Source organism: Lithobates pipiens, unplaced genomic scaffold (genome assembly GCF_037356315.1).
Source record: "Lithobates pipiens isolate NorthernLeopardFrog02 unplaced genomic scaffold, aLitPip1_a1.2 Scaffold_19, whole genome shotgun sequence".
Lineage (NCBI taxonomy): Eukaryota > Metazoa > Chordata > Amphibia > Anura > Ranidae > Lithobates > Lithobates pipiens.
The window spans coordinates 197,422,277-197,566,455 of record NW_027507764.1 but is presented as its reverse complement, the minus strand read 5'-3'; the positions used below and the strand labels follow the sequence as shown (position 1 = coordinate 197,566,455).

At 45.1% G+C, this 144,179-nt stretch overlaps 1 protein-coding gene across 1 annotated transcript; it reads right to left on the bottom strand.

The window, feature by feature from the left end:
- Window positions 1–44,241: 44,241 nt before the first annotated feature.
- LOC143998037 (epidermal growth factor receptor-like) lies at window positions 44,242–121,646 on the bottom strand. The gene is made up of 13 exons (XM_077493816.1): window positions 121,587–121,646; window positions 121,030–121,216; window positions 111,021–111,149; window positions 109,357–109,419; window positions 107,307–107,425; window positions 104,237–104,378; window positions 95,315–95,431; window positions 91,527–91,659; window positions 77,489–77,562; window positions 73,144–73,234; window positions 66,621–66,817; window positions 53,852–53,990; window positions 44,242–44,772 (listed from the first exon to the last, which is right to left on the bottom strand). The coding sequence occupies exons 1-12, from the start codon at window positions 121,644–121,646 to the stop codon at window positions 53,860–53,862; spliced, it is 1,443 nt and encodes a 480-aa protein (XP_077349942.1). The 3' UTR covers window positions 44,242–44,772; window positions 53,852–53,859.
- Window positions 121,647–144,179: the final 22,533 nt, after the last annotated feature.

Here is a 144,179-nt window from a genome sequence, read left to right as displayed (position 1 = left end):
AAAACACACGTTCATGTAAATATGCTAACTTCAAGTGCAATTTTTAAAGCACTGCAAGTGCACTTGGAAGTGCAGTCGCTGTAAATTTGAGGCTTAACATTTGAAATGAGGGGAAGCTCTGCTGATTTTGAACATGCAATCATGTGTAGGCTAAAATGCTGGTTTGGGTATCTATCTATCTATCTATCTATCTATCTATCTATCTATCTATCTATCTATCTATCTATCTATCTATCTATCTATCTATCTATCTATCTATCTATCTATCTATCTATCTATCTCTACTTGCATAGTCCTGTTGGCCCAAAAAAATGCAAGTCCATCTTGTTTCAAAACCCCCACCAAAAAAAAAAAAAAAATGACAATAGTAGTTCCAAAAATATATAGTAATAGATAAAAAAAAAATTTTTCTGAAATATATATATATATATATATATATATATATATATATATATATATATATATATATATATATATATATATATATATATTTTTTTTTTTTTTATTTATTTTTTTTTTTTTTTTGTTTCTTTTTTAAATTTGGAATATATTTTTTCTATAATTGGAAGATTAATCATAGGATGAGGATGAATAAAAACATGTAGTATAACTCTGTGTGAATATAAGCAGCAAAGCTACTTCACTTTTCTTGCATTACGAAGAAGAAAAGAACGGGCTATATTAAAAAACCACAAAATTAGCAGCATGACGAATATGCTAGCTTCAATACGAACACTAGTTTTACAAGACCGAGCGCTTCCGCCCTGTAAATTCTTTCTGAGTATGCGCGGAACTTAGTTTGACGAACAAGCCTACACACGAGGGGACTGTTCGCTGAAACAAGGTTTCAGCGGACAGTTTTTCGGAAATTCCGAAAAACCTTGTTCAGCAGACTGTTCGCTGAAACTGTCCGCTGAAAGCCCACACACGGGCGGACTGTCCGCTGAAACACTGTTCAGCGGACAAAGTTGAGAGAACAGTCCCCGCGTGTGTACGCGCCCTAAGAAGTCCCATTTGCAGTTTGCAAGAAGCCATGCGGGGGATACAGCAAACATGTGAAAGAAGGTGCTCTGGTCAGATGAGACCGAAATGTAACTTTTTGACCTAAAAGCAAAACACTATGTGTGACAGAAAACAAATACTGCACATTTCCCTGAACACACATCTCCACCAGGAAACATGGTGATGGCAGCATCATGTTGTGGAGATGTTTTTCTTCAGCATGGACAGGGAAGCTGGTCAGAGTTGATGGGAAGATGAATGGAGCCAAATACAGGGCAATATTAGAAGAAAACCTGTTGGAGTCTGCAAAAGACTTGAGACTGCGGCAGAGATTCACCTTCCAGTAGGTCAATGAACCTAAACATACAGCCAGAGCTACAATAGAATGGTTGAGATCAAAGCATATTCATTTGTTAGAATGGCCCAGTCAAAGTGTAGACCTAAATACAATTGAGAATCTTTGGCAAGACTTGGATATTGCTGTTCTCCATCTAATCTGACAGAGCTTGAGCTAACAATGACAAAATACAAAAATGTCACTCACTAGATGTGCAAAGCTGTAGAGACATACCCAAAAAGACTTGCAGCTGGAATTGCATCGAAAGGTGGTTCTACAAAGTATTGACACGGGGGGCAATACAAATGCACGCCACGCTTTTCACATATTTATTTGTAAAAAAAATTATTTTCCTTCCACTTTACAATTATGTGCCACTTTGTGTTGGTCTATCACATACATTCCCAATAAAATACATTTATGTTTTTTGGTTGTAACATGATAAAAATGTTGAAAATTTCAAGGGGTATAAATACTTTTTCAAGGTTACTAATGCCTTTAACCACCTTGCGCCTGCCCTATAGCCGATTTACGGCCTTAGAGCAGGCGCTTTCCTGCAATTGGCCGTCCCTGGACGTCCTATTGTTTACTTCCGCAATACGCGCCGCCGCGGGTGCGCATCGCGGAAGTTCTGTGTTCGTCGTGTCCCCCGGGGACAGGCAAACACAGATCGCTGTAAACGGCCAATCACAGCGGCCGTTTACAGCGTGATCGGCGTGTCCAATGGGAGATGATCTCATATGTAAACATCTGTCATCAGTGCCACGTATCAGTGCCATTTGTCATCAGTGCCACCTGTCAGTGTCACGTGCCATCTGTTGTCAGTGTCACGTGTCATCAATGCCACTTATCAGTGCCATCTGTCATCAGTGTCACGCGTCATCGGTGCCACGTATTAGTGCCATCTGTCATTGGTGGCACGTATTAGTGCCACGTATTAGTGCCACGTGTCATCAGTGCCACGTATTAGTGCCACGTATCATCAGTGCCACGTATTAGTGCCACGTGTCATCAGTGCCACGTATTAGTGTCATCTGTCATCAGTGCCACATATTAGTGCCATCTGTCATCAGTACCACGTGTCATCAGTGCCACGTATAAGTGTCATCATTGCCACGTATCAGTGCCATCTGTCATCAGTGTCACGTGTCATTGTCCTGGTATTTCAAAAGTGTAATAAGTAGTCAACAAGTTAGATGTGTAATTTATGCTCCTAGAACACGTGATGGCGCTCCCTGCATGTTGGGCCTCTCTATGTGGCCAGGCTGTGAAAAAGTCCCACACATGTGGTATCGTAATACTCAGGAGGAGTAGCAGAATTTTTTTGGGGGTGTCATTTGTGGTATACACATGCCATGTGAGAGAAATAACCTATTACAATGACAATTTTGTGGAGAAAAATAAAAAAAATGAAAAATCTTAATTTTGCAAAGAATTGTGGGGAAAAAATGACAACATCAAAAAGCTCACCATGCCTCTTACTAAATACCTTGGAATGTCTACTTTCCAAAAAGGGGTCATTTGGGGGGTATTTGTACTTTCCTGGCTTGTTCGGGTCACAAGAAGCGAGATAGGCCACCAGTACATCAGATGTGATCAATTTTGTGCGATTCGCACCACAGCTTGTAGACTCTATAACTTTCACAAAGACCAAATAATATCCACTAATTTGGGTTATTTTTACCAAAGATATATAGCAGTATAAATTGTGGCTAAAATTTATGAAGAAAAATTAATAATTTGCATAATTCTGTCACAGAAACAAAGAAATATGCGTTTTTTTTTCAAAATTTTCGGTCTTTTTTCATTTATAGCGCAAAAAATAAAAACCCCAGAGGTGATCAAATACCACCAAAAGAAAGCTCTATTTGTGGGAAAAAAAGGACACAAAATTAATTTGGGTACAGTGTTGCATGACTGAGTAATTGTCACTCAAAGTGTGAGAGCACCAAAAGCTGAAAATTGGTCTGGTCAGGAAGGGTGTTTAAGTGCCCAGTAAGCAAGTGGTTAATACCCCCCAAGACAACCACTTTAATACATATGTATACCTTAGGCCAATTGCTGATAATACCTGTTTGCACATTGGATGTACTGTATGTACTGTTTTTAATCTATTATTATTTAATAATAATTGTTAAGCATTCTCTTCTTATGGTTAATGTTAAATGATGGTTGTCATAGTTTCTCTGCTCCCAATTACTTTGATTAGTTTACAAGGTAATTTCCCAGGAAGGGAATCCCCTCTGTTCACTAAGGCCCTGTCCTGGGAGGAGGCACTGCAACCTTGAAACTCACTCTTTCACTCAGAAAAAGTTATGGTTGTCTTATTTATCTACAGGTTAAATAGGAATAGGTGAATTACCCATGAGTCAAGGGCTGCCACGTCCCTTAACTAAATTACAAAAAAGATTGTCTCCCGTGAGACTTTAACACATCCAAAACTACAACAGTGTATAAAAGAAAAAATTATTTTATTTATTGTATTTTATTTATGCAGATATTATACAAATAAAAATCACTCAATTAAATCGTGTTAACATGTAAACACTGTTTTTTGGAATGTACAATCATGAAAAGTGTACCCCTAAATTATAGGTATACATATAAGGCATTCTCAGGACCTTTTTGCCACAGTTTTCCAACGTGTTTTGTTTAATATATAATCTTCATCAGGGTATAGTAGAGGTACCTGTAAAAAGAGAAAAAGAAAACATACTAACAAGAATGCATATAATGTTGATAAATACTTAACTGCATATGCATGTATATAACACTGATCACCAAAGTGAAGGGTAAAAATCTATCAAAATTCGCCATAAGGGACCCACAGGCCCAAAAAAGCCTGACATCAGAGCCCACAGGGGGCCAGGATGACTCCCCACAGTCAGCTAAGGCAAGCAAACATCCACAACAAGGTTTATACAAAAAGGAAAACATAAATACCAAACTCATGTGAGTGAAGTAATGATCTCCAAAAAGCAAAAAAAGAATAATAAGGTTGTAAATCTGACCCTGAAATTGAGAATCATGGACGACATAATACAGGTAGGAATCCACCACCGTACTTCACAATTATAGATATAAAGCAACCTTAAATATATAAATAAAGTAATGTAGTAGGAAGCCCAACATAATTAGCATTTATGGTATGAAAAATTAAAATCATCAAAAAGGAGCATCATTATTAGAAATAGACAGGCAAAAATACTCCAAAGGAAGTCCAAAGGAAACACAAAAAAGGAAAAAATTGTATACTCTCAGATTCTCCACTCTCTCGACATCCTTGTGATGGGTGCCAGTCCAAAAGATGGTCATGTCATTGCAATACATAAGCTCAATGCCGTCATATGTAAGGGTTTACTTTAATGTTAGTGATAAGCTTAGTAGCAGACTAAAAATATAAAAAAAGGAAAAAACAAAGCTAAGCAAAGAAGGAGATGAAGGGATGTATAAAGAATATTTTGGGCTAACAAGGGGTGAAACTTTTTTCCATTTAATTTTAGTAGATTTACATGAGTCGCCCTCTGAAAAGTGATCCATGGTGGTTGTCATTCATTTTGAATGATGACATTATTCTGAAAAGCTCCCCAACACAAATCATCATTAGAGGTGCACTACATAACAGTGCAATACGAGGCAACTCATTAGTGCGTGTTTCAGTGAGGTTCGCTGTCAAGAAGGGTACAGATCTGATCTCTGGGTGGCTGAGGTATGTTACAGCCCATTCATTTTAAATTGGCTACCTTTCCAGTGCACATTAATGTGTGAAAAACATGCATACTTTAACGGATCTTGACAGCTAGGTGGGAACCTAGCCAAAAAGAAAACTATAATGACTAAAGTCAATTTTATTTTCATTTTAAGGTCACATACAGTATTCTATTCTCCCTTAAAAAATATATTCTATAAAACCTTTATTTTTACACATTTTAACATTTTCATGTAGAGCAGCTACATGGCACTGATGGTACAGAGCATTAAGGTCTTTCTGAGTTACTATTGAGTGGCAGAAGTGGTTTGCTTTAATACTACAACTACTGACTCCACACTGCTAAACAAACCTATTACAACACTCTCATCAAAACCCTCTCATCCAAACCTTGTCAACTCTTTTCTACTCTTAATTCCTTACTTCACCCTGCCCCCACCCACCAACCTGCTTACCTCTCAACAGATTGTCAACCATTTCAAAAGCAAAATCAAAACAATTCACAGAGGAGATATCCAGCATTCAACTTCCTCCCCTACCCAACACATCAGGTCCAACACCACGCTCAATACTCTCCTCCTTCTGCCTAGTTACCACCGAAGAAAGTTGATAAACTCCTCTCCATGGTAAACCTCACCACCTGTCCCTTGGATCCTGTCCCCTCACAATTACTGTGACCACCTTCCTCTCAAACATGCACTGGTTCCTCCCATACTTAAAAAACCCTCACTAGACCCCCACCTGTTTGCATAACTTAAGACCCATCAACCTGCTCCCTTTTGCTTCCAAGTTCATCGAACGCCTTGTCCATGACCGAATGAGACGTTACCTCACAGACAACAACCTTCTCGACACCCTACAGTCCAGCTTCCGTCCACAACATTCCATTGAAACTGCCCTACTAAAACTCACCAATGACCTACTAACTGCTAAAACCTATGGCCATTACCCCATACTCATACTCTTAGACCTCTCTGCTGCCTTCGACACAGTTGACCACCGGCTCCTCCTCAGCAAACTACACTCCCTTAGCCTCTGTGATTCTGCTTTATTCTGGTTCACCTCCTACCTATCTCAGCGCACATTCAGTGTCAAAACTCCATCTCCTCCACTCCTATTCCTCTCTCCGTTGGGGTACCCCAAGGCTTCGTCCTTGGGAACCTTCCTATTCTCGCTCTATATTTCTTCCCTGGGCCAGTTGATAACCTCCCATGGCTTCCACTACCACCTCTACGCTGATGACACCCAGATCTCACCCCCTCGATCTCCTCACGGATCTCCAACTTACTGAATGACATATCAGTATGGATGTCACACCACTTTCTCAAACTCAATCTTTCTAAAACTGAGCTTGTAATATTTCCTCCTTCCTGTTCCCCCCATTACTTTACCATTAAGATCAACAGCACAATCATTGGTCCCTCCACACATGCTAGGGTGCTGGGTGTAATCCTTGACTCTGACCTCTCCTTGAGCCCCCACATCCAATCACTGGCTAAGTCCTGCCGCCTTAACCTCCACCACATCTCCAGAATTCAACCCTTCCTGACTAATGACACCACAAAGCAATTTATTCACTCCTTTATGATTTCCCGCCTTGACAACTGCAACTCTCTCCTTAATGACCTACCCTAACGCAGGCTACCCCCCTTCAGTCGATTATAAATGCTGCTGCTAGACTAATACACCTCATTAATCGATCCGTGACTACTGCCCCTCTCTGCCAATCCCTTCACCGGTTTCCCCTACCCCACCGTATAAAATTCAAAATGCTAACCACAACCTACAAGGCCATGTACAACATCGCCCCCAGCTACATCACCAACCTCATCTGCAGATATCGCCCAAACAGTCCCCTCCACTCCTCCCAGGACCTCCTTCTCTCTAGCTCCCTTGTTACCTCCTCTCATGTTCACCTTCAGGACTTCTCCATAGCCTCTCCCAACCTCTGGAACTCCCTGCCCTGGTATATTCGATCAGCCCCTAACCTGTTCACTTATAGGAGATCCCTGAAAACTCACTTATTCAGGGAAGCCTATCCCACACCCACCTAAAACTGTCTGTCCCCGAGCCACTCCCATCAAATCATTCCCTGCATCTATTACCTTTTGTACCACCTCCCCCTCCCTTTAGAATGTAAGCTCTAGGAGCAGGGCCCTCCTGTCTCTTCTGTTTTGAACTGTACTGTAATTGTGCTGCCCCCCCCCCCTCTACATTGTAAAGCACTGCGTAAACTGTTGGCGCTATATAAAGTGTGTGTAATAATAATATAATAATACTGTTGTTCTGTATTTGAACATTTTTACAGTCTTTATGGACAGAAGACAGCAAAAAGGAGAGGAAAAGGTGATCAATTTAGATGTGTGTAAGTTTGAGCTACTGAACTATGTAAACCTCAACCTTTTTTTCAATAAAAGTGGCTACAATTTTCCTGGTAAATATGTGAAATGGAGTCCAGAGAGCCACCTGCCTGGAAATAAATATTTAAAATATCACGATATAATATTACACATAATAAAAGAAAAACATAATTTAAAACTGTAAATTCAGCCTGAAACTAATTTTAAGAGTACTGAAATCACAACATATTTCAACCTATACCTTACAATATAATTTGCTCAACCACAATCTCAATTAGTAATAAACTGTAGTGAAACAAAGAAAGTAAAAAAATTGAACAAAAATTTGGAATAAATCCTAGAAAATGCCAGTAAGCACCGTATTGTATTGGGTGTGAAAGGGACGGGTCAGAGATATTAGTCATATTTTCATGTTCTGTGAATTACCCCCAAAGTATTTATTTTTTATTAAAATTAAACAGCCTGTTAATCATTATGTTTCCCATACCTTCAACTGCAAAAAACAAAAAGTACTGTAAAGAAAAAAAAAAAGAAAAATCAAACTGCTTTCCTTCTCCCAGCTGAATAAATGTGTTTGAGTCTACCCACGTTCTGTCATTAAACAAATAATTTATAGCTGGTCAGCACTCCTGGTAATTCACCTTATGAAGCAGTGTAACAAACCCCTTTTTTGTGTTCTTGCTCTGTAGCTTACTGAATTACTTGCAGCTGGTTTAAATCAAATACTCCCCCTCTTTCCTCTTTGTCTTTCCTTTACTCCAAAAGCTGGAATGGGTGTGCACTTTCTAGAAATCATTTTTTATTTTTTTTACTCTTACTAGAATATTTCTTTTGCTATTTAACGTTCAGTTGAAGAGACCGGTGAATAGTAAGGGCTTGTGGACTGTATATGGATTTTCTTTGGTGAAGGAGGCCACACGCTGGTCTGTTTCTGAATATGCATGCTATGTTTTCTTTCCAGGAGGCCTACGGGGTCCATTCTTAGTCAATGCCAGATGGGCAATCTGACACATGTTCCTTCCCTTTCATTTCTCCATGCTGAGCTATATTACGCATCCTACACATACCACAGCTACATTTTAAAGTGCGCTGTGTGCAGCATGTAAAAGGCACACAAACTGCTGCGTGCTGGATTTTAAAAGCGCACTGTCAAACAGAATAGGTTAAATTTATTAAAGCCCAACTCCGAGCTCAGGTCCCCGACCCCAGTGCCCACTAGATCTCCCTGGAGATCCTTTTCCTCCACCGTATGTTTTTTTTATATCCTTACCTTTTTCCAAAGTCTTCAAGCTAGTCACTTGACATGCAAGGTCCTTTTTTTCTTCTTTTTCTTCATAAAAATGTCACAACCACTCTCTGCATTATTATACTATAAATGATGGGCACCGTAAAGCCTCTTCAGGGAACAGGCCATTTTTAACCATGCAGCGCTGCGCTATTTTAACTGGCAATTACGCTGTCATGCAACTCTGTACCCAAGCGAAATTTATATCTTTTTATTTTTTTTACACAAATAGAGCTTTCTTTTGGTGATATTTGATCACCTGTGCATTTTTTCCCTTTTTTATTATATAAAAGAAAAGAAATCTACTTTCTGCTATAAAAACAACAAAAAAAAAAAAAATATCTTAATACATTTTGGCCAAAATGTATTCTGCTACATGTCTTTCTGCTATTGTATTCTGCTACATGTCTTCTGCTATTCTGCTACATGTCTTTCCGCTATTGTATTCTGCTACATGTCTTTGGTTAAAAAAAAATCCCAATATGTATGTGTGGACACTATAGTGTATACAAACTATGGGATACTGGAATTTTTATTTATTTATTGTAGCAGCGATCAGCGACTTATAACAGGACTGCGATACTGTGGAGGTCAATCTGACACTAACTGAGGCTGCCAACTGCCACTGATATCACCAATGCCATTATTAAAGTGATCACTGAACTAATGGCACTGGGCAGGAAGGGGTTAACATTTAGGGCAATCAAGGGGTTAAATATGTGCCTAACATGTGTTTGTGCGTGTACTGTGTACTGTGTACTGTGTACTGCTTTTACTGCGAATGCTTAGCAGGGAATGAAAAAGCAACTAGATCCCCTGTTACTGAACACAGCTCTGAGCTGTTTACACTGACAGAGCTGAGTTCTGTGAGACTCAGAGCTGATTGTTGGGCGCTAGTGGTCAATCACTGACTGGCATCCAGTGATTGGCATGAGCTGTGACATATAACAGCAGAGCTGAGCAGGTGCATATGTGTGCCCCCTAGCCAGAAATACAGAATCATGTACAGTATATATACGTGATTCTATTCAGAGTGGCCATCCTGTAGCAGTAAAGCTACAATGGGCTGGTCACTAAGTGGATATCCCTGCTCTTATGCTGTGTATCATTTAACCTGGAAGACTGAGGGCATCTTGTGATCAGTGGCGGCTGGTGAAGCTTTAGGATGGGGGGCGCCAGACCCTGCCCTTCCTTTTTGACCCCTCCCACATGGTAGAAATGGGTGTGGTTTCAGCAAAACAGTGGGCGTGGCTCTAAGGTGGTGTGGTTAGCGTCTGAGATGAACGAGGGATGGAGGGAGAGGGAGGGAGAGAGGGAGGGATAGTGTATTCTAAAAAGTTTAACAATCAGCAGATAAAGATACTCCAAACACCTGGTGTTAGCACTTCAATCATTCCGGCACCATGGTTGTCATGGTGTCAGGATGCTTGAAGCACATTCTTTCTATTATTACATTATAATATAAAATTAAACCAGTTGAAGTCTTTGGAGACAAAACGCGTAGGGTTATTACGCTTGCCTAGCCACATTTTATTACACATTTTTATTTGTTCAAGTGAACTTTTTTATAAGTCTGTATCTACTTGAAATATTGGATAATTTTTTATTACAATAAACCCCAAGTCTATTTGGATTTACACTATTTGGAGGTGCTTTTCTCTTCTTTTTACATTTTGAAACCACTATTATCTGGAGTATCCTGGCTTATGTGGTGTGCCTTTGAATCGCCCATCGATCAAAATAGGGGAGAAGATTGGTCACTTTATCTCTGGAACCCGAACCCTGTTTATCTTATCCATGTTGTGAGTCCCTTTTGGGATTCTCAGCTGATCAGCAAGGGTGAAGATTGTATACCTCGTCCCTGGAATCCATCCAGATTCACTGTGTTTCGGCAAATGCCTGATTGATCCACCACTGCTGGCGAGTGGGTCCATCATTTAGGGTAGGAGTACCCCACCCCCCTTACCCCCAGAAGGTGGAGGCACTACCCCAGGTGTTTTTATGATCATGTGTATATGGCACAGAAGATAAGAGGAAATTTTGGGTGGTTCTATATACTATGCATGCACGCCACAGCAGCTTATAATCATGGACTCATTTAATTGTGTTTACTAATTTGTGCTATATTCATGCTATTGATTTATTATTCGCAGTGATATATTTGATACACCTGAAATATTGGCACTCATTATATCTGTATTTTATACTATTTACTTTAGATAACTATATTTGTATTTCACACTATATAACTAGCTAACAGTATTTCCATTCAGTTTACATATATGTATGTAATATTTCCCTGCTTTTTCCAGAGTTATATGGCATATATACTTATCACTTACCCCTTTTTGAAGCATTCACTTCACTTGTTAGTGATCTCACATATTTATTTTACACGTTTCTGCGCGATTTTTTAATCGCTTCGATTTTTATCGAATTATGCATTTATGCAATTTGGTGTGACTTTACCCTATCGCATCAAGAGTTTACACCATTTGATTTTTTTCTCTCCAGCGATATACTTTTGATCACTATCCACATTCTATATTATACACTATAGTATATACTCACGAATTTCATAATTGGTTTGATCACTTGAACATATACACCTTGTTTTTTTACTCTCAGAATTATATAGATTGCTTTTAATTTGATTTTTGGTTATTGAAGTTTTCACTTTGTTTGTGTGATTTACAAATCCATGCGATTTGTGCGATTTTTAATTGCTAACAAAATCCATGTGATTTTGTGCGATTTTTCAGTCACATCACTTACACACTGGTTTGATCGCTGTTTTTATCATATACACTTCTTCTTATGTGATATGTGATTATAATCACAGTGTATGCCTTTACATCTTAGACACATTCCTGTGTCTTATATACACCACACATTTACTCCACATACTATTCTACAATAAGTCTTATTGTTGTGTTGGCTGCTCATCCCCGAGGTGGTGCAGTATTTTTATCACTTTTCCATTTACATTGTAATATCAAATGAAATCATTCAACTCACCATAATGCAGAATCAGTGGGAGCCCTGAGCGTGTCACTTGCCACGTCGCCTGCCACCAGATGCCATCAGGTGCCACAGTGAAGTCTGTTCTTACATCAGGTGCCCTCAGTGGAGTCCATCCTTACATCAGGTACCCCCAGCAGAGTCCCTCCTTACAACAGGTGCCCCCAGCTGAGTCCCTCCTTACATCAGGTACCCCAAGCGGCGTCCCTCCTTACGTCAGGTGCTCCCAGCGGAGTCCCTCCTTACATTAATTGCCCCAGTGGAGTCCCTCCTTACATCAGGTGCCCCCAGCGGAGTCCCTCCTTACATCAGGTGCCCCCAGCAGAGTCCCTCCTTACATCAGGTGCTCCCCAGTGGAGTCCCTCCTTACATCAGGTGCCCCTAGTTGAGTCCCTTCTTACATCTGTGTCCCTGTCAGTGGAATCCCTCCTTACATCTGTGTCCCCATCAGCGGAGTCTCTCCTTACATCTGTGTGCCCATCAGCAGAGTCCCTCCTTACATCTGTGTCCCTGTCAGCGGAGCCCCTCCTTACATCTGTGTCATCGTCAGGGGCATCCCTCCTTACATCTGTGTCCCCGTCAGCGGAGTCTCTCCTTACATCTGTGTGCCCATCAGCAGAGTCCCTCCTTACATCTGTGTCCCTGTAAGCGGAGCCTCTCCTTACATCTGTGTCATCGTCAGGGGCATCCCTCCTTACATCTGTGTCCCCGTGAGCGGAGTCCCTCCATACATCTGTGTCCCCAACGGAGCCCCTCCTTACATCTGTGTCCCCAACGGAGCCCCTCCTTACATCTGTGTCCCCAGCGGAGCCCCTCCATACATCTGTGTCCCCAGCTGAGCCCCTCCTTACATCTGTGTCCCCAGCGGAGCCCCTCCTTACATCTGTGTCCCCAGTGGAGCCCCTCCTTACATCAGTGTCCCCGGTGGAGTCCCACCTCACATCTGTGTTTCCAGCACCACAGCCCTCCTTCAAGCCGCGTCTGTCTCTCCCCAGCTATTTCCTGGCTTTCTCTGTGTGTTCAGTGGAGAGGGGGGGCCTCCCCTCTCCACTGAACACAAAGGGATTAGTCTTCACGGCGACCATCTTTTTGTAGGAAATGACTTTGTTCTCACACTGAGAACAAAGCAACCGGCCAGGCGGATGCTGCTCGGCGCGATGGATTGCACTGCAAAACAGATCCAAACCCCACCAATTAAGCGCCACATCTGTAATCTTGTGATTGCCTTGACGTGGTGCTTCCCATAGTGCACTGTGTCTGGTGCCAGAACACACTGCACTTAAGGACTTTTTTTTTTTAAAGCGCCATGTTTAAAAAAAATATGTTTTTGTGACTGTCTGGGTGCCGCCTATGGGCTGGCCACCACTGTTTGTGATGAAAAAGTAGTAACACAGGTGACAGCTCCTGGTTGAAAGTGAGCATCACAACCTGAGCTTCAAATTTATTTTTAACATCTATTGAGGGTGTATTTTAACGTAAAAAAAAAACAAAAAACAAAAAAAAGAAAACAAGGATTACAGTTTTAAAATATATCTAAAAACAATTTTATTTCATAATGGATAGAGCAATGAATAATTAACGTGAGAAAAAATCCCTCTTACACAGTTGTCACCAGAACAAGCATCCCCATTCAAAAATGTTTCCTCTCTAACTAACTGGTCTGGTATGAACTCAAAAGTTTAGATTTTCCCTTACATTCCTTTATTTTTCATTCCAGGGAAAGTGGTCACCAGGAGAAAGCCAACATCCCTAGGTGAGATCAATAAAACCCACAGGGGGTCTAATCCTTCCCTACTCTTAATTTAAAAAGTTTTGGATTTATATACAGCTATTATTTGAAAACATTGATGATGTTAACATTTTTTTTTTTTTTGTGCAGTGAAAGCCAATGGAAGCAGAAACCATCACATAACTGAAACAAATAACTATTATGGGAAAGAATACATGTTTTATGGCTTAATGAATTTAGTCTTAATATCCAAGTTCTTCTAGATGCTGTTATCATGAAGTACACTGCTGAGATAAACTGCTCAGGTGACTTGTCACATGCACATGAGCACACAGACCAGTGTCCGCTTAAAAAAAAGTTTTATAGAATGAATTTCCCTCATTTTGCAGAAATGTGTGGGATTTTTTTTAACATGGGTTCCTATGGAACACATTCACATTAATGCATTTTTGTGCCTCTGTGTTTTTGGAAAGTTCGGGGACTTTTTTTCCCTGCAAAATGCAGCATTTTGCATGTAATAGACTTCAATGGACCAAAATGCAAGTACTCTGTTATTGCCACGATTTTGCCATTTGAGAGTTGTTTTTTTTACATTCACTATATATAGCTGGTTGCTAAGGAGCGGGTCGGGAAGCCGGGCTGCTGCACCCTTAACAACCGATGAATCATCAGGTGTCAGCGGGCTTCCCCGCTGACAGCTGATTGTAAAGCCCGCTGACAGCTGATGACTCATTGGTTGTTAAGGACATGTCGGCCGGCTTCCCGACCCGCTCTTTAGCAACCAACTACTGTATATACAGTGAATGTAAAAAAAAAAAAAAGAAACACACAAAAAGCACTGCAGAAATGCTAAAAAGCAGCATGCATAGATATGAATCGAGCCTAAGGCCGCGTACACACGGACGGATTGTCTGTCCAACTTAGTCCGCTGAACCGTGTTTCAGCGAACAATCCGCTCGTGTGTGGGCTTCAGCGGACTTTTTCAGCGGACAATCTGACGAACAAAGTGTTACGGAATTTCCGTAAGACAGTCCGTTCAAACTTGGTTTTGTCCGTCCAAACTTGGTTTCAGCGGACAGTCCGCTCGTGTGTAGGCAAGTTGGACGGACTAAGTATGGCGCATGCTCAGAAAGGATTTACACGGCCGAAGGTTGCATTGCAGTGTATAGGACGTCGTCTTTCTAGTCCCGTCGTACGTGCTGTACACGTCATCGCGCACGCTTTCAGCGAACTGTCTGCTCATCGTGTGTGGTCAAGTCCGTTCATGCAAATTTTGAACGGACTGTCTGTCGGATTGTCTGACGAACTTATTTGGGCAGACAATCTGCCCGTGTGTACGCGGCCTAAGACACACTTCATTAACACTTTTTATACTTAAATTTAACTTTCATACATTTCAAACTCTCAGCTCTAATCTAATATTCCATAACGCCTAAGGTAATTGCCAGTGCTGGACTGGAAATAAAATCCAGCCCTGGCAAAAATTTCATACCAGCCCTACAGCATTATTGTACCAGCACAACAGCATTATTAAACCAGCGCAGCAGTATAACGTCATTATTTTCCTTGTTCATGAAAGGGAAAAGCATACATTTTAAAGCACATTTGAAGAGTGTATTTATATACAGTCTTATAACAGTTAAAAGTGGTAAGTGGTCAATCATCAAGGGGGACCCCAGGAACTCAGAACGTGGGGGGGGACCAACTTCCGCAGAAAGAATACACTAAGGTAAAGGGGGTGGGTTACTAATATAAGGGGGAAACACTTTATATCAGTAACCCCTTACATTATTGTATTCACTCCCCCCTTACATCAGTGACCCCCCCCCCTTCAGACTGGCCTGGTGGCCCTGTCACTGACCTTTTCTCAGGTGCACCGTGCAGGGCTCAGTTAGTCAGCTCCAGCTCGGTGGTTTTATCCTATAGTCTCCTCTCCACAGTCCACACATGTCTGACTCTTCCCATGACCCCCATTCCAGCGGTGCTCCCACTTTTGACTCCTCTCCAGACTGCCTCAGAGACTGCATACATAATACGGGAGATGGTCAGAGACTGCAGACTTGATGCAAGAGCTCAATGCAGCCTCACCAGTGCTCATCAAATGCAGCCACACTGTGCCCATCAATGCAGCCTCACTGTGCCCACCAAATGCAGCTTTACTCTGCCCATGATTGCAGTCTCACTGTGCCCACAAATGCGGCCTCACTGTGCCCACCATTGCAGCCTCACTGTGCTCACCATTGCAGCCTCACTGTGCCCATCAACGCAGCCTCACTGTGCCCATCAATGCAGCCTCACTGTGCTCATCAAATGCAGCTTTTCTGTGCTGTTAATGCAGTCTTACTGTGCCCATGAATGCAGCCTCACTGTGCCCATGGTTGCAACCTCACTGTGCCCATCATTGCAGCCCTTCCTGTGCCCCATGTCCCATTCTGAAGTCCCTGTCTGTGGGAAGGTGTGTTGTTGATGCTCGGTATGGTACCTTGCATGCCAGCAGGATATCTATGATGGCCAGCAACAGGCAGGGTCTGTTCTCATTTTGGATGGGGACAGTGCTCCTTCCAGAGGATCTGTTTGCTGTGAGATGGAGTGGTCCCTGGCCACCTGCACCTTCAGCTGTCCTCATTTTCTGGCCCCAGTCAGCCTGTCCTCTGGTCCTGGGGTGGGAGCTTGAGAGAAGGGGGAGCATAGAGTACTGACAGGGTTGGTGAACACATGGGTGGGGCAAAAGAGCAAGGGGGAGTGGAGATTACAGGGGTGGGGAGCGGAGAGTGCTGGGGGGGAACTTGAGAGCATCAGGGGGGCCAAAAAGACAGGGGTGGAGAACACAGCAGGCTGAGAGCACTGGGGGGGGGGGCTAAGGATGTGGGGTGGCGAAGAACACTGGGGGGGGCAGAAAAATAGGGGTGGAGAGCACAGGGGCTGGATAGTACTGGGGGGGTACAAAGATCAGGGGGGAGTGGAGAGCAATGGACAGGGTGGGTACAAAGAACAGGGGTGTAAAGCACAGGGGACTGGAGAGTACTGGGGGGTGGTGAACACTGGCAGGTTTGGAGAGCACAAAGCTGGGGGCAAAATGCAGGGGGAGTGGAGAGTGCTGGAGGGGAGCTTGAGAGCACTGGAGGAGGAGCCAAAAAGAACAGGGGTGGAGAGCACGGGGGTAGAGAGCGCTGGGGGGGCTGGAGAGCGATGGGTGGAGCTTGAGAGCACCGGGGCCAGAAAGAACAGGGGTGGGGAGAATGGGGGCTGGAGAGTGATGGGGAGAGCTGGAGAGCACTGGGGGGGAGTAAGAACCGTGGTGGAGAGCACTGGGGAGGGGGGAGGAAGAACAGGGGTGGAGAGCACTAGGGTGGGTGCTGGAGAGTGATGGAGAGAGCTGGAGGGCACTGAGTTGGGGAGAAAGAACAGGGGTGGGGAGCACTGGGGGGGAGAAAGAACAAGGGTGGAGAGCACTGGGGGGGAGAAAGAGCAGCGGTGAAGGGCACTGGGGGGGAGAAAGAACAGAGGTGGAGAGCACTGGGATGGTGGCTAGAGAAGGATGGGGAGAGCTGGAGAGCAGGGGGGGGCAAAAAGAACAGGGGTGGAGAGAACTGTGGGGGGGGGCTGGAGAGTGTGGTGGGAGAGGAGAGCACTGGGGGGCAGGGAGCACAAGGAGAACTGGGGGGAGGGGCAGGGAGCACAAGGTGAACGGGGGGCAGGGAGCACAAGCTGAACTGGGGGGGCAGTAAAAGAAGTTGGATAGGAGGATCGGCAAGGGGGGCGCATATAGAGGAAATTAGCTTTCTATATTCCTCGATGCAGCCGCTGAATGCTTGATTCTCCTTCTCTCCCTCCTGCAAGAATTCAGCGGCTGCATGGAGGAATATAGAAAGGTAATTTCCTCTATATGCGCCCCCCTGCTGATCCTCCTATCCAGGCACACAGGGCGGACTGTACAGGCGGATCACAGAGCTGGCTGGGTCTGTGTTCGGAGGCGGCGGTGTAACACGGTCCTGCCCCCCTAGACCGGATTGTGTGATAGTAGATAGAATCAGTGTTCCACCTATCACACGAGCCGGTCTAGGGGGACGGGACCTTATTACAACGCCGCCGCTGAACACAGACCCAGCCAGCTCTGTGATCCACAGGAGAGAGGGGAGCAATGCAGCCGCAACTAAAAGCGGCCCCAGGGCAGGCGGCCTACTGGGAAATCTCCCGGTATCTCGGTAGGCCAGTCCAGCCCTGCAGAAGGCTAATAAGACACTTAGGCGAAACATATATTAAAATATCTCATGTTTGATACCTAACAGATTGTAATTTAACTCTGGTAAATAATATGTTGCTTGTTGTATTTGAAAAACAAGGGAATTTAGATTTGTTTAGGATAGCTGGTGTTAAGGGTATATCCTCTGGAGTAGGGATGAGCCGAACACCCCCCGGTTTGGTTCGCACCAGAACTTTTGAACGGACCCCAAATTCGAACGAACTTTAGAACCCCATTGAAGTCTATGGGACTCAAACGTTCGAAATTAAAAGTGCTAATTTTAACGGCTAATATGCAAGATACTGTCCTAAAAAGGGTTTGGGGACCTGCCCCAGGGGACATGGGTCAATGCCTAAAATGTTTTTAAAAATGGCTGTTTTGGCGGGAGCACTGATTTTAATGACGATTAAAGTGAAAAAAAAAAGTGAAATATTCCTTTAAATATGGTGCCTGGGGGGTGTCTGTAGTATGCCTGTGAAGTGCCACGTGTTTCCCGTGTTTAGAACAGTCCCTGCACAAAATGACATTAAACGGAAATAACACCATTTAAAACTGCTTGCGGTTTTAATGTTATATCTGGTTCCTGCAATATGGTTGAAAATCATTGAGAAAAATGGCATGGGTAGCCCTCCCTGCCCATTACCAGCCTATTTGGGTCTTGTACGCATATTAAGGGGAACCCTGTACCCATATTAAAAAAAGGAAATGCGTGTGGCCCCCAGGCCCTATATACTCAGAACAGCAGTATACAGGCGGTGCAAACAAGACAGGGACTGTGTAGGTTTGTTGTGTTAAGTTGAATCTGTTTGTAATTTTCAACTGGTACATTTTTAAAGTGTAGCTCCAGTCAAAAAAACTATTTTTAAGCTTTTTGGAAAACATAGGGAAGGGTTATCACCCCTGTATAATTTGTTTTGTCGTCCATCTTTTTTCATCTCACTTGCTGTTGTCTCCTTCCGTTTGCAAGTAGGAGATGTTTGTAAATTGGATGTTTGAAAGTAGGGGCCTGCCCTATATGCTCTGCAGAAATGGCGGAACAAGGTGTTGGTTTTGCCACAACATTGTAAGCCCTCAAAGTGACTCTTGGTGGGCGCTGGAGCGCCCTGCTGTGAACGATTATAGCAAGAATTGTAATTACATGCCATTGTTGAACAGTGGTAGAAAAATTGACCTTTGGTGGTTGTGGTGCTGGTGCCACAACACTATAAGTCCTCACCGTTACTCTGGGTGGGCACAGGAAGGGGCCCTCCTGTGAAATATTATATCAAGAATTGTAATTACATGTCCCTGTTAAACAGGGGCAGAAAAATTTGGCCTTAGGCACTGCTGCTGGTGCCACCACACTGCAACCTCTTCCATATACTCTAGTTTTATTGCAGGAATTAGCCCTGCTGCAAAGCATTGCATCAAAAATTGTACTTAAATGCCCCTGTTAAACAGGGGCAGAAAAATTGGGCCTTAGGCACTGGTGCTGGTGCCACCACACTGCAACCTCTGCCATATACTCTAGTTTTATTGCAGGAATTAGCCCTGCTGCAAAGCATTGCATCAAAAATTGTAATTAAACGCCCCTGTTAAACAGGGGCAGAAAAATTGGGCCTTAGGCACTGGTGCTGGTGCCACCACACTGCAACCTCTCCCATATACTCTTGTTTGATTGCAGGAATTAGCCCTGCTGCAAAGCATTGCATCAAAAATTGTACTTAAACGCCCCTGTTAAACAGGGGCAGAAAAATTGGGCTGATGGCATCAACCAGAACCAGAAATGTTCTTCCAACATATCAGCGGAGGAGGAAGAGGATAGACAATCAACATAACAGGACAGTCACTCAGCATCAGCATAGGCAGTCTTGAAGGGATGTGATATTTCAAAAAAAATTATTCTGTTACATCAGCTTCAGGTGCTTGGTAGCTGTGGGTGATCCAAGACTGATTCATCTTGATTAAGGTCAGTCGATCAACTGATTCGGTGGACAGGCGCACCCTGTGATCGGTAACAAAGCCACCAGCAGCACTGAAGGTGCGTTCCGAAAGAACGCTGGATGCAGGACAGGCCAGTAGCTCAATTGCATACTGTGCAAGCTCTGGCCAGTGATCCATCCTCAAGACCCAGTAAGCCAGAGGATTTTCGGTGGGAAAGGTGTCCAAGTCTGACCTTGCCCCTAGGTATTCCTGCACCATGTAAATCAGACGCTGGCGATGGGTGCTGGAACCGATCATACCTTGGGGCTGCGGACTAAAAAATTGTCTGAAAGCATCAGTCAGACGGCCACCTTCTCCACCGCTCCTTCTGACCGATGCCTCAGCAACACGGTGTCCAGGACCAGGAGTTTGTAACCTCCCAGTCTCTGGGAACGCGTTGCACAGACCTTTCTGCAAGGCCTCCCGGAGATGTCTCATCCTCTGCTCCCTCTGCAATGGCAAGATAAGGTCGGCAACCTTACCCTTGTACCGTGAATCAAGGAGAGTGGCCAGTAGTGATGGCCGAACGGTTCGCCCGGCGGTCGTTTCGCGGCGAATTTCCGACATTCGCGGTCCGCACGTTCGAACGCCTTTTTCCGTCGTTCGCCGCGGCGGACTTACGTGTTTAATGTATACAAGAACTTTAACCTTTGGTGACACGTTTATCATGTGATACAGGACAGCCAATTGAGACATGACAGCACATGGACACTTGTACATTCCCCCTAACCTATAAATACACCCGATCCGGTGGCCATTTTACATTCTTTCTTCTGTTAAGATAGGGACAGGTTCCTGTGTGGAGTAGGGAGAGATAAACCACTAGCTATTTGGTACACAAAAGTTCTTTTCAGGACTGGTATAGGTGTTAGGTGTTGATAGGTTTGCTGTGCTGCTGATTCTTGCAGCAGCCTGAGTGTCTTTTGTTAGTTTAGAGAAAGGGAAAGGACGGTGTATGCTACAGGGACAGCCAGATTAGTCTTTCATCATCATCATCATCATCATCATCATTAGCTGTTACTATCAAGGTCCACAAAAGAGCTGTTCCAGTAACCACTAATCGTTCTCTTTTTTTGCCAATTTGTATAGGGACAGGAAGGAAGCAGTGTTGTCAGGCAGTGAGGGTAATTTTAAAGACTTGCTGTTATTATTAGTTCCACAAAGGTTCTTTTCAGGACTGGTATCAGTGGTACAGTAATAGGCTTGTACATGTATAATATTCTTTCTTCCAAATATAGAAAGGATATTATACTTGACTGCTGCCCTTCTGCTGCAGTCTGCTAAACATTCACAACTCACTTGTTCCACAAAAGTTCTTATAAGGACTGGTAACTTGGTATAGGGTGCTACGGTACATAGGCTTGAGTGCGGTACAGTCTGCTGTTCTGTAAGGACCGCTATCGGTCCACAATAGATAGGGTTGACGTGCACCACTGCTGACCGCTGCCCTATACTGCAGCAGTCCTTCAGCGGTATAGGGACTGACGTACAGTCTGCTAATCACTAACACACAACCTGCTTGTTCCACAAAAGTTCTTATAAGGACTGGTAACTTGGTATAGGGTGCTACGGTACATAGGCTTGAGTGCGGTACAGTCTGCTGTTCTGTAAGGACCGCTATCGGTCCACAATAGATAGGGTTGACGTGCACCACTGCTGACCGCTGCCCTATACTGCAGCAGTCCTTCAGCGGTATAGGGACTGACGTACAGTCTGCTAAACACTAATACACAACCTGCTTGGTCCACAAAAGTTCTTATAAGGACTGGTAACTTGGTATAGGGTGCTACGGTACATAGGCTTGAGTGCGGTACAGTCTGCTGTTCTGTAAGGACCGCTATCGGTCCACAATAGATAGGGTTGACGTGCACCACTGCTGACCGCTGCCCTATACTGCAGCAGTCCTTCAGCGGTATAGGGACTGACGTACAGTCTGCTAAACACTAATACACAACCTGCTTGGTCCACAAAAGTTCTTATAAGGACTGGTAACTTGGTATAGGGTGCTACGGTACATAGGCTTGAGTGCGGTACAGTCTGCTGTTCTGTAAGGACCGCTATCGGTCCACAATAGATAGGGTTGACGTGCACCACTGCTGACCGCTCACCTATACTGCAGCAGTCCTTCAGCGGTATAGGGACTGACGTACAGTCTGCTAATCACTAACACACAACCTGCTTGTTCCACAAAAGTTCTTATAAGGACTGGTAACTTGGTATAGGGTGCTACGGTACATAGGCTTGAGTGCGGTACAGTCTGCTGTTCTGTAAGGACCGCTATCGGTCCACAATAGATAGGGTTGACGTGCACCACTGCTGACCGCTGCCCTATACTGCAGCAGTCCTTCAGCGGTATAGGGACTGACGTACAGTCTGCTAAACACTAACACACAACCTGCTTGGTCCACAAAAGTTCTTATAAGGACTGGTAACTTGGTATAGGGTGCTACGGTACATAGGCTTGAGTGCGGTACAGTCTGCTGTTCTGTAAGGACCGCTATCGGTCCACAATAGATAGGGTTGACGTGCACCACTGCTGACCGCTGCCCTATACTGCAGCAGTCCTTCAGCGGTATAGGGACTGACGTACAGTCTGCTAAACACTAATACACAACCTGCTTGGTCCACAAAAGTTCTTATAAGGACTGGTAACTTGGTATAGGGTGCTACGGTACATAGGCTTGAGTGCGGTACAGTCTGCTGTTCTGTAAGGACCGCTATCGGTCCACAATAGATAGGGTTGACGTGCACCACTGCTGACCGCTCACCTATACTGCAGCAGTCCTTCAGCGGTATAGGGACTGACGTACAGTCTGCTAATCACTAACACACAACCTGCTTGTTCCACAAAAGTTCTTATAAGGACTGGTAACTTGGTATAGGGTGCTACGGTACATAGGCTTGAGTGCGGTACAGTCTGCTGTTCTGTAAGGACCGCTATCGGTCCACAATAGATAGGGTTGACGTGCACCACTGCTGACCGCTGCCCTATACTGCAGCAGTCCTTCAGCGGTATAGGGACTGACGTACAGTCTGCTAAACACTAATACACAACCTGCTTGGTCCACAAAAGTTCTTATAAGGACTGGTAACTTGGTATAGGGTGCTACGGTACATAGGCTTGAGTGCGGTACAGTCTGCTGTTCTGTAAGGACCGCTATCGGTCCACAATAGATAGGGTTGACGTGCACCACTGCTGACCGCTGCCCTATACTGCAGCAGTCCTTCAGCGGTATAGGGACTGACGTACAGTCTGCTAAACACTAATACACAACCTGCTTGGTCCACAAAAGTTCTTATAAGGACTGGTAACTTGGTATAGGGTGCTACGGTACATAGGCTTGAGTGCGGTACAGTCTGCTGTTCTGTAAGGACCGCTATAGGTCCACAATAGATAGGGTTGACGTGCACCACTGCTGACCGCTCACCTATACTGCAGCAGTCCTTCAGCGGTATAGGGACTAAGAGTTTTGTCACAGGGTCATTTAAAAAATGACATGCAGAGGAAGAGGCAGGCCCTTCCGCAGGGGTGGTAGGGGTAGGGCAGGAGCAACAGGCTTGAGCCAAAGTGGGAAGTTGCAGAAGGTGCGTTCAATTACTTTAAAGGATGCACCAGACTTGGTTGAGTGGCTCGCTCAGCCTTACTCTTCTGCACCCTCCTCATCCTCTCGATCTGCACCCTCTTCTTCACTCTCTGCTATGTGCACCCCCAAAGACACTACCACCAACAACACGACCACCACCACCACCACCACATACCTTCCGCTTGAGTCACTGGAATTATTTTCCGATCCATATCAAGAGGACATTTCTGATGCGCAGCCACTCTTGGTATTGGATCAGGAAGAGGAGGTAGCAACAAGCGCTACTCAGCAGTCTGACGCCAGTACCCAGATCAGCCCAAGGAGGAGGTTGGTCCCCGGTGTTGCTGCCTACTCTACTTATAGCGGTGGGGAAGGTGACGTTGATGATGACGTGTCTAGTGATGTCACGTGGGTGCCCACAAGAGAGGAAGAGGAGGGGAGTTCAGAGGGAGATATGGACCAGCAGATAGGGAGGAGAAGCAGCAATGACTTACATTGCACAGCAGGGACAAAGCAGACTGCAAATGTATCAGGAGCGAGTCATCGACCATGTACGGTCACATCTGGCGCTCCCAGGACACCGGCACATGGCTCCGCAGTGTGGGCTTTTTTTAACGTGTCCGCTGCTGACAATAGCGTTGCCATCTGCAATCTTTGCAGTCAACGCGTTAGTCGCGGTAAGCCCAATACTCACCTAGGGACGACCGCCTTAAGAAGGCACATGAGCAGCCATCACCGAGCCCAGTGGGAGCAACGGAACACACAAAGCCACACTGCAGGCTCTCACCGTCCAGCCTCGTCTTCTACTTCTCCTTCTCCTCTCTCCTCACAATTGTCCTCCACTCCACCTTCCATCACGCCAAGCTCACATTTTTCTGCAAAAAGGCAGGCTTCCGTGGGCCTAATGTTTGAGCGTAAAAAAATGATGACGCCGGATAACCCTCTTGCCCAACGGTTGGCGGCTGGCTTGTCAGAACTCATAGCCCGCCAACTACTGCCATATAAACTGGTGGACTCGGAGGCCTTTCGCAAATTTGTGGCCATTGGAACACCACAATGGAAGGTCCCAGGAAGGAAGTATTTCTCAGAGAAGGGCATCCCAGAGCTATATGGCCATGTTCAGCGGCAAGTGAATGTATCTCTGGCACACAGTGTCGGTGCCAAGATACATCTGACCACAGACACGTGGTCTAGCAAACACGGGCAGGGAAGGTATATCAGTTTTACTGCCCACTGGGTGAACCTTCTGACGGCCGTCAAGCATGTAACCCGTGGCACCCGTGTAGATTTGGTTTTACCGCCACGGATTGCATGCAGGCCTGACTCTTCTTCTCCTCCTCCTACTCCATCCTCCTCCCTCTCCTCCTCAGCTGCCTCCTCCTTTTCCGCTGCTAGCGTCTCTTCCACTGCACCGCCCAAGCTCCCCAGAACCTATTCCACATGCCAGGTGAGACGTTGCCATGCCGTGCTGCGTCTGTTGTGCCTGGAAGCAAAGAGCCACACTGGCCCGGCACTCCTTTCAGCTTTGCGTTCACAGGCAGATGAGTGGCTAACACCGCTCAATTTGACAGTTGGTAAAGTGGTGTGTGACAACGGTGCCAATCTGCTTAGCGCATTGAAACAGGGCAAAATCACGCACGTGCCGTGCATGGCACACGTCTTAAACTTGGTCGTGCAGCGATTCCTTGTCAAATACCCTGGGGTCCAGGACATCTTGCGGCAGGCAAGGAAAATCTCGGCCCATTTCAGAAGATCTTACACGGCCATGGCTCGCCTTGCTGACATTCAGCGGCGACACCATCTGCCGGTCAGACGTCTTATTTGCGATTGCCCGACGCGATGGAACTCAACCTTCTATATGCTTGATAGGCTGCTCCAGCAGAAACGTGCAGTTAACGTCTACCTGTATGAACTCTGCGAAAGAAACGGTTCTGGGGAGCTGGGTTTTTTTTCACCGCGCCAGTGGCTGCTCATGCGCGACACATGCAGACTTCTGCGGCCATTTGAGGAGATCACCAAACTGGTCAGTCGCAGCCATGGCGCCATCAGTGACATGGTACCTTATGCCTTCTTTCTGGAGCGTGCATTGCGTCGTGTCATTGATCAGGCTGTGGAGGAGCAGGAGCGGGAAGATGAGGAAGTCGCAATGCTGGATGAATTCCCAGGGGGGGCTACTCTATCTGAGACAAGTCAACAACAGGAGTCTGATGAGGAGTCAGAGGAGGATGGTGCCGGGGCGGATGAGCAGGAGCAAGAAGAGCATGCTTTAAACCTTTCTGGGATCCCTGTTGTGCGAGGATGGGGAGAGGAGAATGAAGAGGACGACATTATCCTGGATGATGAGCAGGAGCCAGGCCACCACACCGCTTCCACTTTAGTGCAAATGGGGGCCTTCATGCTCCAGTGTTTTAATAGGGACCCCCGTATAAAAAGCATGAGGGTCAAGGACCAGTACTGGGTGGCAACGTACTTAGACCCCCGGTACAAACACAAAATGGCGGAAATGTTACCGCCGTCGCAGAGGGCTGTCAGAATGCAGCACTTCCAGGCCTTGCTTCGAGAAATGCTGCATTCTGCTTTTGCGTGCGCTGGCAGAGGAGCAATTCCCACTCCCAGAGAAGGATTTGCGGGTACCAATCCAACAGCGCCTGCAAGAAGAGGCCGGTTTGAAGATGTGTTGGTGACTTCGGATATGAGGTCATTCTTTCAGCCGACCCATCGACAGGTGTCATCCGGATCCAGCATCAGGGAACGCCTAGACCGTCAGGTGTCCGACTACATTGGGTTAACGGCCGATGTGGACGCTCTGAGGAGTGATGAACCCCTAGACTACTGGGTGGGCAGGCTTGACCTCTGGCCAGAGCTTGCCCAATTTGCAATCGAACTGTTGGCTTGCCCCTCATCCAGTGTCCTGTCCGAAAGGACGTTCAGCGCAGCAGGGGGGATTGTGACCGATAAGCGTACTCGCCTAGCTCACCACAGTGTTAACTACCTCACATTTCTAAAAATGAATGAGGCATGGATCTCGGAGGAATTCAACACATGTGATCAGTAGACCATGTATATGTCTATAAACAATTTTTGGAATCAAGCACACAGACCTTCTTAATTCATTTGGCTCACTTCCCTGACCCAAAAAAGCACACCGTACTATATGCCCCTACCCTCCTCTTTGAAGAGGTTGAGCGGTGTCATATTTCTACTGGGGCTGCTTATTATGAGGGGTTCCCACCATCCCTGTGCTGTGCTGACTTCCTCCTGGGTGTTCTTATTATGAGGGGCTCCCACCATCCCTGTGCTGTGCTGACTTCCTCCTGGGGGTTCTTATTATGAGGGGATCACACCATCCCTGTGCTGTGCTGACTTCCTCCTGGGGCTGCTTACGGTGCTGCTGTCAGCGCTGTATGTCACGGAGCTGCTGTCAGCGCTGTATGTCACGGAGCTGCTGTCAGCGCTGTATGTCACGGAGCTGCTGTCAGCGCTGTATGTCACGGAGCTGCTGTCAGCGCTGTATGTCACGGAGCTGCTGTCAGCGCTGTATGTCACGGAGCTGCTGTCAGCGCTGTATGTCACGGAGCTGCTGTCAGCGCTGTATGTCACGGAGCTGCTGTCAGCGCTGTATGTCACGGAGCTGCTGTCAGCGCTGTATGTCACGGAGCTGCTGTCAGCGCTGTATGTCACGGTGCTGCTGTCAGCGCTGTATGTCACGGAGCTGCTGTCAGCGCTGTATGTCACGGAGCTGCTGTCAGTGCTGTATGTCACGGAGCTGCTGTCAGCGCTGTATGTCACGGAGCTGCTGTCAGCGCTGTATGTCACGGAGCTGCTGTCAGCGCTGTATGTCACGGTGCTGCTGTCAGCGCTGTATGTCACGGAGCTGCTGTCAGCGCTGTATGTCACGGAGCTGCTGTCAGCGCTGTATGTCACGGAGCTGCTGTCAGCGCTGTATGTCACGGAGCTGCTGTCAGCGCTGTATGTCACGGAGCTGCTGTCAGCGCTGTATGTCACGGTGCTGATGTCAGTGCTCTGTATTACGGTGCTGCTGTCAGTGCTCTGTATCTCCTGCACCCTCTTGTTTGCCTACCCTGGTCCCTGACCTTCCCTCTCCTCCATTGCCTTCATTAGCTCCATAGTCCTGAATTGTCAGAACAATTTCCCAAATAAAAAAAAAATGCTTGTAGTTATCGATCCCAAATTCACCTCATACATGTATTATGCTATTGTCCAGGTGGTGGGACTACGTGCTACCCCCTAATAATTACCCCGTGGCCGCAAATTCGACCTAAAGGTTTGCGAAATTCGCCTCCCATTGAAGTCAATGGAGCCCGCGGCGAACGGTCGTTTTCGCGAACGTTTGTGTCCGTTCGCGTTTCGCGTTCGCGAAACGTCCCGTCGGAAGTTCGTCCATCACTAGTGGCCAGCCAGTAATGGTCCCTCTCCTTGATCCGAAGAATACGAGGATCCTTCCGCAGGCTTTGCAGGATCAGGGAGGCCATGCAGCGTAGGTTAGCTGAGGCATTCGGTCCGGAGTCCTCTGGGTCACTAAGGACAACATGATCCGCAGCTACCTCCTCCCAGCCACGTACAAGTCCACGTGTTTCTTGGGACTGTAAATCATCCCTACAAGACTGCTGCTGCTGCTGCTGATGCTGAGTGCCAGCCTCCCCCTCCATGCTGACACAATCATCCTCCTCCTCCTCTTCCTCCTCCTCATCCTCTTCCTGTGTGATGGGTGGCACAGCAGGAACATTGTCTGGATAAAGGGGGCCTTGAGAGGCAAGGAAGTCCTCCTCTTCCTGCCTCTGTTCTGCCTCAAGTGCCCTGTCCATTATTCCACACAGCGTATGCTCCAAGAGGTGGACAAGAGGTACAGTGTCACTGATGCATGCACTGTCACTGCTCACCATCCTTGTGGCCTCCTCAAACGGTGACAGGACAGTGCATGCATCCCTGATCATGCCCCACTGGCGTGGTGAGAAAAAACCGAGCTCCCCTGACCCTGTCCTGGTGCCGTAGTCGCACAGGTACTCATTGATGGCCCTCTGCTGCGTGTGCAGCCGCTGCAGCATGGCCAACGTTGGGTTCCATCTGGTGGGCATGTCACATATAAGGCGGTTCTTGGGCAGGTTCAACTCCTTTTGGAGCTCAGCCAGCCGAGCACAGGCAAATAAATGATCGGCGGAAATGCACACAGACTTTCCTGGCCTGCTTCAGGACATCCTGTAAGCCGGGGTACCTGCCCAAGAACCGCTGCACCACCAGGTTAAGGACGTGAGCTACACAGGGCACATGGGTCAGTTGTCCCTGTCGGAGGGCGGAGAGGAGGTTGGTGCCATTGTCACAAACCACCATTCCTGGCTTAAGCTGGCGTGGCGTCAACCACCTCTCGGCCTGCCCCTGCAGAGCTGACAAAACATCCGCCCCAGTGTGGCTCCTGTCCCCCAAACAAACCAGCGCAAGCATGGCATGGCATCGTTTTGCCTGCGTACTTGCGTAGCCCCTGGAACGCCTACGAAGCACCGCTGGTTCTGAGGACAGAGCACTGGAAGAGGCCATGGAGGAAGAAGAAGAGGAGGGGGTGGAGGAGAGAGGTGTGTCACAACCAATAGTAGCATTTTGGAGGCGTGGTGGCGGAAACAACCTCCAACACTACTGCACCTTGTCCTGCATCCTTCCCAGCTGCCAGAAGAGTGACCCAATGGGCCGTGAAAGACAGGTAACGTCCCTGTCCATGCCTGCTGGACCATGAGTCAGCGGTAATATGCACCTTACCGCTGACCGCCCTGTCCAGCGAGGCAAGGACATTGCCTTCCACATGCCGGTAGAGAGCCGGAATCGCCTTCCGTGAGAAAAAGTGGCGTTTGGGGACCTGCCACTGAGGAACCGCACATTGTACAAACTCACGGAAGGGGGCCGAGTCTACCAACTGAAAAGGCAGCAGTTGAAGTGCTAGCAATTTAGCCAAGCTAGCATTCAACCGCTGGGCATGTGGATGGCTGGGAGTGAACTTCTTTCGCCGGTCCAGCAGCTGGGGCAGGGACATTTGCCTGCTATAATCGGACGTGGGTGTACCGCTAGCAGAGTTCCCGGAAGCACTTGGCTGTGACACACCTAATTCTACACCTTCATTCCTCTCAGAGCAGGTTTCAGAGAGGACTGAAGGTCTAGTGGGGTTGGAGATGCCAGCTGATGAGGAGCAAGGAGAGGTCCGCTTTGTTCTTTGGTGTGGGTCTTTGAGGTACGCTTGCCAACGAGCTGCATGGCAGGTCAACATATGTCTGGTCAAGCATGTGGTGCCCAAGCGGCTGATGTTTTGGCCACGTGAGATACGCTTGAGACATATGTTGCAAATAGCAGCGGTGCGATCTGATCCACTCGTCTCAAAAAAGGCCCACACCAAAGAACTTTTAGAATAACGCGCAGAGGCAGCGCCCTGCACAGGCGGAGCTCTGCGGTGTGATTCAGTCGGTGTGCTGCCCCTAAGCTGGCCCCCGGAGGGCATCCTGCCTCGTTGGACATGTGCCTCCTCCTCCTCCTCCTCCTCTCTCCTTCCAGGCACCCACGTGGAGTCAGTGCCCTCATCATCCCCTCCCTCTTCATCGCTGTAGCAAACCTGGCAGTATGCTGCAACTTGTGGAACATGACTGCCAGATTGCTGTCCTTCTTGAGCATTCCCTCTCTCTGCGCTCACGCTACTGCCTTCCTCTAGCTGAGTGTCATCATCAGAGCCCACAAAACACTGGGCATCCTCCTGGAGCATGTACCCAACACTGTGCTCAAAGAGGTCAGGAGACTCCTCAGGAGGACGTGGTGGGTCTAGGGAAGGAGTCACTGATGATGACATTGAGAGGAGGGAAGACGATGCGTTGGCAGCTGCTTTGCTAGTACCCTGAGACTGGGTGAGAGAGGATGAGGAGGATGAAGAGGGCTTGGTCATCCACTCTACCAAGTCGTTGGCATGTTGCAGCTCAACATGTCCAGCTGCCGAAAAGAAGGACAAGCGTGTCCCATGGCCACGTGCTGATGACAATGCACCGCGTCCACGACCAGCACTGTTGTCTCTAGACACAGAGCCTGCTTGCCCTCTTTTATTGGCTCGCGCCTGTCTGCCTCTCCTTGCTGGCCTTCCAGACATGGTAATGGCCTGAAGGGAGTTTGGTAAAAAAGCAGTTGGGTAGTGTATATTGTGCTAGAGGCACACAACACCCACTAACTCCTGCAGATGCCTTTATTATAGAACACCAGAGATAAAGGGGTATATACAGATGTATACTGTGCTGTGCTGGAGGCACACACAACTTCCAATAACTCCTGCAGATGGCAAGTGGTCTCAAATAGAGAAGAGCTATGTAGGTGGATATAGCGGTATGTACTGGGTACAGAGCACGCAGACAGCACGCACTAGCTCCTAACACTACTGACTGCAAGCTCTATTATAAAAGATAGATCACTAGCTATATAGGTGAGGTGAATATAGCGGTGTATACTGCGGTCAGGGCACGCAGACAACAACCACTACACAACAGCAAGATCGAAAATCGTCCGAAAACGATCGGTGTGTACTGTGTTGAAGGTACACAGAACATCCACTAACTCCTGCAGATGCCTTTATTATAGAACACCAGAGATAAAGGGGTATACACAGATGTATACTGTGCTGTGCTGGAGGCACACACAACTTCCAATAACTCCTGCAGATGGCAAGTGGGCTCAAATAGAGAACAGCTATGTAGGTGGATATAGCGGTATGTACTGGGTACAGAGCACGCAGACAGCATACACTAGCTCCTAACACTACTGACTGCAAGCTCTATTATAAAAGATAGATCATTAGCTATATAGGTGAGGTGAATATAGCGGTGTATACTGCGGTCAGGGCACGCAGACAACAACCACTACACAACAGCAAGATCGAAAATCGTCCGAAAACGATCGGTGTGTACTGTGTTGAAGGTACACAGAACACCCACTGCTTCAGACGCCAACACACTACACAAGGCCGCCGCGCTGGCGGCCTTATATAGTGTGGGGCGTGCACTACACAGCCTGAGCTATGATTGGCCACAGGCATCCTGCCTGTGGCCAATCATGGCTCTCCTCGCTGCTGGCGCTGCGATTGGCCAAGCATGCGGGGTCACAGTACATGCTTGGCCAATCATGAGCCAGCAATGCACTGCGCCATCGCAGTGCATTGTGGGCCGTGAGCGCCACACGAATTTGGCGCGAACGGACCAAAATGTTCGGACTTCGCCGAACGGACGAACAGCCGATGTTCGAGTCGAACGTATGTTCGAATCAAACGTATGTTCGACTCGAACACGAAGCTCATCCCTACTCTGGAGCATAATAATGTGATGCAGCAATAGGTGCCGAGGTTTCCTGTTGTGGTGAGAGAGCTGTGACCACTAATGCCACGTACACACAATAAAAATTCTCGTCGGAAAAAGCTATGATGGTTTTCCCGACGGAATTGCGGCAGAATTCGGCTCAAGCTGTCTTGCCTACACACGGTCACATCAAATTCCGATCATTTATAACGTGGTGACGTACAACACGTACGACGTGACTAGAAAAAGGAAGTTTAATAGCCAGTAGCCAATAGCTTCTGTCTCGTAGTTGAATCTGAGCATGCATGATTTTTGGCGTGTCGGAATTGCATACACACGATCAGAATTACCGATAGAAAGTTTTTCCATCTGGAAAATTGAGAACATGCTATCAATTTTTGGCTGGCGGAAATTCGGACAGCTAAATTCCGTTGGAGCATACACACTGTCGCATTTTCCGATGAAAAGCTCTCATCGGTCTTTTTCTGGCCGGAATACTGATCGTGTGTACGTGGCATTACAGCCCCCCCCCCCCCCCACCAAACTCATGTTATTGAGAGGCGCTTTTGAGAAGAAAAGACACCTAAATGCCTAAAAATGTGCAGAAAAGTGCGAAAGAGCATGTAATCCCACGAAAATGCTCAAAGGAACTCCGCCGGACCGAGAAATCCGTTCATGTGTATGCTAGTCCGACGGATAATAATCAACGCTAGGGCAGCTATTGGCTACTGGCTATGAACTTCCTCAATCTAGTTTGGACGTATGTCTTCACGTTCAAATTCATTGGACTTTGGTGTGATTGTGTGTGTCCAAGTCTGTTGATTCAGAAAGTCCACCAGGACTCTGCCGAAAGTCCGTCGGGAAGACTGTCGGACCTAGTCCGTCGAAAAGTCTGGTTGTGTGTACGCGGCATTATGCTTAAAAAAACTCAAAGAAGCTCAATAAAAATGCGCAAAAGAGCCCAAAAAGGTACAAACTTCTTCAAGCAGGAATAAAAGCAGCTTTTTTTGAGCTGCAGCGTGCATGAGCCCTTACATATGATGAGTATTTTTTTATTGCACTTTTGTGAGTATTTGGTTTACTGCACCATTGGAGGCTGTTTCTTCTTTCTTCCCTCTGTAATGTGATGAGTCAGATCGAGGAGGTACCTAGCTTCTTCCAAGAATAGATGTTACAATACAAGCATGTTTGCCAGTCATGACAATGGGGGGCATATCATTTTGGTGAGTGCCTCCTAATGAGAGAGGGAGCACACTTGCACGAGTGATGATCTGTTAAAATCTCTGGTTTATTTATTCTATTTTATTGCCCTATTACCGTATTAAACGTACCTATAGCATTTAGTCCAAATAAGACTAAATTATCTGCTTCCTCCCCCATTCTCTCCTAAGCTACTTTATTTTGCTACTATTTTTTTTTGCCAATGATATGGAAACTTATTTTTTGCAGCAGCACTTAAAAAACACATTACAAAATGCCATTTTTAAAGGTTTACTAATACTGAACAGGTTACTGGTGCTCAGCACATCCCAACACATTAGGGAAGTCACCTTTGAAAACAAAATTTACTCAAAATGTTCTTAATATAAATCATACCTCCCATCATTTTGAGATGGGAATGAGGGACACCTACTAACAAACGTATGTAGGCATAGGACACGCCCCCTGCTACACCACTTAAAGAAGAATTAACCAAAAAAAAAGGTTAATTAAATCCACAAGGACTTTTTTTTTTTTTATTTAATAAAAGGAGACCAGTCCACAGGGACAGCAACAACAGTAGAATAAATAACATTACAATGGCAGTTATACAGACGGTTGTTCATCTATACAGACTCAGGCAGATCGCTCAACTCCATAGCGTTACCATGAGATGGGCATAGAGCGGACGGTCCCCTGAGTATGGGTTCCGTCCATGTCCAAGACAACCCCCTCCAGGGAGGGGTGAGTTATGGCATGTCTGAGTGTAAGAAGCGGTGGCGTTTCTGACCCTGTGGGCGTAGCCCCGTCTCCATTTTCTCTAGGGTTAGAATCTCTACGGGTTTGTGGACCACCACAAGGACTTTTTTTTACCACTACTATTCCTTTTTATTAGCTTTTAAAATGTACAAATGGAGCCATTTAGAAGTTGGATGAAAGGTTTAGCACTGGGAAACACTTTTTGAAAGATAAAAAGTGCATTTTATATACAATTATATAGATTAGACCAAAATGAGCAACAAATGAGGGGGGAAGAGGGACATTGCTCCAAATCAGGGACAGTCCCTCAAAATCAGGGACAGTTGGGAGCTATGTATAAATACATGCAATATAGACAAATCACTCAGCAACAAAAGCCTATCTTTTTTTTTCACCTGGTTTAGAGAAAAAAAGAGAAACCTACAGATAGATGAGATCACCAAAGTTATATAGTTTGACTGTTCTGTAATCTTTTTTGAAACATTATTGCCATCTAGTGCTGAAAAGAAGTACTGCAATTTCTTTAGTGGCCATTATAAGGTTGGGTCTACGTTGCCAACTAAACTCTATATTACTGGAAGAATTAACACAACTTTGGCAGTCATCTAATTTACATTACATTGGAATCAATATGTTGCTAATGAAATTATAGGAAACAAAGAGTTATATCTCTTAGGAGTCAATAAACTGAATTGCTAGTGTAGGCACAGCCTAAAGGTTCATAAAAACTTAAGTTTAAGATTGTTTTAAGTCTTTTATAACTTATAAGGTGTTAAATTATTTAGTTATATTATTTAATTTTTTTTTCTTATATCACTTGTGCAGCTCTAAACAAAAACAGAACTGTTAACCCCTTCTTCTCTTGCACTTGCACACTATCAGCCTGGCTTGAAATTTCAGGCATTAATCATTTTTGCAATGTTTTACAAATATGCAGTATACAGTTAACATAAATAAAACCTTAAAACATATAAATACAGCTCTCGCAAACATACTGAATGGAAAAAATATATATATATATATATATGTGAAAAAAATTATATATAAGATGAACCAACACAAAGTCCAAAACAAATCACTGAAGATACTCGAATCCAAAGTGAATGAATGAAAACTTCAGGTGCACAACAACCCCTTAAGAGTCCCCACTCACCAGATCCACATGACCCCCATCTTTTCAGTCTGGAGGGTCAGTTAAGGCTCGGTATGGATGTCTTTAGGATGGTGTGTGGAAAGCCAGGTCAGCAGATCCAGGGTTCCTCAATGAAGAGTTTGAGCCAAATAGACACGTACCCAGAAGTAAAAAAAAGTGGGGAACTAATAGTGAAGTACCATCAAAAAATAGATTTATTTGAACAAAAGATGGGTACTTACAAAACAAAGGGATTAAACAAGCATTAAGCATGGAACAGATCCTATGGAACCATCGTTAATAGCGTGCGTTCCAAACGTGCGTTCTAAACGACCGGAACTGACGTCAGTATTCCAGGAAACAGCGTCAACGTTTCGCCCTTCCACAGGGCATCACCAAGGACCTACTTTCCGGTAGCCAGCTTAAATAAAGGGCTGAGGAGTAAACATCCCTCCATATACCCAATCAACATGAGCACAACGGCCATATTGTTGGTTGGATAAAAATGTCACTCCTAAGGATAAAAAAGTGTCCATAGGAGAGACAAAACACCATGTTTCTGGTTTGATCACATCAAATAATTTCCAAGGGAACCATAAACGTAAATTCCAGTTTACTATTGGAACTAATAATAAATACATAAAAAATTAAATAAAATAGAATAAAAATAATTAAAAATAAAGATAAAATAAATAATAAATATATATTTTTTATTATTATTATAAATATTATTTTTATTTGTATTTATTTTTATTCTATGCCCTGTGGAAGGGCGAAACGTTGATGCTGTTTCTGGTAATACTGACATCAGTTCCGGTCGTTTGGAATGCACGTTTGGAACGCACGCTACTAATGATGGTTTCATACGATCTGTTCCATGCTTAATGCTTATTTAATCCCTTCGTTTTGTAAGTACCCATCTTTTGTTCAAATAAATCTATTTTTTTATGGTACTTCACTATTAGTTCCCTTTTTTTTTACTTCTGGGTACGTGGCTATTTGGCTCAAACTCTTCATTGAGGAATCCTGGATCTGTTGACCTGGCTTTCCACACACCATCCTAAAGACATCCATACCAAGCCTTAACTGACCCTCCAGACTGAAAAGCTGAGGGTCATGTGGATCTGGTGAGTGGGGACTCTTAAGGGGATGTAGTGCACCTGAAGTTTTTATTCATTCACTTTGGATTGGAGCATCTTCAGTGATTTGTTTTGAACTTTGTGTCGGTTCATCTCATATATAATTTTTTTCACATATATATATTTTTTAATTTCCATTCAGTATGTTTGCGAGTGTTGTATTTATATGTTTTATGGTTTTCAAGTGATTAGTACTTTGTGTATAGCAGCTGCAATTGGTCTCACATGATTGATTTTATTTTTATCATCAGCGCAAATTTATATTTAGTTTACGGTATATATATTTTCCACATAAATAAAACCTGACAAGTAAACCAACCAGTAAGCCAGATTATATTCAAAACTGCTGATTCATACACAATCAACTATCCGAAAATAGTTTATATTTTGTCCTTTTTAACCTATACTAGTATGTTTAAATGAGAATTAATTGAAATGGTATCCTGCTCCACTTGATCTTAAATATCTAAATAAACAAATAGTCCTTCAAGCAGCCAGCACAAAAAATGGATGAACACCAATATGAAAAAAATGGAAAAAAGGTGCAGCGCTTAAAGATATAATTCTCAAGGTGATGAATCCTCAAGGCAGTCAGGATGTATCACATATTATGGTGAAAAACACACTTGGTCAGGAAAGAGGGAGAGCCACCACCATCACCCAATGCACACTGCCTCTTACCCTCCTCTGTGGATCCTTGCAACAGGAGTCAAATCAGCCAGATATGTAAATGGCAGAGGCACCTCTCTAATTAGGCAAATTAGGCGATTGCCTAAGGCCCTGCAGTTCCCAGGGTCCTCGCAACCAACTAATTTACCTGTGATCAATCACAGTTGTTGTCAAGGTCTCATCCCAGTCCGGTGGCAGCAAGTGCGGGGAGCGGGACAGTAGAGGACTCTAGGTGGCGCAGCGGCTGGATGACAGACCTGGCTCCAAGGCATGCGGGTGGCATGTCCATGTTGGATACGTACTTGAGCTTCTCCTTTAGCCTGTGCTGCTCACCAGACCTCTCCGCACCTGCCTCCTATTTGGTTCTGCAGTCGGGGCCGGAGGGGGACATCGCTGAAACTATCCAGCTGAGCTGCCCCATGAATGTGAATAGAGAGGAACTCTTATACTCCCTGGCAGACCGGAGAGAAGGTGAGTGCCCGTGCCGTGCAGCCTCCCTGTGTGCCTGAATAAGAGGAGTGGTGGGAAGACTGAACATTGTGGAATTGATTTTTCCATATTATTCCATTCAGCCACTGAATGTCTGCAGGGAGGAGAGGAGGAGAAGTTCAGCGGCTGCAGGAGGAATATGGAAAAATAAATTCCACTATGTGCAGTCTCCCCACCGCTCCTCCTATCTAACTTTTTCTGCATCCCCATGTTCTCCGGCCCCTGCTTGTGCTCCCTGGCTCCGCCCCTCCGTGCGCTCCCTGGCTTCACCCCTCCTGCTCTCCAGCCCCTCCGTGTGCTCACTGGCTCCATCCCTCCTGCTCTCCAGCCCCTCCTTGTGCTCCCTGGCTCCACCCCTCCTTGTACTCCCTTGCTCCGCCTTTCCTGCTCTTCAGCCCCTCCTTTTGCTGCCTGGCTCTGCCCCTCCTGCTCTCTAGCCCATCCTTGTCCTCCCTGGCTCTGCCCCCATTTCGCCAGCACCCCCTGCTCTCTAATTCTTTCTGCCTCCCCTCTCAAGCTCCACCCCAGCACTCTCCACTCCCCGCCCCAGCACTCTCTGACCCCCAGCACTCTCCAGCCCCCACCACCAGTACTCTCCAACCATCACCACCAGCACTCTCCACCTCCCACTCCCAGCACTCTCTGGCCCCCAGCACTCTCCAACCCCCACCCCCAGCACTCTTCACCCCACATCCCCCAGCACTCTCCACCCTCAGCACTCTCCACCCCCCACCCCCAACACTCTCTGGCCTCCAGCACTCTCCAGCCCCCACTCCTAGCACTCTCCATATATATATATATATATATATATATATGTAGCGCTGGTAGCGCTGGTGTTTTCAATACAGACACTATAAATAAAAATGTAGTTTGTCTGAAGCTGTCGTTTAGCTCAGACTGTCATTATTGTAAATTCTGGTTCTGTTTTAGCTTGGTTGGTTGTGTGGTTTTCCCCTTGGCCTAGGGATGGCGCCCTATTATTTCGGCCAAGGTTGGAAATTGCAACAAGCTGGGTGTATTGAGTGTCTCTTTGCCCGAAAACAGTCAGTGGGTGTGGTTTGCCTGCTGTGCATTCTGGGAGGGGGTACTTAAGGAACAGACCCTGTGACAAGAGGGGAGTTCTGACCTAATGGCCCCCCTGGCCTAAGGTGTGTTGCTGCATCTAAATTGTCTCCGGGGCCGGCTGGCCCAAGGCGTCATTGATGAAGGTAGGCCCAAAAGTCTTGGGGCCTACCGATCCAAGGATGGTGCTGTGCTGTCTTGCCTGCGGGAAGAAGCCGAGCGACTGGAGGATCCAGGGGAGGACTTTTCAGGAGAGGACCGCGCAACAAGGCCGGTGCCTCTAGAAGAGCCTGGAGACTCAGTTGGAGGACGTATCCCGGGTCACCTACCACACAGTACCGTAGGTTCGGAAAAAAGGAACTGGTACTATGTGTTCAAGCCTTGACATTCCAAGAAGTCGCTAATTACCTAATCCTGTGGCAGAGGATTGTGTAACAGTTATACCAACTCTTAAAGTCTGTGGCAGAGACTATGACCAAGCATCGTATCGGCTGCTAGGTCAGTGAGAGAGGCCTATCTGGTGGTTCTTAAATCCAGTTGTGGAGCTGTTGTCCTCTGGATCAAAGAAAGTATTCCGGATCTGTAATTCAAAGGTAGCTGAATTCTCCTAAACCCTTCATCCCTCTATTGCATGTGTCTTTCTTAAATAAAGCATTAGAAAAAGAGAATATGTGTCGCAGCTAAAATCTGTGGAAAGAAGTCTTTAATGGGACCCCTATGACGGATATGGTGGAACAGTAAAGGAACGGTAAGCCCAATAAAATACCACCCGCTCCATCCGGGGTAAGTGCTACATGTGGGGACTCGAGTCCGGGATTTACCGTTACCTCTCGCAGCTCAAAGAAACTGTTCACTGGGAACTTATGCAATAAAATAACAGACATGTCATACGTACCTCCACTGTGCAGTTCATTTTGCACGCAGTGGCCCCGATCCTGGTCTTCTGGGGTCCCTTGGTGGCTGTCTCAGCTCCTCCCCGCATTAGATAAACCCCTGGGAGAAGCGCCCCCCTCAGGGGGGCTTACCTTGCGGGCGCGCTCCCGAGTCCAGTATTCATGTCCATAGACGCCGAATGCAGGACCTGGCACCGCCCCCCCCCCCCCCCCCCCATTGGCCGCGTCATTGGATTTGATTGACAACAGCGGGAGCCAATGGCTGCGCTGCTATCAATCTATCTAATCAACAGCTGAGAACATCCTAGCAAAGAGAAGGCTCGTCCCTGTGGGATAAGTTTGAGGGTTCGGGTAAGTAAAACGAGGGGGGGGGGCTTGGGGCCCGTCCCTGACAGGTGTTTTTCACCTTAATGCATAGGATGCATTAAGATGAAAAAAACACTTACCTTTACAACCCCTTTAAAGATATCCACAATAGTAAATCTCCCAGTTCATAGCACCCAGCTTCCCTGGCACAACACGTTTCCAGAGCTGTCAATATATATCAGAACATCATCAATGTAAGTCAAAAGCAAAATACTCCCATTTTTTATGCTGAGTCTTTGGTCATATTACCAGAGGTTGCATTACTATTGCAAACAGTAGTGGCACCTCTGGTGCACCCCTGGCAGGTGCCTTTCTGTAGAAAGCTGATCCCTGATATACAGTATCTTTGTAAGTACAAACCCATTGTAGATGGTTCCCTATAGGGCAGTTTGGTCCTATTCATAAAAGAAGGCCCTACACCCATGACCTGCTTCATTTCTCAGAGAAAATTAACAGAATGCCTTCATAATGCCCATAGCCACTTCTAAGCTATTGTGTGACATGGTGGATATTAATATTTAGTCTTCTACCAATAGTAACTACAGAACTACAGCTAGTGGTTAATTGTGAAACAAATACTATATATATATATATATATATATATATATATATATATATATATATATATATATATATGTGTTTGTGTGTAGTGCTGGCTCCTGATGAGCCCGTGCTATATGGTTTGTGTAAATTAATATTCCTAAAACCACAGTTGGGTTTTAGGGCTAATTTAGCCAAATTATGGTTTCAGTGCCAGTCTAGCTGGATTGCACTGAGCTCCCCTTGGCTGCAGGTGTCACTGTCACTGCCAGCAAGTGGTAGAATATAGTCTAGTTGGGTGTATTGAGTACCATCATTGTCTCGGAACCAGCCTAGTGGGAGTTTTTTCCTGCTGTGCATTCTGGGAGGTGGTATTTAAGGTACTGCGATCACATGCTTCGGTGTTCCGGTCCAGAAGAGATTTTCTATCTGTTTGGTCTCGGTCCTCCTGACCAGCCCTCATGGCCCTCCTAGCATGGGGTGCGGATCCATGCAATTCCGAGCCTTTGGGCTGGATAGCCCGAGGTGAAGCAACTGCAGGGACAGGCCTGAATGGATATGAGGCCATAATGATTCAAAGGTGGTCCGGGGCCGTCTCATCTAGGGAGAGGTCCAGCAACTGGAGAAGCATCCAGGGGAGGACACTTCAGGAGAAAGCCATGCATAAGGCTGGTTTCTCAGAAGGAGCCTGGAGGCTCAGTTGAAGGACACTTTGCGGATCTTTATTCATACGGTATCGCCGGACCGGCTGAGATATACTGGTACCGCATGATAGTGCTCTAAATCTGTCTACGTCCCTCAGTTACATCCAAGTCTGTGGCAGAGACTTTTATTTCTCAAATGTTCTACATTCAAATCTGTGGCAGAGACTTTTATTTCTCAAGTGTTCTACATCCAAGTCTGTGGCAGAGACTTTGCTTTACTTAACACCTTGCCGGCTGTTAGGCCTAGTGAGAGGAGGTCTATCCGGAGGTTGTGAGAATCCAGCCGTGAAACGTTTATTCTCTGGATTTTGCAGTTCCAAAAGTACCTGAACTTCCTTCCTAACCCTCTACCCTTTATTAAGAAACTGTGTTATCTTCTAAAATAAATGACCCAAAAGAGGATCCAATGTCAGTTTCTGCATTTTTTTGGGCCATCTACCACGGGAACCCCTAGACGGAGGCGAGGTCAAGAAGGTAATGGTAAGCCCAACAAAACCAGCAGCTCCTTCGGGGGTCAGTGCTATATATATATATATATATATATATATATATATATATATATACATATACACACACACATATACACGCACTGTATATATATTATATATACAGGGCAACCATCACCAAACCCTGTCCCAACCACACCAAAATCCTGCCCCCATCCACACCTACAGCAGAGCCAAAAAATTGTAATGAGTTAAGGCTTAGAACTGCGTATCATATAAGGCGAATAACCCCAAATTCCCCCCAGCTCTCCTCTCTGTAAAAATCCCCCCAGCTCCCCTCTCATCACAAATCTCCTCCAGCTCTCCTCTCATCACAAATCCCCCCCCAGCTCGCATCTCATCAAAAATCCCCCCCAGCTCCCCTCTCATCATAAATCCTTCCAGCTCCCCTCTCTGTAAAAATCCCCCCAGCTCTCCTCTCATCACAAATCCCCCCAGCTCCCCTCTCATCAAAAATCCCCCCCAGCTCCCCTCTCATCACAAATCCCCCCAGCTCGCCTCTCATCACAAATCCCCCCCAGCTCCCCTATCATCATAAATCCCCCCAGCTCCCCTCTCATCACAAATCCCCCCAGCTTTCCTCTCATCACAAATTCCCCCAGCTCTCCTCTCATCACAAATCCCCCCAGCTCTCCTCTCATCATAAATCCCCCCCAGCTCCCCTCTCATCACAAATACCCCCCCCAGCTCCCCTCTCATCACAAATACCCCCAGCTCCCCTATTATCACAAATACCCCCAGCTCCCCTCTCATCACAAATACCTCCAGCTCCCCTCTCATCACAAATACCCCCAGCTCCCCTCTCTGTACAAATCCCCTCAGCTCTACTCTCATCACAAATCCCCCAGCTCAACTCTTATGGCAAATCCCCCACCTCCCCTCTCTGTACAAATCCCCTCAGCTCTCCTATCATCACAAATCCCCCAGCTCACCTCTCATCAAAATCTCCCCAGCTCCCTTCTCATCACAAATACTCCCAGCTCCCTCTCATCACAAATACTCCCAGCTCCCCTCTCATCACAAATCCCCCCAGCTCCCCTATTGGTACAAATCCCCCCAGCTCCCCTCTCATCACAAATCCCCCCAGCTCTCCTCTCATCACAAATCCTCCCAGCTCCCCTCTCATCACAAATCACCCTAGCTCCTCTCTCATCACAAATCCCCCCCAGATCTCCTCTCACAAATCCCCCCAGCTCTCCTCTCTGTACAGATCCCCCCCAGATCTCCTCTCTGTACAAATCCCCCCAGATCTCCTCTCTGTACAAATCCCCCCAGATCTCCTCTCCTCACAAATCCCCCATCTCCACTCTCATTACAAATCCCCCCAGATCTCCTATCTGTACAAACCCCCACCCCCCCCCCCCAGATCTCTTTTCTGTATAAATCCCCCCAGAACTCCTCTCCGCTGCCCTAACCAATCACACACACACACACACACACACACACACACACACACACACACATACTTTCCAAGGTTACCTGCACAAATTCCCCCAGATCTCCTCTGTGTACAATGCTCTCCCCTCTGCTAAACACACACACACACACACTTTATATCTCTGCACATATTCACCCTCCCTCACACACATTCACAGTGCACTCCTCTCTGAATGAGCTCTCTGCAAAGCTCTCCCTCGTTTTCATTCACAGTGACAGATCCCTCACCTCTTCTGCCATCACCGTTCCCTGTGGTATGTGCAGGCTTTTTTTCCACAGCAAAGTACAGTGGATCGGAGAGCTCCCCCTACTGTAGCACAGAGCTGAGTAGGTGTTTTAGGGCTCCTTCTGGCTTCATGCTACAAAAGCTGAGTAGTGGCAGCAAGAAGGGATGGAAGCTTCCTCTGGAATCACTGCAGCAGTTGAAGGTTGGGACCTGAAGCACTCACCACGGCATGAGGGCAGCAGCCCTGAGGGAAGCCAGTATAGGAAGTGAACTGTGCAGAAAACTTCCTCTACTAGCTTCAGTATTAAATGACAGGTTGGAGACGAGAGAGCTGCCAAAGGTTCCGGAACGCAGTTCTGGTGCGTTTTTTGGCAGAAAAAAAAGCCCTGTTCAATATTGAGTAGGCCCACCCTTTGCAGCTAGAACAACTTCAACCCTTCTGGGAAGTCTGTCCACAAGGTTAAGGACTGTGTCTATGGGAATGTTTGAGGTCAGGCACTGGAGTTGGACGAGAAGGCATGGCTCACGGTCTCCGCTCTAATTCATCCCAAAGTTGTTCTATCGGGTTGAGGTCAGGACTCTGTGCAGGCCAGTCAAGTTCCTCCACCCCAAACTCATTTATCCATGTCTTTATGGACCTTACTTTGTGCACTAGTACAAATCATTTGGTGGAGGGGGGATTATGGTGTGGGGTTGTTTTAAGGCTTGGGCTTGGCCCCTTAGTTCCAATCAAGGGAACTCTTAAGGCGTCAGCATACCAAGACATTTTGGACAATTTCATGCTCCCAACTTTGTGGGAACGGTTTTGGGATAGCCCCTTCCTTTTCCAACATCACTGCACACTAGTAAATAAAGCAAGGTCCATAAAGACATGGATGAACAAGTTTGATGTGGAAGGACTCAACAGTCCTAATCTTAACCCGGTAGACTACCTTTGGGATGAATTAGAGTGGAGACTGCGAGCCAGGCCTCCATGTCCAACATCAATGCCTGACCTCAAACATTCCCATAGACACACTCCTGTGTGTGTGTGTGTGTGTGTGTGTGTGTGTGTGTGTGTGTGTGTATATATATATATACAGTTTACGCTGTCAATTCAGGGAACAATACTGCAATCATGACTCCCATGCACATGCGTGGGAGTGACTTAATCTCAACCCAGGCATTCAAATGGCCACCAACAGCAGTGACAGCGAGCCACTAAAAGACTTTGTTTTTTTAGGTAAGTCTGTCATAATGTGCTAGTATGTGATGCATATAGCGTATTATGACATTAACCTGCAGGGGCACAATTTTTTTTACAAGAGTTCACTACTGCTTTAAAAAAAATTAAAACTTGCTATTATAGTTTCTCTTAAAGCCCCACTCCAGGATCGTTTCTAATCGAGTAAAAAATATATGCACACACTCTAAATTAACACCAATATTAATCACAATTGGTTTCCTTTCATTTTATTATAAGATTTATTGCATAACATAAAGTAAATACAACAAAAAAGACATATAATTCTTTATGTGACACATGTTAAGCATTCAGACATGTATTGCTTTGAATACCTTTCATGTATATATTAAAAGGAAAATCAGTCTAAAGTAAACTCATTGATGACATTTAACCTTATAATACAATAAAGAAGCATCAAGAATTGTATGTCACAATGGACTATAACTTGTTAGCCAACAAATGTTTACAGTGAGACGAGAAATAGAAAATTAAGATAGGGTTAGAAAAGAGAACTACAATTCTCCAGCAAGGATAAGTGCCTTGGGCACAGATCAAGGAGAGAAAAAGGACAAGTAATTAGAGTTAAAATAAAAAGTATAAAGGTGGAATAAAAGAATGTAAAATAGAAATGGTTGGGCACCACATTTACTGTATTGAGATCCTTATCAGATTTTCAAATGAAAACTGACTCTGTTATGTTAAAATGTATACTAAACCTATTCCAAAATCAGTTAAACTGATTTTATCATTTATATTGCTTGTTAAGTGAACCAAAATCATTTAAAACTGACATTATTGCAATGATGTTAATATAATGATGAAAAGCAGGATGAGCAGGTCTGATATGCCATCTTTTGCTGACATGCCACCTAAAAATTAAATGAAGGAAAAAATGTCAGTCAAAATTTCAGAATTCTGGCCTGCACGTCAACAATATTATATTAATACTAATTTGTGAAAATAGTCAAATACAGGGGTAGGCAACCTTTTGAGCACAGTATGCCAAAAACAGCAGCAGGAATCAGAGTCTTGCCACTGCCATTTACACTGTGGCTATATATCCATGCAAATGTAGCACAAAAATACTTCAAACCTGCAACAGAAGATCCACCTATCCCGGTACCCCCAATTATTCTTAATATTTTCTAAATATAGACATCAGGTATGGGTTTGCTAGACATTGGCTAGCCTCAGGACAGTACCCAAGCACTTAAATAGGCGGCAAATAGAAAAAAACAAGACAGGTTTTAACATGCAATAAACATAACCTTGTATCATATGAGAGACTATAGGCACAAGTATATTACAGTGACTGGACAGTGGGGAAACAGCTTGCGTAAGCTAGTGCAATATAAAAAGAAGAGACAAAAAAAAAATTTGAATGTTTTTATTTGAAGGAGAATAGCCATGAATATTGTGCAGGCAATCACACCCAAGTCTTGCAGTCTAAGCCCCTGTACACACTGATTTTTTCAGTCGGATTTTGTCCGTCGGATCTTGTCCGAAACTGTTGCATACACACGGTCGAACTAAGTTGTCGAAAAATCCGATCTTTCAGAACGTGATGACGTAGATGGGACTACATTCAGGCTAGTAGCCAATAGCTTTGATGTAGGAATTTGATCTGAGCATGCGTGGCACTTGGTCCGATCAAAATTCGCTACACATGATTGGAGTGTGTCCGACCGGCCCAGTTGGTCGGGAAATATTTCCAACATGTTGGAAAATTGGGTCCGACGGATATTCCGACGGAATCAGTCCGATGCATACCACACACAGTCGGATTATCTGACGACACGGTCCGATAGGACACATTCCGACGGATTCTCTGACCGTGTGTACAAGGGCTAAGCCCTCTTTTTCCAAGCTATTTGTACTGCAACCACTCCCCTATATAATTTATTGGAAATTTTCTGACCAGACTGGCAAATTGCCACCTGCAGTTATTTTATTTTTTTATTTATTTTTTGCATTTTTTGGTATTGATGCTGTGGTTGGGCTGTGTATAGCAGAGGCCAGGCATGTCTGTAGTTTCTCTGCTTTGCCAGCATATTCTTTCTCTTGCCAGGCACTCAGCAGCCAGTTGGGTTTTTTTATATTTCTTTCAATATAGTCAGGACCCTTGAAGCTTGGCTGCAAGGAGAAAAAACAAAGCCAAAGGCTTCCTGCTATTCTACAAAACAGAGTGAAGAGCGGCCAGCAGAACATAGAGGTGGTCATTTCTAACGCCTTGCAACAGCAACAATAAAATGTACAATCCTTCAGCCATAAGCTGCGTACCCTTCCCCAAATAAGTATCACCTCCCCCCAGAAAAATGTCAGGCAAGCTTAAAAGGAGGGGTATAAGTGCTATGGGGGTAGTAGTTGGCGAATCTTGCTAATGTGATCTCTCCCTCTTCTTTCCCCATTTCCCCCCTCTACTCCTCCACCTCTTTCTTCTTTCCAATTCACATGCTGATGGACTGCCCTGACACATATGGGGGACTATTGCTCTCACACACTCTCAAGGCAGAGGTGGAGAGTTGCACAGACAAGATCTGAGCACTGTTGTCCAGGGACTGAAAGAGACTAATACCAAGTCAAATTCAGGTACTTACGTGGCTTGCAATTACAAAACATTTCATGATGTATTATGAATGCAGAGCTGTATTAATTTATGCTTTATATTTGTATAGAATTCTCCCTTAAATAGATTTTGGATATGTATGAGCATGTATATTGGAATGATGCTCAGGAATCTATTACCTGTTTTGATTATAATAATATTTTTGTGTTATATTATCTTTTCACTTTTCTGCTTTAAAAAAGAGAGAACACTGAGATTTAGGCTCCATTCACACTATGTTCACTACTGGGATTTCAGAGTTGCACAGAACAAATCACATTGTTTTCAATGGTGCCTGTTCACATCAATGCAACTCAGCATGGCACGATTTTGGAAAAGATTGCTATACTACTCTGGTGCAATTCTGGCACTACTTTGGCCCCATAGAATATGCAAACCACATACTACATAATTGCACCAAAATCGGATTGCAGCAGTGTGAACCTAGCTTAATAATTAATTGACTGCTTTCATTTTGGTAATATTACTCGGTACAGTAATAATTTTCTTATTTGGGTACTCGGATTAACACATTTAAGATATCTTGTTATAGTGGCATTTACGGCAAACAACATACAGCTATTTTAGGCTCACTGGCCACCATCGATGCAGTGTATGGAAATGATGACTTCTTAGGTGTAAGGCTTGGACAGAAAGAAACAAGACACTATAACCTGACAGGTTATGATGGGATTATACATTGGGTTTAAAAAGGCTTTACGAAATTCTCTTAGATGGCTAAAGGTTTGCAAATGCTCTTAAAGCAATATTGTAAATTCTGTTCCTCTACAAGCTAAAGACAAAGTGTAAAAGGCCTTAAAATGGTTGTAAAGGCTGAAGGTTTTTTACATGAATGCATTGTTAATGCATTCTCTGCATTGTCAGCTCTTTCTTCCCCCAGCTCCCCCAAAATACTTACCTGGGCCAAATCTCGATCAAGTGATGTGACCAAGAGCAGCATCTATCTCCGCTCTCTCCATTTTCACTGGATCAGTAGGAGCTGTGGAGGCAATTGTCTCCTGCTGCTGTCAATCTATCCCAGTGACGAGGGAGCAGGGGGCGGAGCAAAGCCGCACTTTGTGTGTGTCAATAGACACACAGAACACACCTCAGGATCGACACTGCACATGTGCTACTATAGAAGGTGAGTTCCTATGGTGGCACACAGAGACGAGGAGGAGCTCAGAGTGTCAGCGGGGGGACCCCAGAAGAGGAGGTTTGGGGTTGTTCTGTGAAAAACCATTGCACAGAGCAGGTGAGTGTGACATGTTTGGTATTTTTACAATCACTTTAATCACAAACAATTTAGAACATATTACAGGTAACCATATTATGGGAAATATGTGTAACAATGGGCACAAACAATAAAGTCTGTAGAAAGGCTACAAGGGCAAATGCCTGCACTAGAATGGCTAATTTACTAAATATATGTATAACTTGTTTTATTTGTAGCCTTATGTATAGTAATGCAAGTTACACAGGAAAGGATGAATGAATCTTTAGCTAACTTGGCTACAGTGCATGTTTCTTTTGGGGAGGTTAATACATGTGTAGCGGATGACATTTTGGACAAAATGTCATACGCATGTAAATTTAGTTTTTGCCTCAGAACAGTAGGGGTTCTGAGGGTGATTCTGTAGGTTAGACCTTAACACCAGTCTGGCCAGGCTGTGTTTGGAAGTTCTGCCTGGTCATGTGAGGTGCACATGACAGGCCAGAACCAGGTCTGGTTGGATGTTTGGGTATCAGCCTTCTCGGAACCAATCAGTGGGAGTGCCACGGCCTACTGAGGAGTCTGGGAAGGGGTACTTAAGAGGTGTGGGTCACGTGGTTCGGGGAGAGGTGTTCATGAGACCCGTGTGGTCTGTTCTGGTTCCAGGACTGGGGTAGCCCGTGAGGGGTCCCGGTCACGGGGTATCCAACATCCCGCAACATGTTCCTGTTAGTGGCCCCTAATAGAACTGCCTGGTCTGGGGTAGGGATCCGTCTGTTCCCGAGTCTCGGAACTGGCTGGTCTGAGGCACAGTAACTGAGGGAGGATTCAAGGTGTCCAGATGTGCTCTCGGCTTGGAGAGGTGCCACAGCTCGTGGAAGTAACTGGGGGAGGACTCTTCAGAGGAGGGACGGCAAGTGGGTGGGAAGTGCCTGGTTACTGGGTTAGGAAGGACATTGACAAATTCACGTTTTTCCAGTACTATTGAGGAGATGGGAAACATTCCAGGTACGGAGGAAAAAGGTTCCTGTTTACCCTTAGTTGCAACTAATACACGTTCGTAGGATTGTTCAAGTTTTGAGTCAATGTGCTGACTGCCATGATCTCTGGCTAGAGATCTGTTCAGCCTTGAAGTACCCAGCTGCGAGTGGCTACTCTCTGGGTGGAAATAGAGACTTTGCTAGACTTGCAGTTCAAGGTGCCTGAGTTCTTCACCCGTGCCCTCTGTTCCCTAAGAGACTGTGTTATTGAAAGTTATTGCTGCAAAATAAAACCTTTTAAAGAGGACTTCATCTGTGTCAGCATTCAAGTTGTTGGGTATCAACCCTGGGAACCTCTAGACGTGGAAGAGCAGGCCAAGAGAAGGTAACTGGTAAGCCCAATAAGTCAAGGCCGCCCTGCAATGGGTTATGGCCGCTACATATGTATAGAATGAAGGCCTCTAGACCTTAAGGAAAGGGGGGCCCTGGCTGCTGGAAAAATCTTTAAAATGGTAAGTCTTCAGAAGAACCCTTCCTTTGAATCACCCAACTCAGGAAGGCAAAAATTCAAGATTTGACAAAGTTAGAAGGGGTTGTGGAAGTTCAAACGACCTTAAAAGAGAGCAAAGGAAGGGTTCAGTGACCTCTTTGGATACACCCAGGCTTGAAGCAGCTTCAACTCCAAACAAACAATCATGTTAAATGCTGAGTCCTGCAGCAGGCCCACAGTGTCAACAACTGACCTGATGGACCATAGGAGAGCTTCCTAAGTAGGTTTGGAACACAAATGAAGGTGGAGGAGTGGACTCAGCTCATGTCCCTTCATAATGATCTTGGGTTTGACTGCCATGCTGTTAACATTTTTACATAAGCCATCACCCTTTCAGTTTGTTGCCAGTGCTGATCCTGAGCATTAGCAACTTCCAAGAGAGGAGTCTGCTGGTTGGTTTTACAGAACAAAGGCAGATCAGGACCCATGGGCAAGAAACTGATGTTAGCATTAATGATTTGGTATTGCTTACTAGGCTGGAAGGACATAACAAGGGAATTTTTTGTCCAAGAGACAATTGTTAGAAATATCTAGCCTTCAACCCTGTTTCACACTGTCCCTTAATGGAAATTATCCTATCATGCATATTAACTTTAATTTCTACTTTTTCTTTTTCAGCCATTTAAAACCTTGCTCTTCTGAGTTGCCTTTCCATGGCATTTTCCAGAAATTTTCTGGATCAGCAAATTCATTCCAAAGAGTAACACATTCCCAGGAGGTATAATCTCAGAAGACATGGTCATAACCTACTTCAGTGTTTCGATTATTTTACGCAGTCTAAAATGGATCAGAAGGATTTGGGAAAATAAAGTGTGCTTGTTTGCCTGTGGCAGACAGTTTTGCCCAAGAGCTTTATCAAAGGAGCGTTTCTGCGATACACCCACCATCACATGACTTTTTTGTTCATTATGATTCACTTTAGCAGATTGCGGTTCTGGATAGTTAATGGCATGTGCTTATACAAATTGGGTATTCCTCCATCTAATTTTTCCACCCATTAATTTAGGATAGGAATTGCTACCATGGCATCTTTAATGGGGTTTTCAGATAAGGAAGCATTTGGGTAGGTGGAAATTGACCTGTTTTATTGTTATATGTTAGACCTCATTTTAGCTATAATTTTAGGTCTGGCCCCTGTCTTGACATGGATTATCAGAGATTTGTACATCTATTAGGTAGTTGGAGGGTGGAGGAAAGGAGCTATGGAATGATTCTAGGCATCCCCTTTCCAGGTAGCCAGATTATGCTGGAGAAGGTTTAGGGGCATGAGGTGGCACCAGGTGTTCAGTAAATGTTTAATGTTATATCGGTTTGTGTCAGGCTGGGCTCCATAATACTTATTATTACTGTTGTGTGAAATAATATAGGAAAGATGCAGCATCTGGTGATGGCCATCAATAATGATATTGCCAATTACTGTGCAGCTTTTACTGATCTAATGATTATATGTTCCATATTGTTCCATGTTAAGTCTGGGCAAATCCCAAAGGGGGTAACTGACCTCTTTGGAGATAGCCAGTCTAGCACCCTCCTAGTTAAGCTGCTAGTAGGAGTAAAGCAAATCTAGTTTTTGGCTCCTCTGTAGCCAGTGGGTAAACGTCTGATTGCTTTTGACTGTTTTGGGTTCTTCTGGTTGCAGGCTCAACTGCTTCCCCTGGTTTCTATTGAGTTCTAGCATTTGGTGGGTTGGAAGAGGCAGACCCTTAACTTGTGTATTCATATAGCCTCAGCTAATCTGTGGGAGGAAGAGTGACTAGTAGGGGGCTTATGTGTGTATAAATAGGTTGGGGCCTGGAACAACAGGGTCCTTGTCATGATGGCCCTTTGGGTCACTTAGCTGAAATATGCAGGAGAACATCAGGGGCCCAGCACAGGAAGAGCTGACAGACTAAAATGTAAAGTTGCTGGGAGCAGTTTGGAGATCTGGCCTGGGGGGGGGGTTACAGTACTTGGCTGATACTGCAGGAAAGCACTTAAGTACACATGGCACAGTGAGTAAAGGCCAGAGAGTAAAATAGCCTAGTGACTGTCCTTGTTAACCCTTGAAAAGACTGTTCCAGATTTGGTGGATCAGATTTGACCATGCATTGGAGTCCACTGAGCTGTAGTTCACCTGTCTCTAGTCTTAAGAGGGGTTTCACCCTAAAGAGTCAGTCATAGTCACAAAGTGTTCTCTATTATACTTTGTACCTAAGGCTCACCCTGCATCCTAACCAAGTTAACCAATTAAGGACCGCCTCACGCCAATATACGTTGGCAGAATGGCACAGCTGGGCACAATCACGTACCAGTACATGATTCTTTAAGTGCCCAGCCGTGGGTCGGAAGCACGCGGCCGCAGGCGCGCTCCCAACCCAGTCCTGTGCTCCATGACCATGGCCGCGGGACCAGCGGACCCATTCGCCGCTGGTGTCCTGCGATTGGGTCATAGAGCTGAAGAACGAGGAGAGGTCTGTGTAAACAAAGCTCTGCCTGTGCTTCCCTGTGTGTCTGTCACCGATCGTCTCTTCCCTTTTATAGGGAATGACGATCAGTGACGTCACATGCCAGGCCACGCCCCTACAATAAAAAAAAACACATCACGTCATACATAACATTATGCTGCCCCCTAGTGGTTAACTCCTTCACTGCCAGTGCCATTTACACAGGAATCAATGCATTTAAATAGCATTGATTGCTGTATAAATGAGAATGGTCCCAAAAATGTGTCAAAAATGTCAGATGTGTCCACCATAATGTCGCAGTCACAATAAAAATCCTTGATCGCCGCCATTACTAGTAAAAAAAAAATATTAATAAAAATGCTATAAAACTATCCCCTATTTTGTAAACGCTATAACTTTTGCGCAAACCAATCAATAATCGCGAATTGCGATTTTTTTTAACCAAAAATAAGTAGAAGAATACGTATCAGCCTAAACTGAGGAAAAATATGTTTTTTTATATATTTTTTGGGGATATTTATCATAGCAAAAAGTAAAAAATATTGAATTGTTTTTTCAAAATTGTAGCTCTATTTTTGTTTATAGTGCAAAAAATAAAAACCGCAGAGGTGATCAAATACCACCAAAAGAAAGCTATATTTGTGGGAAAAAAAGGACGCCAATTTTGTTTGGGAGCCACGTCGCACGACCGGGCAATTTTCAGTTAAAGCGACACAGTGCCGAATCCCAAAAAGGGGCCTTGTCCTTTGGCTGCAAATTGGTCTGGGGCTTAAGTGGTTAAATCAGCATTAAACTACAAAAAGGCATGTGCCACCTGTTTCTTGTGTTGTGAGACTGTGGAACTGCTGTGTGCCTGGCTGCTGTGTGCCTCATAGGATAGGGTGGCCAGACATCCCCGGTTTCTGTCTGTCAGTGCAAAATCTGCTGCTCCTACTAGCTTAGGGTAGTGTATTTTTTTTCCATTATCTGTGCCCCTTTCTGATGATCATGTGCTGGTCGGAGCAGAGGGAATATTTTTTCAGTTTTGGGTGCATGCCCATACATCTCTGCTCGCATGCTCTTCTGCCTTGGCTCAAGTCCCGGCCAGCCGCCTACATGCTTATCTCCTTGCCTTCCCTGGGAGAGTGATTTGACTCCGCTCCCCACCCAGTAGTAGCCGGGGCCTGAAGAGTAAGACTTGACAGGCTGTGAGGCAGGCGGCAGCGGCGATGGGCAGAGAGCGCTGATTGCCGCCATTACTAGTAAAAAAAAAAAAATATGTCCCCGGATTTCATTTTAAAAATCTGGTCACCTTACCATAGGAGATAGAATCTGGGACAAAACTGTCTTCAAGCGTTTTGTCACACCATTGACTACGATGGATTGGTATACCTATGTTTCTCAGCATTCATAGCTGACCTGCTTTCCACGCATGGTCTGCTATTTGCTGGTATCACTTGTTCCCCTAGATGTCTGATCCATTCCTTAAATAGACATAGCCTTAACTGCATTCTGGTCTGTTTAACATTTACATCTCTATGGAAACCACCTACTTGTTTAGCAAGTGTTACAAAACCTCTAACAGATACTTTAGTGCTTAGTAAAAAAAAAGTGCAAGCAGAAGTACAGATATGCAAACAATGATAACTCACAGTAACTGCATTTTAGCTCATTGGTGGAAGTTCAATGACTTCAATGGTTATAGCAGTACATTTTAAACATGCTCATATTCCAATCAGAAGCTAGAAAGGATTATTGCGACAAGGAACACTGGAAGAGCCTATCGGCGTGGAGTCTGGTATTATTTCTGGGGATAGTATAGGAACGGTAGTATTTTTGGGAAAAAGTGAGGGATGGGATGAAGTTATATATCCAGAGACACATCACAGACTACAATTGTAAAGGAGTAATATTTTTTGGCCCATTGTGCTGCTGAACAAGAGACTGAGACGTTTACAGTGGCACCATTTTGCTGAGTACAATACTGGTACTTTATACAGGTGCACTACTGAGTGCTGGATGTAAGTGGGTGATAATCCCAGTGATGATACACAGTACCAGAAGAGAAAAAAATGTGTAGGTTTTTGGGATTTTTTTACACACTTTGTGTAATTTTTGTGTAACTTTACATTTTTTAACATTTTAAAAACAGTTATTTAAAGTAAAGGTGAAATTACCTGGTTTATTATATTGTGTTGCAGAACTGCCCACATTCTTCTCCTCCTTGATATTCATGATAAGAAAGACACTGCTTGGGACCAGGTCCCCAACAGCCGTGGTCAGAGCATAAAGAATGACAAACATTTCCATTGAGAACTACAAAGACAGAAAAAATAATAATAATCTGATAACACATAGATTACGTTTGTTCAATAATAATTATCAGCAAGAAGGGCTGGCCATCAGATATAAACAAAGAGAAAGCTCACACCAGTATACCTGTGTATGAAAATCAGAAAAAAGAAACCCTTAGTAGTCTTCCCACCTCAGGCAGAATAAGGTTTTTGAAATAACCGTGTATATGAAAATGCAAGCTATGCTAATGTAGCGCTACCCCCGCTAAAAAAGAGAAGGGGGGAAATTCCCCCGCAGAAACTGACAGCCACTTTTCTCCCTCACAGAAGAACCTTGGCCAGCTTGGCTAGGCCACAGGATATACAGGGCATCTGCTACATTAACATACATAATAAATAGCCAGTAAATATATAAAAAATAAATGGATGACTATCCAATTATCCATTGCATGATTAAAAGAGATTCTCAAGAACATATATTACTCTTTGAGGGTAGTAAAGCTATACATTATTTTACAAAAGCTTTGGATCTGCTTGGCATTCATGCTTTTACATTCATATAATCCAAAGTGATCAGACTTGCATAGAAAAAAATAAAAAGGAAATTAAAACAGATTTTAGGAAAAGCTATAAATATTTGGTAACTACAGTATAGCACCAAAATTCCTACATTTTTGGTCCACTTAACAGTTATCAGCAGGGGGAAAGATGGTTTCTTGCATACAGCTTTGTCAAGAGCTTAATCATTAAATATTGCGCGGTGGTGTATAATCGCCACTCTGAAAAATGTATCTTTTATCCAAGTAGTTTATAAGCACATACATGCCATAAGTAGTACTGTATATACAATATTTTGCTGTTAGTAAACATCCCAGGGGGTGCAATGGTAAAACCCCTACAGTAAATGGCTGAGGGGTGCCAACCCTTAAGTTTGCCCAGCCCTGTTAAAAACAAATGTAATGGGCTATGATTGCTGTAGATTCAACCAAGTTAATTGTTGGCGTAATCATTAGCATGGAACCCAGTCAATCATTAGGAGGGTATCTGTGAGCAATGCATCATCCTGCTTTGGGTTGCTGCTAATACTATGCTGCAGCTGTTTTCCCTGGGTCATTTTGTCTAGAGATGGTCAAGTAATTCAAAATTTGTTCTATTCAAAATTTGCTAAATTCTAATCCACAACTGGTAATCTTGAAAATTAATAAATCAACAAAAGTCTGACAGCTATAGAGTGAAGTTACACCTCGTATAAGATGCATACATTTTTCATTGAGGTCAATGGAAAAGCCTGAAATGCATTTATTACACGTGTTGATGTACGTTGCAACATGCAATACAATGCGCAAAGATGTGCATTTCTATTGATGCCAACAGAGGAGCATGTGGGTTAAAGTGACAAAGTTTAAATTCAACATAATTGCATCCTACAATTTTCAATATATACCGTTTGTATGGTAGGTGCCAAGGCAAAAGTAAAGAATGAAAATGATAAAGACAGGAGAAAAAAAAACAGTACAAGTGCTATTGAAGCATTGATTACATTTTTTTTAAATGATGGAAAACTAAAAGAATGGACAGAAGGATTCCCCTTGGGGTTGCTATAGGGTAAAAAACTACATTTTCTTAACAGTGGTACAAGTGCCATATATTGAACAGGTGATGATATTATATACAGTGTATAATAAAACCATGACAGATGTTCTAACCCTTTCACACCCTATTCAAATTGGAAAAAAAAACTTTGGCTTTGTCCATCAAATGTTACAAAAACTCTCTTCTAAAACATCTACTTAAGGCAGCTAAGTATACCTGCCATATGGAAAAGATGTTCTCCACCTACTATTGCAAACTGGTTGGATCGGCCAGCTAACATACAGTTAATGGAGCAGCTGATGGCCAATCTCAGAGAACAAACGGAAAAACATTTTAAAATATGGACCCTGTGGTTCCTTTATAGGGACTCTAGCCCCTCATGAACGAGCTGGCAGTCCACATTTGGGAAAGCTATCCCTAATCCTCACCTTTTTTTCTCTCTCTATCTCTATCCCTGACACTTTTCCAATCTAATATCCTCTACTGTCCATACCCTTGTCCCCCCCCCCCCCAACCCACAGAAAACTGAAAAAATTGGAGTCAGGGCGGCAATTGCACTTGAATAGAGCCTGTTCTCTTTCATACATATTTTGAATTTCGATAAGTTTGAATGTCTCAGAGCCTTTGAACTTCCTCTTCATTTGCATTGAAAGATATTTGACCTGTGTGTCATTTCATAATATTCATTTCTGTAAATGTTTGCTCTGCTCTATTGTAGTTTGAAAATAGAGAATTTATATAAAAATAAAAATAAAAGTTAGGCTTTAAATTGATGTTTTAAAGTTTAATTTACTGAATTAAATGTTCAGGTGAAGAAGGATTCGATTTAATGGTAGTACTGGGTTATACTTATTTTCTAATACTGTACTTGGCAGTAGGACACCATACTAGTAATGCCTGCTGCCAGAAACAAATCTCTCTCCTCCATTAGAACATGTGTTCACAGAGATAGCACTCGGGGGCCTCTCTTGGCTACCACAGGATAATATTAGGCCACTTTACCAGCACCAGCTCATTGATTCGATCCTAAAATATTTTACTGGGGGGCAGGTGGTCCATCTTATATGAACAAATGCATTCTTGCATGAATCCTGTGGTAGGCCACAGTTCAAATCAGTATACAGGAAGGGGCATTCCATTACCTGTTTCAAATGGGCAGATATCATCCTCACTATTTTCTTGCAGGCGGTAAGTTGAAACCACTGTCTAAGATAAAAGGTGTGTTTGATCCTTCATTCCCCTTATGGCAAACAATGCCACTGCACCATTTTCTCTCCCAACTAAGGAGCAAATCATTGTCCTTGCCCCACCACCCATGCAGTTTGAGGCACTGTGTTTGGAAACACCCCAGCATGGCCTGTTCCAATCTTATTTTAATCTATCCCACCCACCTGAGGTTATATAGCCAAAATATTTCGAGAAATAGGAACAGAATGTCATCTTTACCGTTCAACAAAAGGACAGGATGAGGCAGTTGACCCATAAAATGTCTATCACTTGTGCTATACAGGAAATAGGTTATACAATATTGTCATGATGGTATAGGATTCCCAAGATATTACATAAACTTGTCCCATTGTATTGAAGATGTCAAAAAAGGTAAGCACCATGCTTCATATCTTCTGGTCTTGCCCAGGAATCACATGTTTCACATGTCATTCTAAAGTTGATGGCAGTGGCGTAACTAGAACCTTCAGGGCCCTGATGCAAGAAACCATGAAGGGCCCCCCTGAACCCCAGCCAGGGCCCTTCCCTCTGAGTCCGGCGGTGGAACTCCAGGGCGTGGTCACAGGTATGACCTTTGTGAGCCCTGTAGTTCCACCCCTGGTATCAGTAGTTTTTTTTAATTTTTAGGTGCCCCATTGGGGTACTGTCCCTAGGCAGGATGGGGTCCCCGCCCCCAGAAGAGATGAGGTCCTTTTCTCCAGGGCATATGAAGTTACTGCCCCCAGGTGAGAAGGGGTCCCTGTCCCCAGGGGAGGTGGGGGTCCCTGTCCCCAGGGGGAGATGGAGGGGGTATGTAATGGTGTGTGGGGGATGGGGTCCTCTCACTCACCATGACCAAGCTGTAGGCCGCGCACTCATCCATGTTGGCCTGGGCTCCATCCATTGTGCTGGATGGGCAATCAGCATATCTCCCAGAAAGAAACTCTGGCTGAGGAGAACAGACATTGGACTGAGTGGCAATGCATGGAGCAGGAGAGGGGTACTCTGAGGAGCCGGCCGAGGACACGGGTCACACGGGGAATGCACAACTAAAGAGCAGCCAGTGCGATAGTCGAGCATGGAGCTCTGCTAGTCACCCTTCACCTCCAGCCACCCGTGTGCATGGTGCACTGGTACCCCTAGCTGCCTATGCTGCTGCTGGCCATATGTAGAGGGGGCTGCATGGGCCCCCTGCATCACAGGGCCCGGTTGCGGTCGCGACTGCTGCACCCCCTATAGTTACGCCCCTGGTTGATGGCTGTCCTAATGCTGGATGACCCAGCGGTGTATTGTCTTCACCTGATCCCAATGTCAGTGAAATGCTACATATGATCTCTTTTAACCACTTGCTTACTGGGCACTTATACGCCCTTCCCCACCAGGCCAATTTTCAGCTTTCAGCACTATCACACTTTGAATGAGAATTCCGTGGTCATGCAACACTGTATTCATATGAAATTTTTAGCATTTTTTTGAGACAGGTAGAGCTGTCTTTTGATAGTATTTAATCATGGCTGGGTTTTTATTTTTTTGCTACATAAACAAAAAAGGATGGAATTTTTTTTATTTTTTTATTTTAGTTTCTGTTATAAAATGTTGCAAATAAGTAATTTTCTCCTTCAATGATGTGCACCGATAATGCTGCACTGATGGCCACTGAAGGCTGCACTGATGGCCACTAATGAGGCAGCACTGATGGACGCTGATGTGGCGGCAATGATGGGCACTGATGAGGATGCACTGATATGTGGCACTAGATAGGCAGCACTAATGGGCACTGATAGGCTGCACTGATGGGCAGTTATATGTGATCAGCTGTGTCTTGAAAAGTTAGGTAGCTCCCGCCCTCTGTCCAGACAGCTGTGTCTGAAGAACACAGAAATCACAGTGCTACGTCCATGGGCACCCTCCCGGAATGAATGAGCCACGCTGTAGACGTTTTTCAGCTATGGAGCGGTTAGGAAGTGGTTAATGCATCTGCAAAATGCAGGCAAATCTTGTATCCCAATTTATTGGAAAAAAACAAAACCTCCAGCAATCAGCCTATGGTTGTCCAAAGTTAATGAACTTTAAACCATGGAGGAAATGATGATGGCTGCCAATTCTAAGAGGAACAAGTTCACAAAATGTGGTTCTTTTGGACCACGTTAATTTACTTTAATTTACTGGAGTGTTGGCTGCCTAAGGCATGAAACCTAACAGGGACTACTCAAACTTTGACCTTTTACTTGCCTAGTTCAGCACTTCCTAACGTTTTCATGTGCAGTTCTCTTCCCTCCCCCCCCCCCCCCCCTTTCCTCTAGGTCAGCGGTATTGAACTAAAATTCATACAGAGGTCCGGCCATAAAACTTTTTATCCAGCAGAGGTTAGAGTCTCATGTTTAAGCTACGACTCGGATCCTTCCTATCAAAGCCCCACCCCCTTACATTACAGTTTCACTTTACATCAGTGTCTTCAGACCTCCCCTTTACGTCATAGTTCCCCCTTTACAACATAGTGCCCCCTTTTACATTGCATCACCCCCCTTACATCAGAGCATCCCCTTTGCAATACAGCCCCTTCTTTACATTACAGTGCCTATTTACATCACAGCGCCCCTTTGCATCCAAGCCCCCCAATTTTACAACACATCCCCGCTTTACAATACAGCCCCCCTTTACATCACAGTGTCTCCTATACTTCAATGTTCTCTGTCCCCCCCTTCACATCGCAGCCCCCCTCCTTACATTGCAGACCTTCACCCTTTACAACAATGTCTTTTAGCCTTCACCTCACATCACAGTCCCCCTCTCCTTCACATCTGTGTCCCCTGTCCCCACTTCACACCACAGCCCTTCCCACCCTCTGTCCAGACATGCACCATCTGCCTTCTACCTCCTGTAAGACTGAATGCTGTGGTGGCGGTAGTGGAAAGGGGAAGGAGAATAGCACCCGGGAGAGGACATCCAGGCTGCTAAGTGGCAGAGTCCAGATAAAACTATCATTCGGTCCATGTTTGGACCACAGTTCGCTATTTAGTGATGCCTGCTCTAAACTACACTCCCTCCCCCCTTTATTTTTTCCCCTTGGTCTCTCTTGTGGTTTTATGAGTAGTGATGGACGAACGTTTCGCCCGGCGGTCGTTTCGCGGCGAATTTCCGACATTCGCGGTCCGCACGTTCGAACGCCTTTTTCCGTCGTTCGCCGCGGCGGACTTACGTGTTTAATGTATACAAGAACTTTAACCTTTGGTGACACGTTTATCATGTGATACAGGACAGCCAATTGAGACATGACAGCACATGGACACTTGGACATTCCCCCTAACCTATAAATACACCCGATCCGGTGGCCATTTTACATTCTTTCTTCTGTTACGATAGGGACAGGTTCCTGTGTGGAGTAGGGAGAGATAAACCACTAGCTATTTGGTACACAAAAGTTCTTTTCAGGACTGGTATAGGTGTTAGGTGTTGATAGGTTTGCTGTGCTGCTGATTCTTGCAGCAGCCTGAGTGTCTTTTGTTAGTTTAGAGAAAGGGAAAGGACGGTGTATGCTACAGGGACAGCCAGATTAGTCTTTCATCATCATCATCATCATCATCATCATTAGCTGTTACTATCAAGGTCCACAAAAGAGCTGTTCCAGTAACCACTAATCGTTCTCTTTTTTTGCCAATTTGTATAGGGACAGGAAGGAAGCAGTGTTGTCAGGCAGTGAGGGTAATTTTAAAGACTTGCTGTTATTATTAGTTCCACAAAGGTTCTTTTCAGGACTGGTATCAGTGGTACAGTAATAGGCTTGTACATGTATAATATTCTTTCTTCCAAATATAGAAAGGATATTATACTTGACTGCTGCCCTTCTGCTGCAGTCTGCTAAACATTCACAACTCACTTGTTCCACAAAAGTTCTTATAAGGACTGGTAACTTGGTATAGGGTGCTACGGTACATAGGCTTGAGTGCGGTACAGTCTGCTGTTCTGTAAGGACCGCTATCGGTCCACAATAGATAGGGTTGACGTGCACCACTGCTGACCGCTGCCCTATACTGCAGCAGTCCTTCAGCGGTATAGGGACTGACGTACAGTCTGCTAATCACTAACACACAACCTGCTTGTTCCACAAAAGTTCTTATAAGGACTGGTAACTTGGTATAGGGTGCTACGGTACATAGGCTTGAGTGCGGTACAGTCTGCTGTTCTGTAAGGACCGCTATCGGTCCACAATAGATAGGGTTGACGTGCACCACTGCTGACCGCTGCCCTATACTGCAGCAGTCCTTCAGCGGTATAGGGACTGACGTACAGTCTGCTAAACACTAATACACAACCTGCTTGGTCCACAAAAGTTCTTATAAGGACTGGTAACTTGGTATAGGGTGCTACGGTACATAGGCTTGAGTGCGGTACAGTCTGCTGTTCTGTAAGGACCGCTATAGGTCCACAATAGATAGGGTTGACGTGCACCACTGCTGACCGCTCACCTATACTGCAGCAGTCCTTCAGCGGTATAGGGACTGACGTACAGTCTGCTAATCACTAACACACAACCTGCTTGTTCCACAAAAGTTCTTATAAGGACTGGTAACTTGGTATAGGGTGCTACGGTACATAGGCTTGAGTGCGGTACAGTCTGCTGTTCTGTAAGGACCGCTATCGGTCCACAATAGATAGGGTTGACGTGCACCACTGCTGACCGCTGCCCTATACTGCAGCAGTCCTTCAGCGGTATAGGGACTGACGTACAGTCTGCTAAACACTAATACACAACCTGCTTGGTCCACAAAAGTTCTTATAAGGACTGGTAACTTGGTATAGGGTGCTACGGTACATAGGCTTGAGTGCGGTACAGTCTGCTGTTCTGTAAGGACCGCTATCGGTCCACAATAGATAGGGTTGACGTGCACCACTGCTGACCGCTCACCTATACTGCAGCAGTCCTTCAGCGGTATAGGGACTGACGTACAGTCTGCTAATCACTAACACACAACCTGCTTGTTCCACAAAAGTTCTTATAAGGACTGGTAACTTGGTATAGGGTGCTACGGTACATAGGCTTGAGTGCGGTACAGTCTGCTGTTCTGTAAGGACCGCTATCGGTCCACAATAGATAGGGTTGACGTGCACCACTGCTGACCGCTGCCCTATACTGCAGCAGTCCTTCAGCGGTATAGGGACTGACGTACAGTCTGCTAATCACTAACACACAACCTGCTTGTTCCACAAAAGTTCTTATAAGGACTGGTAACTTGGTATAGGGTGCTACGGTACATAGGCTTGAGTGCGGTACAGTCTGCTGTTCTGTAAGGACCGCTATCGGTCCACAATAGATAGGGTTGACGTGCACCACTGCTGACCGCTGCCCTATACTGCAGCAGTCCTTCAGCGGTATAGGGACTGACGTACAGTCTGCTAAACACTAATACACAACCTGCTTGGTCCACAAAAGTTCTTATAAGGACTGGTAACTTGGTATAGGGTGCTACGGTACATAGGCTTGAGTGCGGTACAGTCTGCTGTTCTGTAAGGACCGCTATAGGTCCACAATAGATAGGGTTGACGTGCACCACTGCTGACCGCTCACCTATACTGCAGCAGTCCTTCAGCGGTATAGGGACTGACGTACAGTCTGCTAATCACTAACACACAACCTGCTTGTTCCACAAAAGTTCTTATAAGGACTGGTAACTTGGTATAGGGTGCTACGGTACATAGGCTTGAGTGCGGTACAGTCTGCTGTTCTGTAAGGACCGCTATCGGTCCACAATAGATAGGGTTGACGTGCACCACTGCTGACCGCTGCCCTATACTGCAGCAGTCCTTCAGCGGTATAGGGACTGACGTACAGTCTGCTAAACACTAATACACAACCTGCTTGGTCCACAAAAGTTCTTATAAGGACTGGTAACTTGGTATAGGGTGCTACGGTACATAGGCTTGAGTGCGGTACAGTCTGCTGTTCTGTAAGGACCGCTATCGGTCCACAATAGATAGGGTTGACGTGCACCACTGCTGACCGCTCACCTATACTGCAGCAGTCCTTCAGCGGTATAGGGACTGACGTACAGTCTGCTAATCACTAACACACAACCTGCTTGTTCCACAAAAGTTCTTATAAGGACTGGTAACTTGGTATAGGGTGCTACGGTACATAGGCTTGAGTGCGGTACAGTCTGCTGTTCTGTAAGGACCGCTATCGGTCCACAATAGATAGGGTTGACGTGCACCACTGCTGACCGCTGCCCTATACTGCAGCAGTCCTTCAGCGGTATAGGGACTGACGTACAGTCTGCTAAACACTAATACACAACCTGCTTGGTCCACAAAAGTTCTTATAAGGACTGGTAACTTGGTATAGGGTGCTACGGTACATAGGCTTGAGTGCGGTACAGTCTGCTGTTCTGTAAGGACCGCTATCGGTCCACAATAGATAGGGTTGACGTGCACCACTGCTGACCGCTGCCCTATACTGCAGCAGTCCTTCAGCGGTATAGGGACTGACGTACAGTCTGCTAAACACTAATACACAACCTGCTTGGTCCACAAAAGTTCTTATAAGGACTGGTAACTTGGTATAGGGTGCTACGGTACATAGGCTTGAGTGCGGTACAGTCTGCTGTTCTGTAAGGACCGCTATCGGTCCACAATAGATAGGGTTGACGTGCACCACTGCTGACCGCTCACCTATACTGCAGCAGTCCTTCAGCGGTATAGGGACTGACGTACAGTCTGCTAATCACTAACACACAACCTGCTTGTTCCACAAAAGTTCTTATAAGGACTGGTAACTTGGTATAGGGTGCTACGGTACATAGGCTTGAGTGCGGTACAGTCTGCTGTTCTGTAAGGACCGCTATCGGTCCACAATAGATAGGGTTGACGTGCACCACTGCTGACCGCTGCCCTATACTGCAGCAGTCCTTCAGCGGTATAGGGACTGACGTACAGTCTGCTAATCACTAACACACAACCTGCTTGTTCCACAAAAGTTCTTATAAGGACTGGTAACTTGGTATAGGGTGCTACGGTACATAGGCTTGAGTGCGGTACAGTCTGCTGTTCTGTAAGGACCGCTATCGGTCCACAATAGATAGGGTTGACGTGCACCACTGCTGACCGCTGCCCTATACTGCAGCAGTCCTTCAGCGGTATAGGGACTGACGTACAGTCTGCTAAACACTAATACACAACCTGCTTGGTCCACAAAAGTTCTTATAAGGACTGGTAACTTGGTATAGGGTGCTACGGTACATAGGCTTGAGTGCGGTACAGTCTGCTGTTCTGTAAGGACCGCTATAGGTCCACAATAGATAGGGTTGACGTGCACCACTGCTGACCGCTCACCTATACTGCAGCAGTCCTTCAGCGGTATAGGGACTGACGTACAGTCTGCTAATCACTAACACACAACCTGCTTGTTCCACAAAAGTTCTTATAAGGACTGGTAACTTGGTATAGGGTGCTACGGTACATAGGCTTGAGTGCGGTACAGTCTGCTGTTCTGTAAGGACCGCTATCGGTCCACAATAGATAGGGTTGACGTGCACCACTGCTGACCGCTGCCCTATACTGCAGCAGTCCTTCAGCGGTATAGGGACTGACGTACAGTCTGCTAAACACTAATACACAACCTGCTTGGTCCACAAAAGTTCTTATAAGGACTGGTAACTTGGTATAGGGTGCTACGGTACATAGGCTTGAGTGCGGTACAGTCTGCTGTTCTGTAAGGACCGCTATCGGTCCACAATAGATAGGGTTGACGTGCACCACTGCTGACCGCTCACCTATACTGCAGCAGTCCTTCAGCGGTATAGGGACTGACGTACAGTCTGCTAATCACTAACACACAACCTGCTTGTTCCACAAAAGTTCTTATAAGGACTGGTAACTTGGTATAGGGTGCTACGGTACATAGGCTTGAGTGCGGTACAGTCTGCTGTTCTGTAAGGACCGCTATCGGTCCACAATAGATAGGGTTGACGTGCACCACTGCTGACCGCTGCCCTATACTGCAGCAGTCCTTCAGCGGTATAGGGACTGACGTACAGTCTGCTAAACACTAATACACAACCTGCTTGGTCCACAAAAGTTCTTATAAGGACTGGTAACTTGGTATAGGGTGCTACGGTACATAGGCTTGAGTGCGGTACAGTCTGCTGTTCTGTAAGGACCGCTATCGGTCCACAATAGATAGGGTTGACGTGCACCACTGCTGACCGCTGCCCTATACTGCAGCAGTCCTTCAGCGGTATAGGGACTGACGTACAGTCTGCTAAACACTAATACACAACCTGCTTGGTCCACAAAAGTTCTTATAAGGACTGGTAACTTGGTATAGGGTGCTACGGTACATAGGCTTGAGTGCGGTACAGTCTGCTGTTCTGTAAGGACCGCTATCGGTCCACAATAGATAGGGTTGACGTGCACCACTGCTGACCGCTCACCTATACTGCAGCAGTCCTTCAGCGGTATAGGGACTAAGAGTTTTGTCACAGGGTCATTTAAAAAATGACAGGCAGAGGAAGAGGCAGGCCCTTCCGCAGGGGTGGTAGGGGTAGGGCAGGAGCAACAGGCTTGAGCCAAAGTGGGAAGTTGCAGAAGGTGCGTTCAATTACTTTAAAGGATGCACCAGACTTGGTTGAGTGGCTCGCTCAGCCTTACTCTTCTGCACCCTCCTCATCCTCTCGATCTGCACCCTCTTCTTCACTCTCTGCTATGTGCACCCCCAAAGACACTACCACCAACAACACGACCACCACCACCACCACCACATACCTTCCGCTTGAGTCACTGGAATTATTTTCCGATCCATATCAAGAGGACATTTCACGGTGCTGCTGTCAGCGCTGTATGTCACGGTGCTGCTGTCAGCGCTGTATGTCACGGTGCTGCTGTCAGCGCTGTATGTCACGGTGCTGCTGTCAGCGCTGTATGTCACGGTGCTGCTGTCAGCGCTGTATGTCACGGTGCTGCTGTCAGCGCTGTATGTCACGGTGCTGCTGTCAGCGCTGTATGTCACGGTGCTGCTGTCAGCGCTGTATGTCACGGTGCTGCTGTCAGCGCTGTATGTCACGGTGCTGCTGTCAGTGCTCTGTATTACGGTGCTGCTGTCAGATGCCTCTATCACGGTGCATGTGTCATTCCGGTATGTCACGCTGCTGGTGATCATCTCCTGCACCCTCTTCTTTGCCTACCCTGGTCCCTGACCTTCCCTCTCCTCCATTGCCTTCATTAGCTCCATAGTCCTGAATTGTTAGAACAATTTCCCAAATAAAATAAAAATGCTTGTAGTTATCGATCCCAAATTCACCTCATACATGTATTATGTCATTGTCCAGATGGTGGGACTACGTTTTACCCCCTAATAATTACCACGTGGCCGCAAATTCGACATGAAGGTTTGCAAAGTTCGCCTCCCATTGAAGTCAATGGGGCCCGCGGCGAACGTTCGGTTTCGCGAACGTTTGGGTCCGTTCGCATTTCGCTTTCGCGAAACGTCCCGTCGGAAGTTCGTCCATCACTATTTATGAGTTGCTGTTCTGTTTGGTTTTATACTAGTCCCTTATGCCATCATCCAAACTTTACATATTTAGTCGGAACTAGCTTAGCTCACTGTACAGTATGTTTACAAACAATTAGGGCAGATTGCCTCTTCTAGTCCATTGTTCCCCTCTTACATTTGACAGAACTTACAGAGAATACTTAAAAATGCAGTGATGTCCACATTTGGAGATGAATCATGTTTGACTATTTAATATCAAGAGGTTCCATAACGTTTTTAGGTGTCTGTGAGTATCTTGACATTGACACTTCTGCATGACAGTACTTTTTTAAAATTTAAAATAAAGAATTTAAATAAATTAAAACCCACCACATTGTTCGGCAAGGGCATTGTTCCTAATTCTTGCCTGTTGGTTTGTTCTGAAGATAGGCTTCCAGTCGATGGAATCAGCAAAGCAAAGATTTTTGTTATATTTAATTACAACATCACCATCACTCACTTCTTTTAGTGACTGCAATCCCAGAGATGTTATTTTTTGGCCTATTATCTGAAGAGAGACATTTCCACTAGAATATAAGGAAGAAAAGACCTGTTACATTAAAGTTTATCATAGGCAAGACCTTTTTATTTATTTTTATTTTTTTGAAGGCGGAGGGAGACAACCGCTTTAAAGAGAGTGAATCTCCCCAGTGTTGACACAGGCAGCAATTAAGCAGGAGTTGTAACCCTTCATCATTTTATCTAAAATTAAATAAAACATGGTTTTGGCTTTAGACAGCATTACTTTGTGCATTAAAGGGGTTGTAAGCTCTTACCTATACCCAGTGAAGTGACTAGCCAGAGCTGATACACAGAGGTGAAATAAATTCGCCTAGGGGGTGTGGCTTGCAGCACATTGACTAGGACGTGCTGAGGACTCTCTACGCCAAAAACTTCCTGTCTAAAATCCTGAGATTTCCCAGTGGCATGTTCAGAAGGGTGTAAAGACCTTAACACAGAACCCAACCATGAGGTCCAATATGGCACCCGCTCCTCCCGGTCAGCTAAAGAGGCAGCTCAAAACTGTTCTCCAAGACACTGGGCAAAGATACTCCTGCCAAACCAACTACTTCACATGTAGAGGCTCCTCTGGATCCCCCTGCTGAGGAGGAGACTGATTCTGCCTGGCTAGAGGACCCTGCTGAGCTTCAATGAGATACAGTAAGTACCCCTTCTATCCTAGCCTCAGGCAGTAATCCCAGCGCATCCCTGACACTCAAGACCCTGAGCCTACTCTCAGAGAGATCTTTGCTGCAATCACCTCCTGTAATACTAACCTGTCTAGTTTCACTACTGAATTTAAAGGAGTAAAGATAGAAGTAACATTGATTAGACAGGACATGCAAAAATTAAGAGATCGCACAGCTGCAGAATGGGAAAACCAGTTTTTTACTGAGGCTAAGAAATCTGAGGAACTTTATATTTCTACTCCACACTGGCTTCTGAACAAAGTTGGTTGGTAGCCCAGACCCTTTATCTACAGGCTGTTTCCACCGTTGCTGAAAAAAAAAATTTTTTTTATGCAACAATGTTACTTTAAGGAGGGGGAAAATACAGGGTAATTATTGGCCCGTGATCTCTCAGGCACAACGGGTTAAGTAGCAAATAGATGCTATTCAGAGCCCCATTGGGGAAATTTCCATGACTTGGACCGAGTGGAGTCTGTGTTTAGCAACTATTTTAAGGCTGTGTATACCTCTAAGGTCTCTCCCACAGAGGAGGAACTGGTGCACTTTTTGGACTCTTCAGCTATTAAATGCTCCTATTACATTGGATGAATTTACTGAGGTGGTTACCTCTATGGGTAACAGTATGTCTCCAGGGATAGACGGTCTATCAGCTGAGGTTTATAAAAGATATAGTGAGCCCCTCCTTTCTATTCTTCTAGATACCTTGAAAACTGCTGCAAGCTCTGGAGGTCTCCCCCAATCTATGAACGAGGCAGTCATAGCAGTAATACCCAAACCTGGAAAGAGCCCAGTGCTACCAGACGCTTATAGGCCTATCTCCTTTATAAACTCAGACATTAAGCCGTTGGCCAGGGTCCTTGCCACGCGGTTGGCAGGAGCTGTCTCTGATTTGGTGCATTTATACCGGCTAGGTCTACTGCTCTAAATATACATTGTTTATTCTTGAATATCCAGTTGATAATTCTGGAAACAATCCTGGAAATACAGCGGTATTCTCCCTCAAAGCTGTCAAGGCCTATGACAGCATCGAGTGGAAGTACCTTTGGGTGGTTTTGATGAAGTTCCAGGTGGGGAAATTCTTTCTCTCCTGGGTGCAATTAAATGCGGCTCCTCAGGCAAGAATATGAATTAATGCGGTTTTATCTGAGGCCTTTCCACTGCATAGGGGTACCAGGCAGGGGTGTCACCTTTTGCCCTGCTTTTTGCCCTGGCGTTGGAACCATTGGTGGGTATGGTCAGGACCTCTCCGCATATTGTGGGGTTTAGCTGAGGCAAGAGGGAGGATAAACTCTCCCTCTACGCAGATGATACTTTGATATACTTAGGGGACACTGCAGGATCATTGGAAGCTGTTATGCATCTTATAGAACGATTAAGGCAGTATTCTGGATTTGCCATTAATTGGCATAAGTCTTCTGTTCTATTGCTAGACCCTCTAGTATCGGCCTTTCCAGACTCAGCAGCTCAGCTGGAAGTAGTACACTCTTTTAAATATTTGGGAATTGTAATGACAGGAGATACTAGAGATTATATAACTTTAATCCTGAAACCTATTTTGCAAAAGTTTAAGCTAAAATGTGCCAGCTGGTGCAAACTTCCATTATCTGTTACAGACAGAGCTAATCTCATTAAAATGTTGTGCCCCCCCCCCCCCCCCCCCCTGTTGCTGTATGTCCTTCACAATGCACCCGTTTGGATACCCAGCTATTGGTTTGAATGCATAGATTCCCAATATAGAGCATTCATATGGAAGAATGGACTAGCTTGTTTTAAACTGCAATACCCTAAAGACCAGGGGGGAATATCTTTTAGCTTTTCCATATTCCCTCACTTATTTTATCACTGCACAGCTACAACATCTTAGAGGGTGGGATTTGTCAGTGATGGTGGCCCCTTTAAGGACCTTGCTGATCCATTCCCTAATGGACTACTCTGCAATGTCTTAAATGGAAATGGGAATTCCGGGGGTCCCTCAGGAGGGCCCGACTGTCCAATTCAGTTGTGTGCAGAGTTCCTCTTGTTATATAATCATTACTATATGTACTTACAGCTGCAGAATGTCATGAGAAAGCAGGGAAGATGATTTGTTATGCATCTAGATCAATCTGATTTCCTTCCCTCTATATTTAATACTCCAGATAAAAAGGGAATTATTTCTCGCATATATGCCTTCCTGCTAGCCCATATCCAAGCCCCAGATCTGTTACCCTGTAGGGAGAAATGGGAATCAGATGTTGGCCCTATAGATGGGGGAAGCTGGGAACAGATACTGGTGGCTGGTCCGCTAGTTTCAATTTCTGCAGCTCAGAAGTTGTCACACTTATTTATCCTTCACAGAGTGTACAGAACCCATTTACAGTTATATAAGTGAGGTAGGAGAGACTTCCCCTTGTGCCTGAAATGTCAACTACACCGGGGTACTCTGATCCATCTGCTCTGGCAATTCCCCAAACTGGTATGCTATTGGCGTGAAGTTGTTGTGACCATTAATAGCAGCCTTGTGGAGGAGCTATACTCCCCTTCTACATATATTGCTTTAACTAGATTGCTTTATTTAGGTAGAAAATTGATCGCACGGTATTGGCTCCCCCCCACCCCAGGCCCCCAACTCCAATCAATGGATACAACAGGCGAATGCTATACTTGTAAGGGAAAATAATGTGTATCAGCACAGAATTGTGTCAAGTAAATTTATCAAAATTTGGCGAGAGTGGTCAGAGAACCCAGAAGTAGCCCCTCCTCAACTTGTTCTTACCAGACTGCTCCAAGTCTAGGAGAGGAGACAGGTATACCCTAACTACAATTGGGATTTATACTCACACTGGTTATTGGGAATGCTTTATTACAGGACAGTACACACTTTGGGAGAAGAATACTCTGTTTTCTGTGTTTTCTTTGGTTTGAAGTTTGGTAATATGTTTGTTACAGTACTTACTAATAACTCCTTGCGGTGACTGAGGCCTTTTGATTTAGAAGGGAAAACTTGGAATAACTCTAAAGCCGCGTACACAGGATCGGAATGTCCGGCGGGAAATGTTCGATGTGAGCTTGTTGTCAGAAAGTCCGATGTATGCTACATTGAACATTTGCTGTCGAATATTTCCACACGCAAATGTTTGAGAGCAGGTTCTCAAATTTTCTGACAACAAAACTTTTTGTCGGGAAGTTTGATCGTAAGTACACAAATCCGTCGCACAAAAGTGTATGCAAGACTGTCTTTTTCTTTCTCTATCTGACTTGGGACTATGTGGCAGGGGAAAGCCTCTTTTATGTCTGAGCTGGGGGCACAAACCCAGGACCCAGCCTAATCCCCGAGGCCACACAGGACTGCCAACTACCAACAATGGCTGAGCACTGCAATCCACAGTAAGTGGCTCACCACTGAGAATACCCATTTCCCACCCCTCTCTCTCTCACCCCCTCTCTATTTCACTCCCCTTTATCTCTCTTCCCCCTCTCTCTCTCTCTCTCTCTCTCAACCTCCTCCCTCTCTCACCCCCTCTCTCTTTCACTCCCCTCTCTATCACCTTCCTACTCTCTCACCCCCCTCTCTATCACCCTCCACCCACTCTCCCTCTTTCTCTGAGCCCCTCTCTCTCTCAGCCCCCATCTCTCTGTCAGTCGCCCCCCTCTCTCTCAGCCCTCCCTCTCTCTCAGTCCCACTCTCTCTCTCTCTCTGCCCCCCTACCTGTTTCAAGCAGAAACACTGCACATACTGACTCCTACCACCATGACCATTTCAAATTACTGAAGTGCTCATGGTGGTTAGAGTGTTCCTTTAATATCTCTCAGAAGAATTAAACCTCTGTACACTGATTCCATTTCATTTGATCATCCTCTAGTTGTGTTAAATTGGGTTTGCCACCTTCCTGAAATTAGTTTTTGCAGGTTAGGATGTCTGAGTCATCCATCTCTATATTTGCCTGGGCTGTGAAATATCCAGTGCGGCAGCACCAATTCCAACCTCCATCCTCTAAGTCCTGCTGGGGTTTGGTCTGTCTCGGACGGGGAGGGGCGAGTTCCATCTGATTATACAGAGTTGGGATTTCCCACTTGCCCAGCTGTCAGATGAAGTCCCGCCTCCTTAGCCGACTCCTATGATAGGCAGCACACTGGTGACATCTATCATAGGAGGTGGGACTTCGTCTGAGGACAGCCGCCACACGGGGTAAACAGGAGACCCCCGCTCTACATAATCTGACTCCTCTTCTCTAGGTAAGGCTGAGCTGATTGACACTCAACAGGCTGAGCTGATGGGCACTGAGCAGGCTGCATTGATGGGCACTGAGCAGGATGCATTGATGGGCACTGAACAGGATGCATTGATGGGCACTGAACAGGCTGCATTGATGGGTACTGAATAGGCTGCATTGATGGGTACTGAACAGGCTGATCTGATGGGCACAGAACAAGCTGATTTGATGGGCACTGAACAAGCTGATCTAATGGGCGCTGAACAAGCTGATCTAATGGACACTGAGCAGGCTGATCTAATGGGCACTGAACAGGCTGATCTAATGGGCACTGAACAGGCTGATCTGATGGGCACTGAACAAGCTGATCTGATGGGCACTGAACAGGCTGATCTGATGGGCACTGAACAGGCTGCCTTGATGGGCACTGAACAGGCTGCATTGATGGGCAATGGTGAGCATAATACACTCTTCAAATGTGCTTTAAAATGCATGCTTTTCCCTTTTGTGAACCAGAAAATAATGATGTTATGTGGTTGGGCCAGTATAATAATGCTATGGGGCTGGTATGAAATTATTTCCAGAAATAACATATATATCGTTCCTTAAAGCGGACCTGCACCCTAAAGTGGAAGTTCCTCTCATCGGAACCCTCCCCCCCTCCAGTGCCACAATTGGCACCTTTTAGGGGGGTGCAGATACTTGTATAATCCAGGTATGTGCACCGACTTCTGGGAATAGTTAGCCGCAGGTAGCCGCAGATGCAGATCTGGCAGGGCTGTGTCTTTGCACACATACTGCAGAAAGGTGCCCTTTCTCATCTCAGACAGTTGGGAGATATGGTCCTTGCTCAGCTATCTGCCTGAGCCAGACCCCATGCTTATAGCAAACAATGCCTCCTGAGTGCATAGAACAGCATCATAATAACAAAGCCCCTTTATCAAGAGGAATGTAAAAAACAACAGGACTCTGTGTCTGATGCTGTTAAGGGTACTTAGTAGCTAAAGGACATCAAATGTAAATATACAGTATGTTCAAGAATTTGACAGGGCATTTACAGCCAGTTCTTAGAGGTCTTCTCACTTCTGCTTGCATGAGTCATCCTAAGGCCCCTTTCACACTGCTGCGACTTGAAAGTCATGTGATTTTGCTGCGATTTCAGGGAATGCCTGTGTAAACTTGAGGTCTACGGACCTCAACTCGCATCAAAGCTGGACAAAAGTAGTACAGGAACAACTTTGAAGTTGGTGCGACTTGAAGTCGAACAGATATGAATGGTACTCATTGGAAATCATGGGGTACGACTTGTCATGCGACTTTGCAGTCCCAAGTCACAGGACAAGTTGCACAAGTGTGAAAGGGGCCTCAGATAAACTTAGTATGTGGCATGCACTAATTATTAACAAATGTCTGCTATTAAATAAGTTTTCATTCTTCAGATACCGTATTCTTTACATTTACTATACTTACGATAATTTTGTTCTGCCCCTGATTATTTCAAGGTTTTCAAAAATACTGAGGTCAGCGTAAATTTCTGGCCACCACTGTATTGCTAAAAATCCTGCAAAAGAAAGAGGGTCTAATTTAATAATTTTGTCATTAGAGTAGAGTGGTTATTTTTTAGGTTCATGTTGTGTGATCTCCATCTAGCGATCAGTCAGCATCATATTAGTTCAAGCGAGCAACAAGCAGCAATTGCACCCATTGCTGTGTCTATCCCATCTAACTTTTTTTTTTACAAAGAAAATGGCAAAAATTAAGAGTCTGCTATAGAGAAACAGGACCACAATACAATAAACTGTGCTATGAAGGAACAAAATCACCCTCCATGTTGTTGTGGGCACATCACTGGTAAATGCATGAGCTTCTAACGTCAGCCAGTTATTGCTATAAAGACAGATACAAAATTAAAAAAATTTGTTGTTATCAATTCCTTTTACCCCTCTAATATGTTCATGTTTGGATAAAGTCTCTTTTTCAGTCACAATTTTTATTTTTAATATACACAGGGCCAGCACCTGCGATAGGCATGTCAGGGAGCCGCCTAGGGCATCAGGGTTGGGGGTGTCAAAAATCTGGATCCCCAGGCACTTTCTGGGGATTTGGATTTTTAACACCTGTCCCTCCAGCAGGCAAACTAAAACTTCCACCCTGCATCCCATAGAAGAGAGGGCTCAGCAAGGAAGCTTTAGTTTGCCTGCTGTTTAGTAGGCAGGCTGCTGTCAGCGGGAAAGAGTCGGAGAGCAGCTGTCAGAGCGGATCCAATGAGGCAGAAAAAGGCGGAACGGTGGGATTCCCATGTGTGCGAGAAGGCAAGAGGAGGCGGGGCAATTGCTATCAGGCAGCATGGAGGTGGGCGCTGGCTGTGCACACTGAAGTCAGGCCAGTGGAGGAGGAGTTCAGGATGGAGGAGGCTCCCAGTCTTTGCAGCTGCTGCTGTCTACCGATGATTCGGGGGAGATCTTGTCATGCCTGCCCCAAAGACAGCTAACACACCCTGTTTGCTGCAGATTCCTCCACTGACATCATGTGGAGGAGGACCAGCAGGACTGGGAGGAACTGCCAAGATCTGAGGGTAAACATAAGGTGTGTGTGATGATGGAGGGGGGGGGGGGTATCTGGTGTGTGTGGTAGAGAAGCTGTGATCAGGGTGAAGAGATCTGAGGGGTGTGACCAGACTGGGTTTATGGGGAGGGGGGTGATCAATCTGGGGAGGTATCTGGGGATGTGGTGCAATCAGAGAGGGGGATATCTAGGGGTGTCATGTAATCAGAGTGAGGGAATCAGGGGAGGCATGTTATGGGAGAAGTAGGTGTGTGTGTGTGTGAGGGGGGGGGGGGGGGGGTTATTAAATGGGGAGTATCTGAGGGAGTGGTGATTAGGCTGATGAGGGGATATCTAGGGGTGTGATCAGAGGGGGGGTATCTGGGGAGGTGTAATCAGAGTGGGGGTTATCTAGGGGTGTGATCAGAGTGGAGGGTATCTGGGTATCTGGGGGTGTAATCAGGGTAGGGTTATCTGGGCAGGTGTGATCAGGGTGGGGGGTTATCTAGAGGTGTGATCAAAGTGGGAGGGGGATCTGGGGAGTTGTGATCAGGATTGGGGGTTATCTAGGGGTGTATCTGGGGGTGTACTTAGGGTAGTGGTATCTGGGCAGGTGTGATCAGGGTGGGGGGTATCTGGTGAGGTGTGATTGGGTGGCTTATCTAGGAGTGTGATCAGAGTGGGGGGTTTCTAGAGGTGTAATCAGGGCTGGGGAGGTGTGATTGGGGTGGGGGAGTTATCTTGGGGTGTGATTAGAGTGGGGGGGTATCTAGAGCTGTGATGAGAGCGAGGGGGAGTTATCTAGAGGTGTGATAAGAGTGGGGGTATCTGGGGGTGTAATGAGGGTAGGGATATCTGGGGAGGTGTGATCAGGGTGAGGGGGGTATATGGGGGTGTAATCAGGGTGGGGAAATCTGGAGATGTGAGCTCAGTGGGAGTTTTTTTTTGGGGGGGGGTGATCTGGGAGTTTGCTAATGGGGGGAACCCAGCCATTGAAGTTTTAGTTGGTCTTACCTGCCAGCTGCCTGTGGCCAATGAGGGTAAGCAAGGAATGCATAACCCCACCCCCTCATTACACAGTGCTATTTAGTGGAAGTTCAGAACAGCTCCATTTTCAATGGTGTGTAACATCCTGCACACTGCGCCCCATCACATTACGGGCGCAAAGTGAAGGAGGTACCAGCTCAGTTTTAGACAGGGAGTACCAAGAGGAACGGTGGGAATGGGTTGCGGGGAAGGGGTGCAGCAAAATGCATTTTCGCCTACGTTGAAATATATCCTTGCACCGGCCCTGAATATACAGTACGCCCCCTACCAGTTTTTTAAGTCCCTTTCCCTGCCCCAATCCCCACCCTTAGTGCAAAATCCCCCCCTCTTAGTGGCGTAGCAGTAACTGGAAATACAACATGCAGATCCTGTATTACTGCACTTTCATCTATGTCTAAAAAAGACAAAACCAGTTTAGGTCTAATATGCTAGGAGACAAGTTTCTAGTGAGAACTGCTAATGCAAAACTGTGCCCTTTCCTATATATCAGACATTGCTGTCAAATGTCAGATCCAGGTCTCAAATGGTAGCCAGGAACCAGGCCAGTGTTGTTCATGATCATGTGACCACCATGAAAGCCAATCATGGCTTTCATGCACTCAGTACATAAACTTCTTAAGCCTGCAGATGCCACTTATTATTAAAAATAATAATTAATTTAAAAAAATATATTTTTCTGATTTTAGTTAAGCCTATGATAAAACAACTGGAAGGGATATTTAATAAAACAGTGCACCAATTAAATATCTTATATTCCTTTAAAAACAATGTAACCATTATTCAGATAAGCAAATTAGTTATAGAATTATTATAAAGTAAACAAACACATACTGTCTCTGCTAAATTTGTTCTGTGCACCATGCTGCTATAAGATACTGCCTTATGCCGCGTACACACGATCGGGTGGAAAAGTCCAGCAAACTCAAGTCCGCCAGACAATCCCCCCATGTGTAGCCTCCGGCGGACTTTTTTTACCCGAAAGTACGGCGGACTTAGAAAGTATTTTTGCACTCCAATCTTCCCGCCGGACTCGCATTTCGGCGGACAATCCGGCCGTTGGTATGCCAGTCCGCCGTACTTTTGAAATGAGCTGACTTTTCCCGCGCGGAGAAAAGTCCGCTCATTTTGAGCGCGTCTCCAGGTAGACGGGGCCAGCGAAGGAGGCGTCTCTGGCCCGGTCACCTGGTATGGACTTAAAGAGGAACCCCAACGCCGAAAAAAAATCATCAGCGCCCCCCCCCCTCCTGAGCCGTACCAGGCTGCGTGCCCTCAACACGGGGGGGTGCCTTGTTGAGGGCATGTTGATGAGGACAAGGGCCTCTTCCCGACAACCTGGTTGTCAGGGTCTGCAGGCCGGGCGCTTATCGGAATCCGGGAGCCCCCTTTAATAAGGGGGCCCCCGGATACCGGCCCCCCACCCTATGTGAATGAGTATGGGGTACAATGTACCCCTCCCCATTCACCTGTGGAAAAAAAGTAAAAATAAAACACAACACACAAGGGTTAAAATAGTTTATTGCACAGCTCCGGGGGTCTTCCGTCTTTGGGGGTCTTCTCGCCGGACTCCTCCTCTATCTTCTTCTAGCTCTTTTGGTAGTGGAGGAGCCCGGCTTTCTTCCTCGCCGCCGCCCTCTTCTTCCGACTTCGGGGGTCTTGTCCCCCTCTTCGGTTTTTCTTGCCAGGCCACCGTGCCTTCTTCTAGCTCTTTTACAGGCTGAAAAAGTGCCGTGTGTGAGCAAGTAGCCCGTTCAGAAAGCCCGGCAGACAGTCCGGCGGGAAGTCCGCCGGACTAAGTCCGCCGGATAGTCCGCTACGTTTGCACGCGGCATTAGAAAGAATAAAGTTGGCCCTGTTTCTAATTGCTTGCCTTACTATATACATTTTTCTTGCAGCAGCCTTATCAAATAAAAACAGAATGCTGTATTTAACAATGTGTAGAAAAAATATGTATCAGTTTATTTTTCATGTGGCACAAATCACGATTTAGATAAAATAAAAATAAAAATTGCACCATACAACCAGGTAACAATAAAAATGGATATTCTCGATTGTATTACCATTTATTATTATTATTATTATTATTATAATACAGGATTTAAATAGCGCTTTACAATATAAAAGGGAGACAATACAGTTATACTACAATAAAATACAAGAGGATTAAGAGGGGCCTGCTCAGAAAAGCTAATTCATGAACATACCTGTAATTCCTGAAATTACATACCTGTAATTTCTCGTATATTTTTAAGGGATTTTAGCTTTTCAGGATTTAGTTTTGGTGTATTGGTGTAGACGTCACTAAAAAAAAGTCAGAAGCAAATGAGACTTTAAAATACAAGTCTACCCAAAATGACCTTGTAGTTTTTGCTGCATTCTGAGTTTTTGTAGAAAAACATTGGTAGAAAAATCACAATGTTGGCATAGAACTTGTAGCATTTTGCCATGGTGAAAGTTCATAGAGAAAAGCTAAGATGGTCCCTTACCATGTAAATAAAAAAGAGAAGGGAAAGTGCCACTGTCAAATGTGCTAGTATGTATGGAATATTGTGAAAAAATTAAGTCAATAAGGTAATGCACTCACTTTGTACTCACTTAGTACTTAGTTAACGCATTTTAAGTACTCAGCCAGATGACCAACGGGGGTGGGGGGGGGATCTTTCAGGTAGGTAAATTCAACAAAAAAAGTCCCTTCAATGTGGTCCTTTGCAGCCACCTTTTGTGTCTATTCAGCCTATCCCAGCTGGTTTATGTCTCCCTGTGCTGTTTCCTGTGTCATCTGGCATCTAGAGAAGCCCGCACTAGCGTTCCACACCCAAAGTGCTATTGCCTATTATTGGGACCTTGTGCCAGAAACCATGAATCAGACTGAGACAGAAGTATAGTTAAATCACACTTGTTTAATAATAATAAAAAAGGTAAACTGAGTAAACGCTGTCAAAAAATAGCCAGAGTTCAGAAACGAGAACAGATAGTCAGACAAGCCAAAACATCAGGGAGCCAGAGAACAGCGTAGTAGAACAACAAGCAGGATCTGGAATGAGAAGAAATGTCAGCCAAGCAAGTCTATAACAGCAACACAGGAGAGTGTCTCTAGAGATGTGACCAAGGCGAAGGCAGAGATCATCTGGACTGGACGGCTTAAGAAGGCAGGACTGATGAGCAGGATATCATAAACAGGTGATTCACTATGGAGAGATAGGAGCTGGCAATTAGCTGACAGCTAAGCGACCAGCTTTGAGAAGGAAGCGCTGAGCCCAGCCCTGACAGTACCCCCCCTTAATGATCCCTCCCCCTCGAAAGGACCACCAGGCTTGAGTGGAAAACATCTACGGAAATCACGGAGAAGGACAGGGGCATGTACTTCCGAGGATGAGACCCAAGAGCGTTCTTCCGGACCATACCCTTTCCAATGCACCAGGTACTGTATGCACCCACGGAACCTACGGAAGTCAACAATGGACTGTACTTCATACTTCTCATGGTTCTTAACTTGTACAGGGTGAGGACGAGGCACCGAGGTGGAAAAGTGATTGCAGACCAAAGGTTTTAACCACTTGCCGCCCGCCCTATAGCAAATGGACGGCGGCAAAGTGGTTTCATAATCCTGACCGGACGTCATATGACGTGATCGGGATTATGAGCCGCTGTGCGCCCCCGGGGGCGCGCATCGCGGCGATCGTTGTTGCGGGGTGTCAGTCTGACACCCGGCAACTACGATCTCGGTAAAGAGTCTCCGACGGAGACTCTTTACCACGTGATCAGCCGTGTCCAATCACGGCTGATCACAGTGTAAATAGGAAAAGCCGGTGATCGGCTTTTCCTCACTCGCGTCTGTCAGATGCGAGTAGAGGAGAGCCGATCGGCTGCTCCTCTGACAGGGGGGGTCTGTACTGATCGATTATCAGCACAGCCCCCCCGAGGATGCCCACACTGGACCACCAGGGACGCCACCAGACCACCAGGGATGCCAAGGACAAGGTATGCCACCCTAGACCACCAGGGATTCTAGTCAGTGCCACAATGGATGCCAATCAGTGCCCATAATGGATGCCAATCAGTGCCCACAATGGGCATCACTGATTGGCATGCATTATTGATTGGCACTGATTGGCATCCATTAGTGCAATATATTATAATACAATGCCGCCTATCAGTTCCCATCTGTGCCGCCTATCAGTGCCTACCCATGTCCACCTGTGCCGCCTACCCATGCCCACCTGTGCCACCTACCCATGCCCACCTGTGCCACCTACCCATGCCCACCTGTGCCGCCTAACCCATGCCCACCTGTGCCACTTATCCATGCCCATCCATGCCAATTTGTGCCACCTATCAGTGCCCATCCGTGTCGCCCATCAGTGCCACCCATCAGTGCCGCCTATCAGTGCCACATATCGGTGTCCATCAATGCCACCTCATCAGTGCCACTTCATTGGTGCCACCTCATCGGTGCCCATCAGTGCCGCCTTATCATTGCCCATCAGTGTAACCCCATCAGTGCCCATCAGTGAAGGAGAAAACTTACTTATTTGCAAAGTTTTGAAACTGAAACAAAAAAAAAACATTTTTTTTTTCAAAATTTTCGGTATTTTTTTATTTGTTTAGCAAAAAATAAAAACCGTAGAGGTGATCAAATACCACCAAAAGAAAGCTCTATTTGTGGGAAAAAAATGATACAAATTTCATTTGGGTACAGTGTAGCATGACCGCGCAATTGTCATTCAAAGTGCGACAGCGCTGAAAGCTCAAAATTGGTCTGGGTAGGAAGGTGTTTAAGTGCCCGGTATTGAAGTGGTTAATAAGGAGACATGAAATACATTTGAAATACGTATATTTGAAGGAAGGTCTAATGCATAAGCCACTTAGTTAATCCTGCGAAGAATATTGAAAGGCCCAATAAACAAAGGTGCGAACTTCAGAGAGGGAACATGAAGTCAGAGGTTGTGAGATGACAGCCAGACCCTCTCCCCAATCTGGTAGGAAGGTGCAGGCAGGCGTCTGTGGTCAGCATGGAGTCTGTACCTATCATTAGCATGTCGCAAAGCCTCCTGGACTTGTGCCCAAGTGGAGTGAAGACCACAAAGATACTCCTCTAACGCAGAAATAATCTGTGGAACAAATGAGTCAATCAACATGGAAAGTTGGAAACTAAAGTTTGCCATAAACAGGGACAATCGGGAAGCAGAATTCAAGGCACTATTGTGAGCAAACTCCGCCCACAGTAAGAGGTCTGACCAGTTGTTATGATGGTCAAAAATACAAGAACGTATGAATTGCTCCAAGGACTGTTTGGGTTGTTCTGCAGCCCCATTAGACTGCGGGTGATATGCAGAGGAGAAAGCAAGCTGAATTCCCAACTTTGCACAAAAGGTTTGCCAGAACTGGGACACAAACTGACTCCCCCTGTCCAAGACAATCACCTTGGGTAGCCCATGTATGTGAAAGATCTCCTAAGCAAAATTGGAAGTCAGTTCCTCAGAGGTGGGCAACTTCTTAAGTGGCATACAATGGCACATTTATGAGAATCAGTCAACCATCATAAGGATAACTGTGTTGCCCTGGGTGTTGGGTAACTCCACAAGGAAATCCATAGACAGGCAGGTCCAGGGCCTCTCTCCATTGGGTATGGGTTGTAGAAGGCCCACTGGAAGGTGTCGTGGAGACTTACTCTGAGCACACACGGAACAGGCAGCTACAAAGGAGGTTACATCAGCCCGTAGACCAGGCCACCAGAATTGTTGGGAAATGGCCCAAAAGAGTTAATTCTTCCCAGAATGGCCAGCAGCCTTGGGAGAATGGTAAGTCTGGAGCACGGCAGTACAGAGACTCTCTGGGACAAAGCAGCGGTCACAAGGTTTCTCAGGAGGAGCATGGACCTGAGCAGCAAGAATTTTGTCACACAAAGGAGAAGTGAGACTGCTGCAAACCGTAGCCAGTATACAATCAGGAGGAATCACAGGAACCAAAACTGACTCCATCTTGGAAGTGGAGGAAAATTGTCATGACAAAGCGTCGGCCCTTACATTATTAGTACTGGGTAAGAATGAGACAATGTAATTGAAACTAGATAAGAAAAGAGCCCATTGTGCTCTTCTGAGAGAGGGGCATTTAGCCTCAGACAAGAATGTGAGAGTCTTATGGTCATTAAGAATGAGAACCGGAACAGTGGTACCTTCGAGGAGATGTCTCCATTCTTTCAGGGCTAAATTGATCGCTAACAGCTCTCTGTCACCAATCTCATAATTGCACACAGGTGATAATTTCTTGGAAAAGAAGCTACAAGGATGCATAGCGCTCTCAGAGGTAGGATGTTGAGACAGAAGGGTGCCAACTCCAGTGTCAGGAGCATCAATCTCAAGGATAAAAGGTAACGTAGGATCAGGATGTGGCAACACAGGAGCAGAAACAAAGGCAGCCTTGAGACTCTCAAAGGTCTTAAGGGAGACCAACTCTGTGGGTTACCGTCTTTTCTGGTCGTATCAGTCAGGAGCTTGACCAGAGACAAGAAGTTACAAATAAACTTATTGTTGGCAAAACAAAGAAAATGCTGCAGAGGACGTAAACCCACGGGTCGGGCCACTGTAGGACTGCTGAAAGTTTCTCTGGGTCAATCGAAAAACCAGCAGTGGAAATTACATAACCCAGGAATTTAACCTGTTCATGATGGAATTCGCACTTCTCCAATTTACAATAGAGATTGTTCTCTCTTCTGAAGCACACAACAGACATCAGTGTGCTGGCTCTCCAGGGACTTGGAAAGAATTAGTATATGGTCGAGATAAACCACCAAACATAACTGCAACAAATCTTGGAGGACATTGTCAATAAATTCCTGGAAAACTGCTGGGGCAGTACAAAGGCCAAAAGGCATTATGAGGTACTCATAATAGCCTGTTCTGGTATTAAACGCAGTTTTCCACTGGTCGCCCTACTTAATCCTCACAAGATTGTATGTCCCTCTCAAATCAAATCAAGCTTTGTGAAAACTGTTGCTCCCTTGAGGTGGTCATATAACTCCATAATCAACGGAATCGGATAGGCATTCCTAATTGTGAAACGAATGAGACCCCTATAATCAATACAAGGTCTCAGTTCACCGATCTTCTTCTCAAAGAAGAAACCAGCACCAGCAGGAGACGAGGATTTATGGATAAAACCTTGAGGAAGTGCGTCTGCAATATACTCCTCCATGGCCTTATCCTCCAAGACCGACAGTGTAAACCCGACCAGGAGAGGGTATGGCACCAGGTTGAAGGTCAATTTGCGCAATCATATAACTGGTGTGGAGGCAAACTATCAGCTTGACCTTTGTCAAAAATATATAGGATTTTTATAACAGCTTACCTGAAAAATCCTTTTCTTGGAGTACATCACGGGACACAGAGCCACAGTATTTACTGTATAGGTTATATAAGCACCTTTAGGTGATGGACACTGGCACAACCTAGACAGGAAATGTTTAGCTCCCTATATAACGCATCCCCTCCCTCCTGAGGTACTCCTTTACTGGGAGTACCTCAGTTTTGTAGCAAAGCAATATATGTGTATTAGAAGAGGGGAGGAACCCTCCATGTCCCGTAATGTACTCCAAGAAAAGGATTTTACAGGTAAACTGTTATAAAAATCGTATTTTCTTTATCGTACATCACGGGACACAGAGCCACAGTATTTACTGTATATGATGTCCCAGAGCAATGCTATCTGAGGGGAGGGAAATGCAAACAAAAATAGGGTGCAATCAGACCTGAGGGCCTATATTTCTGTCTGCAGCACACTGCGCTCAAAGGTGATATACTCATGCCTTCTTACATCCACCTTATAGAATCTGGTGAATGTATGGACTGAAGACCAAGTTGCGGCCTTGCAGATTTGAGCCATGGAGGCCTGGTGATGCACTGCCCATGAAGCACTAACAGCGCTGGTGGAGTGTACTTTGATTTGAAAAGGTGGAACTTTCCTCTTCAAACCATAAGCTTGAATAATTGCCGAATCCACTTAGCAATAGTAGATTTCGACACTGCCTGTCCTTTTTTAGGACCTTCAGGCAACACAAACAAAACATCAGTTTTCTGAATCTGAGCAGTCGCCTCCAAATAGATTTTGACCACTCTCACTACATCCAGAGAATGTAGTGACTTTTCTTCCATAGAACAGGGTTCTGGAAAAAATGAAGGCAGAACAATATCCTGATTTAGATGAAAATTTGATATTCCGTAGAAAGCTAGGATGAGGACGCAATACTAATCTATCCTTGTGAATGATTAAATATGGCTCTTTACAAGAAAGAGCCGCCAATTCTGATACCCTTCTTGCAGAAGAAATGGCTACCAGAAAAAAAATAGCTTCCCTGTCAAAAGGACCAAGGGAATATGTTGTATCGGCTCAAAAGGCTGTTTCTGTAATGCCGACAGAACTAAATTCAGGTCCCAAAGGTTCAGGGGTGCTCTAACCGGTGGATAAAGCTGCAGTACACCCTGTATAAAGCTTTGAACCAAAGAATGTGAAGCAAGCGAACATTGAAACAATACTGATAAGGCCGAGACCTGGCCCTTGATAGTACTCAAGGCCAGCTTCATCTATAACCCCATTTGCAGAAAAGCAAGGATTCTACCTATGACATACTTTCTGGGATGCCAACCCCTGGATTCACACCAGGAAACATATGCCTTCCAGACTCTATAATAAATGACTTTGGAAGTTGGCTTCCTTGCACTAATCAAGGTAACTATCACTGAGCCTAAAAGCCTGTGATTCTTCAGAATGTGGGTTTCAATAGCCAAACTGTTAAATTTAGCGTTTGGTAGGATGGAACACTGGCCCCTGCGATAGCAGGTCTGGGCGTGGTGGTAGGGTCCATGGGGCCCCTACCACCGACTTTACTATTTCTGCATACCAAGATCTTCTAGGCCACGCTGGGGCCACAAGAACCACAGAGTTCTTTTCCTGCTTGATCCTGAGAAGAAGTCATGGTAGCAGCAGAATAGGAGGGAAAGCATAAATTAGTGAGAACTTATCCCATGGGGTCACCAACACATCTGTCCCGCATGCAAGTGGATCCCTTGTTCTTGACACAAAGTTGTCAATCTTGTTGTTGAACCTGGACACAAACAGATCTACATCCGAGATCACCCATCTTTGGCATACAGACAGGATTATGTCGGGGTGAAGAGACCATTCCCCCGGGAACAACTGCTGGTGACTTAAGTAGTCCGCCTGACAGTTCTCTACACCTGGAATGAAGATTGCCGATATGCATGTCACATGCTTTTCTGCCCAGGTTAGGATCTGGTTTACCTCTCCCTGGGCTGCACGACTTGTGGTGCCCCCTTGGTGATTGATATAATCCAATGCTGAGGCGTTGTCAGAATGGATCACCTGAATGTCCAGGCCTTTAGGGCTAGGTATGCAGCCCGAATCTCTAGAATGTTGATGGGTAAGGTCCTCTCGGTTCTAGGCCATTTCCTTTGGAAAGTTGTCTCTTACAGGACTGCTCCCCAACCCGAAAGGCTGGCATCTGTTGTTACCACCATCCATGTAACTGGTAAGAACGATTCTCGGATCTCAGCCACCAACTGAGGCTCTGACGCACTATTGGCAACAAACGCATCGGAAAATCTAGTGCTTGGACTTTCTTGTTCCAGGCAGACAGGATACTGTTTTGCAGCAGTCTCAAATGAAACTGAGCATAGAGAACTGCTTCAAATGAAGCCACCATCTTTCCCAACAACCTCATACAAAGTTGAATAGAAGGAACCTTTGCCCTGACTCCCTGAATCAGCTCCTTTATGGTGCTGATTTTGCCTGGGGTAAAAACACCCATTCTGGGCTGTATCTACAACCAGACCCAAGTACTCTAGTCTTCTTACTGTCTTTAAAGAAGACTTCTCTAGGTTGAGGTCCCAACCTAAGTTTTGGTCTAAGCGGGCTACCGACCATTGTATTAAGAGCAGGTCGTCTAGATAAGCTATAATCGTTATACCCTGGGCCCTTAATCTGGCCAGAGGAAGGGCCAGGACCTTTGTAAACTAGACCGAAAGGTAGAACTACAAACTGAAAATTACGTTTTTCCACTTTGAAATGCAGATATTTTTGATGAGCGGGGAATATAGGTGCATGCAGGTATGCATAATTGATGTAGATTGATGCCAGAAGTTCTCCTCCTTGTAGGATGGAGACTACTGATCAGATTGATTCCATGCAAAAAGATCTAATTATTAGGAACCGGTTTAGATCTTTGAAATCTAGAATGGGTCTGACATCTCCATTTGGTTTTGGCACTGTGAAAAGGTTTGAATAAAACCCCAACCCCTGCTCTTCCATGGGAACCACCATGATCACTTTTTGCGTCAAAAGTCGGTCTAACACTTGAAAGGAGAGACTTCTTTTTCTCTGGATCTTTGGGAACATTTTATCTGAGGAAACGAGGAATCTGGAATTCTCGAAACTCTAGTTTGCTACCTGGAGTTATTGTAGAGACCCCCCATCTGTCCTGAAAATCCTCCTGCCAGTCCTTTAAGAACTGTAGCAGTCTTCCCCCCACTCAAACAAGTGGGGACGCCCCTTCATAAAGAGGCTTTAGCATTCTGTCTTGTAGGTTTCCTCCCCCCAGGACCTTTTTTGTCCCTGGGATTGATTCTCAGTTTTAACTCTTGAACCTGATGGTGGAGGCCGTTGCGTCTGCCTGGAGGCTGATGCCCCTGGCACTAGAGAAAGAGCCTGTTTAAATGGGACGTTTACTTCTTTTCTTAACTGGCAAAGGGTACTTTTCCCACTTGAAATCTTTTGGATATAATTTTCCAAATCATCTCCAAACAGCCTTACACCGCAGAAAGGAAAACCAGCCAGGAGCTTTTTGCATGGCGCTTAGGCTGACCAATTTTTCAAACATAGAATTCTTTTTTATTTTTCTTATTTAATAATTTCTTTATTAAACATAAGATTATACGCATATGCACCAACCCAAGTGTAAGGCGAGAGATCTGAAGGATAGAATCTCTGATTGCGTCAATTGCAAAACACAAAGTCGCTGGCAGCTCGGCTAACTCCTAGGCCTGCTGTTCAGGGAAAATCTTGAGCACCTGTTTCAAGAGGTCTCTCAAGGACTGACACACTCCAATTCCTAAGACACTGGCAAAAAAACCTAAGGTACTCCCAGTAAGAGGATGATGTAAGATAAAGAAATTGCGGTACTCCTCCGGCAGGGTGGAGAGTGAAGATGTACACAGGACATTGGCTACCTTTTGGAAGCATGTCTTACTGCATTGTGGCGACCAGGAGAGAACCTCAGCAGGGAGCCAATCAAAAGAGGGATTGTGCCTCTGTAACCAAGGATAACCAATAACCAGAGGAAGCATAGGTGAGGAAATAACTTAGAATTGGATTATCTCATGGTAAAGAGCCCCTACAACCATGGACAAAAGAACAGTCTCATGAGTCACATGTACTGGAGCAGCCACAGTTGAGGTGAGCTGTGCGACTCAGGAGCGTTTGTAATGCCATGGCAAATTGATCCATGCAGTGATTCTGCTCATCCAATCTGGAAAAAATATTACCAACAAGTGGATTGACTGCATCTTATAAATTCATGGCCTTCGCCTACTGTCAGAAACCATGAATCAGTCTAAGACAGAAGTACAGTTAAATCACACTTGTTTAATAATAATAAAAAAAGGTAAACAGAGTAAACGTAGTCAAAACATAGCCAGAGTTCAGGAACTGGAATGGATAGTCAGACAAGCCAAAACATCAGGGAGCCAGAGATGAGCGTAGTAGAACAGCAAGCAGGATCTGGAGCCAGAAGGGATGTCAGCCAAGCAAGTCTTTAACAGGAACACAGGAGAGTGTCTCTAGAGATGTGACCTAGATTGGATGGCATAAGTAGGCAGGACTGACGAGCAGGATATCATCAACAGGTGAGTCACTGTGGAGAGGCAGGAGCTGGCAATTAGCCGACAGCTGAGCGGCCAGCTTTGAGAAGGAAGGGCTGAGCCCAGCCCTGACACCTAGGACCTCATGACCTGCAGGTACAATTTTATTACTGCAGCTTTCTTTTATTATATATAAGTGTATTACTGTCTCCTTTTTATATATGGGATTTAATAAATGCTAGTGCATTCTCTTTGTTTTGTGCTTTCTCTATCCATGCTCATCAGTAAAACTCAGAGAGCCCTCAATGAATATTTTGTTGAATTTATCTACCAGAAAGATTCTCCCCATTGGTCATCCTGCAGAGTACTTAGAGAAATGTGATATCCAAATACTTGTATGTGAGTACATTATCTTACTGTTTTATTTTTTTCATGAAATTCCATACATACTACCCTTAGATAGTGGTGCTTTCTCTCCTGTGTTTTTTAATTTTTTTAATTTACAGTACATGGTATTGGTAGGAAATGTCTCAGATCCCATCTGGAAGAGAGATTGCTGATGGTGATAAAAGTATGACACTGAAAAAGTGTGCATCCCTATATGAACTATCATAAACTCACATGGACTCTGAATACTCCACTTGGACATTGGATGAAGTTTTTTTGCATTTTTATTGTGACCCCCTACTCTTGACCTAACATTCTAGGGTATTGTTTGCCTTTATGCTGGGTTATCCTAGTACATCCCTTGGCAGGGTTATACTTGGTCTGTGATCATACTCTAGATCCCTTACCATGCTGGGAGGCCAGCAGTCAACTGAACCTACCAGCATGCACATATAACTGACTAAAGTGTATGTAAATTCTCACCTTGTAAACACCCCGTTCAATTTAAAATAGAAATGAAAGGCAAAACATTTGTGTATAGATATAAAAAAAACATTATAAATACCTTTTTTTGCCCTGTTTTCTAAGTGGTCATTATACAGTTAAGAACAGAGAGCTAGGGGAGGAGAAACAGCAGTACACTGAACTTCCTAGTGAATGGCGTGTGAACAGAAGTCTGATCATTGGAGGAGAGTATACTGAGTTCCCAGCACAGCTAGAGAACTGACCACACTTTGCTTTCATGCCTAGTGTAGTCTGTTTTTAATAGGAAAGCAGAGGGACTGGCAGGATCACCAGGGATTTCTCACAAAAGAATCAATACAAAGAGAACAGGACACTTTGTCATACAACTACATGGTACAGCAGGTACATATCAGGAATATGAAATGTTGGGTTTACATACACGTTAATGTTTCCACAAGTAACATCTATCTTCTCTACATTTTGAAAACTACATAAATGGGAATGTCACATTGATATGTTTCAGTACTTGAAGTTGGTGGAATAAATCCTTATGATAATGACACCACAGGGATCCACTCCAAGAAATGCACCACCACCATAAGAAAAACATGCATACCATATAGCAAGAAAAAACAGGCATATGGTTATAGCCCAGCCAAGGACTTTACTTGCACAGAAGATCTTAGGAATAAATAGCACTGGATAGATGGCTGCAATGATTTAACACACTTTTTTAATTATAGAAAAAAGTATTGCACATACATTTATATGTTTAAAAAAGTCGGCTGGCTCGCAACAAACTCCCGTCTCCCTAATAAGACAGCGTAGTGACGTCAACAGGTACCCTCCTCCATACGCTTTTCATTATATGCGACGTTGTCAATGGGGAACAGGCAGCGTGTTGACTCACCACCTTATAAGCAAAGCCACACCTCATTCTGAGTCTCGGGTGCGGGACCACAGGCGCCATGTTGGATATGGCCATCCCTTCCTTACCAAATAGAAAAAGTCGCAATTTATGAATATTAACAGCTAAATTTGTAAATAATTAAATTAAAGGCAATGGTGACGTTTATCCACCAAAAACCTTACCTATAAATCAAAGTGACGAAAAAACAAAAAAACAAAACATAACCTAATAAAAAGCCACATCATCTTGTTAACCCATTCACGGAGTTTAGCAAGTGAGTTTAACAAATGAATATATACCTTCATATTAATTAACCGCTTCAGCCCCGGAAGATTTTACCCCCTTCCTGACCAGAGCACTTTTTGCGATTCGGCACTGCGTGGCTTTAACTGACAATTGTTCGGTTGCGACGTTGCTCCCAAACAAAATTGGCGTCCTTTTTTCCCCACAAATAGAGCTTTCTTTTGGTGGTATTTGATCACCCCTGCGTTTTTTATTTTTTGCGCTATAAACAAAAAAATAGTGACACTTTTGAAAAAAACACATTATTTTTTACATTTTGCTATAATAAATATCCCCCAAAAATATATAAAAAAAATGTTTTCCTCAGTTTAGGCCGATACGTATTTTTCTACATATTTTTGGTAAAAGATATTGTAATAAGTTTTTATTGATTGGTTTGCAGAAACCTTATAGTGTTTACAAAATAGGAGATAGTTTTATGGCATTTTTATTCTTTTTTTTTTTTACTAGTAATGGCGGCGATCTGCGATTTTTATCGTGACTGCAACATTATCGCAGACACATCGGACATTTTTGACACATTTTTGGGACCATTGTAATTTATACATCAATCAGTGCTATACAAATGCACTGATTCCTGTGTAAATGGCACTGGCAGTGAAGGGGTTAACCACTAGGGGGCAGGGTAAGGGTTAAGTGTGTCCTGGGGCGTGTTTCTAACTGTGGGAGGCGTGGCTACACGTGACAAGTCACTGATCTCTGCTCCCAATCACAGGGAGCAGAGATCAGTGACAGACACTGTCACTAGGCAGAACGGGGAGATGCTTGTTTAAATTAGCATCTCCCCGTTCTTCTTCCCCGTGAGACGATCGCGGGTATCCCTACGGCAATCGAGTCTGTGGGACCCGCAACCCAACTCATGGATGTCCCGGCCGGTGCGCGCGCACCGCCAGTGACGCGCATGCGATGGTACAGCGGCAAATTTAAAGGGACATACCTGTATGCCCATTTGCCTGTCCATGCCATTCTGCTGACATACATCAGTGTGCGCCGATCAGGAACCGGTTAAAGGGGACTTTAATTCCCCATATAAATCAGTTAAAAGTTTACTATCCCTAAAAAATACATTTTAAATTTTAATTGAATAAATGATAATAATTCTATATCAACTCTTCAAACCTCCGGTGTAATTTAATATCCTATCACATGCCCAAAAAATATTTATAAGCAATTATATTTTAAACAATGCTAAATAAATAATTAATTAATTGGTTAAATAATTAGTACTAAAACTAGTAACCCTCATGGCTATTCATAATCAAATTTTATAAACAATATACTAAAATGAATGAATATATTAGAACTCAATAGATGAATAACATAAAATAAATGATTAAAAATTATCAAAATTAATTAATCCCACACAAGTGACTCAGATCAGGTTTACACTAGTGGCCATTAAGTATTATCGATAAAGTCATTTACATCAACGTCTATGTTCAACACGTAAGGGGCATAAGTCTTAAGCTTATGGATCCAGGACATTTCCAACCAAGATATTTCCCTCACTAATGAGCTACCCCTCCAGTTGGGACTAAATTTATCTATGCCCACAAAAAGAGTGTTGGAAGGATCTTTCTTGTGTACAAGCAAAGTTTTAATATTGGTAATGTGTTCATTGAGACAAACCTGTAGGGTGCGTTTGGTCCTCCCTATATTTTAATAAACCACATGGGCACTGCAATAAGTAGACCATCCTCACTGTGGATCAGGTAATGAACGGTATCCAACATGGTGCCTGTGGTCCCGCACCCGAGATTCAGAACGAGGTGTGGCTTTGCTTATAAGGTGGTGAGTCAACACGCTGCCAGTTCCCCATTGACAACGTCACATATGACGAAATGCACCTGCAGGAGGGCACGTCACCACGCTGTCTTACTAGAAGGACGGGAGGTTGTTGCGAGCTGGCTGGCTCTGTTTTTATATGTGATTTTTAAACATATAAATGTAAGTGCAATACTTTTTTCTAAAATTAAAAAGTTAGACAATATTATGGTGGTGGTACACTTCTTGGAGTGGATCACTGTGGTGTCATTATAAGGATTTATCCCACCAACTTCAAATACTGAAACATAGGATCATATTATTCAATCAATTATCCTGATTCATCAATTGGGACTATTCTAGCGTGGCTTCACTTATCTATTCTACTTGTTGTGTATCTCACATTAAGCTGCTGCTTTTTTTGATTTTTTGTTGACACACTAGCGCAGTTCTAACTCCTTTTATAGGAATGTCACGTTACTGCCCCAAGAAATGGCTGAATAAAAAAATTAAAAATACTTTCTTTATCTTTATAACTGACAAAAGTAAAAAATGTTTGGATGTACCCAGTTTTTGCCACTAATAGGAGAAGTATGCTTCCTTGTACAATGGTGCAGTTTTCAAAATCATCAATATTTGTGGAATTTATGGACATTATCGACTGTAATTTTCCATGTCCAATCCCATCACATATTACATCTGAAAAAAAAAGTGGTTTATTACGCTACAGCTGATAAGAATTCATATGGTTCAGCGACAATACATTTTATGCATTTTCTGTACTCGTTATCTACATAAAATAGCGATAACCACCTTACTTTAAGTTAAACTCTAGCCTGAAAGTTTTATTTTGTTTTGGACAGAGCAGAGAATGGTTAGAACCTCCATCAGGTTTTTATTTCTGCCTCTGGCCCCAATTGGGGAGATTACCCTCACCCAACAGAAGTTCTGCAAAACCTCAAACATAGCAATGAACCCTTTTTAAGTCTATACGGTGCATCTTGGTTTTTTTTTTCTAGTCTTTTTTGGGGATAATTAGTTTAGCGGTACCCCCGAAGGCCCCAGAAGTATTTAAGTTCCCTTATGTATTTTCCCAGAATTGCCCCCCAGCCAGGCACACAGTCACTCTTTTGTCTCAATGAACATTCTAGTGGGGTGCTTTTCTGATACTTTAATGAAGAACTTAAAGCCGCGATCGTGGCTGTCAGCATGAGATCAGAGAATTATTTTTTTGCAATCTTATGCTTTACGGCCTGGAGGAGAGATGTGGGGTCTTATTGACCTGTCATGATAGATTCCTATTACAAGGGATGTTTACATTCCTTGTAATAGGAATAAAAGTGATCCAAAAAAATGAATGTAAAAAAAAAAAAAAAAAAAAAAAGTAAAATAAAAAATAAATAAAATAATTTTCTTTTAAAACACCCCTGTCCCCCAACACACACATAAGCCCTGCCCACATATGTAAACGCAGTTCAAAGCACACATGTGAGGTATTGCAGCGTGCATTGGAGCGAGAGCAATAATTCTAGCCCTAGACCTCCTCTGTAACTGTAAACTGGTAACCTGTAAAAAGTTTCAAAACGTCGCCTATGGAGATTTTTAAGTACCGAAGTTTAGCGCCATTCCATGTGTGTGCACAATTTTAAAGTGTGACATGTTAGGTATCTATTTACTCTGCGTAACATCATCTTTCACATTATACAAAAAAATTGGGCTAACTTTACTGTTTTGTTATTTTCTAATTCATGAAACCGCTTTTTTTCCAAACAAAAGGCGTTTGAAAAATTATTGCGCAAATACCATGCAAGGTAAAAAGTTGACCGCCATTTTATTTCCTAGGTTGTCTGCTAAAAAACATATATAATGTTTGGGGGTTCTGAGTAATTTTGTAGCAAAAAAATTATGATTTTTACCATTTTCGCCAGACTAGGCCCAGTATGTAGTATCAGTATTTTTTGCTAGGAAATTACATATAACCCCCAAACACTATATATATATATATATATTTTTTTTTTAGCAGAGACCCCAGGGAATAGAATGTCGATTGTTGCAATTTTTTATGTCACACAGTATTTGCGCAGCGATTTTACAAATGCAATTTTTTTGGAGAAAGTACACTTTAATGAATGAAAAAGAAACAAAACACGATGTTTACCCCAATTTTTTTGTACAATGTGAAAGATGATGTTACGCCGAGTAAATAGATACCTAAAATATCAGACCTTAAAATTGCGCATGCCCGTGGTACTTAAAAATCTCCATAGGTGAGACTTTAAAGGCATTTACAGGTTACCTGTTTAGAGTTACAGAGGAGGCTAGCACTAGAATTTACTGCTCTCATGTGGTACGAATACCGTGTACAAATGTGTGCGCAACCTATGCATACCTTCGCCTCTGCGCAGGACCACAGAGGGATAGAGGCACTTTAATGTTTTTTTTCTTACTTATTTTACTTTTGTTTTTACTTTTTTATTATTACACTGTCCCTATATTAACTTTTTTTTTTTTTTTCCCCTAGCACTTTTATTCCTATTACAAGAAATGTACAGTGGGCGGGGGGGGGGGGGGGAAGTATTTGATCCCCTGCTGATTTTGTACATTTACTCAATGACAAATAATTGTTCAGACTATAATTTTAATGGTAAGTTTATTTTAACAGTGAGAGACAGAACAACAACAAAATCCAGAAAAGGGCATTTCAAAAAAGTTACTAATGGATTTGCATTTTAATGAGTGAAATAAGTATTTGACTCCTTCGCAAAACATGACTTAGTACTTGGTGGCAAAACCCTTGTTGGCAATCATAGAGGTATAACGTTTCTTGTAGTTGGCCACCAGGTTTGCACACATCTCAGGAGGGATTTTGTCCCACTCCTCATTGCAGCTCCTCTCCAAGTCATTAAGGTTTTGAGGCTGACATTTGGTAACTCGAACCTTTAGCTCCCTCCACATATTTCCTATGAGATTAAGGTCTGGAGACTGGCTAGGCCACTCCAGGACCTTAATATGTTTCTTCTTGAGTCACTCATTTGTTGCCTTGGCCATGTGTTTTGGGTCATTGCCATGCTGGAATATCCATCCATGGCCCATTTCCAATGCCCTGGTTGAGGGTAGGAGGTTCTTACTCAAGATTTGACAGTCCATGGCCTTGTTTGTTGTCCTTTTGATGCAATAAAGTTGTCCTGTCCCCTTAACAGAAAAACACCCCCATAGTATAATGTTTCCACCTCCATGTTTGACAGAGGGGAGGGTGTTCTTGGGGACATAAGAAGCATTCCTTCTCCTCCAAACATGGCGAGTTGATGCCAAAGAACTTGATTTTGGTCTCATCTGACCACAACACTTTCACTCAGTTCTCATCTGAATCATTGAGATGTTCATTAGCAAACTTCAGACAGGCCTATACATGTGCTTTCTAGAGAAGGGGGACCTTGCAGGCACTGCAGTATTTCAGTCCTTCATGCGTATTGTGTGACCAATTGTTGACTATGACCCCAGCTCCCTTGAGATCATTGACAAGATTCTTCCACGTAGTCCTGGCTGATTCCCCACCGCTCCCATAATAATTGAAACTCCACGAGGTGAGATCTTGAATGGAGCCTGAGGGAGATTGACAATTATTTTGTGTTTCTTCCATTTGCGAATGATCGCACCAACTGTTGTCACCCTTTCACCAAGCTGCTTAGCGATGGTCTTGTAGCCCATTCCAGCTTTGTGTTGGTCTACAATCTTGTCCCTGACATCCTTGGACAGCTCTTTGGTCTTGGCCATGGTGGTGAGATTGGAATCTGATTGATTGATTGCTTCTGTGGACAGGTGTCTTTTATACAAGTAACAAGTTGAGGTTAGGAGCGCTCCCTTAAAGAGAGAGCTCCTTATCTCAGCTCGTTACCTGTATAGAAGACAGCTGGGAGCCAGAAATCTTGCTGATTGATAGGGGATCAAATACTTAATTCACTTAGTCAGCGCCTCAGCCCTGTGTAGGTCCCCTCATGTTCCCTGGCCAGGCTAATGGGGAAATCAGAAGCCCTGGCTGCGACCCTGAGGCAGCAGTGCACCCTAGGCAGCTGCCTAGTACGCCTAGCAGGAGCACCAGCCCTGATGATGATGCAAATTCATTGTTCATACTGTAGGATCAAGGAGGAAAGGTGACATACAAAAACCTCAAACCAACCCAGGAATAGGGGTGTCACCTTACTGGCTGTGTAGCAAAGGTGGGTTTATCATTAGATGGACATAAAATAATTACAAAATATTTAGCAGATAAAAGTGCAAACATATATATTTACCAGGTATTTAGCAGTTTTTCTGGATTGCATTTTTTGTGATAAATGTATCATAAAAGTATTACCTTTAGTACACATTCCATCACAGTTTTTGCATTTGCGGACACCATTTTCTTTCACCTCATATGCCTTGGAATGGCATGTCTTAACACAAGACCCAAGATCTGTTTCTAGGAAATTATCTATTAAAATGAATAGATAAATAAATGCACACATATATAAATATTTATAGCAATTCAATATTTGTAAACATGTACCACATAGGAAAAGGCTCAAAATGCATGATTAATTATGAGCACTGATGCTGACAAACCTGGCCTTGGTATCAAAGTGTCAAAAAAACTCTGGCTATAAGAAGATTGAACCTAAAGGCAGAAAAAAGGAAGAAACTCCACTAATTATAAGCCCTTGTACACACGGTCGGACATTCTGACGGAAAATGTCCGGTCGGACCGTGTTGTCGGATAATCCGACCATGTGTGGGCTTCATCTGACTTTTTCCGTCTGAATGTCCGACCAACAAAGTTTGAGAGCTGGATATAAAAGAGGGGGACTGACCATTTGGCCACTCGGGCACTGCCCGAGGGACCCGGGCCACTAGGGGGCCCCATCAGGGTTGCCAGCCTCAGTAAAACCAGGGACAGTATGTAAAAACCTGTGTTTTTTTTACATCTGTCTCTGAAATGTCCCTTACCGACATACTTTTGGTCTAAAAATCCCGAGATTATAGCTGTCCCACCTCTCCAGTACCTCCTCAGCCAATAGAAACATGTCTGTGTATAATGTGTGTACATGTATGTGTATACTGTGTGATTTTATACTGTGTGGCCCCATAATCTCTGATTGCCTGGGGGCCCCATAATCTCCTATTGCCCGGGGGCCCCATGAGTTGTCAGTCTGCCCCTGTCTAAACCTCTGAAAGATCGCCTTCCCTTGCTTTACTGCATATACAGACTGATTTTACTGTTGTGGGTTTACTAACACTTTAGGCTACAGAGGCAGCCAGAACCATGGCAAAGATTATTCCCCTTGTTGTGTTCAATGAACAATACCGCCAGTGAACTTGACCTATTCATATGAATAGGACTGCACGTAAATTTAGAGCCAAATGCTAGGCTCGCAATTATGGCATGGTATTTTCATTCAAAATCCCCCTAAGGTTGTGAAAAAAAATAATAATTAGGAGGCAGCAGTATTACCTTATAAATGCCTATCAACCGTGCCTGAACGCCACTCTCTGAAAAGTGATCACTCTTCAAACAGCAACACAGATGTAAATGAGATCTAAAGCCCCATACACACTATCAGATTTTCTGCTTATTTTTTCCTTCAGATTTACCAAAACCATATAATATGAGGTCAAACTTTAGGAGTTTCAATGTGTATATAATCGGGCAGGCCCTTGCACTACAAGATTTTGGTAAATCTGAAGGAAAAAATCAGCAGAAAATATGATGCGTATGGGGCTTTACACTTTATCCATTCCCACTATATAAAATAAAAGGAGTGTGAAATAATCATGGTACAATAGAAGAAGTCTGTACAGGATAGAATCATTTTGGTTTTTGTTTCAAAAAGATATACAACGGAACAGAAGATTGCAAAACAAAAACAGTAGTTCTGTGCAGATATAAAAAAAATTGAAAATATAAAGTATACTGCGCTGTGAAAAGAAGATACAAAAATAGCAGCCAGCACATCTGTAGACAAAAAAAATTTGAGTCGAGGGCGTAATTATGGTTGGTGCTACGATTGTTTCCCTATTGGCTGTCTCATTCTGAGGACTGGCTCTTAATCCTTCTGATATTAAATAAGAAAGTGAACTGCTTTGTCTCTATGGAGATATGGAATGCAAGCGGAAGTTATAACACCCGGCTACGCTTTCATAAGGAGGCTTGGTTGCCATCTTTATAACCACATACCATTCGCGGATAGATGTACGGATGTAGAGGCATGATTATACTAGATGAGGTATATTCATACATATAGCACCTTCTTATTAGATTAATTATTCATATATTATTTATGATTGATTGGATTGTTACCTGGAATTATTGTTCTGTTGGGCTCGCTACCGGATTCGAGACCGGAAGTGATGTTATGTTGGATGCTTTTCCGGTGTCATGGTATCTCAATTTGGGGTCATCAGATTTATAAAAGCGATGCAAATGATGTAGGGGGGTCCATACCCCAGATGATGACTTGTTAGTTGAAATGTGTCGGATGGACCTACCTACAAGCATCACTCGTGCACCTGTACCTACATATGATATGCTTACGTATGTTTTTATTAAATACTACTTTTAAACGGTATCACGCTATGCAAGTTTTTTCATTATATTACGCATGTTACGTGGTTACCGAAACTCTTTCCTCTACATGAAATTATGTTATACATCCTCTGTATTCCATTGATGCCTTGGCTCAGTTAATGTTGATTAACCGTTTTGGATCCAGGACCAGCTGTACCCATCGGGTTTACTGATTAACAAGACTTTTTGACTTGGGGGGTATATGCCTCTTCAAGTCAATGATTTCTGGTAAGCCTCCTCCTATCAATGGTGGTGGTGTTTTCAGTTCCGGATGATCCTGCACTGCCGGAACTTGGGAACATCAGGCAAAAAGGATAGATGAAACCTATAGTTTGCAAAAAAGGGAGTTTGTTTGATCGCGGAGTGTATAGAGTTATATGTGAACTTTGCTAATGGCAAAAGAGAGGCCCAGTCATCTTGTGCAAATGAGGAAAAACAGCGCAAATACTGCTCTAGGGTCTGGTTCATCTTCTCTATTTGACCGTTAGTCTGCGGATGGTATGCAGAAGACAAACGGTGTTTAATGCCCAGAACTTCACATAACTTCACATAACGGAAACCTGCGTTACATCAGAGGGGGGCGGGGTCACCCACAAGTCATTGGGGAAGCCAGGCTTTCCCCCCTGCGTCAGAGGGGGGCGAGGTCAGGTGACGGGTGGCCCCGCCCTCCTCATATAAGTAATGTCAGGCTGCCGGGATCCCCACAGTGTCTTCACCAGTGGAGACAGAGGATGGATGGACTGCGCTGCGCTGGACTGGAGGGAGAGATCACCCATCACTGAATCAGATCAGCGATTGATGGACCCCAGAGAGATAATCATCCGTCGCTGGATAGCAAGAGTGGATTACCACCGCTGGAATCTTTTTTTAATTTTCTTAATTTTTAATAAAGGACTTTTTCAAAATTGTGTTTGTCTTTTTTAACATTCTTTTACACTTTCTTTATGAAATGGTAGGGGTACTTTTGTACCCCCTTACCATTTCAAATGGGGGGGCCAGGATCTGGGGGTCCCCTTGTTTAAGGGGGCTTCCAGATTCTGATAAGCCCCCTGCCCGCAGACCCCCACAACCACTGGCCAGGGTTGTGGGAATGAGGCCCTTGTCCTCATCAATATCAACGTCAACATCATCAACAACGTCTGTGACCCCTAAAGCATCCTCCCAATGTTGAGGGCATGTGGCCTGGTACGGTTCAGGAGGGGGGGGCGCTCTCTCGTCCCCCCCTCTTTTCCTGCCGCCTGCCAGGATGCGTGCTCGGATAAAGGGTCTGGTATGGATTTTTAGGGGGAACTCCACGCCATTTTTTTTTTATTTGGCATGGAGTTCCCCTTAAAATCCATACCAGACCTGAAGGGTCTGGTATGGATATTTAGGGGGAACCCCACATCATTTTTTTTTACATTTGACGCGGGGTTCCCCTTAATATCCATACCAGACCTGAAGGGCCTGGTAATTGAATTTGGGGGAACCCCACTCTTTTTTGTTTTTATCAATGACTTTCAATGACTGTTCTCTGTATTACGGGGAGCCGACAATTCATTATAGCCGCGAGTGATTTTAAATGACTTTTTTTCCTGCAGAAATGGCACTTTGTACAGGGACAGTTCTAAGCATGGGAAACATGCGCCCCTTTACAGGCATACTATAAACACCCCCCAGGTACGAAATTTAAAGGAACATTACACTTTTATTGTTTCACTTTAAGCATTATTAAAATCACTGCTCCCGAAAAAACTGTGTTTTTAAAACTTTTCTTGCATTGATACATGTCCCCTGTGGCAGGACCCAGGTCCCCAAACACTTTTTAGGACAGTAACTTGCATATTAGCCTTTAAAATTAGCACTTTAGATTTCTCCCATAGACTTGTACAGGGTGTTCACTGTTCGCCGAACAGGCAATGTTCTAGTCGAACATGAGTTCGACTCGAACTCGAAGCTCATCCCTATTATGGATGAATTCTGCAAAGCATGTAGTGAAAGGGCCTCCCTGAATACTTTCAAATGGTACTGCTTAAAGTTTTGTTCTCCTATTTTCTTGATAGGTAATTGCAGAATGAAAAAATGTGCTTCCATTTGTACAGTGTGTATTTTTATTTTTGTATTTTGGCACTTCTTGCCTATCCAGTGGGCTGCCAATAGTGTAAGTAAGGAGGGGCTGGCCAAAGTAACACACATTATGTATGCATTCAGCTCTTAATGAAGTGGAGAAGGTTACTTGTCCAAAACATCTCCCCCTCCTCAAATTTTTCCATAGTGGAAAATGTATCTCCATATATCTCCATAGTGGTGGATTGGGATTGCCACCTCCGGAAGAGAATGTGGAAGGACTCCCATTTGTCTTTGTTGCTGATGAAGCATTTGCACTGGGTGAACATCAGATGAGGCCATTTCCCACGAGGACCCTCACCCAGGACCAGAGGGTTTTTAATTACGGACTGGCCAGAGCCTGTTGTGGTGACAATTTTGCCAACTTCCAAAACATCTCCCTCCTCATTCTCTGCTTGTGTTTTGGTGACTTTCCCTTCTTTCGGAGGTGGGGGGTCCCTGGTGTCCTCAGACATCCGGAGTCTTTTCTCCCCTATGTGAATAAAAAAAAGGTATACTTAGCACACACATATTTGAGGCCAGAAATAGGAATATGAAACATTGCTTGGAATTGTCGTTTTTGACAGTGTTCCAAGCTGAAGACATTTTTATTTCATTTCCCATGCTAGAATACTTCCCTTTTTTGGACAAGATTCACACATGGAGACACCCCAAGTATCCACTGGAGCACCTGTGTGGGACACCCTAAAAAGTTTGTTCTGGTGTCCCACACTAGTGCTCCTGCGTCCAGATGTATAAACAGCTGCTAAGTGTCCTTTCCTTTACACTGAATCAAGTTTGCATTTCATTCTAGTTACAAACCCATCTAGACAACAAACTTCTTTTAATATAAATAGGCCTGAACAAATGTATGTGCCCAAAACATCGTATTTTAGTGGGCGAACGAACGGTGTTTCCTACGACCAATTAATGTGCCCATGACCATAAAAGTTGTCATTTTAAACTGTACAACAGTAAAGAAAAACACATGGAGCAGTATGCAAGAAATAACAATAATAATAATAGGATCACAGGACAACTACTTACTTTTTAGAAGCACTCTCATGATCCTTCTGTACTGATCGTGCTCCCCCAATTTGAGGTCTGACCATCATTTCCTCAGTTGATCCTTGGATCACCATACCACAACATTTTTCTGCAGACTCTTCACAACTTTAGTCATGATCTTGGCCTTTCTGACACTTTGGATTTGGGTAAGGTCCATGCTTCCCATCATAGTCGGCCCTCTTCAAGATGTCCACCATCTCTACAAAGGACATATTTGATGCTTTAAATCTCCTCCTGCATCGGAACATTCGTGGCTCCGGGCTTTGGTCGCCCTCATTGCTGAGATTATTATGCACTTGCTGTGTCTCCGCCACGTGCTCTCTCCACTGTGCCGAAAGACAAGGGGTGGGAAATAGACTAGAAAGAACATCGGGCGGGCGGAGTTTCACGCATGTGCAGTGTATATAAAGCGGGAACACGCGCGCGTCGTAAGTATGATCTGTGAGCGGAGGAGGAAGTAACGGAAGTGACGATCGTTCTAACAAAGGTAAAATTTTAACTTGGTGCATCACTGGCCTTATACTGCTTAAAGATTGAGGCCTATATTGGGTCAAGATTAGGAGAGTTTAGCCTGACATTAGGGTTTGTCTTGTGTTGTCTCTTGCAGAGAAAATGGATTGGTTGAAAGACCACAGCTTTCTCCCAATCTTCATAGACAAGTACAGGGAGCTGCCCTGTCTATGGCAGGTCAAACATCCACATTATAACAACAAATTAAAGAGGCAGGCAGCGATGGAGAAACTGCTGGAGTTGGTGAAGCCGCACGTCCCCGTGGCAAACATCCTCTATTTAAAAACAAAAATTGGTGGCCTGAGGAGCACATATCTTAGAGAGTGCAAGAAGGTCCAGGATTCCCAGAGATCAGGAGCAGCAGCAGATGACATTTATGTACACAGGCTGTGGTACTATGAGAGACCGAGTTTTCTGTCAGACCAGACTGAAGTCAGGCCATCACTCTCCACTCTTCCTTCCATGCTTCCTTCCACCTCAGCTGAGGCTTCCGACACCCAACCTGTGCCTTCCAGCCAGGAAGTAGTGGAGGAGCCCAGCTTGAGCTAAGTATAGCATTTTTCAACATATTTCTTGTCAAAAAAGAACGATGTTAACTAGATGTTATTATTAATCACTAATTGCTGATTTAATAAGGTGTTTTACATATCAATAGACATTAGTGGCCAAAAATTATTGGGACAAGAAAGAAAAATGCTGGGGTCAGAATGATAGTCTTTTCTATTTATTAACATTCAATTTGCAACAGTCACGAGCTGAAAATTGAAAGAGAAGATAGGACATTGGATAGTGAATAGTAAATGTTACAAAGGTACAAGCTGCCTCTACCATATATTTCCAACCATTTTTTTTTCACGCAGTTTGGTCATAATTTTGTGAAAGGCATATCCTGGATAAATAAATAGAGGTCTCTCTCATATTTCAGATAGAAAATAATTTTTTGGGGATTTTTTTGGATTTATTAAGGTTTAGAGCCGCATCTACCTTTTGTTTCTTTTACACATGAGCTGAAAATTGTATGTGATTGATGACCAAAAAAATAAAACTATGTCCCTTTTTCATACACAGGAAAGCCTCAGCCAAGAGGAGGGCATGGAATGTGGCAGCCAGGAGGAGGCTGTGGAATGTGGCAGCCAGGAGTAGGCTGTGGAATGTGGCAGTCAGGAGGAGGGCATGGAATGTGGCAGCCAGGAGGAGGGCATGGAATGTGGCAGCCAGGAGGAGGCTGTGGAATGTGGCAGCAAGGAGGAGGCTGTGGAATGTGGCAGCCAGGATTAGGCTGTGGAATGTGGCAGCCAGGAGTAGGCTGTGGAATGTGGCAGCCAGGAGGTGGCCAGGCCCAGTAGCCTGACAGAATCCCAGGTCCCTCCCCTCCGCCTTCCACCAAAAAGGCCTAGGAAGGGGAGTAATGTGGAGTCAGCACTCAGGCTGATTGGGGAGGCTTCTGCGGTCCTCAGAACCACCCCCACTCTTCAAGAGGCCTTTACATCCATGGCTGCATGCAAACTACAGGAAATGGAGGAGGGCCAACGCCTCTTGTGTGAAGAAGTCATGTACCTCACACTAAATAAGGGTTTGAGGGGCAAAATCACCACCAAAACCCACCTGTGTGAGTTGGACCATCCTCCTCCTCCTCCTCTTGCCACACTTCCAACACCTCAGCCACAGCCTGGATGTAAGCCTGGAAGGAAGAGTGGAAGGAAGGGCCTGGGTTCAGCCTGGTCTGACAAAAGATGCAGGCTGTTGTATGACCACAGCCTGGGGACATATATGTCATCTACTGCTGTTCCTGATCTCTTGTAGTCTGGGATCGAATTCTGCTCACTATTATATGGACTCCTCAGGCCACCAATTTTAGCTGGAAAATAATTGATGTGTGGGCTGGGGTACAAAGGCTTTGCCAATTTCAGCAGTTTCTCCAGCGTTGTCTTCCTCATTATTTGGTTATGACCCCTAACAAAGAGATATTTATTTTTCACAAATACTTGCTTATGTGTTTTCCTTCAAAAAGGGCAGTTTGTTTGTGAGTAGGCAGGCACATTTCAAAAATACAATGTCAAATTAGCAAGGGACACCAACTCCAACAACCTCCTTGAGGTTAAAAAATACAAGATAATAATGGTGTTGTGGTAACTTGACACACAAAACCCACAAAAAATTAGGGAGATCACCAAAAAAAACAAAAAAAAAACAAGAGATCTTGATTAAAAAAAAACCCCCAAAAAATATTCACTATAAAAAACAAAAATAAAAAAAAATTCTTCTGGAGATCTGACAAAAATGAAAAAAATTATATTCATGAAATCACAAGAAATAATAAAGAAAGAAGTTTGTGAGAACTCTATGTGAATATGAGCAGCAAAACTACTTCATTCCTCTAGCATTATAAAGAAGAAGAGACTTTAACATTTGCAGCGTGATGAATGTGCTACCTCCATTACGAACAATAGTTTTACCAGACCGATCGATTCCGTCTCGTAATTTATTCTGAGCATGCATGGCACTTTGTAAGTCGGAATTGTGTACACACGATCGGAATTTGCACAAACGGAGTTTCTTGTCGGAAAATTTGAGAACAAGATCTCAAATTTTGTGTGAGGGAAATTCCGATGGAAACTGTTGGATGGAGCCTACACACGGTCTGAATTTCCAACAACAAGCTCCGATCGCACATTTTACATCAGAAAGTCCGATCATGTGTACGGGGCATAATAGAGAATTACAAAGACTGAAAGCCCAAGTACAGATTAGTGCAGCTCTTGGGCTTAAGTGTAGGACTGTGGCTGTCATTGACACATTTTTCATCTTTCAACCCTACTAAATGTGTGTACCGGGCAGGACTCATTACATACTTTTTTTTTAATTAGGTCATGAGATTTGGACAGTTTACATAAATAAAAAATTGTGCTGGGTGGTGTCATTGCATATTTTAATTGAGAAGAAACAATTCCTTCATCTACATTTCTTTGCTGATTATAGATTAATTTTACTTGAACTCTGAATGTTACTTACACGGACATTTAGAAACACAGAAGTACCCAAAACTGAACTTTCCTCTAGGATTGCTTTCCAATTGGTGACTGTCTGGGTTATATACATAAGGTGGAGGACAGGTCTCTCGACATGTGTCACCATCCTGGAATCTGCGGCAAGCCTTTAAGGAAAAAAATGATTGTAAGATAGTTTAAAGAATATGTAAACCCAACATTTCGTATTTCTAGTATGTGCTTGAGGTTCAATGTACTTATATGAAAAAATATCCTGTTCTCTTTGTATTGCTGTCTTTGTGTGAAATCCCTGGTGTTCCTGCCAGTCCATCTGCTTTCCTATTAAAAACTAACCATACTAGGCATGAGAGCAGGGCTGTCTTAATGAGAGGGCACCCCTGGGCACTGCCCAGGGGCCCCAGCTGCATGGGAGGCCTCTGCACTTTCCCCAAAGCAGCTGGTCCTTGAGCCCACGCTGCCCCGAAATTGGGGGCCTCATGATGGTACTGAGAGTAATGGATACACAGGGGAGGTAGGCTGGCAGCGGTGCATCATGCTGTGCAATAGGATACCTATTATTTCACAGCCAGCAGGGAGGGGCAGGGCCAGAGTGCCAGTGATACTCTGACTCCACCCCATGCAGCTTGAATACTCAGGACTCTGAGGCCACAGGGTAGGAGCTGGAGTGGGAGCTGCTAAGTCAACAGTACTGAGAGCCCACCTGCCGAAGTAGCATTGTAGATGGTGTCATGGTGAGCCCAGCTGTCCAGCACTGATGGCATCTAAAGGCTTGGAATGCCCAAAGGGATGCTCCGTCCTCCACCCCTCCTTCTGCCTAGTTGAGTGCAGTGCTGGAGGTGGGCACAGAGCCAAAAGTTTACATGCACGTTATCTCCACTGGAAAAGGGGGTACTATATGGATGGAATAATGGTGCTGGGGGATATCAAGGGTGTATGGGGGAAAACAATGCTGAGGGGGGATCTGGGGTGTATAGGGGGTAGCTTGGGTGACTATAGTGCTAGAGGTATCAGAGATGTAGAGAGGCTACAGTGTAGAGGGTATCTGGGATGTAGTCGGGTCACAATACAAGGGGTATCATATGGTATATGGTTACAGTGCTGGGGGGAATATCTAGGGTGTAGAGGGGTCAGAGTTCTGGGGGGATATAGGGTGTAGAGGGGTCAGAGTGCTGGGGGGGGGGGGATATCTGGGATGTAGAGGGGTCAGAGTGCTGGGGAGATATCTGGTTTGTAGAGGGGTCAGAGTGCTGGGGAGACACCAATCTAGCAGATATATTATATGCACAGGACAACTTTGTTACTTTATGTATGTAGTATTTTCCCACTGTTTCTTTGCTGTACAGAGTGGTTGTTCATGTAGTTAATGTGGAGCTCCACCCAAAAGAGGAAGCTTCCGCTTGTCTGCCTCCTACCTACTTGATGTCTGTTTACCTGCAATGTCTCCATTGTAGGGGACCTAGAGCATTACTTTGCCCAGGGGCCCTTGATGCTATTAAGACAGCCCTGCATGAGAGCAAAGCATGGTCAGTTTTCTAGCTGTGCTGGCAACTCATCCTGCTCTCCTCCAATGATCAGAGATGTCCAGACATGACCCCCCTTCCCCGCACACAGCCATTCAGTGGGAAGACCAGTGTGCTGCTGTTTCTCCTCCCCCATCTCTCTGATCTCCTTATGCATCTGAGAATAGAGGGGATGTGATCACTTATAAAAAAGGGAAAATAAGTACTTATAATGTTTTTAGATCTATACACAAATGTGTTGCCTTTCATTTATATTGTAACCTCTTGGTAACGGCCGCATGCATGGTACTGAGCAGCCGGATATTTGCATGCATTAGTGCAAAAACAGATGCGATGAGGGCACACATCTTGCGTGCTCCTGGCACAGTTACTGGTGGCTATCAGAAAGCTCCCGATAGCAGATTGGGAGCTTTCCGATCATGTGTATGCCATGACAGCCAATCTCGGTGGTCACATGGTCATAAACCCAGCCCCACCTCCCAGCATCCTAAACCCCTTAAAGGGCCATGAGGGTTAAACAGAATTGGCTGTTTTACAAGCTGAGGGTTCACAAGGTGATAAAAATAGCATAGGCTGAAGACTATGGAAATGTTAAAGTTGTACTGAAGGCAGATTAAAAAAAAAAAACACAAATGAATTATTACTACATCTTTAAATGTATTTTTTAATCCAAGTAGTATAAGTATCTATGTACCTAAACTGGCATTAGCCTCCTGCAGTTCCCAAACAGCAGAGCTTAGACAGGAGGAGGGGGAAGCAGCACTACAAGTAGCCAAAGTTGTGCTACACTGCAACAAGCATGCAAGATGAGTGTATTGACAAGCTGCTTCTTCTTTCACTGACCAGTCACAGGGTGGGGTAGAGAGAAGACCTGAAGTGTGTGTGTGCTGTGGCAGCTCTGTGTAAATCTGTGTAAAACTAGATCAGCAGAAATACAAATCCTTTGGAAGGTAAAATGGCTCCCTTATATGTATTTCATCAACTGTTTTTTCCTTGAGTTCAGCTTAAATATTTGCTATCATGCAGTTATGCATTTTTGATAACTTTGTTTTACACAAATCTAGCCAACAAACACCAGCGTTAGCAGTAAATAAGCAGACATATACTAGAAGAAACTCATAAATGATGTTTCACCTAAATATTTCCTAAGGTGTAAGCTATATCAGTTAAAATCAAAAGAGCCATACAACATTTCTATTTAAAGGAAGCATTCAACCAAAGTATATTATATTTATGATATGAACAGTGTTTGGTAAAACACTGAGACTTGCCCTCTCCAAGAACTTGGGTTATTTTTCAGCGACTCCGGTGGAAAACTCCTGACATAATTCCCAACTTTGATCTTCCAACATGAAGTCTCTCACTTTCCCTACTATATTCTCATTAATGTAAAGTAAACAGAATCAGGGAAAGTGAGCCCTCCTTGTGATTGCCTTAGCAGAAAGACTAAACTTTACAGATGTCAAAGTTTTTAAAAAAAACTAAAACTTTACAGATGCAGATCTCTTTGGTTGACCCTTCACTGTCAAAATAGTGTAAGATTATACACATTACCAGGCAATCAGTGTCTTTGGGTCCTGTACAACCGGCTATGCATTGATTGTGACAGCAATCGCTGGGCAGTGGTCCCCTGCACCGTCCAGGACACTCCTGAGCACAGTTGAGCTTTGTAACTGAAAGAAATTACATTTTAAATAACAAACAATAAAAATAAATATTAGCAGCTCGAGATATCATGTTAAACACAACGGGGTTGACTTAAAATAGAAGCCATTCATTTACAAAATGCATGTTAGTAAATCAGGTGAACACGTGTTCACTTTGATACCCAATCATATGTGAGGTAAATAAAAAAAAACAAGATTTCTATTAGGTTACTATGGAACACCAAAAAAGGGAAATCCTTTCTACAAGGAGGGGACTTTAGAGACTTTGCACCACAATAGAGGCAACACAATTGAATAAAAAAACGTTTTATTTTACAAACCCATTTAAAGATAAGTAATGGGGCCTAACATGACTACCCCAATAAAGTTACAATCGGTACCACATGCAATGTATTAAAAATATATTGTGTAAATAAAGTACAAATAGATACTTGGTAAATTCCGATGGTCTATTCCAATGAGTTTTGTGGTCTACAGCTGCTTCATCAGGGATACTGCTGAAACATCGCCACATATATTAGGCTTGCACAAACTGCTAAACTCCAAAGGAACTTTACACACAGGGCTTACCTGCCAACCCCTGACAAAACCATGGTGTTTGGGGCACTGAACCACCCAGAGGCGAGGCGGGGACCACAACCAGCCAAACCGCAACAACACAAATTAAGTATGACAGTTTGTCAGAGCAAGATGCGCTGCACCACATATACTAGGAAATGACTAATTGAAGTGAGCACAGATTCACCTAATTTACTAAGCTAAATGAACAGAACCTACTCCTTTTGTACATGAATCCATTTTTTCTATCGGTGATGCATATAAAAGGACAGCAAAGCATTCCTTTTATCTACATAATGGGGAATCATTATGCAGTTTACTAGCAATAAGTTATAGACATAAGGCATTGGACTAGATATACTAGTTTGTAGATTGCATTTGTTCGACATTTATATACAGTAAGCTTCATTAAATATTATTCACAGCATCCACTAAGGCACATGTGTCAAACACAAGGCTTAGGGCCCCCCAGACCATTTCATGTGGTCCTCGCATCTCTCCTGCAGCCCTGGCATCCTCAGCACTCACCTTGTCTCAGCAGTCGGCAGCAGAGAGGAGGACAGAACTCCTCTGCCAGATCAGGCACCTCTCTGGGCAGCTGAAGCACCCCCTTGTCTCCACCTCCACTAATCTCAGCATTTAGCAGACTGACTCCAGCCCCCCTCTTACAGACACTGCACTTTCTTCTTCCCAGCTTTGCAGTGGCACAAGGCAAGGGGTCCACTGTGATGTAAGGGAGGGTGGGGGACTCTTGACTTTTGATGGTGGGGGTGGGGGTCTTGACATCTGATGTAAGGGGAGGGATTTGAAAATCTTGTCCTACAGATACAACCAGCCCTTTGAGGGCAACCATAATGCTGATAGGGCCTGTGATGAAATTGAGCTTGACACCCCTGTACTAAGGGATCCACACTTATCAAATCTCTGCAAGATCTGTCCTCATAGTGATCTGGATAGCACTAAACACAGAGGGTCTCGCATTGATAACCCATATTTATTTTGAATGCTACCTTGTAGGTGTTACTAGCAAATAATGTATTTTCTATTTTAACTTCAAAAACCCTTTATTTGATGCTTTTATTGAGAAGTGAGCATTACTTTGTTCTTCTTTCTTTTATCTTCATCGAATTGGCTTGTGATTTTCAGATCAGACACAAAAATTCCACTTGCAGAGAGACATTCAAGCAGTGTAGGCACAACCCGAGCAGACTACCACATGAGAATCAGGGTTACTGACTCTGGTAAAAGAAGCTTTTCTGGTGACTCCTGTGAACACCTTATGTTACTACAATACATATACCTTTTTTTATCATGACAAGTAACAGCTATACTTAAATTGCCATTGTTATAGGAAATAAGATATTTAGAAATCAACTTACGTATTTGGCAGTTCTCTGGACCAGGTCCCCAGCAAGATCCATTGCAAGCATCACATTTAAAACCTGCAGTTTTAAAAAACAGCAAATAAGTGTGGATCTTCTCTACCGGGACAAGATTAGGGGTCTTAGGCTGGATTCACACTTATGCAGTTTTATTGCTTTTTGCATTTTGCAGATTTGCACTACAGAACGTGTTCCATAGGAAACCATGGTAAATGGACTGTAGTGCAAATCTGTAAAATGCAAAAAGCACTAAAACTGCATAGGTGTGAATCCAGCCTAAGGCCTGATTCACACCTATGCATTTCTAGTGCATTTTGCATTTTTCATATTCACACTACAGTCCATTGAACATGGTTTCCTATGGAACACGTTCTGTAGCGCATACCTGCAAAATGCAAAAAGCACTAAAAATGCATAGGTGTGAATCTAGCCTTTAACGCAGCAACTGTATTCTTTGGAAGATTTTTTTACACCTCCTGTTCCATTGTAATATTTCTGAATTCTCATCACCTGTCTCAGTTTCAACAATCCCCAGGACAAGGAAAGAGGGTGAATATCCCAAGCAGGGACATGGCATTAAAAATCTCCCTCTGAGCAGATCCTTTTCTCTGTGTTTTCATTGCAACTAAAGCTGGGTATACACTAGTAGAATTCTGAACAGAAAAACTAAACAAAAATTTGTACGAAAATTCTTAGGAAATTTCATACAAAAATTCTCATAACATGGGATGTCATTTGGAAGCAGTTTAAGATTTCATTTGCTTTTAACATTTGATTTGCAAATGCATGGACTTTACCAAACAAAAACCATATACACTGTTGGAAATGCGTACATTCGAGAAAGATTTTCCATCCTGCTCCTCCTCTTAGGCTGGGTTCACACCTATGCATTTTTTGTGCATTTTGTAATTTGCAGATTTGCATTACAGATCGTGTTCCATAGGAAACCATGTTAAATGGACTCTAGTGCAAATCTGCAAAAATCACTAAAATTGCATAGGTGTGAATCCAGCCTAAGTATATAAAGGCTGACCCCTTCTGAATTTCAGTAGAGAGCTCAACATTTGCTGGATCATATTTACAATTAAAACCCAGCAGGGTTTCTAAGGCTGGATTCACACCTATGCTTTTTTAGTGCTTTTTGCATTTTGCAGAGTTGCACTACAGAACATGTTCCATAGGAAACAATGTTAAAATGGACTGTAGTGCAAATCTGCAAAATGCAAAAAGCACTAAAACTGCATAGGTGTGAATCCAGCCTAACCCTTCCTTACTCAATTCAAAATTTTAGCAGAGCTATAACTTAAATGAACACCTTATTGTGGTTTTCTCATTCTTGAATTTTCCTTCTACCATTAAAAAAACAAAGAAGTAAGCTAACAGCCTCATACACAGAAATCTTGCTTAGAGTGCATATGTCTATCTGTCTGTCTGACTGCGGTATGGAGATGTGTATGGCTCTGTGCTCCTTGTAAAAGCTGAATATATAGCACTCTATAAAACAAATTAAACCATCTCTGAGCACATTTTTTAATAATAATAAAAAAAAATCCTTATCAATTGTTCATAGTACAAGCTCACATATGACTGACTTACTTAGAAAAAAATGTATTTCATTGCAGATTATAACCAGCAAGCAATTCTTCAATAGGCATACATACAGTGTGAAAGAGATGCGTTTTCTGCAAAAATCCTAATATTGTCCAACCTAGCAATGTCCTCCCATTTAATTGTATCCAAGCCACAGAGTCTAGGATTTCTTGCTATTTTAACTCCACCATGGGTAATTTCTGTAAACAAAAAGTTATGATGCACAAATTAGAAATTCTTATGGACTTTTTTTTTTTTTTTTTTTGCACAGAAGAAAACTCCCATTCATCCTATTCATATACAGTATTTAAGTGAACCTAATCTCAAAAGAAACGGCATTTTATTCCATGGTATCATTGTGAGTACGTAGTCAAAAACATTCTTACTGCTTAAAAATGAAAATCAGTGTTACTACCAATAGGAGCAATTATTGGTCACCTGGTGTCTAATAGGAATGTGATCAAGAAAGTCAGTACAGCAAATATGGTCAGTTAGTTTTTACACAAGACTCTCAAATAATGGGAGGTACACAATCCATCTGTGGTGCCATCGTTTATGAGATTTTGAAAATACATATGCATTTGTTGTGGGATTGGCTGACCTACCATTACCCTCGGCATCCCCCCTAGACCAGCCTTTTTCAACCAGGGTTCATGGGCACCCTGGGGTGCCTTAAAGTTTCTTCAGGGGTGCGTTGGAAAAATGCCTAAAATTGCCCAACAATTGTATATAAGCTAGCATAAAGATGCCTTTTAAATTACACCAAGTCAAAGGCATAGATGTGCACACAGGATGTGCCTGGGCACACCCTAATCACCTCTTCTGGCACAGATTCCCCCTGATATTTCATCAAAACCTCCTAATACAGCTCTTAAAATAATTGTAAAAAAAAACAATAAAAGAAATTTAAAAAAATAATACAAAATAAAATAAGAATAAAAACGACTGACACCAGCCATGGTCTTACTGACACCAATCTCTGCTCTACTGACACTGTCCATTCCTCTATTGACACTGTCAGTATATATACACATGCACACACACGTTTATGTGTTTGAGCTTTGGGGTGTACACCCTAGTGCAATAGGCTGTGCACACCTATGGTCACAGGTTTTCATTGGGCACCATTAGAACCTTCTAGCTGCTGGCATCCTAACGACCAATGGCATCATCAGTTGATAAAGAGTATTTCTGTCGCTTGTATAGCATCCTTGCTTGACCCTCCCCTGCCCCTCTCCATCAGTGCTGGCGTCACGTTAGCTGAGTGAGAAAAAACTGAAGGGGAAGAGAAACATTGGAATACTAGTCAGTACTAGTTTGCAAAAGTATATTTGCTTTGAAAGAATAAATTACCTCTAACATTGGGTGCCCTACTTGTAGTTGTGGATGTTGCTGCATTATGTAAAACTATTAGAATAGCTTTTAAATTTTAGAATGGGGTGCCTCGAGACTGTCCATAATTATTAAAGGGTGCCTTGACTGAAAAAAGTTTGAGAAGCACCGCCCCTAGACCCATGAAACGGGTCACCTGTCTCCTGCAGTAGCTAATTTGCGGGTGTGTACTGCATAGGCACTTCCCACAAATAAGAACAGCCCACACATTTGAACTGTTATTAATGTGTTGTGTGGGGAGGGAAAGGGATAGTGTGTGTTAGGAAGGAACTGTGGAGGAACTACCACTATAGTAGACTATACAGTTGATATGGAGCCAGAACCAGGAAGAGGGCCTAGTCAGGATCCCAGGGATGAGAGGTGGTGGGTAGAAGGAAGAGCTGCTATCCTTACTTGTTCATTCCTCCTATAAGAAGTTAAATTGGACTAGTCATTCCCATCCAGACCTCTGTTCAGCATAGGACCTGCTGTGCCAACTCACTCTATTATCACTGTCACTTGTAAAAACATAAACACAGAAGTCAGAAAAGAAAGGATTCCATTTCAAGTCCTCCACCTCCTGTATTTACACATGACAGTGGGTGAGGAAAGTAAAAAAAAATCTAACACTGCATGATATTGGCAGTGTTAGATTTTACACATCGGACATTTTTTACACATTTTTGGGACCATTGTCATTTATACAGCAATCAGTGCTATACAAATGCACTGATTCCTGTGTAAATGACACTGGCAGTGAAGGGGTTAACCACTAGGGGGCAGTGTAGGGGTTAAGTGTGTCCTAGGGGTGTGTTGCTAACTGTGGGGGGCGTGGCTGTTTTTTACACATCACTGATCTCTGCTCCAATCACAGGGAGCAGAGATCAGTGTAACTGTTGCTAGGTAGAACAGGGAGATGCTTGCTTACTTTAGAATCTCCCCGTTCTTCCTCCCCGTGAGAAGATCACGGGTATCCCTGCGGCGATCGAGTCCTCAAGTACTCATGAAGGTCCCGACCAGTGAGCAAGCACGCCGCTGACATCATGCAAGCAATGGCATGGTGGCAAATTTAAAGGGACATACCTGTACACCCATTTGCCTGTCTGTGCCATTCTGCCGTCGTACATCGGCGTGTGCCAGTCGGAAAGTGGTTATAGCTGAACTACAGCAATGATATATTTTGGTCTAGCTTAGCCAATGTAAGTATGCAATTCTTCTCTGTGTAAGCTGTAATTTACAGTAGTATCCTGAGCTACTACTGTAATAGCCACAATCATCCGGGTGCAGTGCCGATAGCTGCCTTTCTGCATGGTAACCACAGGGGGGGGTCACACAATTGACAGGGTCTCCATTCAGAGAAAGATTTGCATTTTTTCATTGAATGCAAAGAATTCTCTAGTTGGGCGAAGTGGTTAGGAGGGCAGAGATGTCACAATCTCCACTTTATAAAAAAAAAGTCAGTGCTACTACCCATACATCACATAGATAGCAGAGCTCCTCAGGTCCTCGATCCACAGTTGTTGGCTGAGTAGGGAAATAAGGAAAAGATGATCCGCACTCCGGTGATTGCTCTTAAAAAATGTAGTATTTATTAACAGGCCACAGTGACCAAACGCAAATAAGAAAGGTTGATGCTTTTCAGCCTATAAGGCCTTAGTCATAAACAATCTCCACTTTGTCCTATCAGAAAAAACTGCATTAATGAGAAAAATGCAAGGCTTTCTCTCAATGGCAGCTGTGCTGAGCAAACAACGCCCTGTGGTTACTATCAGAAGGGCAGCCGCTTGGCACAGCCCCTGGAGGATCGCAGCCAATACTGTAGTAGCTTGTGCTACTGCAGTGATATACAGCTTACACAGAGGCCGACTGGGTATCACATATGCATAGTTGCCAACATTGTAAAAAAATGTATAGGGACACTTTTTTGTATGCAGGCGGAGTCTTATTATAATTAGGGGGCAGGGCATTCGTTTGTAATTGTGGTGTAATGGGAAAAGGAAAATGTGGAGAGCGAAGCAACAATTCTTTTTTATAGATCCTCAGAGAGTTCTTTGCCATGAGGTGCCATGTTGAACTTCCAGTGTCCTGTATAAGAGCGTGAGAGCGATAACACCAAATTTAACACACCTTCTCCCCATTCGCACCTGAGACCTTGTAGCACTAACGAGTCACATGACACCAGGGAGGGAAAATGGCTAATTGGGCCCAATACTGACATTTTCAGTTAGGGGTGTACTCACTTTTGTTGCAGTGGTTTAGATATTAATGGCTGTGTGTTGAGTCATTTTGAGGGGACAGCAAATTTACACTGTTTTACAAGCTGTACACTCACTACTTTACATTGTAGCAAAGTATCATTAATTCCGTGTTGTCAAATGAAAAGATATAATAAAATATTTACAAAAATGTGACTTTTGTTAGATACTGTATATATATATATATATATATATATATATATATATATATATATATATATATATATATATAGTGCCACCCCCAAAGGAGCAGCTTGAATATGTTTGGTTCTATAATCTGCCTTTTTTCGACCCCAAAGAAACAGTTTTGAACACTTTGGAACACCTAGCAACTGCCGTTAGTATGAGCACAACAGTAAATGCACACAACTGTAGGAAACCAGAAAGTATGTTTACTGAAAGGTTTTTTCTCCTAAAAAAAACAGCAGTAGTATAACTGAGTAAATGGAAATAGTAAACTCTGCTATGGATTACAAAGTAACATGCAATTGATAAATAGCACAATTCACCCAACTTAAATGGCTTAAATGTGGCCTATGTGCTCAGTCATAAAGGGGGAACAGAGACAGCATGTTACCAGCCAGCAGGTCTCCCTAAAATCCTGAGCCCACAGGTCCTGAAGGTATATACACGTTGTACAAAATTCAAACAATGTCAACTTATATTTTGAAAATCAGAGTTCTCCCTTAACGAGTACAAGCGTTAAAACACTGAGTCCATTGCAAGGTAAAGAAGAAACATGGAAGCTCTCACATTGGAGATATCCAGGTATCTTCAGCTAGCTCAAGGCCCAAGGAGATCTCTATGCAAGGAGGCTCAAGAATAAGGAGCAACTGACGTAAGGTGTCTCCTGGGACAGGCTCTGACTAGGAGACAGGGTAAAGTTGTCTGTAGGAATAGTTTGCACAAGATGGGCTATCGTCCACTCACCAATCCAGCGATACCAGGAACCGAATAGACACACGGGACAGGCTCAGTGGGAATGCCCGACTGGCAACCGGTAGCAGGAAGGTACAGCGATGTCTGCAGATAGACACCTGGAGATACCCTCTGGGTCCCCTCTGGCAAGATGCACACAACCGTCCAACTGTGAAGCTATGGCAGGATAGGCACACCGACACCTGGAGCTGTGGTAGGATGGTGACACTGATAGATAGCAGCAGCCCCTCTCCTCACGTCCGGTCTTCCCCTCACCTCATGGTATTTTTCCCTTGCTCCCAAGCAGCCTTTTTGTGTCCTTTTCCTTTCTTCCTATGCTGCAGCAGTGGGGGACCGCTATGGGGCCACTGGTGTTGGGGACTATATGTCCCAGAATCCCCCACTGCTGCAGCTCTGTCCAGTGATAGGCTCCTTCCCCCTACCAATCAGGAGACAGGGGAAGGAGCAGAAAAGGTGGCCATGTCTCTGGGAGCACTGCTCACATGCAGTATAGTGCGAGGAGGTTTCTGAGGCACAAATTCAGGAGCCTCTGGCCTGAGGATCCCCGGTGTCTGTCACTTCAGGAAGAGGAGGGAGGGTGGCAGGCCATGGCATCTGAGACAGCCACAGCCAATCCATCCCCATCTCTTCATCTTTACTATCTTCATCTTCTACATCTAGGGGTACAGACTGAGATTTAGTCACTGGTCAGAACCTCGGAAAAGCTGTGGATGAGGACTGCGAATCCAGCTGTGGTGGCATGCAAACTGCTTCTGACAGGGGCAAAAGATGATTTTGATGCCTAGTCTTTAGCAGGCCCGTGCTTTCCTCTGGCTGGATCTGGTATACTGGTAACCCTGGCAGCTGCCTGCAGATGACATAGGGTTGTGGCTTCCAGTGATCATCCATCTTGTGCTTTCCAGGGACACCCAAGTTTCTCAGCATCACTCTGTCACCAGGCTACAAGTTTCTACATTCGCAACTTGAGGTCAAAGGTCAATTTTCTTTCCATATTGTGAAAGATCATGTTACGCTGAGTAAATTGATATCCAACATGTCATGCTTCAAAATTGCGCCCGCTCTTGGAATGGAGACAAACTTTGGCACTTAAAAATTTCCATAGACAACATTTAAAAATGTCTACAGGTTACCAGTTTTGAATTACAGAGGAAATCTTGTTCTAGAATTATTTCTCTCGCTCTCCTGATTGTAGCGATACCTCACATGTGTGGTTTAAACACTGTTTTCATATGTGAGCGCTACTTACGTATGCGCTCGCTTCTGCACGCAAGCTTGGAGGGAGGGGGCGCTTTTAATTTTTTTTGTTATTATACTTCTTATTTTTTATTTTTACACTGTCCTTTACAAAAATTGGGGGCGTGGCCTGGCACCAGAGCAAGATGGTTACATAGACAGAGAGCTCCGCCATCCAGAGCTTCTGTCTGACTTTTCAGTAGCGAGAAAGCCTCGATCACACTGAGCACCGATGGCAGGGAGAAGCCACTTAGCCTCCCAGTCTCAGCCGGACCAGTCTACTCAGATGAGCAGGAACATACCAGGGATGTTCCGCACTCAGCTCACGGACTCACGCATCTCAAGCCGCGGATCGGAGTGTAGGGAGCTACATCGCCACAGACACCCCTCCAGAGTAATCCTCATCCCTCTCCTCTCCTGTGCCTAGCCGATCTACAGCAGGTGGCCTTGTATAATAAGAACACCCTGTCTGCTGCCATATCAGACTTAAAAACTAACATTAGAGCTGTTGCCACGAGGCTGGAACATATGGAAAATGTCGCCATGACACATGGCGCTGCAATTAAGCAAATACAGCAAACCAATACTGTACATACACAACATTTGATTGACATGTATAGGCATATGGAGGATTTGGACAATAGGGGTCATAGGGGCAATCTGCATATCAGATTTTTTTTGCATTGATACATGAAAAAATTAGCATATTTGATTTCTCCCATAGACTTGTAAAAGGTGTTCCGTGGCTTTCGAATTTGCGGCGAACACCCAAAATTGTTCGCTGTTCGGCGAACTGGTGAACAGCCAATGTTCGAGTCGAACATGAGTTTGACTCAAACATAAAGCTCTTCCCTGATCTCAGCAACTAAAGATGAATCCAGTAAGTGGCGGAGATGATGAGAACACTGCGGGAGGGGGGTGGGCACATCTCTCGCCGGCAATAAAAGTGCTCTTGCGGCGAATCCTCCGCAGCGACCCCTTTTATCTCAAAGTGGACCGCCCGCCATTGAAGAAAATATTATGGCAGCTATCGGTTGCCTTAAAAATGGTATTTAATGTGAAAGGACTGATGTATATCAACAGCGGGCGGTCCAGAAGTGGTTACAGTATAATTGGACTTTTACAAACAATTATACATTTGTACTTGTCCCAACAACCTCTGAAAAACCAGCTTGATAGGTTAGCTATTATGAAAAGCCCTGTTTCCAGAAATACTACCAATACTGTCCTATGAAAAATCTGCTTCTAGGAGAAGGATTACTCATTTAGCTCAGTGCAGAGCATGTGTTATGTATTCCGACAGCTTGTTTGCACTAAAAATGTATACTACGACAGCACCAGACCATGCTGCTAAAAGCTGTAGAAAAAGGTAAATAATCATAATGCCATATTTAGTGATTTTGCAGGTGTAGCACCCCCCTAGTTTGGAGTAGGCTGCTAGGTAGATTTGGAAAAGAAGAAAGTAAAGCTACAGAGCTACTGCAAAGAACTGATGAATATCAAGAGGAGGATCAGGAATGAAGGATAATGTACAAAGGAAATTCAATTGAATCCAATAAAATGGTGGCTGCTTCCCTAAACCAGGTCCTGAGAACCTAATACACATAGAGAAAAATAAGCAGAAGAGGGGGCCTCCATCTAAATGTAAACTGTGCGTAGCACCCCCTAGCTAGTGTGCTAGATGTAAATGGGTTTGTTAGGGTAGGAAAATTGGTTTGGCTGAGAACCAGGCCTGGGTGAATCTGGATCAGGGTTAGTGACTTGGGGAGCTGGGTGACTTAGCAAGAAGCTTCTCTTGTTTGTTTTCTGGAAACTTGGAGAAACTTCCATCTGTACTGTAGTGGGCAAAAGTTAGGAGGAACTGTTTGGCATATGTACAGTGCCTCGAAAAAGCCTTGAAATTTTTCACATTTTGTCATGTTACAACCAAAAACCTAAATGTATTTTATTGTGATTTTATGTGAGAGATCAACACAACGTGGCACATAATTGTGAAGTAGAAGGAAAATGATAAATGTTTTTTAACATTTTTACAAATAAATCTGAAAAGTGTGGCATACATTTGTATTCAACCCCCTTTACTCTGATACCCCTAACTAAAATTTTGTGGAACCAATTGCCTTTAGGAGTCACCTAATTAGTACATAGAGTCCACCTGTGTGTAATTTAATCTCAGTATAAATACAGCTGTTCTGTGAAACCCTCAGAGGATTTTCAGAGAACCTTAGTGAACAAACAGCATCACGAAGGCTAAGGAACAAACTAGACAGATCAGGGATAACGTTGTGAAGACATTTAAAGCAATGTTAGGTTTTAAAAAATATCCCAAGCTTTGAGCATCTCACAAAGCACTGTAGTATGGTACAACTAAAAACCTACCAAGATTTGGCCGTCCATTTAAACTGACAGACCGTGCAAGAAGAGCATTAATCAGAGAAGCAGCCAAGAGGCCCATTGGTAACTCTGGAGGAGCTGCATAAATCCACAGCTCAGGTGGGAGAATCTGTCCACAGGACAACTATTGGTGGTGCACTCCACAAATCTAGCCTTAATGCAGTGTTTCTCAATTCCAGTCCTCATGGCCCACTAACAGGTCATGTTTTCAGGCTTTCCATTATTTTGCACAGGTGATTTGATCAGTTTCACTGCCTTAGTAATTACCCCAGCTGTTTCATCTGAGGGAAATTCTGAAAACATGACCTGTTAGTGGGCCATGAGGACTGGAATTGAGAAACACTGCCTTAATGGAAGAGTGGCAAGAGGAAAGCCATTATTGAAAGAAAGCCATAAGAAGTCCTGTTTGCAGTTTGCGAGAAGCCATGTGGGGGACAGAGCAAACATGTGGAAGGAGATGCTCTGATCATATTAGACCAAAATTGAACTTTTTGGCCTAAAAGTAAAATGCTATGTGTGGCGGAAAACTAACACTGCACATCAACCTGAACACCCCACCCCACTGAGAAACATGGTGGTGGCCGCATCATGTTGTGGGGATGTTTTTCTTCAGCATGGACAGTCAGAGTTGATGGGAAGATGGATGGAGCCAAATACAGGGCAATATCAGAAGAAAACCTGTTATGCCGCGTACACACGACCGGACTTTTTGACGGACTTGGTCCTGCGGACAATCCGACGGACTTTGCAGCTGAGGTCCACTGGACTTTCAAACGAGTGTACTTGGCCACACACGCTTACTCCAAAAGTCCGACAGATTCGAACGTGGTTACGTAGAATAAGGAAGTTCATAGCCAGTAGCCGCCCTAGCATTGGTTTTAGTCCGTCGGACTAGCACACAGACGAATGGATTGTCCACTAAAAGCAGAGTCCGGTGGACAAATTTGAAGCCAGTCTTATTTCTAGGTCCGCCGGACATTTGGGAAGAAAAAGTCCGCTGGAGCCCACACACGATCGAATTGTCCGATGGGAAGTCCGATCGCATGTAAGTGGCATTAGAGTCTGCAAAAGACTGAGGCGAAGGTTCACCTTCCAGCAGGACAGCGGCCCTGAACATACAGCCAGTGCTACAATGGAATGGATTAGATCAAAGCATATTCATGTGTTAGAATGGCCCAGTCAAATTCCAAACCTAAATCCAATTAAGAATCTGTGGCAAGACTTGAAAATTGCTGTTCACGGACGCTCTCCCTCCAATCTGACAGAGCTTGAGCTATTTTGCAAAGAAGAATGGACAAACAAGTCAATCTCTAGATATGCAAAGCTGGTAGAGATATCCCCAAAAAGACTTGCAGCTACAATTGCAGCGAAAGGTGGTTCTACAAAGTATTGACTCAGGGGGCTAAATACAAATGCACGCCAAATTTTTTATTTGTAAAAAATTTTGAAAACCATTTATCATTTTCCTTCCATTTCACAATGTGCCACTTTGTGTTGGTCTATCACATAAACTTCCAAATAAAATACATTTTCTTTTTCGTTGGGACATGACACAATTTGGAAAATTTCAAGGGGTATGAATACTTTTTCAAGGCACTGTATGAGGTACTCGACCAATCCCAGGGCAAAAAGGGTCTGGAAGGGGGTAGGCACCTTTTAAATGGGCATGAATCATGCCAGCAGGAGGTTGTTATCAGAATGCAGGGGTTGATTACTTATGGTTGCTCAGTGTTTTACAGGCTTACTTTCCCCTGTCTTCTAGAGGATTCTAGAACATATTGGGAGGAAGAACAGGGTATATAGGACATAGTTTACCAGTGGCTACATAGGTATACTGTATATACTTCATATTTAAATCTGATTGTTACATAGTAATTTCAGACTATACCTTTTAGTTGTCTCATAGGTAGCTCCTCTAGGCCTGTTTTGTTATCTTTACCATAATTAGATAAAATAGAGAGGGAGAATTGTCTATTGAACAAAGTGTTTCCTCGGATCACCTGCAGGTTGGTCAATGGAATGGACTTGATAAGGTTAAGACCGATCAGAACATAACCTTGCACTTCTTTTATGCTCTAAAATTGAATAAAAAATGATTATGAGTATATATTGATTAACTGTCTGATATAACAAAGCACATAAAATACACAATTTCACAAATATAAAAGATTATTAAGAGTGGCAGCTTGTTGGGTAAGCCCCTCTTCTCCCAGATCATGTTTTGTATATGTGTTGTGTAGAGAACAGATAAGCAAACAAACCTACCATTTTCAAAAGTTTGCAGAAAATTTTAAAGTTTATTCAGGCCCAGCAGGTATTTCTGAATAATGTCCAATTTGAAGGACCTTGTATATATTACACGTGTAGTGGGTGTCAATCCCCCAACCAGCCAGCCACCGCAGTCAGAAGTAGACAGGACAGCAGCTGTGGGGGATCGCCACCCACTCTGTTCCTGCTCATTGGTTCAGAAAGATGACCAATCAAGAGAAAGGAGGAGAGGGGCATCGTCGGACATGTAGTTATGTCTACAAGTGGCCCTATGGCCATCTCCAGAGGGCAAGCTACAGCCCCCAGGGTGGTGGGATAAAAGGAGGGAAAGAGGGATGTGGAGGCTGCCTGGGAGCAGGGGGAGAGACCACAAGGCGGCCAGAGAGACCAGTTGCAGGAGGAGTTCTTGCCTCTTGCTTGTTATTGAGTTGAATTGATTGCTACCAGGACAGAGTGTACGTAATGTCCTAAAACGTGTGTTCCTTCTCACCCCCCCCCCCCCCCCAAACAATACCTGCACTTTAAATACCCAATAAGCTATTTTACCTGATGGTATTCAGGCTCTTAGTCAGAGAAAACATCTGTATAATGACATTGAGGCTCAGGTCATTTTGCAAATTGGAGCTACAGTGATGTTCCCAACAATTTACACCTAAAAAATGAAGCTAAAGGCTTCTCCAATAGAGATGGACGAACTTCCGGTGGGACGTTTCGCGAACGCAAACCGCGAACGCAGCCGAAAGTTCGCAAGCCGCAAAGTTTGCGGCGGGCCCCATTGACTTCAATGGCAGGCGAACTTTAAAAACCTACAGGTCATATTTCTAGCCACAAAATAATTACTAGCTGTACACACATAGTCCCACCACATGGCCACTGACATAACACATGTATGAAGTGAATCTGGGATCGACAACTACAAGCATTCTTTTTTTATATGTGAAATTTTGACAATTCAGGACTCAGGAGAGCATGAAGGCAATAGAGAAGAGGAAAGGTCAGGGTAGGCTATGAAGAGGGTGCGGGAGATGATCACCAGCACCGTGATATAGAGCACTGACACCAGCACTGTGATAGAGAGCACTGACACCAGCACCGTGATAGAGAGCACTGAGACCAGCACCGTGATAAAGTGCACTGACACCAGCACCGTGATACAGAGCACTGACACCAGCACCGTGATATAGAGCACTGACACCAGCACCGAGATATAGAGCACTGACACCAGCACCGTGATATAGAGCACTGACACCAGCACCCTATATATTGTGCACCTATACCAGTCCTTACAAGGACCTTTGTGGACCTAGTAGCTAGTGATTTGCATACTGTCCCTCAGTCCCTATACTGATAAAGGACTGCTGCAGAATAGGGCAGTAATCTGCAGCAGTGCACCAGCACCCTATATATTGTACACCTATACCAGTCCTTACAAGGACCTTTGTGGACCTAGTAGCTAGTGATTTGCAGACTGTACCTCAGTCCCTACACTGATAAAGGACTGCTGCAGAATAGGGCAGCAGTCAAGTATAATATTCTTTCTATATTTGGAAGAAAGTATATTATACATGTACAACCCTATATACTGTACACCTATACCAGTCCTTAAAAGGACCTTTGTGGACCTAATAGTAATAGCTAGTGATTAAACTGACTGTCCCTGCTGCACACAGCATCCTGTCCCTCCCTGCACTGACAAAAGACAGGCTGCTGCAATGACCAGCACAGCAGTGCACTCAACCCTATATACTGTACTACACGTATACCATACCAGTCCTTAAAAGGACTTTTGTGGACCTAATAGCTAGCGATTTGTGTCACTACAGTCTCTCCCTGCTCCACACAGCTTCCTGTCCCTACACTGAAATAAGACAGAATGTAAAATGGCCGCCAGATCAGGTCTATTTATAAGGTGGGGGAATGTCCAATTGTCCATGTGCTGAAATGTCTCAATTGGCTGTCCTGTACCCCATGATGGATGTGTCATCATAGGTCAAAGTTCTTTCACACTGTAAACACATATGTCCACTGGGCGAACAGTGGCAATAGTCCGCCGATTGGGTGAATCGTGAACACGCAAAATTCGCCACTAAATGACCGCCGGGCGAACAGTTCGGCCATCCCTATTCTCCAACACTTACATGGGAGAAAGAAGACCTAAGGATGACTTGATGTTTGAAACACTGGGAGCTATTGATGAACTGAGCTCAGCTATTGGAGCCTTAAAGTGGTTGTATAGTCCTTTTTGGGACTTTTACCTACAGGAAAGCCTATAAAAAGGCTTACCTGTAGGTAAAAAAAATTGCAGCGGCGCATGCGCATAGGGGATTCTCGGCTGAAAACCCGACAGATGCCGGACTCTGCCGGGAAGAAATTTCCGGCGCGTATGCGCGGGAGTGACGAGTCCAGTCCAGCGCTGTGAGTGGCCGGAGCTGCGATACCCGGAAGAAACACAGAGGGAACATGTCAGCTCCCTTGGCGTGGATCGGACCAGATGTTGGGGCCTCGTTCTAAGGTAAGTATTTCATAATGAGCTAGTATGACACCAGCACCGTGATATAGAGCACTGACACCAGCACCCTATATATTGTGCACCTATACCAGTCCTTACAAGGACCTTTGTGGACCTAGTAGCTAGTGATTTGCATACTGTCCCTCAGTCCCTATACTGATAAAGGACTGCTGCAGAATAGGGCAGTAATCTGCAGCAGTGCACAAGCACCCTATATATTGTACACCTATACCAGTCCTTACAAGGACCTTTGTGGACCTAGTAGCTAGTGATTTGCAGACTGTACCTCAGTCCCTACACTGATAAAGGACTGCTGCAGAATAGGGCAGCAGTCAAGTATAATATTCTTTCTATATTTGGAAGAAAGTATATTATACATGTACAACCCTATATACTGTACACCTATACCAGTCCTTAAAAGGACCTTTGTGGACCTAATAGTAATAGCTAGTGATTAAACTGACTGTCCCTGCTGCACACAGCATCCTGTCCCTCCCTGCACTGACAAAAGACAGGCTGCTGCAATGACCAGCACAGCAGTGCACTCAACCCTATATACTGTACTACACGTATACCATACCAGTCCTTAAAAGGACTTTTGTGGACCTAATAGCTAGCGATTTGTGTCACTACAGTCTCTCCCTGCTCCACACAGCTTCCTGTCCCTACACTGAAATAAGACAGAATGTAAAATGGCCGCCAGATCAGGTCTATTTATAAGGTGGGGGAATGTCCAATTGTCCATGTGCTGAAATGTCTCAATTGGCTGTCCTGTACCCCATGATGGATGTGTCATCATAGGTCAAAGTTCTTTCACACTGTAAACACATATGTCCGCTGGGCGAACAGTGGCAATAGTCCGCCGATTGGGTGAATCGCGAACACGCAAAATTCGCCACTAAATGACCGCCGGGCGAACAGTTCGGCCATCCCTATTCTCCAACACTTACATGGGAGAAAGAAGACCTAAGGATGACTTGATGTTTGAAACACTGGGAGCTATTGATGAACTGAGCTCAGCTATTGGAGCCTTAAAGTGGTTGTATAGTCCTTTTTGGGACTTTTACCTACAGGAAAGCCTATAAAAAGGCTTACCTGTAGGTAAAAAAAATTGCAGCGGCGCATGCGCATAGGGGATTCTCGGCTGAAAACCCGACAGATGCTGGACTCTGCCGGGAAGAAATCTCCGGCGCGTATGCGCGGGAGTGACGAGTCCAGTCCAGCGCTGTGAGTGGCCGGAGCTGCGATACCCGGAAGAAACGCAGAGGGAACATGTCAGCTCCCTTGGCGTGGATCGGACCAGATGTTGGGGCCTCGTTCTAAGGTAAGTATTTCATAATGAGCTAGTATGCGGTGCATACTAGCTCATTATGCCTTTTCCTTTGCAGGTAGGAAAAAAAAAAAAACACATCAGCGGGTTTACAACCGCTTTAATGTGGTTGTAAAAGCTGGACTGGACATTTTTTATACCGTTTTTTTTTTTAAAGATATTTTTATTAGGTTTAAACAAACCAACATACATACAAAAAAAACACCAAACAAACAATCGCTGAACAAAACTTGGTGAATCATAGGTATACAGCGTCGAGTACTAAGCTCATATAGTTAAGAGACAAATGATTATACAGTGGTCAATCAGTAATTACCATTGTGCATAGTTCAAACATTCCATCGATGTACAGTAGCAATGGCAATCTGCATATCTGCATATAGTGTACTGTATTGTAGCACGATCTATAGGTGACTTGCAGGGCATATTCATTATGAGGAGAATGTCAGGGGGCTGGCCAGTCATCTATCCCAAATTTTGTGGATGTTTTTTTCAGTTTCCGGAGCTCAAAGGTAAGCTTGTATAGTGGTATAGCGTCATTAATTAACTTTAACTAAAGAGTTTTCAGAGAAGTCTGTGTACCCTTCCATGATAACAATATAGCCTTTCTAACATATAAATAGAGAATATGTAGTAGACTCTTGGCATGCGAAGATAGTTGCAAGTCACCAAAAATGCTCAGTAGACCGTTCTCGGGACGATTAATGTTAGAGAGGCCTAAAGCTGAGGAGATGAAAGAGCCCACCTCCACCCAGAAGTGCTGAACCACTGAACATGTCCAGAAACAATGTAGTAAATCGGCATCCTGTAAGTGATATGTCCATGGAGGCCCGTCTTTAAAGTAGCAGAGGTTGTGGTGCTGTTCATTCTGTTCTCATTAGTCTCATCTGCTTTTTAGAATGGCCAGAGAATTCTGTCTGGATGCTAATCTCCGAATTGTGTCTGAACTGGAGAAATTGGAGAAGTACCTAGGTGCTGCATATTCTGAGAAGCTGGAGAGAAAAGTGAAGGAGGAGACCACCTGGAGCTAGGAAAGCAGCAAAAGGCTCTTTAAAGCAGAACTTCAGTAATTTATTTATCGTACATCATGGGACACAGGGCAGTCATTACTATATGGGTTATACTCCACCTACTGGTGAATGGATACTGGTAAATCAATTAAAACAATAAGTCCTCCCCTATATAACCCCTCTTACACAAGAAGTACCTCAGTTTTTTCGACAGTGTCCTTTAGGTGGATGGTCACTGAAGTGACACGTGCTCTTGGAGCATACTTGGAGGTCCGGATGGTTCTATTAAGAATCGTGGACTTCAGTCAGATCCATTCGAAAAAGCTATCAGCCAAAATTGCTGGTACCCAGGCCTCATTGGAAAGAGGCTTGGGTACCATCCATTAGGGATGGGCAAATGGTTTTGCCCATGCATAAGTTCAGGTCGAACTTTGGTTGTTCGGATGTTCTGCGAACACCGAACAATATGCGGTGTTCAGGGCAAATTCGAAAGCCGCCGGAACACCGTTAAAGTCTATGGGACACTAACATGAAAAATCAAAAGGCTTATATGCAAGGTATTGTCATAAAAAGTGTTTGGAGACCCGGGTCCTGCCCCAGGGGATATGTATAAATGAAAAAAAATTTTTTTTAAAACATCCGTTATTTTGGGAGCAGTGATTTTAATAATAATGCAGTCTTATGGCGCTGGACCCTGCATAATGGAACCCTGTACAGTGTTTGTTCTGACCAAGGTGCTTTCCTGTAGGGTGCTATACGGGCCCAGGGGAGTGGACCCTGGATTAAGGGGGACCCAGTCTCTGAAGGTCTTTCATGACAAAGCTCGCCATGATGGGTGAAGATTAAACTTCTGTTATGTTCAGAGTCCTGCAGCAGGAATGGTAAGTCTGCATTTTTGCAGTTTCTCTTTTAAAAGTGTGTATGCATGTTGCATAAATATAGGTGTTTGCGTGGATGCATGTGATGCATGAACACATGGTGCATAGACACGTGTTTGCATAGATCCAAGTGGTGCAATATATGTTGCATAAACACATTTCATAAACACACGCTTGCTTATTCCGTAAATGCATGTCTCTATGGGCGCGTATTGCGTAAGTGCATGTTTGACATTTTGTGTTTTGCCTAAACGCATATTTGCTTAAACACATACCTACATGCTTCCATAAATGCATGCCTCCATAAATACATATTGCTTAAACGCACGCTGGCAGGTTTTCATTTATACTGCATACATATTTGCTTAGTTTAAACTATATACATATGTGCTTATTTACAGTAAACTGTATACATATGTGCTTAGTTGCATTAAACGGTATACATATGTGCTTATTTGCCTAGGACTACATACATACGTGCTTATTTGCTGTGGGATACATACATATGTGTTTACTGCCTTGAGCTGCATATGTAAATGCATGAAGGGTAGGGATGAGCTTTGTGTTCCAGTCGAACATACTTTCGACTCAAACATCGGCGGTTCGCACGTTCGGCGGATACCAAACGTTATGGGCCGTTCGCGACAAATTCGTATTGCGCTCAGGGCCCACAATGCACTGTGCCATCGCAGTGCATTGCTGGCTCATGATTGGCCAAGCATGCACTGCGACCCTGCATGCTTGGCCAATCACAGCGCCGGCAGCGAGGAGAGCCATGATTGGCCACAGGCAGGATGCCTGTGGCCAATCATAGCTCAGGCTGTGTAGTACACGCCCCACACTATATAAGACCGCCAGCGTGGCGGCCTTGTGTAGTGTGTTGGTGTCTGTAGGAGTTAGTGGGTGTTCTCTGTGTACCTTCAACACAGTATATACCATTCGTTGCTCTTCTGTAATTGAACTTTTAGCAATCTGCAGGAGTTTGTGGGTGTTGTCTGCGTGCCCTGACCGCAGTATACACCATTATATCCACATATCCACCTATATAGCTAGCTATATTGCTCTTCTGTAATAGAGCTTGCAGTCAGTTGTAGGAGATTGTGCATGTTGTCTGCGTGCCCTGACCGCAGTATACACCATTATATCCACCTATATAGCTAGCTATATTGCTCTTCTGTAATAGAGCTTGCAGTCAGTTGCAAGAGATTGCGCGTGTTGTCTGCGTGCCCTAACTGCACTATACACCATTATATCCACCTATATAGCTCTTCTCTAATTGAGCCATCTGCCATCTGCAGGAGTTAGTGGGTGTTGTGTGCCTCCAGCACAATATACACTACCCAATTGCTGGTTTTCCCATCTCCCTTCAGGCCATTACCATGTCTGGAAGGCCAACAAGGAGAGGCAGACAGGCACGAGCCGATAAAAGAGGGCAAGCAGGCTCTGTGTCTAGAGACAACAGTGCTGGTCATGGACGCGGTGTATCGTCATCATCAGCACGTGGCCATGGGACACGCTTGTCCTTCTTTTCGGCAGCTGGACATGTTGAGCCGCATCATGCCGAAGACTTGGTAGAGTGGATGACAAAGCCCTCTTCATCCTCCTCATCCTCTCTCACCCAGGCTCAGGGTACTAGCAAAGCAGCTGCCAACGCATCGTCTTCCCTCGTCTCAATCTTCTTCAATCTTCATCTTCCCTAGACCCACCACGTCCTCCTGAGGAGTCCCCTGAACTCCTTGAGCACAGTGTTGGGTACATGCTCCAGGAGGATGCCCAGTGTTTTGTAGGCTCTGATGATGATCCTCAGCTAGAGGAAGGCAGTAGCGTGAGCACAGAGAGAGGGGATGCTCAAGAAGGACAGCAATCTGGCAGTCATGTTCCACAAGCTGCAGCATACTGCCAGGTTTTCTCCAGCGATGAAGAGAGAGGGGATGATGAGGGCACTGACTCCACGTGGGTGCCTGGTAGGAGGAGGAGGAGGCACATGTCCAACGAGGCAGGATGCCCTCCGGAGGCCAGCTTAGGGGCAGCACACCGACTGAATCACACCGCAGGGCTCCGCCTGTGCAGGGCGCTGCCTCTGTGCGTTATTCTAAAAGTTCTTTGGTGTGGGCCTTTTTTGAGACGAGTGCATCAGATCACACCGCTACTATTTGCAACATATATCTCAATCGTATCTCGCGTGGCCAAAACATCAGCCGCTTGGGCACCACATGCTTGACCAGACATATGTTGACCTGCCATGCAGCTCATTGGCAAGCGTACCTCAAAGACCCACACCAAAGAACAAAGCAGACCTCTCCTTGCTCCTCATCAGCTGGGATCTCCAACCCCACTAGACCTTCAGTCCTCTCTGAAACCTGCTCTGAAAGGAATGAAGGTGTAGAATTAGGTGTGTCACAGCTAAGTGCCTCCGGGCACTCTGCTAGCAGTACACCCACGTCTGATTATAGCAGGCAAATTTCCCTGCCCCAGCTGCTGGACCGTCAAAAGAAGTTCACTCCCAGCCATCCACATGCCCAGCGGTTGAATGCTAGCTTGGCTAAATTGCTAGCACTTCAACTGCTGCCTTTTCAGTCGGTAGATTCGGCCCCCTTCCGTGAGTTTGTACAATGTCCGGACCCCAAACGCCACTTTTTCTCACGGAAGGCGATTCCGGCTCTCTACCGGCATGTGGAAGGCAATGTCCTTGCCTCGCTGGACAGGGCGGTCAGCGGTAAGGTGCATATTACCGCTGACTCATGGTCCAGCAGGCATGGACAGGGATGTTACCTGTGTTTCACGGCCCATTGGGTCACTCTTCTGGCATCTGGAAAGGATGCAGGACAAGGTGCAGTAGTGTTGGAGGTTGTTCCGCCACCACGCCTCCAAAATGCTACTACTTGTTGTGACACACCTCTCTCCTCCACCCGCTCCTCTTCTTCTTCCTCCATGACTTCTTCCAGTGCTCTGTCCTCAGAACCAGCGGTGCTCCGTAGGCGTTCAATGGGCTACGCAAGTACGCAGGCAAAACTATGCCATGCCGTGCTTGCGCTGGTTTGTTTGGGGGACAGGAGCCACACTGGGGCAGATATTTTGTCAGCTCTGCAGGGGCAGGCCGAGAGGGGGTTGACGCCATGCCAGCTTAAGCCAGGAATGGTGGTTTGCGACAATGGCACCAACCTCCTCTCCACCCTCCGACAGGGACAACTGACCCATGTGCCCTGTGTGGCTCATGTCCTTAACCTGGTGGTGCAGCGGTTCTTGGGCAGGTACCCGGGCTTACAGGATGTCCTGAAGCAGGCCAGCAAAGTCTGTGTGCATTTCCGCCGATCATTTAATGCCTGTGCTCGGCTGGCTGAGCTCCAAAAGGAGTTGAACCTGCCCAAGAACCGCCTTATATGTGACATGCCCACCAGGTGGAACTCAACGTTGGCCATGCTGCAGCGGCTGCACACACAGCAGAGGGCCATCAATGAGTACCTGTGCGACTACGGCACCAGGACAGGGTCAAGGGAGCTCAGTTTTTTCTCACCATGCCAGTGGGGCATGATCAGGGATGCATGCACTGTCCTGTCACCGTTTGAGGAGGCCACAAGGATGGTGAGCAGTGACAGTGCATGCATCAGTGACACTGTACCTCTTGTCCACCTGTTTGAGCATACGCTGTGTGGAATAATGGACAGGGCACTTGAGGCAGAACAGAGGCAGGAAGAGGAGGACTTCCTTGCCTCTCAAGGCCCCCTTTATCCAGACAGTGTTCCTGCTGTCCCACCAATCATACAGGAAGAGGACGAGGAGGAGGAGGAGGGTGATTGTGTCAGCATGGAGGTGGAGGCTGGCACTCAGCATCAGCAGTAGCAGTCTTGTAGGGATGATTTACAGTCCCAAGAAACCTGTGGACTTGTACGTGGCTGGGAGGAGGTAGCTGCGGATCATGTTGTCCTTAGTGACCCAGAGGACTCCGGACCGAATGCGTCGGCTAACCTACGCTGCCTGGCCTCCCTGATCCTGCAAAGCCTGCGGAAGGATCCTCGTATTCTTTGGATCAAGGAGAGATACCATTACTGGCTGGCCACTCTCCTTGATCCATGGTACAAGGTTAAGGTTGCCGACCTTATCTTGCCGTCGCAGAGGGAGCAGAGGATGAGACATCTCCGGGAGGCCTTGCAGAAAGGTCTGTGCAACGCGTTCCCAGAGACTGGGAGGTTACAAACTCCTGGTCCTGGACAACATGTTGCTGAGGCATCGTTCAGAAGGAGCGGTGGAGAAGGTGGCCGTCTGACCGATGCGTTCAGATCATTTTTTAGTCCGAAGCCCCAAGGTATGATCGTTTCCAGCAACCATCTCCAGCGTCTGATTTACAGGTGCAGGAATACCTAGGGGCAAGGTCAGACTTGGACACCTTTCCCACCGAAAATTCTCTGGCTTACTAGGTCTTGAGGATGGATCACTGGCCAGAGCTTGCACAGTATGCAATTGAGCTACTGGCCTGTCCTGCATCCAGCATTCTTTCGGAATGCACCTTCAGTGCTGCTTGTGGCTTTGTTACCGATCACAGGGTGTGCCTGTCCACCGACTCAGTTGATTGACTGACCTTCATCAAGATGAATCAGTCTTGGATCACCCACAGCTACCAAGCACCTGAAGCTGATGTAACGGAATAATTTTTTTTAAAAATATCACATGCCTTCAAGATTGCCTATGCTGATGCTGAGTGACTGTCCTGTTATGTTGATTGTCTATCCTCTTCCTCCTCCGCTGATATGTTGGAAGAACATTTTTGGTTCTGGGTGATGCCAACAGCCCAATTTTTCTGCCCCTGTTTAACAGGGGCGTTTAATTACAATTTTTGATGCAATGCTTTGCAGCAGGGCTCATTCCTGCACTACAACTAGAGTATATGGGAGAGGTTGCAGTGTCGTGGCACCAGCACCAGTGCCTAAGGCCCAATTTTTCTGCCCCTGTTTAACAGGGGCGTTTAATTACAATTTTTTATGCAACGCTTTGCAGCAGGGCTCATTCCTGCACCACAACTAGAGTATATGTGTCAGGGAACTCACCATACGTATGCCCGTCCCCGTATAGCGACAGTTTCCCTTCATTCCAGGTGGCATGCGCGGTGTCCCCGTCAGAGGCGTACGAATTCCAGGACGAACGGACGTATGCTAATCCGAACACGTGAACACCTTGCTCCTGTGACCTTGCTCCCGTGATCCTTGTTCCTGTGACCCGTTCCTGACACCCGCTCTTTGGATACCCTGTGCTACTATCTCCTGGACTACCTTTGACCCCGGCTTGGACTTCGACTTTGGCTTGTCTCCTGAATCTGTACCTCGTTTGCTTGCACGTTGCCAGACCCTTGCTTGTTCCTGATTACGCACCTGCCTCCTGTTATTGTACCGCATTGCCTGCCAGTTGCCGACCTTGCCTGTTACAGACACGGAGTGCTTCCTGCACACCTACTGATCTTCCGGTGCCTACCTACGTGACCAGTCAACATCTCTTCTACCGTGAGGACCCAGCATCTCCAAGGTCTGCTACTTCCACCTTCAGGCACCTGCACCCTTTCGTGTCCTCACGCTCCCTGTCCCCATCCTCAGGGGCGTGGAGACCGGAACCATGCGAGAGGCCACCCTCAGCAGTCTGACTCCACTGTAAGATACGTGACAGTACGATCCAGCCAGAAACATGGAGTCAGACAGGGGGGCCTCACCTTTGGAAGCTCTGTGCCAACAAATCTCTGCCCTTACCCAAGCAGTTTAAGGCCTGCAGGATGGTTACCATCAACTCGAGCAGAGGGTGGAGACATTAACTCCAAACACTACTGCCTCCCAAGGGGCTACAGCATCTCGGTCCGCCAGTCCGGCAACCCCAGCATCCATGCCTGCAATAGTGGTGCCATCCCCGGAGCCTCGAGTTCCTACTCCAGAGCGATTTTCCGGAGATCGCAGCAAATTCCGTGCTTTTCGTAATGCATGCCAACTATACTTCCTGCTACAGCCTCGCACCTTCTCCTTGGAAAGCACAAAAGTAGAGTTCATCGTCTCCTTGCTTCTGGGGGAACCTCAGACCTGGGCCCATCGCCTCTTGGAACAGGCCAGCCCTTTACTTGATACCATGGACTCTTTTCTGGATGAGATGGCTAAATTATACGACGATCCTCAGCGTGCCACAACTGCTGAGGCCAGTCTCCATGCCCTGCGACAGGGTCGCAGACCTGTAGAGGATTATGTGACGGACTTTAGGCGGTGGAGTTCTGACACTCAATGGAACGACGCCGCCCTACGTTACCAATTCCGCATCGGATTGTCCGAATCATTAAAAGACGAGTTGGCCCGTATCGAAGTTCCCAGTTCTTTGGAAGACCTCATACAGGTATCGATCCAAATTGACCGCCGTCTTAGGGAACGGAGGTCTGAAAGAGTTGGCCAGTTTCGCCCCACTTGGATGTTACCCAAGGCTCCGAATTATCCTCCTGCTTCCACACTTGCTCCCATTTCCGAAGCTCCAGAGCCAATGCAATTAGGGCTACTTCGCTCACCATTGTCTCCTGAAGAGAAGCTACGCCGGCGCCAGAATAACCTTTGCCTTTACTGCGGGGAAACTGGTCACTATGCGAATACATGTCCAAATAAGATTCGTAAGTTCAAAGACTCACCTCTTGTATCCAATGCATTACCTCTGACAAAATCAATTCATATAGCTGTTCCCTTTTCCTTACAGCTTCCAGGAGGAACACTCCAGGTCCAAGCTATAATTGATTCGGGCGCCTGTAGTTGCTTCATTGACCATACTCTCATTCTACAACACAACATTCCATTGGTACCCAAGCAACGCCAACTTTCTATAAGGTTAGCAGATGGATCCAACATCAGATCAGGTCCTATTACCCATGAGACTCAGCCACTACTTGCCAACATTCTATCCGATCACCAAGAATTAATCTGCCTGGATGTCATTTCTTCACCACTCTTCCCAATTATTTTAGGAATGCCATGGCTACAAGCCCATAATCCCCAAATAAACTGGATAACCGGTGAGGTCGTGTTTCGATCCACTTACTGCCTCCAAAATTGTGTCAGGACCTCAAACCACCTGGTTCCGGTCATTGCCTGTTCGGGTTCTACATCTGAGCTCCAGAGGTTGGTCCCAGTCACATACCACAGATTCCTGGACGTGTTTGACAAAAGAAAGGCAGACACACTCCCTCCTCATCGGGTCTACGATTGCCCAATCGAGTTACTACCTGGAGCCGAAATTCCATTCGGGAGGATATTCCCTCTATCGGAACCTGAACTCCTGGTCCTCAAAGAATACATCAATGAGAACCTCAAGAAAGGATTTATTCGACATTCCTCTTCCCCAGCTGGTGCTGGAATATTTTTCGTTGAAAAGAAAGATCATTCGCTCCGCCCATGTGTGGATTACAGGGATTTAAATAAAGTGACAATTAAAAATCGCTACCCCCTTCCATTGATTCCAGAATTATTCCAGAGACTTCGATCAGCCAAAATATTTACGAAACTGGATTTACGAGGGGCCTATGATCTAATCAGAATCCGTAAGGGGGACGAATGGAAAACGGCCTTTCGGACACGTTTTGGCCACTTTGAGTACCTGGTCATGCCATTCGGACTCTGCAACGCACCAGCTACTTTTCAACATTTTGTTAATGACATTTTCAGGGACTTTTTGGATTTGTTTGTAATTGTTTATTTAGATGACATTTTGGTATTTTCAGACTCTCTAGAAACCCATCGTGACCATGTGAAACAAGTTCTCCTGAGGTTAAGACAACATGGGCTCTACGCCAAGGCCGAGAAGTGCGAATTCGAGCGACGGACCATTCACTTTCTGGGTCTGGTAATATCAACGGAGGGAATAGAGATGGATCCTCAAAAGGTTTCAGCCATTTTATCCTGGCCACCTCCAACTGATAAGAAAGGGGTACAGCGCTTCATTGGATTCTCTAATTTTTATAGAAAGTTTATTAAAAACTTTTCCAGTGTTATAGCTCCCATCACGCAACTCACCAGCAAACAAAACGGCTTCCGATGGTCCATCGAGGCCCAAGCTGCGTTCAACAAACTAAAAGGGCTATTCACGTCGGCCCCAATACTCAAACACCCTGATCCTGCTCTACCTTACACTCTGGAAGTGGACGCTTCAGAGAACGCTGTAGGCGCCATCCTGTCCCAACGCCAAGGACCTAAATCATTAATGCATCCTGTAGCATTCTTTTCCAAAAAACTAAATACGTCAGAAAAGAACTACGATGTGGGAGATCGGGAACTCCTGGCAATCAAACTGGCTTTAGAAGAATGGCGGTACCTACTTGAGGGGGCAACACATCCAGTATTAATTTTTACAGATCATAAAAATTTGGAATATCTCAGAACAGCTAAGCGTCTCAGGCCCCGGCAGGCAAGATGGGCTCTCTTCTTCTCCCGTTTTAATTTTCACATAACCTACAGACCAGGATCCAAGAACAGTAAACCCGACGCATTATCCCGTATGTTCTCTGAAACCGAAGCCTCGTCCCCTCCGGACACCATTTTGCAAGCCGGGAACTTTCTATTAACACAAACCAGTTTTCTGTCACAGGTTCGGCAGTCGTCTCAAGGTGCATCAGTCCCTCCAGATATTAACCTCCAAGAAAAAGATGGTCTTCTCTGGCGAGGAAGTAAACTATTCATTCCTCAAAATCTTCGCACCTCCGTTCTACAGGCTTGTCATGACTATCCCCTGGCGGGTCACTTTGGGGGTCACAAGACGATAAATTTAGTTCAAAGGCATTTCTGGTGGCCAAACCTTGCGAAAGACTGCAGGAACTATGTTAGCTCTTGTTCAACCTGCCTCCGGAATAAAAACAGCAAGAATAAAGCTTGGGGATTGTTGAGGCCATTACCTATCCCTGAAAGACCATGGGATAAGATCGCAATGGACTTTATTGTTGAGCTTCCCCCCTCTGAAGGATTCTCCTCTATCTTCGTGGTGGTGGATCGCTTTTCCAAAATGGCACATTTCATCCCCATGAAGGGAACTCCATCTGCAACCGAGACAGCCAGAGTATTCATTAAAGAAATTGTCAGACTCCATGGAATTCCCGGTGATATTGTCTCTGATCGTGGAGTCCAATTCACGTCAAAATTTTGGAAATCATTATGTGAAGCTCTGGGTATCAAGTTAAATTTCTCTTCAGCCTACCATCCCCAAACAAACGGGCAGACTGAACGCACTAATCAAACGTTAGAACAATATTTACGTTGTTTCACTTCTTTTTCTCAGAAGGATTGGGCTTCGTTACTACCCTTGGCAGAATTTGCATTTAACAACTCTACTCATTCCGCCACAAACCAGTCACCATTTTACTCCAACTATGGGTTTCATCCCTCCTTCCTGCCAACAACCGGATTCTCCTGTACCAGCCGTCCAGGATAGGCTGAATTTCTTTGTTATCAACAATCAGGTACTTAAAGAAACCCTCTCTAAGGCTCAGGAGGACGATAAAAATTTTATTGACAGGAAGAGAAGGGGGGAATTGGATTTAAAAATCGGTGATCGTGTGTGGCTGTCAACTGCAAACCTGAAACTGGCGTGTCCCTCTAAAAAATTGGGACCCAGATATTTGGGACCTTTTCGAATTAAGAAGAAAATTAATTCAGTAGCCTATGAACTTGAACTTCCCGGCTCATTTAAAATCCATCCTGTATTTCACACTTCTCTACTTAAGCCTGATGTACCTAATTCCTTTCCAGGTCGGGAGTTAAGCCCTCCAGAAGCTATATTGGTAGACGGGGAGGAGGAGTTTGAAATCGAAGCCATTCTGGATTACAGGAAGCGTCAAGGACAAAACCAATACTTGATTAAGTGGAAAGGCTTTGGCCCTGAAGAAAATTCCTGGGAACCCGAAGCAAATCTTCATGCCCAGAGGCTTATACGGGCTTTTCATCGCTCTCAAAGGTCGGTTCTAAGGGGCACCCGGAGGCTGCCCTTAAGGGGGGGGCACTGTCAGGGAACTCACCATACGTATGCCCGTCCCCGTATAGCGACAGTTTCCCTTCGTTCCAGGCGGCATGCGCGGTGTCCCCGTCAGAGGCGTACGAATTCCAGGACGAACGGACGTATGCTAATCCGAACACGTGGACGTACGCCAATCCGAACACGTGGACGTACGCCAATCCGAACACGCGAAGACACCCGCGCAAACTGAACGGATGTACGTATTCACGCACGGACGGCCACTTCCACCAATCCTGGCTCACTCCCCTCTATATAAACAGGATCCTGGCCTGACATCAGTGCTGGATCGTCTTCAGATGCTCCTGTGACCTTGCTCCTGTGACCTTGCTCCTGTGACCTTGCTCCTGTGACCTTGCTCCCGTGATCCTTGTTCCTGTGACCCGTTCCTGACACCCGCTCTTTGGATACCCTGTGCTACTATCTCCTGGACTACCTTTGACCCCGGCTTGGACTTCGACTTTGGCTTGTCTCCTGAATCTGTACCTCGCTTGCTTGCACGTTGCCAGACCCTTGCTTGTTCCTGATTACGCACCTGCCTCCTGTTATTGTACCGCATTGCCTGCCAGTTGCCGACCTTGCCTGTTACAGACACGGAGTGCTTCCTGCACACCTGCTGATCTTCCGGTGCCTACCTACGTGACCAGTCAACATCTCTTCTACCGTGAGGACCCAGCATCTCCAAGGTCTGCTACTTCCACCTTCAGGCACCTGCACCCTTTCGTGTCCTCACGCTCCCTGTCCCCATCCTCAGGGGCATGGAGACCGGAACCGTGCGAGAGGCCACCCTCAGCAGTCTGACTCCACTGTAAGGTACGTGACAATATGGGAGAGGTTGCAGTGTCGTGGCACCAGCACCAGTGCCTAAGGCCCAATTTTTCAGCCCCTGTTTAACAGGGGCGTTTAATTACAATTTTTGATGCAATGCTTTGCAGCAGGGCTCATTCCTGCACTACAACTAAAGTATATGGGAGAGGTTGCAGTGTCGTGGCACCAGCACCAGTGCCTCAGGCCCAATTTTTCAGCCCCTGTTTAACAGGGGCATGTAATTACAATTCTTGATATAATATTTCACAGCAGGGCCCATTCCTGTGCCCACCCAGAGTAACTGTGAGGACTTATAGTGTTGTGGCACCAGCACTAGCACCACAACCACCAAAGGTCAATTTTTCTACCACTGTTCAACAATGGCATGTAATTACAATTCTTGATATAATCGTTCACAGCAGGGCGCTCCAGCGCCCACCAAGAGTCACTTTGAGGGCTTACAATGTTGTGGCAACACCAACACCTTATTCCGCCATTTCTGCAGAGCATATAGGGCAGGCCCCTACTTTCAAACATCCAACTTACAAACGTCTCCTACTTGCAAACGGAAGGAGACAACAGGAACTGAGATGAAAAAAGACGGACAGCAAAACAAATGATACAGGGGTAATAACCCTTCCCTATGTTTTCCAAAAAGCTTAAAAATATATTTTTTGACTGGAGCTACACTTTAAAAATGTACCAGTTCAAAATTACACACAGATTCTACTTAACACAACAAATCTACACAGTCCCTGTCTTGTTTGCACCGCCTGTATACTGCTGTTCTGAGTATATAGGGCCTGGAGGCCTCCGCGTCTTTCATTTTTTTTAATATGGGTACGGGGTTCCCCTTAATATCCGTACAAGACCCAAAGAGGCTGGTAATGGGCAGCGGGGGCTACCCATGCCATTTTTCTCAATGATTTTCATCCATATTGCCAGATATTACATTAAAAACGCAACAGTTTGAAATGACTTTTTTTCCGTTAAATGTCATTTTGTGCAGGGACTGTTCTAAACACGGGAAACACGTGGCACTTCACAGGCACACTATAGACCAGTGATGGCGAACCTTGGCACCCCAGATGTTTGGGAACTACATTTCCCATGATTCTCAACTACACTGCAGAGTGCATGAGCATCATGGGAAATGTAGTTCCAAAACATCTGGGGTGCCAAGGTTCGCCATCACTGCTATAGACACCCACCAGGCACGATATTTAAAGGAATATTTCACTTTTTTTTTTCAATTTAATCGTCATTAAAATCAGTGCTCCTGCCAAAACGGCCATTTTTAAAAACATTTTAGGCATTGACCCATGTCCCCTGGGGCAGGAGCCAGGTCCCCAAACCCTTTTTAGGACAGTATCTTGCATATTAGCCATTCAAATTAGCACTTTTTATTTTGAACGTTCGAGTCCCATAGACTTCAATGGGGTTCTAACGTTCGTACGAATTTGCGGTCCGTTCGAAAGTTCTGGTGTGAACCAAACTGGGGGGTGTTCGGCTCATCCCTACTGGCTACTTACATTGCACCCCTTTAGAAACTTTAGACCAGGTAAAGGCAACGATTCCAAGCTGTATGGAAGAATAAGTTAACACAACAGTTCAACATAAAGTGCAATCTTTTCCTAACATCCCTGGTCCCAAACTTTAGGTTTGTGGCATCCCCAGTGTACCTGTACAAGATAGAGTCCATTACTGGCATCCATGATCAGGAAAGTTCAACACATCAGTGGCTTCATGGAGGACTGTAGGTCCCAGCAATCCTCCTACATGTGGAAGGTTCCAGGACACAGGTTTTCGGCAGAAATTGGGACTCCTTAAAAGGCAAAGAACCCTGACAGATGCAACAGCTGGAGGTTACATCTTGCTGGCTGCCTGTGTCTTTTCCCATCCATACTGTGACTCAGTGAGGCAGAGTCCTCCCCCCTTTTATTTATATCATGGGGAGAGATAGGCAGAGCTCAGCAGGAAACAGGTGAACTATTTCCCTTGTAGCTGGGGCAGCATTAACCACTACTTGTCTACCCTTTCCCCACCAGAACACATCGGTCAGCACTTGCAGCCATTAGCTGCGAGCACTGATCAAATGCCTATAGGCTGCTAGTTTTTTAAGCCTGTTTGTTAGACAGAAGCCTGTCATGATATTGGCTTCTGTCGCATGGGCAGCTGGACACCTGGGCTGAAAATCAGCTGTTTTCTTTTTTTTTGTAATTTTATTTTTATTAAATTTCAAAGCAAGTACAATCCAATCGAGCAGTGAGATACTCGGTAAGCAGAAGTAAACATAGCAAAGAGCATAAACGTTAATTAGAGAAGTTAGATATTAATGTCCACAAATGCAGGCACAGAAGTGAACTGCATAACTATAACAGTTAAAATAAATAACAAACAGTTTATGAATGACAAAAAAAAAATCATCCATGTGGCATTAGGCCGGAGGCCAGAGAAAAACAAAGCAACAAAACATCCATAAGATCGTCATGGAGAATCTCAAAAGGGGGGAATGGGTTACCCGGACTACCACATAACGAGGTATAATGGAAGGGGGAAGGACGAGAGCAAAAGCCAGAAAGGAGGTGCACCCACCGGCGGCTGCGGCCGTTAAGTGTGTACAGATGGGGGGGCCCCATTTTCCGACTGATCCTAGGCCGCGTACACACGGGCGGACTGTTCGCCCAACCTTGTCCGCTGAACAGTGTTTGGGCGGACAGTCCGCTCGTGTGTGGGCTTTCAGCGGACAGTTTCAGCGGACAGTTGGACGGACAAAGTCTTTCGGAAATTCCGAAAAACTGTCCGCTGAAACTGTGTTTGAGCGAACAGTCCGCCCGTGTGTGGGCTTGTCCGCTGTACTTTCGAAATGAGCGGACTGTTCCCGCTCGGAAAGTCCGCCCATTTCGAGCGCGTGTACAGGTAGGCGGGGCCCGCGAAGGAGACGTCGCGGGCTCCGCCGCCTGGAATGGGCTTAAAGGGGAACCCCAACGCCGAAAAAAATCGGCGTGGGGGTTCCCCCCAAGTCCACACCAGACCCTTGTCCGAGCACGCTACCCGGCCGGCCAGGAAAGGGGGGCGAGCGAGCGCGCCCCCCCTCCTGAGCCGTACCAGGCCGCGTGCCCTCAACATGGGGGGTGCCTTGGGGAAGGGGGGGCCGCGCGGCCCCCCCACCCCAAAGCACCTTGTCCCCATGTTGATGAGGACAAGGGCCTCTTCCCGACAACCCTGGCCGTTGGTTGTCGGGGTCTGCGGGCGGGGGGCTTATCGGAATCCGGGAGCCCCCTTTAAGAAGGGGGCCCCCGGATACCGGCCCCCCACCCTATGTGAATGAGTATGGGGTACAATGTACCCCTACCCATTCACCTGTGAACTAAAGTACAATAAAAAACACAACACAGAGAAAAAATATTTTATTGCACAGCTCCGGGGGTCTTCCGTCTTCGGGGGTCTTCTCGCCGGACTCCTCCGCTATGTGTGTGTAGCTCTTTTGCTAGCGGAGGAGTCCGGCTTTCTTCCTCCCCGCCGCCGGCCTCTTCTCCCGACTTCGGGGGTCTTGTCCCCCTCTTCGGTTCTTCTGCCGGGCCACCGCGCCTGGTCCGGTGGCCCGGTCTTCTGTCGCCGTCTTCCGTTCTTCTGTCGCCGCCTTCGGTTCTTCTGCCGGGCCACCGCGCCTTCTTGTAGCTCTTTTACAGGCGGTGGCCCGGTCTTCTGTCGCCGCCGCCGCCTTCCGTTCTTGTTCTTCTTGTTCTTCTTCTTCTCCTGGAGATGTTGACTCGACGAGCTCTCCGGCCGGAATGCCAGAGCCGCGCTGTGCGGTCACTTATATAGTGACAATGGGGCGGTGTCACATGGTATATGTCACATGGGTTGGTCACATGGTGACCCCGCCCCCTTACGATGTCATAGTCCCCATGTGACATCAACCCATGTGACCAACCCATGTGACATATACCATGTGACACCGCCCCATTGTCACTATATAAGTGGCAGCGGAGCGTGTCCCTGGCATTCCGGCCGGAGAGCTCGTCGAGTCAACATCTCCAGGAGAAGAAGAAGAACAAGAAGAAGAACAAGAACGGAAGGCGGCGGCGGCGACAGAAGACCGGGCCACCGCCTGTAAAAGAGCTACAAGAAGGCGCGGTGGCCCGGCAGAAGAACCGAAGGCGGCGACAGAAGAACGGAAGACGGCGACAGAAGACCGGGCCACCGGACCAGGCGCGGTGGCCCGGCAGAAGAACCGAAGAGGGGGACAAGACCCCCGAAGTCGGGAGAAGAGGCCGGCGGCGGGGAGGAAGAAAGCCGGGCTCCTCCGCTAGCAAAAGAGCTACACACACATAGCGGAGGAGTCCGGCGAGAAGACCCCCGGAGCTGTGCAATAAAATATTTTTTCTCTGTGTTGTGTTTTTTATTGTACTTTAGTTCACAGGTGAATGGGTAGGGGTACATTGTACCCCATACTCATTCACATAGGGTGGGGGGCCGGTATCCGGGGGCCCCCTTCTTAAAGGGGGCTCCCGGATTCCGATAAGCCCCCCGCCCGCAGACCCCGACAACCAACGGCCAGGGTTGTCGGGAAGAGGCCCTTGTCCTCATCAACATGGGGACAAGGTGCTTTGGGGTGGGGGGGCCGCGCGGCCCCCCCTTCCCCAAGGCACCCCCCATGTTGAGGGCACGCGGCCTGGTACGGCTCGGGAGGGGGGGCGCGCTCGCTCGCCCCCCTTTCCTGGCCGGCCGGGTAGCGTGCTCGGACAAGGGTCTGGTGTGGACTTGGGGGGAACCCCCACGCCGATTTTTTTCGGCGTTGGGGTTCCCCTTTAAGCCCATTCCAGGCGGCGGAGCCCGCGACGTCTCCTTCGCGGGCCCCGCCTACCTGTACACGCGCTCGAAATGGGCGGATTTGCCTCCGCCTTACGTGGGCGAGTCCGTTCATTTCAAAAGTTGAGCGAACTGTTTGCCCAACCTTGTTCGTCAAACAGTCCGCTCGTGTGTGGGCAAGTCCGCTCATGCAAATTTTGAGCGGACTGTTTGATGAAACTGTTTGCCGAACAAGGTTGGGCGAACAGTCCGCCCGTGTGTACGCGGCCCTAGGGTCCCCCGACTTTATCAAACTGGGAAACCAAGTCATGTAACGAGGCCGTCAGATACTCCATTCTCCTTCTCCCGGACACCAGTTGGAGAAATCTAGGCCAGGGGGGGGGTCGCGCCAGACAACCAGCATAACGGGATAAGCCACTTAGCAACTAATAGAATATAGGAGGTCAGCCGGTTTGTATTTTTGGGTAGGCCTGGGATAGGGAGGCCTAATAAGCAGTGTAGGGGGTCGATCGGAAGGGACACCCCCGTCACCTCCATCACCAACGATCCCACCTCCAACCAAAAGGGACGTATCAGGGGACACCTCCAGAAAATGTGGAAGAGTGACCCGACATCATGCCCACAATGAAAGCAGCGCGGCGAGACTGAGGGATCACATTTATGGATGACATCGGGGGTCCTATACCAGAACATGAGAATTTTTATTGCCGTTTCCCTTTGTGTGACACACTTAGAGGATTTAAAAGTAGAGGCCCAAATCTTATCCCATGTCTGTAGGGGGATAGGTTTGTCCAACAACTGAGACCATTTACTCATATACAGATGTGTAGATTCATTTAATTCAAAGGCCGTGGGGTTGTCAAGGGTTAGAGTCGGAGATTTGGAGCTGAAAAGGTGTCTAACCTGTAGGTAGAAGTAAAAATAATGCTTGGGGATATTATATTTGTCACGTAAGGTTTCGAAAGCATGAAGCATACGCGAGATAGGGTGCACCAGATTTCTGAGCTGAAAAAGCGGGGGTCCAGCCACGTGAAGATCCTACCCAAAGACAGTCCATCAGGGATACTAGGGTTAAACATTCGTGAGGGGGGGCAGGGCGAGGAAAGGTAGTACTTTTTGTTGCACTTTTGCCATAAGTCCAGGGTAAAGGACATTGACGCCTAAGGTTAGGGTGAAGAGGGGCCGGGGCACCCCAGATCAAGCAGCATGGGTGTACCGGATATAGGACCCCTTTCTCAATAGCAGCCCACTGACTCGTGGCGTTGAGAGAGGACCAAAATCAGCTGTTTTCTACTGTAAGAGCTGATTTCAGGCGATATTCAGCACGTGTACGGGGCTTTAGATTTCTAAGTATAGCAATACTGATCACATATATACCTCAAGAAATGATGCATTATGGTAGGGTTCCAGGTGAGTAAT

What these genes read in the sequence shown, in the direction of transcription:
- LOC143998037 (XM_077493816.1), bottom strand. Translation starts at nt 121,646, where the DNA reads ATGCCCCTCTCCTCCTTTCTCTTGATTGGTCATCTTTCTGAACCAATG. An exon ending in AACCAATGAGCAGGAACAGA is followed by an intron (nt 121,217 to 121,586) that starts GTGGGTGGCGAT and finishes ATTCAATTTTAG; the next exon opens with AGCATAAAAGAAGTGCAAGG. An exon ending in CTGTGTTTCTAAATGTCCGT is followed by an intron (nt 95,432 to 104,236) that starts GTAAGTAACATT and finishes TCATTTTAATAG; the next exon opens with ATAATTTCCTAGAAACAGAT.